The sequence below is a fragment of the Aethina tumida genome, chromosome 2, assembly GCF_024364675.1.
Source record: "Aethina tumida isolate Nest 87 chromosome 2, icAetTumi1.1, whole genome shotgun sequence".
NCBI lineage: Eukaryota > Metazoa > Arthropoda > Insecta > Coleoptera > Nitidulidae > Aethina > Aethina tumida.
In genome coordinates, this window is record NC_065436.1 from 25,936,054 (window position 1) to 26,071,260 (window position 135,207).

The following is a 135,207-nucleotide window of genomic DNA, read 5'->3' on the forward strand; positions in this document are numbered from 1 at the left end:
ACTAATTTCCGGTGCTCATATCGAGTTAAATTTGGTCAATAATAAATTTCATTACAGGAAATTTCTGTTTAATTCCCCGAACGCTTCGGACGTCCGATCGACACAATGGAAAAAAATAATTGAAATTCCCATATGAAAGCTCGCGTTGTTCTACATGGCTGACGTGAGGGTGGACAATTATCATATTTCATCGAGGCGAAAGCTCAGCGAAGTGAAGAAAATATTCATAAAGGAAATTACACATTATCGTCACAACAACCGAGGGTTAATTTCAGTTCAATTCATTGGAAAATTGTCGCCGGGACAAAAGATTTCTGATAGCGATAGAGTTAATTTGTGTGTGCCGAGTTGAACCGGATTTTGGAAATTATCGAACGTTATGTTCTCATGTTAATTTTAATTGGGTTTCACGCATACGAAATGGGAAGTTAATTGGAGCATATTGTTACGAAATTTTTTGATATTCACAACCATTATTTTAACGACGGATTGAATTCTATTTCGGATATTATATGTGTTTGAGCTCGTAAACATCGGTACTGGCGGTACAATAAATTCTGACCGCCGCTGTTTTATGATCTATTAACAGCTTTTCTTCATTCATAACTCGATCCAGTTTATGTTCACATAAAATTTAGTTAATTAACTTAGTCGTCGTTGTACGGTATTCTGTTGTGCAAGAGGAAGTTACACTTAATTATAGATATTAATAAGCTATTTCGATATACAGTTTCGTTTTGTAATCGCATTTTATTGATAATTTATTAATGGACCAGAAAATAATGAGATTTATGTATATTCTTCACGAGGCAGTGTCGTGAAGTGTGCTCACAACATTCCGATGAAGAAACAGACATTTTCGCCAATTACGGCACTTTTCTGATTAATATTGATTTTCAATATATTCGCGATACAAATATGGCAAGTTGAATTTAATAAAGCAATTAAAATGTTGAAACCTGCTACTCGTTTTGTTACATTAACGGCAATCTGTTTACATTCATATTGTCTGCGCGTTGCTTCGGTTATTTGCAGCAAGAACGTAATTATTTCGAAGGATGGCGGAAGAAATGTTACATGGAGCTAGTTCGCCAAATATGTTCATGCTCCTTATACGTTTTATCATGTTCCGATACAAATTGCGCAAATCACTCCCGACCGAACGCGATATTAACGATTTTTACCAATTATTAAACGTGTGCGTTGCTAACGATCACAGGAAGTGCATATTAGTATATCTTAATAACTGCTACATATTAGCTTTATTAAATTGAATCATCTGAAATTGTTTTACTTGAAAAATCTGTTTCAATTATGTTTCCTTATAATTATTTAGAAACGTCAAATTAGTAATGAACTAATGAATTGCGTTCGTTTTTACTAAAAATAAATTATCGATTCACAGAAGCAATTCAATTAGTATATGAGAAGTTTTTTATTAAGTATCGTGCTTTTAAAATTAAGATTAAATTAGTGATGAGTATAAATAAAATGTGTAATCTAATCACATAACATTATTTATTAATTAATTCTGATTAATTAATTAATGAGTTGAAATAAATATTTTTTGTTTTGTGACTGTAAAAGCACCATAGAATAACTTTCTCTGGGTTGTGAAACTAAAGAAGACATCAATTTCAGTATTGACTTCCACTTCATAATTAAACCTTTTTTGCGTAGAAAATTGGACAATGACAAAAATAAATAATAACCAAATATTTGGACTATATGGTTGATGTGGTAAAACTTTCCGTTTAACATTTTGAAGCTGGTCTTGCGTTGGTATGAAGAAGCAAATCGCATTTTCGATAGACTAATTTTCATTAACTTTTCATCGCATATGACAATACGATTTCTATAAAGTTAATTGCATTGCTGGAGAGAAATGTCAAACATATAATTTTATTATAATTTGATACAAATAATTTAAAATATAATACAATAATACATTCAAATAAATCATAAACCAAAACGTAAATATAGTAAAAATAAGTAGAACCTATATGAATATTTGATGCCACTTTTAATTTACTATAAATGAATCGGTTATGTGAATCACCCCGTATAATTTACTTACATATTTGTCTTTAATTTTTTAAAGTAAGAAAAAAAATATTGGAAAATAGCTTGTAGCTTAAATTTAAATTTCTTTTTCACTTTCATCAATTTTTAGTAGATACTAGTACAGTGCATTTTTATCAATTAAAATTATTTTATAAGTGTCTAAAATATCTATGCGTATTTTACAGGTACTATAAAACAAATTAACAGAATGTTATGCGTGCTAGAGGGAATCAACAAGTGTCAAACATCTAGTTTTATCTGTTTTATCATTTGACACAAAAATATTAAAATATAATATAATAATACATTCAAATAAATCATAAACCAAAATGTAAATTACTTTTTCTGCTACCTATGCAAGTACTATAAATAAAAATAGTATACATAATTGTAGTTCCGGATTTAAATAATCTTTGTTAATATTTACTCTTGTGATAACTTTTATTAGTATCTAAAACACCGCATATTTTACATAATTTATTTTTTTATTGTCCAATATCACAACCACAATAAATATCGTAGTGATTATTGGGATTAAAGACACTTAAAAGTGTTTTGAAAAGGAAATGTACCCGTCCACTCGAGGAATTTCTAAAGAAGTGTGCAAGTCATAGATCCTCAAAGCCAGAAAAAACATTTTAGACGCGTTGTGAAAGAGCTCCCATTGTGTGGGTCGCCGGGCACTCAAGGAGCACCGTGGCGGGTGCCTCCGAAAAACGACGTATGTGGTCCGCATAAATTCTAAATTTACGTTTTTATTTTCGTTTAGCGGCCCTCCATGCCCATTACAGGGAGCCACGGCAATAAACTACACGTGAAATTGTTCAATAATGATGTTTATATCCCCCACTTGCGGCGATTGAACAATATACAAACTATGCGGGATAAAACAAATATGTTGGTCGGCTTCGTTGGTCAATGTGAGCAACTTAAAATTTTATATGCTATTAAAATTAAAGAATAAATGTCAAGTAGGTAAAGAAAAAGTAATTTACGTTTTGAAAGTTTAAAAAAGTAAAAATTATGTTCTTATGGATTTATTTTTTTAATTAAGTGTTATATAGAACATCCTGTCAAAAATGACCTAATATTTAATATTTCGTCTAGTATTCCTTATTCGCTATAATATTCACATCTTTTTGGCATAGACGATGTTAGATTGGAAATTACTTCAATTTGTTAAAACAAATTTGTTTTATTTGTGATGCAATTTGTTCTATTCACAATCTCCCACAAGTTTTCTATTGGATCAGGATCAGGAGTTTGAGCTGCCCTCTTTATGACATGATTTTTTGTTGAACAAATCATTCTTTAAAAAGCTTAACAGTGTCTTTATGGTCATTGTCATGCAAAAATATAATATTTTATATAAAACTATCCATTTTGCCTTCTATTTTGTGAATCTGGCCCATACCATAAGCAGAAAAGCAACTTCACCCATAATACTGCCACCTCCATGTTTAATAGTTGTAACATATTTTGAATAAAGTCTATTGTTTTATTCGTCCAAAAATAGTACTTTTTTCAAATCTCTTGCTGTCCAGTTCCGATAGCTATGAAGGAAAAGAATTGTTGCTTCTCTCAATAGTTGAAATTTGTAAACCAGTGTTACAATATTGTAACTTAAACCAGTTACTTTAAAAACAATCTTTTGGTAATTTACCTGGTATTATAATTAATCAAATGATATAATAATTAAATTAAAATAGTTATAAGTTTATCCTTTACTTTTGTCAACATTTTACTTTAAAATTAATTTGATCATATTTGATTACAGTTTTTGATATGTAAAACAATTTTAAATTATAATAATATAATAAATATATTTAACATATTTTTAATTAAATTAAATGAAATAATAATTAAATTAAAATACTTACGAATTTAACCTTTATTTATAATCAACATTTTACTTTAGAATTATGTTTATCATATTTCATTTATGGCTTTTAACGTATAAAAACCCGTTTAAATTTAAATTATTCTAAATTTCTGAGATTTATGTTTATTCTATTTTACCGCATCTTAAATTTAACCGTTTAGATAAATAAAATAAAAAATATTAAATATATTATCGGTACACATTTTAAATGAAATTTTATTATTATTAGATAATTGAATACCATACATATTATACAATTTTAGTTACACATGAAAATGTCACAGAATTTTGAATAATAAAATAAATCATTAACTGATTCACGAAGAAGCAGAACACCAGAGTTAAAAAGATTGCGTCTTAGTAAGTCTTTCAGGAACTTGATTAAGATGTTACAGACAATTTTTATATTTCAATAGTTGAAATTTGTAAACCAGTGTTACAATATTGTAACTTATTTATAAAATATTTGTTATTTTTAATAAGTAAATGGAATTTGATACATTAACTCTTTGTTAATTCACACAAATTAATAAAATTTATTTGAATAATAAATTTACATTAATTATCACAAATTGATCAAATATATAATTATTTTAAATACCACATAGAAAATATTGCCACGTTTGCGATAATTCCTATTTTCTTATTCATAAACGACACCATTTTAATCGAAATATGCAAAATCTCAAATGCGATTAGTAAATCTGTCTCCTTATCATAATAATTACTACGTTTTCTATTAATTTGCCTACCTTAACTGAAAATACTATCTAATTATAAATACATAACTATGATTTATTGATTAATAAGTACGTAGTGCGTATTAAATTAAAAAAAAAAACGAGTTTCTAATTTTTTTCCAAACTAGTTGAATGGTTTTACAGTTATGCACGACCCTGAAAACTTTTCAGTTTGATCTATCGATAATTTCTCATAATCAATAAGCGCGGCAAGGAAAAGATAATATCACAAATACCATAAAATATTTAATAACACGGTTAATAAGTCGTGTGTAATGTGTAACCGCTTATTTCCGTGCTCCCAGAAATTTAATCGAACATTTCAAAAATGCGAGTCAAATGTTGGAAATTGTTCTGTTTAATTCGGACACGACATTGATGTAATTGAATGAGCCAGAACGAGAACCTCTATTTGTGTGTTGGCAGTTGTAATTTACACAGCAACAACGTATGTGTTAAATCATGCACACGATCATGGATCCCGATGTGTAATAAGCATATAATGAAATATTAAATTTGCATCGGTATGGGGTACAGATTCGTTTCAAGGGACACAACTATATTCCCATGGTTTGCGGCGAAACTTACCCGTGTACGTGTGAAAAACAAATCGTTACGTCTGAATTTTGTTTTTTGTTTCCGGAAACTGACACATGAACCGGCGGTATTTCTTAGCAATATATGTTTTTCTATTATCCCGCAAACGAAGTTATTACACCAATCAATTTTCATATTGCCTTACCGTCTCGAAGTTTCCATTAATAGGCAAACGATTTTTGTATAAGTAAGCCCAAGTTTATTACGCTGAACAGTTAACCACTATAACATATCGTTTCTGTGTAACGGTTCAGAGGCATTAAAGCACTAAAGTAAATAATCTGCGGGCAATCCTTATCAATGTGCCATAATATGTTAACAAATCATCGTAATATGATCAGAGCATTTTTAACAATACTGAAAATACAGTTTAATAGACTGTGTATGATACACTCAGTTATGTTAGGTATCGGAAAAAGGAGTTTACATTTTTGGTTCATGATTTATTTGAATTTAGTTTAACATTTTATATATTATTTTAAAGCTCTTTATCCTTCCTAAATAAGCTATTTATTTATTTTTTTCTACATTATATTTAAAATTTATGTTTAAAATCACTGACTACAAAAAGTGAGACTCCATACAATATTTATTAATACTTACTTATAATTATCACAACATAACAGAACAGTTTCAGTACTTACATTATTATATAGGGTTAAGTTTTTATTTAAAATTACATCAATTTATATTATTTTTAATATATTATTTAATTAAATGAATTAAGTGAAATAATAATTAATAAAGTTGTGTGTCTACATTTTAGTCAACATTTTACTCTACAATTATGTTTATCATATTTTATTTAGAGCTTTTGACATGTAAAACCGTTTTAAATTATAATAATATAATAACTGTAATATATTATTTAATTAAATCTATTAAACGAAATAATAATTAAATTAAAATAGTCTTGAGTTTATCGTTTAGTTTTAGTCAACTAATCTCAACTAAACTAAACTAAAAAATTGATTACCATAATAGAATGACACTATTTTTAAGTTACGTCAAATAAAAATGTCATAGAATTTTGAATTTCAAAATAACCTATTAATTAATTTGTAGATATTTCTTCATTATCAAATAAATAAATTATAGAATCTGTAATATTTATAAATTACAATTTTTTTAGTTTCACTTTTACTACATAAACCAGTATATTAATGTTCTTATAATTACATAGTTTTTATAATAAGTTGCATTAAAAACAATCTTCTGGTAATTTACCTTCTATTATAATTAATTAAATGATATATTAAATTAAAATAGTTATAAGTTTATCCTTTACTTTTGTCAACATTTTACTTTAAAATTAATTTGATTTTATTTGGTTTACAGTTTTTGATATATAAAACAATTTTAAATTATAATAATATAATAAATAACATATTTTTTAATTAAATTAAACGAAATAATAATTAAATTAAAATAGTTACGAATTTAACCTTTATTTTTAATCAACATTTTACTTTAGAATTATGTTTATTTAATATGGTGACATATAAAAACCGTTTTAAATTTAAATTATTCTAAATTTCTAAGATTTATGTTTGTTCTATGTCACCGTACCAGAAATTTAACGGTTTAGATAAATAAAATAAACAATATCAAATATATTATCGGTACACATTTTAAATGAAATTTTGTTATTATTAGATAATTGATATGTATGGTATATATTATACAATTTCAGTTATGACTCATGAAATTTTACAGAATTTTGAATAATAAAATAAATCATTAACTAATTTGTTATTGTAAAATTTATTTATAGAATATCTATAAATAACAGTACTTTTTTCAGTTTCAATGAAAATCGACATAATTTACTTATTTTCAGTGTCGAGCATTTAATATGATTCATTTTTGAAATAATTAATAAATGGGTTTCATTACAAGGTATAAATTAATGTGTCAATATTTACAATTTGCATAGGCAATTTCGCATTATGCGTATTAAAAATCGCCATCCTGTTTACAAACTTGTGAAAAACTGTGACTAATAAACACGACATGTATAAATTGGAGATATACATCGATCAGATAGTGTACCGTTTATAACCGGTAATTATCGAGATTTATCTATTTTTATCCCATTAACCTTTAGTTAAATTGCAGAGATATTTCCGACATTTTTCCAAAGCATTTCCAGTGATTTATTAATGGAACTGTGCATATGCAATAATTAAATCGTGGGATACAAAATCGATAATGATTGTCACCTAAGACATTTAATAGGAAAATTTATGTATATTTTTAATGTTGATTTAAAATTGTTACGTTTTATACAATAATGAATATTTCCTGTTGCCAATATCATTTCTACTTATCGATTCGTCGACTGGTAACGAGCAATGATAGGTGCTCTGTGTGTGATAATTTGATATGGTGTACCGCTACATCATCATTATCGTGGAATCTGCGGGTTAAAAGGTTTAACCTCTTAATGATATATCGTACCCGCACTTATTCTCCCCGCACACAATGACCACAAGGCTGCACATTTATCCACACGTTGAGACGATTCCCGGATCTCACCTCCGGTGATTTATCTTAAAACCATCGTAAACATATTCCTCCTATTACCGATACCACGTCCAATATGCAAATACGTCCGACGCTCTAACAACATGATATGGCAAAAACGTCTGATTTATTATTCAGGCGTTAAATTAAAATCACACTAATATGTTAATTTTGTTTGTTTAGAGTCTTGTGGCCGAGTCGAAAATGCATCGCAGTCAAAGGCAGTCCCACTGCGACCGTTGAATACGATTAGAAACGAGACGCAGCGAGGGACCTTTTGTCGAAGTGTGATATTCAATTTCGATGCCGTTGCCAACTCATTGCGTTACCTATTTTTGTTTTTTTTTTATTGTGTCAGTGGAAAACCATTTTGTCCGATGGCGTAGTTTTGATTGTTGTTAAGTTAAGGCGGGAGAACAAAAAGCTAAGTTATAGCATTCGACGTCGGTAATTATAAAAGAGTTGTACAGTTAGTTTTATGAATCGAATTACACACGTGTGTGCGAAATTTGTTTAATCAATGGTGCCGTGATATTATTTACGACGGGCCCCGGGCAAACGGTCGTTGCGGTTTTTTCGACTCGGGTCACCTCATTCTTATAGTTTTCTCCCATCAGATGAAATTTGATACGGAAGATTAATAGTTGGGATACGTGAGAGAGATACAATCTAATCAAAATTTATAAAATCCCAAGATTTATCGCCATATTATTTTGCAACTGAAATATCATACATTTAACATTACCATTATGGTATCGGTTATCTTTGTGCAGTTACAGGTGGTTATAACGTTCAATAATGAAATGAAAATATTCTTAGAAGGAATCTAAATACGTATCTAGGGTTTTCATAAAGGTTATTTGAAAAGCAGGACAAATGAGCCTCAAAATTCACACAAAATCTGGAAAAAACCTGGACTTCTCCAAAAAATACGTCAATAAATTTTTTTTTTTTTTTTAATATAACTAAATAATAAATGCATTATTAAGGTAAATAACATGATAACTATATCATAAATATAAATCTTCAGTACCTGGTAAAAAAAAACAGTCTCAGTTCTCTGATTTCCCGCCAAAAATGGTACAATTTTCCGGTGACAATATAGTCACAAAACTCAGAACAGTTCCTATTAAAATTAAATATGGCAATTTTTATTAGATTCAAGAATAAACCTATTCCGATTTTTTGTAATTTATAAATTAAAAAATAACATTACTAAATAGAAGAACACATGTATCACACATTTTTATCGCAAAAAACGATGTTTTTTTTTTTCAAAACGAAGCAATTTAGTATATCTTGTATTATTGACCCCATATTCCTCAAATTTTTATAAAAATTCTTTTATTATTATGAAAAGGCACCATGATAAGCCAAAATTAAGATCAGATGGGATAATAGAGGATGGATCATTATAACTTCAAGTGGCTCGTCAAATGGACAAATGTGTAAGTGTTATAAGCAAATTGTGAGGATGATACAATGGTTATAATGACGTAAACGAAAGACGTCCAGGCTCGGAGACACCCGGAATTAACAGCTCCTGAGCTAAGACAGAAGCTTCTTAGGACCCACGATGGAATTGTATCCCTGGAAATCGCGCTGCCAGTTTATCTCTGGAACAAGAACGGCTTAATTGGGGTCCTGCTGATTGAAGCCGCATTCTCCTTTCTGATGAGCCAAGGTTTTGCCTCCACGCAGATTCTGGAAGGATACATATCTGAAGAGAACATGGAAATCAAGTATGGCTACAACATGCTCATGAGGTGGTGAATTTTGGAGGAGGTTCATTGATGTTTTGGAGAGAAATTAATACTGGCAGAAGAACCGACCTTTGAATACAGTTCGACATCGCGACAACCTTATTTTACCCATTGTGTTACCCTATTTAACCAATATTAACCCAAATAACAGACTAACAAACGTTTTACCTTGGCCAAGAAACTTCCCAGACCTTAATCCAATAGAAAAAGTATGATTTGCAACACTTTTGAATCGCCAAAACCATTAGGTGTGGTAAATTCTGGACCAAAACCTACTCGATAGGCTGATATTGAGTACGTCAAATCGATGTATCATAAACAATCGAGGATCTCCGTTCGAATTTTAGTTATTTATTTTTTTATTAATATAGCATAATTGTTATAAATAACATAATAATAAATATTTTAATATTTGGTAGGTGTTATTATTTTAATTGTATTGAAGGAGTTGTAAAGACATTTTACAATATATTTTTTATTTAATTAGTAAAAAACACTTATTTTTATTATTTCATTATATTTTCACATTAGTTTTTTTGGTTTTATTGCAATTATTTAAAATTATTTAGGTGTTCCCTTGACACTTTGTGTGTGGCAAGTAATATTCGTTCTTCATTGTGACTGTTACATTAATAATTTTTTAATAAAGAACTGCTCAAAACATTTGGCATAGTTCATATTAATATCTTTGTTTTCCCATTCATTATTCTCGATTACTTTTATTTAGTTCATCAACTTAAAGCATTTACTTGTTTTTAAATGATAGAAAGTTTATTGACAATTAGTATCAATATAAAATTATTTTTATCTTTTAAAATTGTTCGGAAGTAACACAACTAAGGAGTGGTTAATTAAGGTTTATTGCATACAAACTAAAAATAAAAGAAAAACCAGCAAAATAATAAAAATAGTAGTAATAGTAAATCATCAAAAATGAGAAAAATCAGGATGACAAAAAATGCTTCTAACGTCAGTTGAATCATTTTAAAATCTGGTACTAGCGCCTCTAACTCTAATGACATCTCTCATTCTATGTGGGGTTCTCCTTATAAGAATTCTAATATAGTCCATATCCAAATGTTCCCATTCTTCATTTAAAACGTCTCTCAGCTGATTAAGACTGTAGGTGGTCCCAAACATTCTCGATTGGATTTATATCTGGACTATTTACTGGCCAATCTCCTAACTACAATTCCAACCTCTCACAGGTAGTCTACAGTTACTCTGGCAACGTGCGGGCGACCGATGTCTTGCATAAAAACAAAATTGTCGCCTAGAACACCTTCGCATCTGTATACTGGAATGCGTGTATCAGATTCGAAAAGTGAAAATCTAGACTTATCCGTGAAAAGGATATTAGCCAAGTCCTGAATATCCCAATTAATGAGTTCTCTTGCAAACCTTATTCGTACCACAGAGTGGACATGCCTCAGACTCAATGTTTATATACATAAATGACGATCATCTACAGGCAAAGTACACCTTGGACGTCCGGGAACTGGTGTGCTGTTCTAGTGTACTCTCCTGTTTCTCGAAATCGTTTTACAACCCGTGAAACACTGGATTGGTTGATTCTAATCAGATCTGCCACATATTGCTGCCATCTTCAATTGAAGCACCAATTTAGGCTGCTTGTTCAGGTATTAAATTGCTCATTATTTCCTTAAAATGCCGTTGTAAACTTAAATTAGCAAATAAATCAAAATTTTCATAGTATTTCTGTTTTGTATTTTTTATTTTCTTTATACACCAGCATTTAAAATGGTGGTTTATATTCATCTAAATGAAATCATGCACAAATATAAAAAAGTTTTAGTAAGAATTACGATTAAATTTTAATTTTCTTTCCTATTTTAAAAATTATGCGATACTTATTATGATGAGTATATTAAAGTAATGTTTTAAAACTATGGATCCTATTGTTTATTGGTAGAGAGTCGCAACTGATATGAATGGCGTTATTCATATATAATATGGGCAGAACATCCTACTTCTATCAAGTTTAACTTTTTATGGACTCTTTCCCTAGTAATAGTAAAAGTATTTTTTATTTGTACGCTATGTCTGTAAAAAAATGTTTTCCTAACTAATACCTTCGTCTACAATTATATCTTAAATTATGTAACGGACAAACAAAGCTAATACTGAACATTAGGTTTAGTATATTCAGTAAGGTGCAGTATCAACTTGAAAATATTGGATTAAACAAATGTTACATCATCTACACAATTTGTTATTCTTTAACTAAATGATATTAAAAACAGTGGTTATCTTGCTAATACCCCTACGTATAAACAAGACTAAACATTGTTTTTAATTATTACAAAGGAATAATTTAAAAAATTGTAATACTACATAATACGGAAGTATTTAAAAATGTAAAAAGGATTATATTATGTATTTTCAGTCAGAGTAAATTTGTTCAGTTTAAAATTTCTATTATCTGACGTATTTTTGATATGACATTGTAAACAAAATATTATATGAGATCTTGTTGGAGCATTGTCAAGCACTGTCATAATCGTATAGCATTGTCGTAAAAGAAATAATAATGGGGATTACAATAAAATGATATATATGCGTATTTTGTCATGAATGTTGTCATTTATCGTGAAAAATCTCGGAATGATGGTGTCAGAGAACGCTGTCAATAAAGACGAAGGCAAACATTGGCCTCAAATTTTGGCCATATGTATTGGTAATTATTTTACGTACACACTCTAAACTGGTAATAATTAACAAAACAATTTTCAGCCAACATGGCAGCGTTGTGTTGCGGTTTCGGTTTCGCCTGGAGTTCTCCATCGATGCCCAAATTGGTGAACGATAAGGAAAATTACGACATCACGGAGGAAGAAGCAGTCTGGTTCACGGTTATACCTCCAATATCGATGAGCCTTGCAACACTCATGACGTCACGCCTCAACGACATATTCGGAAGAAAAAAAGTAATCATCTTCTTGGGAGTCTTGCACGTAATCAACTGGACTCTCGTCATTACCGCCAGAAGTGTCAACGTATTTTACGTCGCGAGAGTGTTAAGTGGTGTGGCCGATGCTTGCGTGTTTTCATCGATTCCCATGTACATAGGAGAAGTATCCATACCAGAAGTCCGAGGCAGATGGGGTAACATGCTTGCGTTTAACATCTTCCTCGGACAATTTTTAATAAACACCATTGGTAGCTTTCTGACCGTGGTTCAAATGGGTTATGTGGCAGTATCGGTACCAATTTTATTCCTGATAATATTTCCCTTCATGCCCGAGTCACCGTATTACTATGCTATGAAAGACCGTGACGATGAAGCCAGAACTGCCTTGATATGGCTGAGAAGAAAACGGGACATCGAAGAAGATTTTCAACAACTTAAAAATGATGTTAATAGACAAATATCTGAATCTGGTACGTGGAAAGACTTATTCACAATTAAAAGTAACAGGAAAGCTCTCTATGCTGGTTTGTTTTTGAGAGCTGCTCAGCAGTTCTCAGGAATATCAGTGTTTGCTGTATATACTCATTATATGTTTACTAAAGCTGGAGGCTCAATATCACCTACCACATCTGTGATAATATTCACTGGATCACTAATGGTGTTGAATTTTGTTGCTGGACTGGTTGTTGACAAGCTTGGTCGCAGAAAGGCGTTTATGTATTCGTTGTTTTGTTGTGGGGTAATTTTAATGGGAATGTCAGTATACTTCTATTTAGATCAGTATCATCCTGAAGTAGACATGTCCTTAATTCAATCAGCACCTTTAGTAGGAATGATGCTGTTCGTTGTTGCATCTTCTTTTGGTATGGGAGTAGTGCCCACACTGATGTTAGGCGAACTATTTTCAACAAGCATTAAGGCAAAAGCCCTGTGTTTCTTAATCATAGTATTTGGAGTTCAGCTGAGTATTGTAACTAGAGTGTTTTACATTTTGGATGTTAATTTTGGACTGTATTGCCCGTTTTTAATTTTCGGGTTAAATTGTTTCATATCATCTATTTTGACATTATATATTGTTCCTGAGACAAAAGGAAAGACTTTAGAAGAAATTCAACAATCGCTCAAGCAAAAGAAGAAAGCTGTTAGTTAAATAAACTATATTCAAATTCATTTTGTTTAAATTTCTTCATTATTTGTTGTTTTATCATTTTTCTAAGTGAAAATTTAACATCTAAATTTTTGTTAAATGAACGTTATTGAAATTTTACTCAATTTGAAAAATGAATTCAGGGCTAACATATTAATTTTGTAGTTGCTCAACAGAAGAAGAAATCACATACGATATGTAAAGGTCCTATTTGCCCGCTGTGAATTTAATAAACATCAAGTAACAGAACGTAAATTATAGACCGTATTTGTATTAATTCGAAATAATTTAGCCTCCCGCAGACACATTGAGAAATATCAATAAAGCTTGGACCAACGTGTCGATATCGGGTCTCCGGGCGTCAGTTTCATTTACGCTCCGATCGCAGATGCGGTAACAAATTTTCGAAATAGAGCAAGTTAATTAGCGAATGGAATTTTAACACCGCGGTCTAATGCGGTGCTCGTGTGGTACTCGGATTGTTGCGACGTTAAAGGGGGCAATATTTAAAATAACTAGTGGAGTAAATCCAATTAAGGAAAATAATTAAGAAGCGCGTGCAAAATAAATCGGACCGTGCTGCAAGTTGCCATGAAAGAAGTCCATTATAACGTCTGTTTATCACACAACACCAAGTGCTGTTCTTAGCAATAGCTGGACTGTTAAATTGTCTTGGCTGTCATATTTTAACTTTCTTCAATCGACTGCCCACGTTATTGCGTCCATAATTTCCAAATTTGGTAAGTAAACTTTGGGATATGATGACTCCATTGAATGTTATTTCAGTTTATGAATCATAAACATGATCGTATGTACAGAAATAACTGAATCAATTGAAACAACTAATATCCTGTCTTCTAACAAAACATATTGCTCATTGAAACCAAACGATTCCACAACATCCTCCTAATGGAAGTGGACTCGAATACATTGAGATTTCCTTTAATAACTGACAATGTCCAAATACAATGTGAAAAAGGTTGCTTTCATTATGCGAGGTTAATGTTTTGGAACGTCACCGATTACCGTGGAACCGTGTAGTTGTCGGAAATGTTAGTTTAGTGTGTAGTCAACGGGCCGTGAAGAATACCCATGCTATTTACACTATTGCGCCGGTTTTGCCTTATTTAATTACCGCCCTCCACTTCGTTGGCATCGGGCCACTTAGCTCTTAGTGCATTTGATCGAATGATAAGAAACATGTGTTTAATATTTGGGAAAAGAACAAAATAAAATTAGCTAGGAGAATTTTATTCAAGTAAAATTCAATTCATCTCCAATGTCTCAATGCTCCTCTACTAAAATGAAATAAAAAACTAAATACTCATAATGATGGAAATTACTTATTTGATTGTAGATGTGAATTCAAGAAAGAACAAAATTGTATTCTCTCACCGATTGTTCTCTTCTAAAAATTTAATTAATCACAATTATCAAAATTAGCTATTTGAATATAGACGAGAATACAAGAAGGTACAAAATTGTTTGTTTCAACTTCAAAAATTGGACATAATGAAGAACATCTGAGAAACTTGTTAGGAAAGTTCAAATGTCTAAATGCTCCCCAGATTTTTCTCTTTTAAAAACTTAATCACAATTATAAAATTTCCTATTTGAATGAAAATGTAAATTCAAGAAGATAGAAAATTGTATGCTTCATCTACAAAAATTGGACAAAATGAAGAGCATCTGAGAAATTTGTTAGGATAGTTAAAATGTCTAAATGCTTCACAGACATTTCTCTCATAAAAACTTAATTAATCACAATTATAAGATTTTCTATTTGAATGTAGATGTGAATTCAAGAAATTACAAAATTACATGCTTTATTTCCAAAAATTCAACAAAATGAAGAACATCTGAGAAATTTATTAGGATAGTTAAAATGTCTAAGTGATCCACAGATTCTTCTTTTGTAAAAACTTAATTAATCACAATTATCAAAATTAGCTATTTGAACATAGAGGTGAATACAGGTAGGTACAAAAATGTTTGCTTAGACTCCAAAAATTGGAAAAAATGAAGAACATCTGAAAAATTTGTTAGGAAAGTTTATATGTCTAAATGCTCCACAGATTGTTTCTCTTTTAAAAACATAATTAATCACAATTATAAAATTATCTATTTGAATATAGATATAAATTCAAGAAAGTACAAAATTGTATGCTTCATCTCCAAAAATTCGACAAAATAAAGAAGAAATTTATTACGATAGTTAAAATGTATAAATGCTCCACAGATTCTTCTCTTATAAAAACTTAATTATTCACAATTATCAAAAATTATTATTTCAGTGTAGATGTGAATCCAAGAAAGTACAATAATGTTTGCTTCGACTCCAAAAATTGGTCAAAAAAAGTCATCTAAGAAATTTTTTAGGAAAGTTCATAGTCTAAATGCTTCACATATTTCTCTTTATAAAACTTAATTAATCACAATTATAAAATTTCCTATTTGAATGTAGATGTGAATTCAAGAAGGTACAAAATTGAATCTCCAAAAATTGAACAAAATGAGACTTGTTAGGAAGTGTCAAATATCTAAATGCTTCTCCGATTATTTTCTTCTAAAAACTTAATCACATTTATCAAAATTAGCTATTTAAAAATAGATGTGAATTCAAGAAATATAATACTTATTTTATCCATCATCAAAAATTGAATTAAACATCCCACAATTAAAATTCATTAAATTAAATTGGGATTAAACTCATCGTCAGCAATAAAATAGATTTTAATGCCCTTCATTGTTAGTTTGATGTGAAAGTTTCTAGTGTCCAATTCTTTAAATTAATCTCGTATTTACACAATGCCGCCGGTCAGTTTCAATATTATCTTCATTAACAAATACGAACTGTTCCTATAATTGCCGTTGATTGACAAATCCGTTAAATTACGATTGCTGTTCGTACTTCATGGGTATGGGAAAATCGTTAATCAGATATTATTGGAACATGTACTCATTTTTACTTTGTGAAATTAATCGGATTCGACAAGTTGGTAAGAAATTCAAGTAATTCTTTTGAATAATCGTATTACAATTTGAGCTTCAATTATCATATTGTTAATGTAAGATTTGCATCAGACTCAGACAAATTTATTGTTTAACAGCTCCATATATAATGTAGGTCATAAAGATATATAAGGCTATCTATTTAAAATTGTCGTGTCATTAATGTAATTACAATTTTTAGGAAACCATAATTAATTTATTAATCAATTAAACACGACGTCACGCTGATATCTATCTAATGGACAAAACTGCGTGGGTCGGTTACCAACGAATTTTAATCGTTACGAATTTTTATTAATACTATTTATCCTCGTGTATATGATCTATATTGAATTATGGATTTATTCTCGAAGATACATGCACAAGTATGACATTTTGTCATAAATTTTCTGCTCGAGTACTTATCTTAACTTAAATATCATGGTCGGAATAAACAACGCAGTCTTTTTTTAAATGGGTAAAATTACTTGCTTTCAATCTTGACAAATTATACGGAATATCATGCATAAATATTCAAAGAGAAAAATGTATAAATTAATACAAATTACATTATTATTGTTCGATTGTGATTGGTGAAATTGTTTATTGAAAGGATTATTAATTACGAATACATAGTAATGGGACAATTAAAATAAATTAATAAATTGTTTGTTGTACAATGGTAATTATGCTGCTTCTCTGTGGGGCAACATCAAACATCAAATACTCTCACCGGGTAGCATTTTTCCTCCATGTTCGAGAATTTAAAAGCGTCAAAAAATATATATATTTTTAAAAAGTCGGGTGTTTATTAATACTTTCAATTCTCGAGCCATTTTTTAAATAACTCACAGTTCAATACTTGATTTTTCAAATTCCAAGTGCGTGTTATTGGTACCAAGTTTAAAAATACTGTTCCTGCCATACCATAATTTATGAATCCATATAAATATTTGCCAACGTTGATTTCATTTCACCATGTAAGAAACATGAAATGAAAACATAAACATGCTTCGAAGAAATCACAAAGAAGTAAAATTATGAGTGCCGGTACGTTGCCATAAATCTTATTTACTGGACTGATTTATTTTCAGTTAAGCGCATAAAATAATGTTATGCATTTATTTACCTGGAATTCACATAATGTGCTCAGTGACATTTTGCGGTTTGATATGGAAGAAAAAACCGTGTGCATTCACTACGCGACTATGCGAAATGATGGTCGAATATAAATTGTCCATTATTTCGAAACGTATCCGTCATAAATCTCGACGACCCCACAAAATTACTAATTGCAATACTTTCCGGGCCATTTTTTATTTTAATTATATTCAAATAAATCTGCCCTATCGCGCGACCAAAACCAACGAGAACACGATTTATGGTATAACGTTCTCGTTTCGGTGTTAATTCACCGTGGCCCCACAATGCGACGTACATCATGCATTTTATGCAGATTTCATCGTCATCATCGAGTAAAAATAAGATGGCACGAATGCAGAATGCATTTGAATGGGTCGCGGCGTGTTTGTGTCGCCACAATTCACGGATTAATCCGCGTCTGTGTAACTCATCATTAACCGATTCGGTCACCCTTCGTTTTCGGTATATCACAGGCAATTTTCTGAACAGTTTATGGCCGCCATGGTACCTTCTGGACTGGCCACTAGAGACCGAAACGTGTTTTTAAACTGTGGCTTAAGGTAAAACTGAATTTTATTGGAAATTTATTGGTACATACTACGCATAGTAATAGAATAGTACCGTGGATACCAATTGAGATAAATAAAAGAGTTTATTTTCATATAGCTCGCTTTTAATGAAGGTACTTCGACATCAAGTTTAAAATACATCTAAGGAATTACCCAGAAAAATCCATTTAAATTAAAAAAATAATTTAACTTTGAGTATCCGTTAAAAGGTACAATTTAGTATATCTTGTGTTATTGACCCAATATACATCAAATTCTTATAAAAATACTTTTATTATTATGGAAAGGCACTACCTAAGTGACAAACAAACATTAAAAACCATAGGGATGATAGGGGGTGGATGGATCACAACGTGAAGGGACTTATCAGATGAACATCTAAGTAGAACCTGGAAACTAAGTACGGCTACAACATACTCGTGAGGTAGTGAATTTTGGAGGAAGTTCATTGATGTTTCGGGAAGAAATTAATACTGGCAGAAGAACCGAGCTCTTTTTAATGGAAACCACTTTGAATAAACTTCGATATTCCGACAACATAGTTTTATCCATTGTATTACCCTATTTCACAAATATGAACCCAAATTCCATTTTCCCTCTAGGCCACATATTGCCAGGATCATTCGAACAGCATTTGAGGAGAATAACATAAGCGTTTTGCCTTGACCAGAAAGCTCCCCAGGCCTTAATCCAATAGAAAAACCATGGAATGCTAAGAAAAGAAGACTTTTGAATCGCCAAAACCATTATGGAGACCACCAGCAGCTAATTTTTGGCGGTACAAGACGTGTAGAGAAATCTGGACCAAAACCTAGTCGATAGGCTGATATGCTGATTTAGTATGCTATATCGATGTAGGGCGGTCATAAACAACCGAGGAACTTCGTCCGAATATTAGTTTTTAATAAAAAAGTAAATATTACATAATTATTATAAATTAGATAATATAAAATATTTGAATATTTGGTGGATGTTATAATTTTAATTTTTGAACGGGTTACTCTTGTTTTTATTAATTCATTTCACATTAGTTTTTTTTTTTTTTGGTTTTATTGCAGTAATTTAAAAATATTTAGATGTTCCCTAGACTATATTATCATGTTTCCGATTGTGTCTCAATCGAATTCATATTCAATCTTCAAAATTCATAAAGCTACTCCTAAAGTTGGCCGCTTGGTCATCAAATATTTCAAAACAGATTCTGTCACGTCCAATTTAACAAATGTCACTACGATTTAAATAGATTCTCAATTGATTACACAAATAATTCAATATATTTAATGCTCAAATACTTATTTAAAATATTTTGATTAAAGTTTAAATATTTCGTTCAAATAATAATAAAAAGCATTTGTAATTTAATATAGTTTTGTTTCAGCACATTTCTTTTTGCTCCCTGTTTTCTGACTCTTTCTAGACATAATCTATTACATTTTTATACAATTTATACAAATAATTATTATTTGTTTTGTCGAATTTTATAAATATAAGAAACTCACTAATGATGAAAGTAATGATTCTAGATTCTTTCTTGTCAAGTTTAACATATGTTACAATGTTTCAAATAGTGTCTCTACCTGTTCCAAAGAGAAATCAGTAGTTCAATGTTTATAACACAAATACTTCTACGGCTCTAAATTGAACAATTATAATATAATAAATCTATTAAGATCAAAATTTGCTCTTATTTTTTGTAAATCTGAATAAATAACCCAATTATGTTTAAAACAATGATTCTAGATTATTTCTTGTCTAATTTATCATATTTCAGAATTTTTCAAATAATGTTTCTATCAGTGCCAAATTTAATATACCTATGTTTAATATACTTAAAAATAAAGCTACGAACTTTTGTGGTCAAAGTATTATTAAATAATTTATTTTATTATTATTTATTATTGGTTTGTTGTTAAAAAGAGTTACGCAAAGTCAATTACATTTTTATCATTGTATTGATCGTTAACAAATATTTGTGACATAGATAGATTATTGTATTATTAAGATCAAGATCTTAATTAGAATTTAATTTCTAGAAATCCTTAAAATATGAAGAGGAGACTCATGATAAAAGTAATAGTACAAAATTCATTTTTATCAAGTTACGAGGTCTCAAATAGTGTCAGTTTCAAAGATAATTCAATAATATAATATTTAAAATACGTAAAAATACTCCTAAAGTTGAGAATTGTTTTGAAGTATTTTTAAATTTTTGCTTATGATTATTATGTTGGAAAATATTTATCTAATTTAATAATTTAAAATATTTTTGTATGGTATAATTTTTCTCAGTTGTAGTTTCCTCGCTTTTTATTGTCAACAATCTTATTAGTTTATCGTAAATGTACTTGGTATTTATAATATACATTGTATATGTAATATTATATTTATTCCTGATCATTAACTTAACACGTATTTGTAACACAGTGTACGTATTATTTTACGATTAACATCAAGGTTCGCTTTTAATTAAAATTTAGCTTTTGCTGATCTCAAAAATGTAAGAATTATGCAGAACACCGCGTGAGATATTCCAAGAAACTAAACATAATTCGAAATGTTAACAACCCGGGTGTTGCAAACAACAAATGATAAATATCAATGTTTTCTATGTATTGTGGGGAGCCGTTAAAAATAATATAATTTATCTGCGAGACGGTAACAATGTACTATTTGCAATTAATTAACACGGTTTTGCGTAATTTAATTAATTATACCGAGTAATTTATATTTGTGGCGTTAGTTATTGCCCTTGTTAATGGTAATAAAACGCTATGAGTTATTTGTGTGCCGTGTGAGCGTTGATATGTTTAAAGGATTCAAATTAAGTTTTTTCGCGGTTTGCGGGGGCGATCATGACTGTTTTATTGAACGTCGCGTCGTATCCGACACCGTGTTATTGCGGTAACTACATCGGAAAAAATGCCAATTGCAGGAATCGGACTTGTTGCTACATTTGCCACCGGTCATGACTCCAACTTGCTCAATAGTGACCTTTTTTTTGTTATTTCTGTGTTGACCCATGCATTCACACGTGCTGAAAACTATTATGTTGAGTTATTGTCAGGGATATTGAAGAAAGTATGAAAAAATTGCGATTTCGTTGGCTTTTTGTTATTTATCTTTTAGAATTTTTAATCAAAATAAATACTCATGATAAAACAAATAAATAAAATTTATTTAGTAAAAATGTACACGACATGATAAAGGGTATAACCTTGTTTGTATGAGATAATTCTTTATCTCATACAAGACAAGATATCTCAAAAAATACTTTCATTATGAGTGTCAGGAAGAATATTTTCATTTTTTTAAGAGGTAGAACATTATTAATTTTTTTATAATCTTCCGTTTAAGCATACCAAAACTCTGTTGGAGGAGAAAGGTACAGAATATAATTTTTCAACAAAAATACATAACTCATAAAAATGTTTACACTACTGCAATCAATGATAAACTAGATGAACATTATACTGATTTTTTCCATTATATTTTATGGTAGAATTTGATAAAAATTCTTTATTTTTAATCAATAATACAATCAACCTCGTTATTAACAACCTTTTGTCACATAATGTACAAATTCTATCCCGGACCGATAAAAATCAGTTGGTTTTTGAGTAAAATATCTCGAAATGGCATTTTGGACTAATTTTCAATTTTTTTTTGCCACTAAAATAATGTTGTATGAATCGGAATAAATTGAAATATCGGATGAGTATGATGGGAGAGAGAGACCTTCCACCACAATTCATTAACTTTTTCTTTGTTCGTCTTGATAAGTCTGGTCTTGCATTGTCGCTGAATACTTTTCGGCTAAAGATTGGTTCGTTTGACCCAATTGTTCACAATAAAGGTCTGCATCAACAGTTTGTCCAGATTTCAGTACTTGTGACTATTCCGTGAATATTCCACCAATCTCACGGGAGCGCCTTTTGCATTTTGGATTATCATATAGAACCCATTTTTCATCTCCAATCATTAAACAATCAAAAAACGTTTCTATTTGGCGTTGCAACACGTTGCATATGACGGATCCATTGGCTTTGTTGCCTTCGAATGGATTATAGAGGACCCAAACATCTGCTCTGCATATTTTTGCTGCTGTAAATCTTCTTGAATGATCGACCAAGATTGGTTAAGGATGTTTAACAGTTCTTCGATTGTTTGACATGGATTTGCTTCCACTTCTGCCCTTAGCATGTCGTGGTCGTTGGTCTTCCTGAGTTACTACCCTTGCGAAATTTAAAAAGCATACAATGTCGGACATACTTTTCTGGTATTTGGTAGGCAATTTTACCCCAAATTGCAAAAAAAGTTTCGTATAGAATTATTTAGAAGTGATCAAGTTACAATAACCTTAACATGAGTTTATCAGATCTTCTAGCTATTTATGTAATAAGTTTGGTCAGCAGTTAACAAATTATACATTTACAATGATTGCCACAAAAAAAAAAATTGCACCACCAGGTATGGCGGTGCAACTAAAAAATCTATAATTGAATTCCACCGCGCTGAAGTAGTTCGTTTAAATTTTAGATTTATGCGTTCCGCTGTTAGTTGAGATTAATAACGGGACAATAAGTAAATCATGAGGCGTTAATGAATCCATTTCGAGAAACGCTCGCAAACGTGCTACACACGACACAAACATATTCGTGCCATCACTCACACGGGCCGCGGGCGTCCGTTCTAATGTGCCGTCTTGTCTTTTGCCTCGTGCATTTCTTTTCCCTTTTTTTCCACCATTGGTTCGGTTATTGATGCGGAATCAATATAACAAAATCGTATTTAGGTCTATTCGCGGTCTTAAGGAGGCAGCCGATCATAAATTGCTGTGTGCCATTGTGCCTTCAGTAACGGCGGCAGCCAGTAAATCAAAACCCGTGTCGAATCAAGTAAACGAGATTAAGAGCAGGTTCTTACAAGCTAAATTATTAAATTACACAGTGGATTCATAAAATTATCGCATTTTGACTTTTAAAATCGTTCATTGTTATTTATGCCTCGAGGATGGATTTACAGTGGTCAGTTTTTTTGGTCCCGTAAATTCGATTTAGCTCATAAATTATTAAATACGAGTTAATTACTCAATTCGTCTTGCTTTTTAGGGGTTATAATGGACAACTCAGCTGCTTTTAACTGTGTATTTTTGTGCATTTAGTTTATAATTGATTAAAGGAGTATTTGCAAGAGCATTTATTGAAATTTGTGATATACACAACCAAAAGTCACCTACTAATTACGAGAAACGGTGTTTCATTAGAAAAAAAGTATTTTTAAAATAAAAAGCTGTTTATCCGAACCAAAGTTACTACAAAACTATAGACAAAATCAGTAAAACAAATTTTACATAGAGCAAAAAACAAAAATGTGGAGTTCTCAGAATATAAATTTTACAGTAAATTAAGAAAAAATAAAAGGTTTTTATTAATCTAATAAGTGTTGCGATTTATAGCAGCAATGCAAGCATGAATTCGACGATGACACGCTTTTTATTAAATTATTAATGTCTTCTTGGGGGACATTTCCCCATTCTTCTTCTGCTGCCGGTATAGAGATATTTTGAGCAGCTCTAATTTTTCATTTAACGACCCCATAAGTACTCAGTGGGATTACGTTCCTGTGAATAAAAAGGCCATTCTAATTCAGTCACACCTTCCATTTCCAAAAAATGGTATGTGGACAAGCATTGCATAAATAGGAAAGAATCCTGAAAGACACCTCTCCAGAGGCTTACTATAGGTTATAGCACTAAATCCACATATCTTTTTCACCAATCATAATGCCACCCCAAAATATTACACTTCCTCCTTTATATTTGGGGACCGTACGGAAGTACAAAGGCATAAAAAATTTAGAATAAAAAGAATAAAACATCAAAAATAAATAGAAACTAAAGCAAGGAGGAAAGTTAGAACTAGTGCGACGAAATTGGAGAAGACGGGCTTAAGTTTGCTTGCAGGTCAATGGAGAAAACTTTGAAGGGCTTTAGTAAAGTAAGGTTTGTTACAAACTTTAACATTTTTTATCTCATTTTCTGTTGGACTTTTATTCGAATTTTTAAGAAATCAACTTATTATTTAGAAGTGCATACCCTGTATATTTCAAACACATTTAAACGAAATAAAATTATCTAAATATCTGGTATTAAATAAGTTACAGCTGAAATACTGGTGGACAACAATGGTGACCACCCACTGAACACTGTGTTTTGTAACAAGCTGCGCCAATAGAATTAATTACACTAAACAGACATTAAATAACATTAAGAATCATCTTGATATGCCTAATGCAATACGGTAAGCAAAATACCATACCAAACCTATTAATAAATGTGAACATGACCTTTTGGTAAATTCGCTTCTTGAGAACATATTGTGGGTGGCTATCCATGACATAAATAATTATCATTGGCTACTAAATTTCTCACACTGCACAACTATTTGACATTTATTCCGTTTTTACTATGCATTCGTCGATGTGCAGCATTTTTCGTTGCGCTCAAGGATCCAGCGGCATAACGAAATGTCAAATGGGGAGAAAATTAACGTCGCCATTAATATATCGTATTGATAAACCATCTAAGGATATACTACCGCGGATTCTTCTGTTCCAACCCACCAAGAAATAATCTAAACAATGTGATATTTATAAAACCAACTGCCGCAACATCTGCGATTAATCTTGTTCTCACCAATGCATCCATCAACGCTCAACCACCGGTACAATGTATAAACTAAGCTGCATATCAAAACCAGAATAAACATTATGCGCAATTCGTGGATTGAACATGTAAAACTCATTACCAATATTACATTACTGAATGTAAATTGCTTTAACAGCCATGTGAGATATACAAACGCAACAGTCTATCTGCATTACATTTACCTTTAATAAATTACGTTTTTTACACACCGTAATAAACTGTCAAAGCGTACATAACCTTCTCGCGTTCTCAGAACTACACTGAACCATATCAGATATTTCGTCGTGTTGTAAAAATGTTGCGCCGTGCTGTTTAGTACTTTAAGGATGGCTTTAATGTGGACTAGTTTTAAACATAATCAATTTCGAGGCGCCCAAAGTTTTATTCGCAAGACTATAATTTAAATAATTGATGAATTGATTTCAATTTTAAGTCTAGCAAAATATTATTACAATTTAAATGACTGGAGAATATTAAATAATAAATATTTTTGAAAAGGAAGATCTGGATAGCAAACTTACTAAAACTCCTCATTCATCCTCAATAATTTAATTTACTCTTAGAAACGCATTCACATCTCAAGTAATTTGTACCACTAGATTTAAATGATCTAAAGAATACTATTGAAATATGAAACTGACATTTTAACAATAAAAAAAGCTAATACAATTCATATGTCTATTTTGGCATTTTTTAATCAGCCATTTTTGTGATCGGCAAGATTTTTTAAATTATGCTTTAATGTGGGCATTTTTATATATATGCAAGCCACAATTCATCTAGAGCTGAAGCTTTCTGAATAATTTTTTTACTGGAACAATGAGTGGTGTATATTTTACTGTCGATGACGCTACAAAATTGCCATTAGGTAAGATTTTCTACTCTTACTTTCCCTTTTTTATGAAATATATTTGAGCAGAGTACATTGATGAGAGCGAACCAGCACCAGCACCTATAAATAAAAGAGATGGCATCAGTTCCAGCAATGAGAAGCTACAAGGTAGACACAATCATCTGTCAAAATCTAACCTTAAAATGCACTTGTACAATTCCAGATATAGAAGTTCAGTTGGAACTAGCCGAAAACAGATGTAATAGTCTAAAAGGTCAGTTGGACTTGATGAAAAATCTTTATGAGCCCAATACCAAAGGAACGAAAATAAGAAAGTTCTCCAACGCTCAAAAAAGTCAAGTCATTAAAGGTATTTTACTATTATTGTACCAAATTAACATTTGATTTGTAATCCTCTTGCTAGATAAGGAACTTGGATCTTCAAAAACAATTTCTAATTCACGTATGTACATATAAATAAAATGTGTAGTATCTTTAAATACTACATAATTTTGGTTAATATACAAAAATATATATTTTGTCATCGTAGATATAGCGACCATAGAAATAACCAAAGAAAATGATCCATGTTTTATTCCCGACGCCAATATTTTGGTAAATGTGGATTCAGTTCCTAAAAAGCAAAGTAGAATAGACACAGGGTTAAAAAAATTTTGCAGCCAACATGTAGGTCTAAAAAAAGATTTAAAAGTTAGGTCATCTTCGGTGCTAAACAGACGAAGATTGACAAGATCATATAGATCGAACTATTCTATGAGTAAGTACGGAATAAAAAAAGTGATATATGAGTTTATTTCTTATTATATTCAGATCGCAAATTGGTAGAACTGTACCACAATGATATGGCAACGTCAAAAGGCAGCGAATCAGATGATTCGGTAAAAGTTACAAAGAATCTCAAGCCGTTCAGACTTAACTTGTCGGATCACACTGAATCCTGGTCAAAGGGTGACTTAAACAAACCGAAACCGTCCATTTACAACAACATAAGTAATTTAAAGAGCGTCAGCAAAACACAAAATCAGATCCCATCGAAAAACGCACTTGATGCAGAATCTAGGTAATAGATAAATGCGGTTCTAAGAAAGAAATTGTATGAAACATTGTTTCAGAAGCTATCAAATGCCAACCATCGCATCAAAATTGAAACAAGTTGCTAGGTGTTATTTCAATGCCTTTAAATTTAGAGCGATTCCATTTTGTCCGGCGACTTCCACATCACCGAGCCATAATATTGGCATCAATTTGCAACAAGTGATGAGTATGATGAAAATGAGGCAACCCTTTCAAGGTCTATCTCCTACTCTGGCCCACAACATTACACTTGCTGCTGAGAAGCTGAACAGCAGCCCGACGGCCACCATGGTTACATCCATGACCTCCAGGACAACCTGGTAAGTTGTACATTTAATTAAAATTCAATTTTATTCCCATATTTCAACACTAGTACTTACCTTCGTGGAAAATCTTGTCCGGTGGGAAAAACTCGTCTCAACTACACCCAACTTCAAGAGATGGCAAAGGCGATACCAGAAGAGGATGTAATCATGGAGGGTGATGAAGATTCAAGGGAGACACCTGTCAGGACAACCATCATAACCGGACCTTCTGGAGACTTGGAAGTCAAAAATAGGAATGATCCAGTCTGGGCTATGGACCAGGAATGTGGGAAAAAATGCACATGTGTTAATAACTCAGGGCCTGATTTGCAGTATTTAGTTAATAAATATCGAGTGGGAACTGGATTTAGTTCTACGCCGTCTTGTTCACAGGTACAACTTTATATATGTTTGTTATAAGTTGAGATATTTATGTATTAATTTTAGCAAAAAAAGCCAAAGACAAATTTTATAAAGAAAAATAAATTCATCAAGACGCCCTTACCAACAAAGAAGGTTCTGATGGATTATGACAATAAAGACGACATTTCAATGAATAATGGCTCCTGTTCAGTGGATGGCAAAGAAAAAACACTAAGGGGTGTTTTGGCCAACTTGCATAGAGAGTTTGAGACCATGAACAAGTATTAAATTAATTTTAAAATTTTAGCTATAATAAACATTTAACTGTAGGCGTTATGAAGAACTGTCGAAAGATCCTGATAATGCAAATGAAGAAATGATTAAAGAAATGGAAAAGCTTGACAACGATCTTAATGCAAAAGAAGCAGAAATAACAACCGTAATGGATCTTTACAAAGAGGTTCTCGCATTGAAACAACAAATTAAATCTCTAAAGCAAAAAATGAGCGACGGTAACATTAGCCACACAGCTTCCAGACTTGCTGAATACACTAATCCTAAAGCTGCATTTCATCTTACTAAACTTCTTAAACAAATTCAATTGTACCAATCACAATACAAGAGAGACCCACGTAAATTATTTAAATAAAAAATTATACATGTGAATTGTAGAATTATAAATGATATTACCTAAATGTACAATATACAATAATTTTTTATAAATGTAGGAGTTTAATTAATATATATGTCTATGCATTTTTTGATAACCAGATTTTTTGTGGGAACCAAAGCAGTTATGCCAAAGCACTTTTAGATTTATGTCCCTTATAACTTAATCTTCGACGCGCTTATTTCCTATCATTGATAAATTAATTGGGCACGCAATAAACAACACGTTTATTATTAATAACTGCCTGTTTTAATTGCGTTTAGCATTTACGGTCATGTCCCCTGATGTACTGCTAGTATTTAACACTACTGGTTAATTAATGATCATAGACCACACACGCAATGGTCTCCTAGCAACGAGACAGCCCATTTTCTATATTCAACCGATGCGCATCCAATCAAATCTCGCACTTTCATATGAATATACACAAGCTAAATTGATGTCAATGTTTAAATTGCACGTCCACACATTCAACTTTAATAGATTTTATATAACATTCGTAGATTAGCGAATATTAAACCATTTAATCAAACTACTTGAATTTGGACGTCAATTACTTCACTTAAAATGTTTGGCTACTACCTTCTAATGTTAAGTACTGATGCTATGGAAGACAAAAAACCTATGTAAAAATGCCATTGTTATTTTATCTTTAGATTTTTTAATTAAAAGTAAGTTCTCGTGAAAAATAAATAAAAGATAGATAGAAAGATAATCGGCAATTTTTACTTTTGTTCAAATTTTAGCCTATCCTTTGCGTGCTCGATAGCATTTAGGTCAGGTAACCTCGGGGGAAGTTTCAATACTTAGCGTACGAGCACAATTCCTCCGTTATCATCCTGAAATAATGGAAACCCCTTGAAATTAATAAAATGTAAGAATTCTTTGACGATTTCGTGGAACATCTCATCTAGACCAAACGCAAATTCCACAATCATCAATGTACATCCCAATTCTACTTTTATCTGTGATAAGTACAGCCCGGTAAATATGAAACCTTAGCCTTCCCAATCATTGTTACCTATGGTCGTAGGTCAAATGGAAGCGTCACAATGAAGAAAAACCTGCATTTACCAAGCTTCTATAACGTTTTTTGGCAATTGAGAGAAAGACCCTGTAGGGTCTCAACTGTAAATATTGGTCTTCATTTGCGCTAGTTTTTCTTGGTTTACCACCCCTTGCTCTTTCTGAATTAGAGCTAGTTTGATAAAATCGAGAGTCCAACATTCCAATTTCTTTTTATCTATCTTTTTGTATGAAATCACTGCCTATATCGACAATCACGTACAATTAAGGTGGATCAATTTTGATGTTTGATATCGCCAACCTTTGAGTATGAGTTTATTTCTCATCCTTTTCGTTTTCCAATACCTTTTAGAGTTTAACTTTTACAAGAAACACAAATTTATCTTACAAACCATCAAAGAACATGAAGGAAATATGAGTAATGCGGAGTTACATCTCGAGGAACGAGTTCTTTAAATACTATGTGGGTGTGTGACAGATTCATTGTGTTTCTGGGATCACGTGCTTGTCGTGTCTTTCAGTAATTTATTACACTAATTATTATTGGAGTTGATTGATTTCGTTATTGCCCAGCTCCACGTATGATGTTTATACCACACAATTATCGCCCACCTCTGACTAACAATGTTATATTTGATGAATTATGTCAGTATTGTTAGTGTTTGTTTTTTAATAAATGTGTATAATATAAATAAACGACGATAATTATTACAAAATATTACCATTACAAAGAAACCGAAAGTTATGTACACGTGATTATAAAGGGAATTATTGTACATCATCTTGAATAATGGTACTATTTAGATAGTTTAGTTCCTAGAGTTTATAGACGCTTTTCAAAAGGTGTTATAACATATATTGATATTGTTTATGAGAGAGTAATTTAAAATCCAGACTAATTCTACATCAATCTAGATCATAAATTATACTTACTTGATCATAGATATAAGTACTTACAACAATGGCATTCTGATGACTAATGGTACATTTCTCAACAAATTGAAACGGAAACTGATAAGACCGGACGTTAGAATAACTCTTTTGTAAATATTTAAAAGACAACCAACCACATATTTATCTAACAATTTTTTGTCTATAAAGTTACATGGCTCACCATCATATGCAAATATTTATTTTTGGAATTAAGTAAAATGTCTCAAATTTATCTTTATTGTTCTAAAGCAACAATCAATGAAATTAAAGGTAATGCTGATACGATCATGTCTTATTTGTACGCTTCTCAGAATTGGCAGTTTATTAGAGGAAATGATAATTTATCCGACAATTACGCATTATCAATGTTTATTACTTTTTTATACGTTCTTGTGCACCGTCGAATGGAGCCGCGTAATTGTTCTTTTGTGAATCGAAAGCAATTTGTTATTACGAATAAAAATGTCGTGACCGGAAGTGACCCTAAGGCAACAACAATAGCGGTCGATTTTTTCGACAAGTCATCTGTGAAAAGTGCCATCATAGCACCGCCTAGCCAATCGCAATTATCCCCACCGACCATACATGTAACCGGAAATTGATCGATTTGATTTAATTTTGTGCAAAACAAATTTTATCGACTCTGAAACATCTGAATATTTTAAAATGACTGTGGGGGGTGAAAGTGATTCAGACTGGTTTGAAGGGTTGCATTTCATTGTTCGGTTGTTCGCGTGCTCCACTATCGTGGCATATCAATCTGAATTAAGGCTAAAAGCTTCCCTAATGAATTGCACAGACGTAACGAAGCGGTTATCTGACGTGGCTCGAAATGAAACATCACTACCCCCTTTTTATGATTAACAAACCAGGTGTTAAAAAATTTTTCTGTACCACTGAATTTAATAACAAAGTAAATGAAAATTTACAATAAAAGTAAAACTAAAGTTTATACATTCAATTATTATCAATATAATATAATATAAATAAATTTTTAAGCATTTTATAAAAATGAGAGAAAAATTTAACATAATTATATTTATATCAGAACATTAAACGCAAGTAAATGTAAAAAAAATAAAATAATAAATGTTTTATAACATTTATTTCAAATAATAACATGTAATAATTAATTAACATTTAAATATTTTAATTTAACATAATTTCCTATTCAATATTTAATATTATGCAACTCCTTATATCTGATGAAAACGGGGTTGCCTATATTAGTTTTAATAATTGTATTATACAGTGTGACCCAGTTTATTACATAAACTACGTGATTAAATTAATAATTTCATGAAAAGAATATTTCCACAGAATTATGAATATACACAACTGTTTTATTATATATGGTATACACATACATTAGTGTTGTTGTATACCATATATATATATATATATATATATATATATATATATATATATATATATATTTACTCTAGAATATAAAAAGAAGTTTGTTAAAATCTATAACTATTATTCAACATATAAATGGAAATAATAAAAAGAACTAATAAGTTATACAATTGTCCAGCCACTCATTTAAATTAAGACATATCTTGCCATCTTTATTCTTTTTCTCTTGGAACACGTCTGAAATCAAACATAACAAGAATATTTTTGGATGATATTATAATAAATAAAAATTTTTTATTGTATATCTATATTTACTCACCATATAGTTTGTTTAACTTTACAATGCTAATAATGTAATCGCTAAAAGTAAGTTCCCCTTTATCGTTGCCATATCTGTGCATTATGCTATTCAACAAATTCCCATTGACATGGATTCCTGCCTCAGTCAGAACGTTCCTTAATTCAAAACCGCTAAGTGTGTTTGAATTATCTAAGTCATGACGATTCCAGGCATCCTAAAATGTGTAAATACTTTTGTGGTATGTAACTTAATGTGAATATTGAAGTACGTACAACCCAAAGAGAGAGCATGTGTGCTAATTTACTGAACTCAATCATATCCATTTTGCCAGAACGATCCTCATCAAACATCGAGATTAATTGACGACATGATTCCAAACTGAAGCCGCAATGAATTCCTATAAGGCCAAAACATTAAAGTTAATTTTGACAAGTACTATTGCTATTTACCATTTGTTGTATTTAACATATACGCCAGCTCCTCCGCATTCAAAACTTTATCTTCCCCAGCTACATGCATGAAATGCTTATAAATTTCGCTTTCGGCCTCCAATTCACTTTCCTAATGAACAAAATATTATAGATGAATAAAATACATTTAGAAGAACAGACCGTATTGAATTGTTCATCGCAGACAGCCAAATGCTCTATAGAAATGTCGTTTTCTCTAAGATCATTTGGACTCTCCGTAAACACTCTCATTGCAAACGGCGACTCTTGGTTAACTAAGAATGTTGAAGGAACTATGCAGTAAGTTCCAGGCGATAATCTAAAACTTTCAGTAACCTCTTGCTGGTTAACGTATGAGGAAGTTTTTCCACAACATTCAACGCTATTAAAGAATTTAGCATTAAATGGTTTGTTCACGCTTTCCGGATTGTCAACCTAAAACGTAGAAAACATAGTAAATAAAATATTATTTAATTGTTTTAACTTACCTTGAAGACATGGAAGCCAATGTTTATGTGAGCTGTGTTATATCTTCTTGGATTTGTTTTGGTAAGTGAAACAATCATGGTACATAAATCGTCATCGTCATTTTCATCTGGATCTACCAATGTGATCAAGTATTGAGGGTTACACGCGAAAGTATCTAAAAGAAAAAATGCAAAAACTTACCCACAAATATTAAATTTACAATATTACGAACCTTTATTGTCGGGGCTACCACCGGCAGATACTCCTCTTACCCATTCCCCATTGAACATGGACGTCACCCATTTTTTCTTTGACTTTTCTGTATTATGTATTTCTTCAGTTGCATCAGGCAATAAATGACAAAATTCAATTATAGTAAATTGTTGAGCGAAATCTTTATATTCCATCCAAAATTCGCCATCACTCTCAAACAAAACCCCCAGTCTTTCCCTTTCTTTTTGAGGTAACATTGGCCATTCAACTGAACTGAATTAAAAAATATAAGCTAAGGAAAAACATAAAAGAATATATTACCCGTCACTCCATGGCCCATTCCATTCGATCTCATTTCCCCATGGATTTCGAATACGAAGCAAATTGACAATTCTCTTAGAAATAGTTGTTGCAGTAGCCACTTTAGTAATACTATAAGCATGACTTCCAACTAAATTCTGGAAAGTCAATGCTTCCCGTCCTCTAATGTCCTGTGGAAAAAATTCATGATGATATAAAAAATTTATAATATACACGTCACTTACCGTTTTCGCACATCCCATCAGACTTCCCCTTTCATATGCTTGAAGAATAGTTTTGAAAGGCATTTGATTTATATAATCAAGTTGACGAATTCCTCCAGTGAAAATCTGCATCGCCTCCGAAGTCCAGCCACCGTCCAAAACCTTATACGATCCATTGAGCCTAAAATGGAATTACATATTGATGTTAGGTACTACGTGATTTATCAAAATTACTTGGCAAAAGCTTTCTCCAAAAGTGGACTCCAAAATTCATCTGTTGTGGAGCACATAAATTTTAATTTGCCGTTTTCAACCGGAAGACGATCGTCGACGACCACATCTACCCACTTTCCAAATTGCCAAAACCTAAAATTACCATTTAGTTTCAGTTACTAAACTATGCTGCAAAATACCTAAAATGAAATATTCCTGCATAGTTTTCATCAAAATCTTGATCATCGGGTACGACCCGTTGGTACAATTCAGGGTACATTGTTAAATTAGCAACTGCTGCTAAAAACCAACAATCCCCTAAATTTCCTTGAATAATATCAAATCGTGATATTCCATCAACAACGAATTTGGGACGTTTACTTATTTCCTGAAAAAATGTGTTTTAAATATGAAAAATATAAAAAGTTATCACAATACTCACAGTAGGTCGTCTCCATTCGCATCCTTTCAAATCGTCAATAAATTCTGGATCTTCAAAAAGGACACCCCCTTTGAGACATGCATCTCTGAGTTGATAATAGTCCTGAGGTGGTCCTCTAGTAGTAAACCCCGACCTCTTATCTCCATACTACAAATAAATTAGACGAGTAAATTATTATATTTAATGTTACCTTTAAATCATTTCACCCGATACACTCTTTCGCCATTAATATATTTCAGCATGGTGGAACAATTTGAGAATGTCAGTTTCCGCTTGAAGATTCGGATTTTTAAACATTATTTATTTGATAAATATTTTTTATCTAATGTTTGATGTTAATAGTCCTGATAAATAATACATTCATACATTATCTATCATACATGATAATCTTCGAAATTAATATAACAAGATTGACATATTTCATATATTGCAATATTTGCTCAAAAAAAGTAAGTGCATTCGAGAGTATTTATCTAAATGAATCCATTTTTTAGCATGTTTTAGTAAAAAAATATATTCATGTACATGTAGTTAGAAATATTAAACTTTTATGGACAAAACTTGATTGACTATATATGCAGGTACTTTTTAATATTTTTTATGAAATTTGACACAAAATGGTAAAAATATACTTTATAAAATTTTAAAGAATTAACATGACCAAACCCTATTAAATTTTCATTAATTAATTAATTTTGATTAATCCACATGCTTATATTGTTGTTTTCAGAAATATTAATCCTGAATATATATTTATATTATGTATTCTGTATAAAAGAAAAATATAAATTACTTTTTAAATTGTTGTTAAGGATTTAATTAATAATAACATACATACTTCCTAAAGTTAAAATTAATTGATTTTAATTATTCGGTCTTTATTTGTTCCTTGTTATTCACTATTTATTAAAATTTTATCTTCGTTTTAAAAATTCTAAAAAAAACTATGTTATCATTGAGATATGTATACAGGAAAAATATAATCTACACAATCGTAAAAAACGAAATCGTGTCATATTTATACACAACATAATAAAGCTGAAATGGTTGTGGATTAATGAAAATTCATATATCTATTATTCGAAATAGTCGTAAAATTATTTATTATAAATCGAATAAATTTTGTACAAAAAATAGCAACATGTTATGCGTTCCGACAATAATTGTGGATTTTAAAAATGTATATTTGTTTTAAATATTGTCGTAATCTACTTTTGAAAAGATTTGCAACGGTTAAAGAAAACAACTTACAACAAGTCAATAAATATATTTCTTAGATAATACATACATTATTTTTCCAAAGCTTACATAGGTACATGTATAAGGCAGTAGGTATCGTATAGGGAACATAAAAAATTATATAAATTTTAAAAATTTGTTTTCGATGTAGGTGACACATTAAGTATATAGAGTTGTCTCCAGCCATTCTTGCAGAGTAAATGTCGCGTTCTCGTTGTCCCCCTTGGACTTGAACACATCTGAAAACAACATTTTTGTACAAAAATTTTAAAATAATTATAGCCAAAATTTACCGAACATTGTTTTTAATTTGATCGCACACATAATAAAATCGTCGAATTGAATTTCACCATTGTTGCTGCCATAGCGATGCATCAACGAATTAAGTACTTTGTTATTTACATGGTAGCCAGCGGAATTTAATGCCTCTCTCAACTCAAAACCGCTCAGAGATCCAGATCTATCTTCATCGTAGGAATACCAGCCGTCCTTCCACTTCTTTAACAGCACCCATAAAGTTTTGAATTCTTCATAACCCAGTTTGCCAGATCGGTCAACATCTAACATTGCCACCATACTCCTGCAAATATCCTTCGAAAATCCTTTAGCCTGTAAATCTAATAGAAATTCTCACAAATAATAAATCAATTTACATTTAAGTATGTTTTAATTACATGCAGAGCATGCATTAATAGTCCAAATGTATTATAATATAGGATTAGCATGCAGTAATAACAGATTTCAGTAGTGTTCAAGTTGTGGAAGTCATGCAGCATTTCAATTTCCAGTTTCAATCCAAACCTACCAGAAAACACAGACTGCAAAGGATTGTCTTTACTTGGTGGTGGTATGAACTCTGCCAGCGGCGTATTTTTGCACATCGCACCACACAAAAGACTTAAAACATCAGTTATAAAACCGCCGATGTTGTTCTGTCCCTGCTCGCCCTGATTTGGCTCCGTTTGACCAGGAGCGGCGTTCACAGCATTCACTGTACGCTTTCTCGGTTCTTTCGTAGCCACACTTTGCAATTCTAAACGTTGTTCAAAGTTTAATTCATTGTGTAAATTAGGCTTTTCATATTAATAAAAAAGATACAACGAACCTTTTTTTAAAGAATAGTCTAAAATTTCCTTGAGTTCACACCAATCCACTTCCAAGTCATCGCCAGCCAATTTTTGGAAGTAGGTGTAAATTTCGTCGGTTTGCTGGGTCTGATCGGGGGTGGGTTGCACAGGGGAAGCCTAAAGTTTAATTAGCATTGCTACAAGTAATATTAGCAAAACATTTCGTATTGTCGCTCAACAGATTCTGTACGCATTCACAAAAATATATAAAAAATAGAGAACATAAGTACGGAAGGAAAAAGCGCATAACTAGCAGTCAAATACTTACTGATAACACATCTTGATCATACCCTAATTCAGTGTCGTTTTCCCTATAAAAGAAAATATATTAAAATAAGCGTCTTAATTAACTACCACCGCAGGGTCAAGTTAAAAGATCGTGCTATATAAGGTTAAAATAACTGAACATTTTATTTATTCATTTTATATTTTTACTTAAATAACTAAATATTAAATTTTGTAAATAAACAAAAACAAACAAGTAAAAATATCTGAACATTGAACTCTAAATGCTTTCAACCGTATAAAAGTTCGTACAAGTAAAAACAAATGAATGTTAAACATTTTAGTGCTTGGATAGCTTATTTAGAAGAGACGACAAAGATCTTCGACTATTATATAGTATTTTAAATAGAAATTTTCAAAAACTTCAAATAGTGACATTTTAAAAATATTTCTATACATTCTACTCAAATGTGACAATAAAAATGTATGTACAAATATGTTTGTGACATAGGAAAAGATATAATAAGACTTAATTGATTCAAATATTCAAAAATTAAACAGAAGCAAATTATTTTATACCCTGGCTTATTATATCTTCGTCTTATTAGTAATTTAAATTAGTATTAGAAGACACAACATTCAATAGACTGACTTACAGTAGTGCACTTTTTATGTACAACATGCCTGTGTATAAAATAATGATTTTTATAATCTTGTAAATTGCTCCAAAAATAATACTATTCTTTACTCAGAGAGAACTAGTTAATAAGGAGGCTCAACAGATATCGCTGAAAAAAAATAATCTACACTGTGCTACTTGTATTGTTATAAAAATATTTTTAAGTCATTCTAGTTGCAATAATATAAATTCGTAGAATGTTTTTTTTAAATGTAAGCAAGAGCACCAGCCGACCTGAGTCAATTATAAAATTGTATAAGCGGAAATATTTAACAGTATTTTTAAAGATAACAAATGCTATCAATCTTTGGAACGTGGTAACTGCATACTGGTAGATTATTTTTATTTTCAATCCAAATAGATTCTAAACTATTTGAACAACCCCTTAAAGAAATTAACGATCGGATCACCCCCACCTCCTCTAGACCGCTCCCTCTGAGGCGGATGCGGTGACGGATCAGCGGGTGGATAGCCCGGATACTGAGGATAAGGATTTGATTGGTATGGGTTAGGTGGATAAGGCGTATTGTAGGGATTCGAATTGTACGGGTTGGACGGGTAATTGGGATAGGGATTGGACGGATAATTCGGATACGGATTCGGGTAAGACGGCATTGACGGGGTCGGATAGGAAGGTGTTGATGGAGCTGGATACGAAGGTGTCGATGGGGTTGGATACGAAGGTGTTGAGGGTGGTGGGTAAGAGGGAGTGGGTGGCGGCGGATACGAGGGTGGGGCATCGTCGTCATTGGTAGAACTCTCGTTGTGATTGCGCAAATAATCGGAATAAGAACCGTCATACTCCATGTTGTTTTTGTTCTCGGAGAAGACACGTAGTAGAAACTCTCCCTCCTCGTTCGGGTCGAAGGTCGATGGTACAATGCAGTACGTGCCACGGGGCAGTTTGAAGCGGCAACTGACCTCGCGAAGGTTTATAAAGGATGGCGAACGCGCCACCGATGCGTTGTACTTGAAGAAGTTTAAGTCCAAAGGTTTAGGCACTCTATCTGGATTGGGTAACTGTAATAGAAATAATTAATTATAGTTATTTAATAACAATCAGGAAAAGATAAATTATAAACTCACATGGTAAATAGCAAATCCAATAGTTAATTCTTCTGCACCAGTATTTCTAATTGAACGGCGATTTTTCTGCATAAGAGCTACAATTAGTGTACATGTATCTTCTTCGCCTTCATCCTCTTCAGTTAAAGTAATTCTGTATTGAGGATTGTGCCAGAAAGTTTCTAAGAAATTTCTGCAACCACCGGCAGAAACTCCTCTAACCCATTCACCCTCGAAGACGGACATCTCCCACTGTTTCTTATTGCCCTCGCGCAGTTCCTCTTCCGTTAGAGAATCAGGATTCAAGTTACAAATTTCCAAACGACTGAAGTACTGTTGAAAGTCTTTGAACGACATCCAGAATTCGCCATCGGAATCGAAGGTTAAACCAATCGATTCCTTTTCACTTTCTGAAATGTATCTCCACTCGGGGGAACTGCAACCAATAATTTTAGCACTGGCTTAAAACAATGGTTTTAAACTTACCCGTCACTCCAAGCACCATTCCATTCATCCTCGTTACCCCACGGGTTCCTCAAACGTAGTAAGGGGATTTTTCCTGTGACGTTTGGAGTAGAAATATCGACATACTGAACACGAGTTATGCTGTACGCGTGGCCTCGAATTAGGCCTTCAGGAGTTCTAGCTTCTAGCACATTTGGATCAGGTTCAATGGAACATCCCATGAGGGAAGATCTTTCGTGAGCCTTGAGGATAATTTTGAACAGATTTGGTGGACTGGCGTCCATTTCATACATTTCGGTCACACCGCCAGTGAAGTCTTCCATGGCTTCGCAAGTTGAACCTCCCTTGAGAGCTTCGTAGGATCCGTGCAATCTGTGAAATAACTGAAACGTAATATCTTATCTACATAATAATGTAAAAATCAAATTACTTAGCATAGGCCTTCTCCAATAGGGCGCTCCAGAATTCGTTGGCTTCAGTTGAGTGAAGGAAGACCAATTCACCCCTGTAAGTTGGAAGTCTGTCGTCGATGACTACATCGATCCACTTGCCATATTGCCAAAAACGGAAGTGGAAAACTCCAGCGTATTTATCATCGAATCCCTGGTCATCAGGGACGATTTGGAAGAAAAGACGTTTGTACAACGTCAAGTTGGCAATGGCGGCCAAAAGCCAGCAGTCTCCAAGCTCACCTTGTTGGACGTCAAATCTGGAGTAACCTTCGACGAACAATTGTGGATTGTCCACGATTTCCTAATATATAAAAATATTAATGATTTGATCACAAATTTATGTCTACTTACATGTGGTCTCTTCCATTCGAAGTATCTGTCGGGACGCTTACTGAAGTACAAAGAGGAGTCCTCACAAGGAAACTCTGGATCTTCGAACAGTTCCCCATTTTCCAGACAACGATCACGGATTTCCAAGAAGTCCTGAGCCTCACCCCTTGTGCGATAACCTGATCCTCGCTCACCGAACTAAATAAATATTGATACATTTATAAATGGAGTAAGACTTATTTAAAACTGAACTATTCTATTGAAGCAATACATTTTACATTTACCTTTAGTAAATTAATATTCCTAAAAATGTATATTTAATTGTGTTAGTTACTTTTAATAAATATAAATATTTTTCAAATTCATAGCGATCCTAAGATTATTTCACTGTATAAAATATAAATATATAAATAAATTATTCTTTTAAAGCAGGGACATTTTCACGAATATAAAAAATTCATTTCCTTCACCTTATAAATCTTGTTTTTATTAACACATCCATTAGCTTTAGACATCAACAAAGACGAAGTAGAACTGATTAATTTTGCGTGAAGCGGCGCCAGACGCTTCTTTTCCACTCTGTTAACATTTTTTTCATTTTTCCTATTTTCGTTTTCCCCTAATATAGATGATACTCTATAGGACTTGGTAAAAACACTTCTGGGAAATATGTTTTTGTCAATTACGGCGTGATAAGTTGCAGTCACTGAAAACTGCTTTTCCTGAATCATCATTTTTTCCTGAACCAACGAACTTTCCATTATCCCGAATTATTTCGACGTGTTTAAGATCCCGCACGAAATACAACTGCTGTTTCCTATTTTAAAATAAACTTACAGGAAATTCTACTGATTGTTTTTCAGCTGATAAGATGTCGTAACCAACGCAGAGAGCTTGATATTAATAAATAATTAATTATAATTGTTTATTTTTTATTTATATTTCTGGTACATGGTTCATTAAAATTTCATGGAATAGGTAAAATTAAATTAAGTTAAAATAACTTACTATTTTTTTAACAAGTAACCATTCTTACCAGCAATTAATCTAAATTTTTCGTTTAAATTATGACTAAATGTACTGATAATTCTATTTATAGATGGTACAAAATTTACCTTATAAAACTTAACACCGTGTTTAACAAAACCACTTTTAGAATTATACACGGACTCATTTGAACCCACCACTTTGTAATTAAGACCAACCACACGCTTTTTATTGACACTATCTATGAATGGAATTTCACCCTCGGATGACAAATTTTCACTTATATCACTTTTTAATCCAGAAAAACCAATACGCGGAGACAAACTTTCATGAGGCGTTATTTTTTTCCTAATGAACTGAAGATAAGATTTGTTCGGTGGAGCCTTTACTTTGCAGAAGAGCTCTTCGTGCGACTCAATTTTTTCCGGCTGCATTTTAATGCGATAGAGTTCTACATAGGACTGACACCTGATAAATTGTCCAGCTTAAACACATGCGTGCGCGTTGATATGATGGAATTAAGCATCTATCAATAATATTACATCCGGGTAGTATAGTGAAACATGAAGAAAATGCGAAACCGAGTATCACATTTACTTACTCAGTCATAAAAAACTTAGAAATTAACAAAATGATCAATAATTAATATTCATAGCAGCAGGTTACAAAAGTAATATTTTAGTGACTCAATTAACCTGACGAAACTTAAAACTGTGCAAATGTAAATTGTCTTTCACTTCTTTTCCTTTATAAACAAAATATATTTTGAAATAATAATGAAATGCATATTGTACAAATTAAATTAATTGTAATTAGTTAATTACTCACATTTGAAATGCACTGTGTACTAGAAGTTAAAATCAAGTTTCCCACTGCATTTAAATAATTCGTGAGAGCTTCTAAATTTTCCTCATCTATTGGCTTATTTTCTAAATATTCAAAATAGTCCTCATTACTAATTTCATCCAAAAATTTATATCCAAAATCTGAAATGTTTAACTGTGCCGAGTTAGGTTTAATAATGACTTTATTATCTTCGCCTGAAATATTTTCAATGTTCCCAGTGGACTGACTACTTTGTTTTAATTTTATATTTTCCTTTTCCTCGTTCAAGTGTTCCACATTTAGCAATCCTTCAAATTTTTTGGCAACTTTTTCGGTCTCCCGAAATTGTAAATTATTTACTGGATTCAAACCTTTTGTTGCAACTTGAATTTCTTCATCTTCTCTACAAATATGTTTGTCAACTGTGTCAGTTTCTACATCCTGGCTTAATTCATTTTTGGCCATTATTTCAGTTTGTTCAAACATTAATTCGTTTTTGTTTTGATCGTTTTCTTCAACTGAATTATCCTCGAATATTGTTTCGCTTTCATCCAATGCTAACTCAGTTTTTACTGAATCATTTTGGTTGGCAACAGGTAATTTATTATTTTTACTGGAAATATCTTTAGTTTGACTATTTTGCTTCAAGTTTAAATTAAGTGAATTAAATTCTTCTTTATTACTTTCACTTCCTGCATCTTCAGTGTCATTGGATTCATTGCTTTTAGACGACTGGTCAAATTTTTCAATTTCTAGCTCGTCATCAGCATCTGAAAAATCTTTTGAAGAGAATTCATTGCTTTTGAATGATCCGCCTAATTTTTCATCTCCTAATTTATCATCAGTATTGGGTAAATCTTTAGCTTGAGACGAGAGTAATTTGTCATCAGCATCTGAAAGATCTTTTGAAGAAAATTCATTGCTTTTGAATGATTCGCCTAATTTTTCATCTCCTAATTTATCATCAGCATTCGGTAAATCTTTGATTTGAGACGAATGGCCATTTTGTTCCTTACTTCCGCCATCAACATTTTGTGACTCATCACCGTCCCTTGAGGATTCCCCGTTTTCTTTCTCGGCTTGTTCTCTTTTTTTTCTCTCCAAATATTCTTCCTGGCAAGCCAAAAGGAGCTGTTCTAATCTGTCAAAAACGGCATCCTCATCTCTTAGGGACTGGCTACTTCTTCTACGATTGAAAATCGGTGGCCTAATAACCTCCCTTCTATCATCTCTGCGGAAGCAATTCAACGATTCGGCCGGGAATATATCATTTTTTTTAAAGCCCCTAGATTCGGTCGTTATTGTGTGGCGAGAACGCGCTGTCTTATCTAGAAATTTGTCCCACATTGATTTTGTGGTTTATGAACAATAAATTTAACGGACGGTAAATTTAGAATAAAGTTTTTAACTTTAATTTTTCGGCATATAAAAAAACAAACTGACTTTTGTAACGTCAAATTTGTCAATTGACAAAATGATTATAGCATTGTTGTATTTGTTAAACAAATACTTTCGTATGAAGTATTTTGTATTCATTCATGTTCGTTCCCAAGTACTTTCACATTATCAAATATACGAAAACTACAAATTTATTTCTTAAAAACTTAGAAAAAGAAGGACTTGAAACTTACTTCCTCCTTATTAAGTTCCTGTAAAATATTACTGTATCAGTTTATAATATTTTGAGAATAAACAAAAGCCACTTGAAGAAGCTTGCTTATAAACGAAAAAAATTTACGGATTTAACACCTTACTTAAATTTACTTAAGCTGAGCAAAAGCGCAACATTTAAATCATTTTTAATTGATTTTATGAATATAAATTGATTAAAATTAACTTGTTTTCGACTAGTTTAACTAGATATTTTGTATTAATATATTAATATATGTAACTATATAGTTAAATTCCGGTTGTAAACCTTTAACCACATATTGGACGTTGTTAATCACAATTTGCTTACTCTAGAACTATTAAACAAATTACCCACCACAAATGCGACATGGAACAATTATTACCTATATACAATAGCTGCACAAATCTACACGTAACATAAAATACATAAACTAGGTAACAATTCTGAACTCACCGAATCTGTCGCCGATACGTTCTAAATTTGGCAGCAAAAGAAGGGAAAGATTAATATCAATCGTTAGATTCATTCCAATAAATAATAACAAAGTGGGAAGGACATTCTAAACCCAATTTCGGAGAGAGAGAAAAGTTCAAGTTCGTAGCTCAAGGTCCAATAAATTTCAGACTCGAGAAAAAAAATTGGCGTCAGGTCTGGCATCATTTCAGTGTTTCTCGCCAGTCGATGCGTTTAAATTATCCTGGGAGTTTTCGTCTAGCGTTTTCAAATAAAATTAAATGGAATTACGACGATTTATCAAAATGTTTAGATTACCCAACACTAAATTGTGTGATGGAAACGAAATAAAAATAAAATATGCGCAACAACAAGACTCGAAAATCGATTTCGTCTCGAAAACTGGGTGTAAAATGTACGTCCAATTGAAAACTTTGATGTTATTCATATTATTATTATTATTCATGCAACTTAAATTCTTTAATTAATTCGCATCCTTGCTCCTTACATAAGCGTTCTGCTTCTCCAACTTCTGCGACTGGATGATGGGTTCCTCGACGACTTCGTCTTTGACTGTGGGATACAGCGGAGGGGTGTGCCATGTTTTTGGGTCGACCTGCCAACCGTACCCGTTGCCGTGCCATCCGTAACCGTTACATGCGCCCGGGGGTTGCTGGTAGTGTATTTGAGGGTAGGCGTTGTTGTACTGGGAGTACGGTACTACCGGAGGATGCCACATTGTAAACTAAGGAACTAGAAATAAAAAATATAAGTTGAGTTCAGTTGAATTAATAATGTAATTAAATATTATTCATAGATTATCATTATTTTCATTTTGATTTTTACTATAGTCGTATTATATTATTAGAAAAATTTATTTATCTTTTTGGGTTAGAATATTTTAATATTCTTGTATTAAACATATTATTTGAAAGCTTTTTTATACCCTCCCTAAATATGTTATTTTTTTGTTACACTGTATTTTTGGGTTAATAATGATATATGCAGGTGCTTTAATTTGTGTAAATTTATTTAAGACAAAAATTAGCTTAAAGCTACAAAAGAGGTAAGAGGTTACATCGAAATAAAAATGGTTATGAATGCACTGAAGATTAACGTCAAGGTCATCTTGAAACCTATACCAACGAATATATTAATCAATATCTCCTGTAAAATCCTCGTGCAACATATTTGGAAATCGACCAAAGAGAGGTTTCATGGAAAACTGCTTAAAAGATTTTAATGACTCTACGGTGCATGGGATTTTACTTATTAACAATCTACTGCTCAAAAATTGATTAGTTCTTTAGCCAAGGGAGAAGCTTTAAAATGTTATATGGTTTCTACCTCATCCACCATTATCCATATATTTTTCCATGTGACTATTATTTATTTTTATACAATTTTATATTTAATAATCGCTTGGTTAAACATTTTTTTAGTTCCAAGAACACGAATTCTCTTTTTGTGGTATAAATTTGTTTCTATAGAACGTCGAAAAAATTATTAATGATACTGGTAACTATTTTATTGAACCGAAGTTATTTTAAAGAAATGTATGTTATTGTTCTGATACTTGTTTGTCTGTGTTTAAATAACAGAAATATAAATAAATATTATAATTAATAAATATTACAATTATTTTATTTTGCTGACATTATGAGTAAGTCTAATGCAACAAACATCAAAAAGTTTTCGTTGTTATTTCCCCGCTACATGAATCAAGAACATTCATTCCCTGAATAAGCCACTAAATTTAGATTTTGAGTGCATATTTCGAATGTGTACCATCTGTATGCTTAAAACGTTTATCTGTTTTGCATAGACAGTTATCGTTATCTTTTTAAAAATTTACAATTACACACACATCCATATAAATAACTAATATCATACGCATCATATCCTCATTTAAAAATTCCATTTATTCGATAAAAGATCTGTATATTAATATCACGATTATATTAAATTGGACTCGTAACATTTATGAACATAACGTCCTTGCATTTGGCATTGCTTGTTTTAAGATTTAATCCAATTATTTGCTTCAAAAACAACAATAACAGGTGTGACTGTTAAATTATTATTTCGCATTGCGTCCTCGGAACTCAAAAACATTTTTTAAACCCCATCTACCTCAACCTATTTAAAAACTGCAACATCAATCAATTGTAGCACATGTAAATACCATTCGCCAACCATGGGTGAATAAATCTGTGAAATTTTCCGTTCAGGATTTTGCATTGCATGATCTAAAAATATTGGCATGAACCAAGTAAAATTGGTCGTAAACTACTCAGTAAACAAACAGTTTTAATTAAACTAGTACAAATATCCAATATATGCAATCACAATCCATGGTTTGTATCATCATTAATTTATATGAATTTCAGGTTTATCTACTCTGAGGTGTACTATAATTAATAAACAAAAATTGTCAACCTACTGATTGAGAGCACATTGACCTGAAACTATTTTATTTTTGACTATCTAATTTGGCAGAAGAGCAAAATCAAATGTTACATTATCCAATGTAACAAAACATGTTTATTTCTAAATATATATATATATAGCATATATTACACATATCGATGAAAATGCGGTGGAAAGTAAAAAGTAAATAATTGATGTCATGCAAAATATTTGTTTTAGATATGTTTTAAGCCGCAGATGCTTATTTGTATGACGCATGTGTGTAAATAAATAGAGACTTCAAGTTCAATGTTTCAACAACCATATAATTTTACCATGTTCTTTAAAAAGTTTGATACGAACACAATATTTTTTGTGAAATTATATAGATTGGTGGTAAAGTTTAATGCATGTTTCTAATTGTCATTGTCATGAGGTCTACACAGCTGAATTTACCTGCAGTACACGTTCGTAAATATTTATCATAGTAGTCAAGAGTTATTTTTAGAAATTCAAGATACTGATTTTTATGATTCAGCTTAAAAAGTACGTCATAATTATTACGTTCAAATCTTTGTAAATTGTTCTTAAGTAATTATGTGGATTTTAGAATCGGAAACATCGAACTTCGTATGCTTCTCAGCTAGTTTACAAACGTATGCTAATTAATAACTTTAAAATGCTACTAGAAAAACATGTCTGTCTTAGAAATTAAAAAAAAAATGTGATTGTGCTTATCTAATTAGTTCCAACTAAATGAAATACTACAATTTCTTAAACAAAAACACAAAAACACGACAATCTAGAAAATTCACAGAATCATTTTAAATGACTTCTATTAATCAATTAATAAATTAACTAGTAGTTAACTAACTATTTTTCTTTTTTTAAATACTCTTTTATTATTCGTTTTTCATGTTAAAATAAAACTACAAAAATAACTGAATATACATAGGTGGTCAGAGAAATAGAACAAAATTTAAAATCCAACATTTTGTAAGATATTTCATAAAAGGACTTAATTCATACTATGTCGAGTTATAAAGAATTACAATGTTTATTGACAAATATGAAACAACTCACTCAATTAAAAATTCAATAAGAAAATGTCCTAACAGAAGAACAACTCCTTTTATAGAAAGATAAATCATAAATATTCTTTCAGACATCATTTTTTATTATCTGAATAAAAAATTGGCACATACAATATCAATACGTTTAGGATGTATTTGAGTAAAGAAACTAAAAACTACAAGTTTGCACAAAAATGTGCCAAAATTTTGAAGAAAGGTACTTTAGCGTTTATTAGGGGAAATGCCCTTAATATGTGGATGTACATCTACATATTACGGGCATTTCATTATTCATTATTCATTATTACGGACATTACGGGTATATTTTTATGATATTTTGAACTTTGTATTCCGGGAAGCCTCGCCAGATGTAGGAGTACCTGAACCCTTTTAAATAACCTGAGCACTCTGACTCGCTCTCAGTCGGTCGGTCCGTCTCAATCATTGCCCAATCATCTCTCTTATTCTCTCAGTCACTCACCAGTTGTTCACACTATCATCCGTACTCCTGGATCTGAATCAGCTTCCCTTTCAAATCACAGTGATCAATAAAACCTGAACAAAACTCAAGTGCATTTGTTGTGTATTGCCCTAATTCGTACATCTATTATTTACTCCAGCAGATATTATAACTAGGTGTTGAATCCACGACAGAACCCCAAAGTACTTTGAAGGAATAAATCCACCTTAAATAAAACAAGATCAGATGGTAAAAATATATTCATCGTCCTCTCATATGCACTACAAAAGCATGAAATATAATGTAAGAAAAATGTTGGTTCCTTTCCTTGGCATGGTGTAGAACAATTAACAAAAATTATTAATAAAATGGACCGTTTCGTATAAAAAGACACCATAAGAGATGTAATTGAACCATTTGCCAAAGATAATATATCAATCACATAATGATACGAAACCAGTTGTTCAAAATTGGTTAATAGATAAAAATGTTGTAGTTCTCGAGTGGCCAGCGTAAAGTCCTGATCTAAATATAATTAAAAATTTTTGGAACAACATGTAATCTGATTAAAACACCGAATTTAAATGCATTGGGGTTATTAATTGGAGAGTAGTGAAATTTAATTTCAAACGACCATTGATGACATTTCATTGACTCTTTACCTCACCATTTACAGGTAATCATAACGAACAAAGGGTGTTCAACCAAACATTATCAATTTTGTTTAATGTTACTTATAAATTATTTAACAAATATATATTGTTCAAAAGTGTGCTCTCCACATTTGGCATTTATTTAAGATTCAATTTAAACAGAAATTATTTTCATTTAGGTACATAATGAACAAATGGATAGAGAATATAGTGTTATTATTTTAAACAAAATATAACATATTGACATATTTTTTTTAAATGGAATGTAACTTTTTTGCATAACTACTATTTAAACCATTTTTTTTTAAATTGATGAAAATGGGTTTTTTTTATTTTAAAGAATTATATCTTGATCATGCATTAAAATATGACACCTATTCATTATGGCACTGTCAGTTTTAAAATTTACATCATCTCAGTGTTACGTTTTGACGGAATTATCTTGAATTATTTATAGTCTGAAAACAAGGTAAGAACCAACTTATTTTTATTTAAGTTACGTGTAATTTAAATGGCCAGACAAATAAAAGTAAGTAAAAGGTTAACAAAATTAATGCCGGAAATAACAGATTTATTTCAATACCCGACTAATGGACTAACGACTGATTTGTATAACCAACTGATCAGTTGATTAGAATCAATTAGATACTAGGCACTGATCATACTAAATTTAAGTTATTTTTCATACAACCGATTCCAACTGTCAACAATAAATACATCAGAAGTTATAAGTAGAAAATTAAGTTAGGTTAGGTTAAAAACCTACTAAGATGTTCTCAAAGGGGGGTTCTCTATCAAATGCATGGTTAGTCGTTAGTGGTATCACTTCACCCAGATGTTCAGGTTATTTTAAAAACTAATATTCATTAGATACAAAGAATCATTTCAGTGAATCACCTATTTATAGAAGGTTAATGAGGTAGTTTCATGATGATTCGAATGTTCCAAGACATCTTACCAGAAATTGTAAACAATTCGAATTTTGAGCTATTTACGAAACCGATTTAAACCAACAAAAATTATTATTAATTATCTCTAACTGTATCCAATGTTGTCGACTGTCAACCTTCACAACAAAAAATTCTCACGACGAATTAAAATACAAACAATAGTGTGTCTTAAAGGAATGATTCTTTTAACTACTTCGTTAGTTTTTATTCGTTGACGTATCACATAACCTAATTATTTAGGTTACTTTAAATACCGACTACTAGGTTATTTATTTGTCAGTCGACTAATTCTATCGCCAATAAATATAATCAAAATTAGCATTTAATCCATACATCATGCAAGATTCGAAGAACCGTTTTAGTGAATCAGCAATTCATAGAAGATTGATTCCTAAGATATTTCAGGAACACCTGAATGTTCCATCACAGTTTGCCAGAAATTATAAACAATACGAATTTCTAGGCATTTACGGAACCTACGTATGCTGACAAAAATTTTAATTGCCTCTAACTTTAGCCAACGTTGCCTACTGTCATCATTCAACAACAAAAAATTCTCACGCCAAATTGAAATACAAATAATGGTGTGCCACAAATTAATAAATAACCAAAACGATAAACAGAATTATGTACCCTTGACGCCGTCCAATTTAATAATACAGAATAAATAGGTAACCGCGTTTTCCCCACTGTATTCACTCGCATGACCGAACCAACTTTAATAAACTAGGATGGGCAATGCGAATCAATTGGGAACTGATGCCGTTAATTAAAAATTACGAAATTACACATCACACATCCGCAGCGACAATCCACCTTCACACACCAACTGGCCAACTCACCTAACCGACTTAAATCTAAAATGAAGGAATCGGCCCTCGAAATCACAATAACACACACAACACGTCAACAACACATCGTATCCGATGAGGCAACGGCAAATGTTGAACTGGGTATACGTGTTGGGTATGTGTAAAATTAACTTCTGCGCTGCTACACTTCGAATGTAAAATTAGTCAGTCGATGGAGAAAACGCCAGCCAAGGCCTTGACGAGAACAGACCGTTCGATAAATTCCGGCAGAGAGTCTAAACGACAGTGTTGTGGCTAAAACTTCTTAGAATACAACTGTTACTTCAGGTAACTTCGCTTCTGGTTGATTTGGGAAAGTACTCTTATTGTTAATTATTATTTTAAGTGTTGCCCCGTTGGTTTATAGCCCATGACCCTCCCTAATCAATAAGGGCTATGATTGGGATGCTTTTTTAACGGTGCATATCCTAGGTTATGGTCAAAGTTTTATTGATAACCCTCAGTGTTTACATACTTTTATCTACTCCACTTGATGAAATCATCGAAAATCAACAGCTGGACACGTGTTCCTTTGTGTTAACCCCATTAAAAATCGATCTGATGCATTGGTAATCTGTGGTCTGATGAAATAAATCCACCTCTTACAATCCTGACAATACCAGTTTAGTTAACGTAACAATATAACAACAAAAACAAGCAAAACAATCCGCATGCTTTTTCCTCAAGGCTAATACTTTTTATTGAATCCGACAACAGTGCTGGGGTCAGGAACGTCTTCGTCAGTTTTCGTTGAGTTGATCAAGATCAGCTGGTCGGCATAGAACAAAGGCCTGCGTGAATCACATTGGATTCAGTGATGACGTCATTGTTCACAGGGTCGAACCGGAGACGGTCAAGGAATTGTTGGTTCGGTTTAGTTGTGTATCGATTATAGATATGATTTCCTTATTTGGTTGGATTCGGACCATATTTTTGATTTCAAAATATACTTTATTTATGTTTAACTCACCTAATACTTTAATCCATCTCCATTGATAGGCTGTAATCTGAATTGAATTAAGGAATTACTTTAATAGAAGTAAAGCAAGGTGTCTGTTTTTATCTTTAAAATTCTCAATCTGACACACAATTAGAATGATTTTATATTGTATAGAGTGACTAGTATATACTAGTTAGAACTAGTGCTAGTATTAATACATAACTACTTGAAGTGCAAAGATCAATAATTTCCTGATTACTCATTCCCAGTCTTTATCTTTAAAATCTTTTATCTTTTAGAATTTCCCAGAAAATTGTAATCCAAATTTAATTTATAAAATACTTAATTTATTATTCTTTCTGACACAATTAGAGTTATTTTAAATCATCTAGTGCGACTTTAGTATATACTAGTTCCAAACCATAAATACTGATCAATAAATATTTAAAGTGCAACGGACCAATAATTTCCTGTTTACTCATTCCCAGTCTTTATATTTAAAATTTAATTTATAAAATATTTAATTTAATATACCTTCAGACACAATAACTTTAGTTCCGAACTATAAATATTAATACATAAATACTTAAAGTGCAAAATATCAATAATTTTCTGTGTACTCATTCCCAGTCTTTATCTGTATCTTTCAGAATTTCATAGAAAATTGTAATACAACTGTACTTTTTAAAATAATTAATTTAAATTTCTTCTGACACTTACAATTTGAATGTTTTCTCATTCCCATACTTTATCTTATCTTTATCTTTCAGAATTTCCTAGAAAATTGTAATGCAAGTATATTTTTTACAATATTATATTAATATTCCTTCTGACACAGTTAGATTGATTTTAAATCTTGTAATGTAGTTTTAGTATATACTAGTTCCAAAGCATAAATATTAATCCAAAATACTTGAAGTGGAAAAGGACAATAATTTTCTGTGTACTCTTTCCCCCTTCTTTATCTTTAAAAACCTTCATCTTTCAGAATTTCATAGAAAATTGTAATACAAATGTAATTTTTAAAATATTTAATTTAAAATTTCTTCTGACACTTTCAATAAGAATAATTTTAAATCATATATTGTAACTTTAGTATATACTAGTTCCAAATCATAAATATTTATATATAAATACTTAACGTGGAAAAGATCAATTATTTTCTATTTACTGATTCTCTTTATCTTTATCATAAAAAGCCTTTATCTTTTAGAATTTCCTGGAAAATTGTAATGCAAATGTAATTTTTTAAATACTTAATTTAAAATTCCTTCCGACACTTAGTTTAATTTACACTAGTTAGAAACAATAAAATAACTACTTAATTAAATTTAATAAATATTTAATGTTTTACACATACTTACTTAAATTGGACAGAGAAAACTGTTTTTTTAGGGATGTCAAATAAAAACAAATAAATTTTCGTAACACCTATATATTTCTTGTGTTATGTTACAGAATACAGTATGATTTGTACATTTTATACCAAAAACAACGCCTTTTTGTAAAATCCACATAACATACTCTATTATCAAACATCTTTTGAGTACATTCTCGAAGTCCACATGCCTTAAAGTCTGCCACATTCCAATAAATACTAAGGATCCAGTCTTATTTTAATTAATAACTACATTACACGTCGTTTTGTTTGCATCCCTCAATTATTCAAGGAATATTTACACCAAGGCAAAGAAATGAAAGCAGGTCCGAGACAGACTTCAGCCAGCGGTTCTATGAGCCCGGAACAGATTCAACAAAGAAAAAGTGAGATTTTACTAATCATGATAGTTTAGCATCGTATGATACTTGATTAAATGGTTGTTATTGGATCTGTTTCAAGGTTCAGTGTTTTTTTGTCATTACATTTATAGTATTTACAAATCTTAAAATTACTTAAAGCATTATTTTTATTTTTTCTTAGGTAAAAACAATCTACCTCTCATCTATTTTTACTAATTCTAGTTTTGCGTGGAGACTAGCACAAATCACATACGGACAAAATTGGAATTGGCACAAATAACATATGAGAACCTAAATCTGTATGTTTTAAACAATTTTGTCAGCACAACCTAGTATTATTGTTCCAAAAATACAAACCATTGTCGTTGAGCTAATTTGTTTTATTAGGTTTACAAGGGCGAAGTGATTGGCGTTAAATACACAACCTTCTTAAAGTTTACATACTTATACAAATTACTTATCGTAAAACACCATAAAATCATAATTAAAAAGCCTATAATATGTATCATATCGTAACGCGGGTTATCAGGTTATATCATTTGTGTAGATAACTTTATTAATACCTCGTGTACACAGTACATACTGGATTAATTTTTTATTAATTTTACACATTCCCAGCAGAAATTACCTGCTTTGGTTAAACGTCTTTAATAAAAATCAAAATCAACAATTAACATAAATAAACAAGTGCTTGAAGCTCATTTACAAATAATAAATCTTATATTCTATTCATTTTAAATAACAATTTCATTGCCTGTATTATTACTTATGTGAGAGTTTTCCTTATAACTAAGGCCTAAGAAATAATTAAAACGTTCACTACGTCTATGTTTTTGGAAGACAGGTTATACACAAAAATTATAAACCCACTGTTTCCAAATTGTGTTTACGTATTAAATATTATTGTTAACCGTCAACTTTTCACAACCGTTTTTAACAAGAACATTTTTAACAAGTTATGCAACAATTAACCATGTAATAAACTTCACAACAAATTTATTTATTTGAGCATTTTTGTCTAAACTAACTATATGTCAAACAACATTTAACATGTAAAATTAAACAAACACTCACTCACAACTCAATTCGAAATGGGAATGTTTAATATAAATTAATAATTATAACATATTTTACATATTCTTAAGTTTCCTTTATTGTATTATCTTTGGTTTACGGTGATACACACAATTGAGAAACAATGGGTGGCATGTTTGGAAGAGTACGGTCTTTCATTTCCTCGTTTTCATCCATCCGAGTGGACCAACGCATAAATTTTAGAAGACAGATGTGATTTTGTTGTTTATAGGGTGGGCATACACATTAATAACAATCCCCATCTGCAAAATTTAGAAACTTACTTACTGATGTTAATCTCTACTTGTCTATAGTATTATGAATGAACTAGAAATCATAAAAATTAAATCGGTTCTTGACCTTGCTGATACGAAATGTGGTGCAGACGCAAAGTTATCGGTTCGTACGAATATCTCTGTGAATTTAAAGAATTTTTTAATACGCAAATAGTTTGTTCACGTACTGTGTTCCTTAATAACGCAATTAATTAAAGGTAAAATCATCTCGCTAAAATATTAATAACACGTAAACTCACGTGCGTGCAGCGATAACGTAACACCTCGTTTATACCATAATTAAATGTAATATATATTTCATTTAGTTGATTAGTCGCTTCTCTATTGCGTCTAGGCTAATCGCTTATCTTAATCATCAAATCATCGCTCTCAAATAAGTAGTAATGTTGTTTTGCAATGTTATGCTTACAATTAATAAGGAAACTGTAACAATAAACTTTAAATATTATCAAAAATTTATCAACAAACTACTATTCGATACTCATTTCAATTTAATAGGTATCTACACAATGCATAAACCTGTCATTAATAAGCGTCGGTGCAATTTTTTACGAAACCTCCCTAAGGAAATCCTGGTTGTTACTGTTATATGGTTCGTAACCATTAGGTATATTATGTATGTCACCTTATTAAAAAAATTACACACTATTGGCACATGTATAAAATACTTCAGGTTTCTCACACATCGACTCACACTCAACACTCAGTCAAGAATAATTTATATACATTTTTATTTTGTAAAATATAAGCACCAATACAAAAAGATAACTCGGCTTTTCACTTTGATTTTTTTTTATAAATACAACAATAGGATTTATTCAAACCAGCAAATGTATTATTCATTGCCATATTATTTTCTATCACAAATTTTACAAAAATGAATTATTGCTCAAATAATTTTAAGCTCTTAAAAGTTAAAAATTTGTCTTTTCTCTTTGGTAAGATCAGATTTTGTCTCACAATCAATTGTCTTTTTATCCGGTTAACGGCAAAGTGGTAACTCATCAGCCAGTTCAAATAAACCATGTTCATTCACAACACCCATATACAAAATAAATTTGCGTATCATTAACAACTTGTGTTCGACTGATTAAAACAATAATACACACCCACCCTGTATTAATAACCATTAACTCTCCATTTTGTTTTTGTATTGATGCCGTACACGTGTAAGATTAATATACCTATAAGATTATTCTACGTGAACACGATTGAATCCATTTTACCTGGCCAAAACTGGGGTTTTCTCTGATTCGAATCGACACAACCGAAACGCAAAAACTGAAGATTTTAAGCTTTTGTCAGTGACCAAGTAAAATCGGGAACGACCGTATTGAGTATCAGGACACAATGAAGAGTACAGGGCGCCCTGGGTATATTACAAAACAGCGAACTACCCTGTATATAGATACATACAGACAGATGCCAACCTAGCTCTAATTATGTACGTACCATGTTTTCCAAGTAAAATTAGGAAATAAGTAAATTTCATAGAAAATTCTTAGTGCGCAAATTTACATCCACCTAAATTTTGAAAAAAAACAATTACTATTCTTGTTACAAAGTTATCCAATTAACCGTGAGTTATATCAAACTTGAGAATATTAAAGGTTTTTTTTTTGTTGAAGATGGATATGAATTGTAAAACTATCGTGTAAATAGAAAGGTAAATAATTTTCTTAAATTCCTTCAAACACAACCGAATTTTCATGAGCAGTAATCGAACGCTTTGGCTAAAAAAACTTCAAAAAATTAGCCATAGCTCGTTTTGCAACAATATAATTTTATGGAACATTGTATATGAAAAATATCTAAAATATATATAAACAGTTGTTACATCTAATCTTGAATTAATTCCATTAAAAGTAAACGGTATTAGGATATGCCACCTTCAATGTGTTTTTTATAAATTTTTTGTTTTAAATATCATAAAATATTGTTAATCACAACCTAACAGTTAATTTCATTTTCGTTCAGGAATTTCGAGTTGCTTCCGGTGCTGACATAGGTATTCTGGTTTGCCGATGGGAATGGACCATTCGATAAGACACCATTACCTAATTTATAATAAGTAAAACCACCATTTATATACAAACAAACGAAATCTTACCAGTTACATTATCACCGGCATTGACGTTTGCGTACTTCTTTTGAGTTGGAGTGTTCATGGACTTCACCAGTGCCCCGGCGTCCAACGAGATTCCAGATTTCAAACTAGAATCCGCTTTAAGATTGTTGTTGTGATTTCCTAATATGTGATTGGGCAGCGAGATCGGTGACACTTTCGCATTCGAAGTATTGTCGATTGTTAACAGTTTATCCACCTACCATAATAATTAACATTAATCATCACTGATATATTATCAAAGACTATATGCAAGTTAGTATTGTTACTAGTTGTTATATGCCACACTTACGGAGGTGGCGCCTTCATCGTCTTTGGTGGTATCCATAAGCAGTGGCTGCGTAGATCTAGAATGGGGCATGATGAATGATGTCTCCCAATTATCGGAGTTGTCAGGCAGTAACTTTTCAACGGACGAGGTTGATTCGATCTGGTTACCGGGAGGAGTCATGTGATTCGGTATTAAGTAATCAGATGATGTAGGCACCACCTAGAGATGTATGAATTGTACCACCTGTGCTTGTTATTGGGAATACTAACTAAGCTTGCGACTTGTTAATGTGTTAGTTAAAATATTTGCAATACATCTACATGTTACCTGTAAACAATTCTCATCTGAGGTGGCAGGTCTCATCAAGGTGGTGTCCCTTTCGTTGGATGGTGGACGATGAAATACGGGCAAAGGCGCGTTCATGACTTGAGGATCTTGCATGCAATAACCCAGTCTTTCCAAAATCGTCGAGAACGTGGGTCTCTGCTCCGGGGCAGGATGCCAACATTGCGTCATGATTCCATAAATTGGTCCTAAAGATTAAAAGTAATTTTTCCAATATGTTATGTACAATTGCAATGGGTATGTCTGTACCTGGACAATTTGCCGGTGGATCTAATCTTCCTCCGCTCGTTACCAATTGCATGACTTCCCTGTTGGCGCAACCGGTGTAGGGCATGTATCCCATAGACATGATTTCCCAAAGTAAAACACCAAAAGACCAAACGTCAGTCTTACTGGTGAAAATTCCGTCGAGGAAAGCTTCAGGTGGCATCCACTTAATAGGTAACATCGCCTTGCCCCCTTTTCTGTAATAATCTGACCTGTAAACGTCCCTCGACATGCCAAAGTCAGCAATTTTGACCACCCTTCCGGGACCTTTCGTCGTCAGTAAGCAATTCCTCGCCGCAATGTCTCTGTGAATGAATCTGTTATCTTCCAAGTATTTGCAACCTTTAGCCACGTCCACCGCTATCAGCACCAAGTCCTTCATTGTCAATGTACTACCTCTCTCAGGTTTTGGTCTAGATTCTCTGAGAAAGTTCTTCAAATCTCCGCCAATCAGCAATTCCAAAACTATAAATCTCGGATGCTTGTCGAAACACACGCCGATGAAGTGAACTATGTTGGGATGATTGAATTTGGACATGATCAACGCTTCCATCAGGAAGTCCATTTCCGCTTGAGACGTCGACATTTCCGGCAGTGTTTTCACTGCCACCGGCATTTCTACCGTATCGCAAGGTCTTTGTCTGTAGAAACCTTGGTAAACTTCTCCGAATGCACCCTGACCCAACGCCCTAAAAATAGTGGTATTGTTTATGAAAGTGAACTTATTTTTATTTTTGTTACAGAAATGCCAACTGAAGTACTATCACCAGAGAAGATTAGAGATAATCTTCAGGTCCAACTAGATGAATTGGAAAGTCTTCAATCGATGTTCTGTAATCCTGGCGAACTAAAAGTGGATTTCCCTAGTTTCTATGAAATTAAAGAATACCTTGAGGGTAATATGTCTGCACCAGGTGGGCATTTGGACTATACAATTAATATAGACATAGACAAATTCAAGTTTGAAATATGTGTTAACCTTCCACTAGAATATCCAGACGTGACGCCAGAAATGTTCATCAGAAACTCCAAACTGAATAAGGTGCAGCATATTGCAATCAATAAGGAAATAAGTAATTTTTTAAACAGTCTAGATAGAGGCGAACCTTGTATTTTTACAGCAGTTTCATGGCTACAAGACAACTACGAAAAATACATTCAAATACAAGAAGATCCTAAACCTAGTCAAACGCAGAAAAATGAGGACCTTGTAAGATATTGGATTTATGCTCATCATATTTATAGTAAAACTAAACGGAGAGAGATCGTGGACCAAGCCCACAATTACTCCTTGAACGGGTTTTGTTTGTCAGGAAAACCTGGAATAATTTGTGTGGAAGGAACAGTGGATGACTGTGACGCCTGGTGGCAAATCATTAAATCCATGAACTGGAAAAAAATATTCCGCAAGTGCACAGAAGAAGACAAAGAGAAAGGAAACAATTTCCTCAAGTTCTCTAGTTTTACTGAAATTAGTTTTCCAACCGGAGGATCATTGCCCAACCATAGTGATATGGGAGAGTTTAATAAATATCTGGATAAACAAGGCCTTGGATATATGTTTAAAGATATTTTCGGACTTGAAGGTTAATTACAATATGATCTCAAATATATTCCTATTCACTTAATTGTTTATCAATACCCGTTACCAATTGAAAATACGTTGAAATTGTTTATATATTTTTTTACTATTGATTTTATAATAAATGTATAAAAATATCTGTTGTATTAATTACTCACTTGACTAATCGAAGTTGGTCCCTCGGAATATCTTTTAGATCTTTTAAGGTATAAACAACTCCTCCAAATTCATAATTGGGATTGTATTCAGTCATCATGCTGTCTGAAGTAACTCTCAATCGGTCTAATTGAAGATCGGCTCCGGACAGCATCTTTCTTCTCAACATGCCGGTTGCCCGGTGTTGATATCTATTGTCTGGAAATCGTTTCGGATAAACTAGAGTGAGTTATAGGAAAAGTCCAATGAATATTCTATTCTGTTATTAATATAGTAAACTTAAACAAATAAAATAAATCTTTCATAAACAAATTTATACTTATTTTAATATTAAATACTTCTGAAATCAAATTCATTGAATACTTACACAAAAAGAAGCAAACCATTCCAAAGGCCATAGCCAAACACAACACGGCGGCAATCAGGCTTATTACGAACCACGTTGGGTATGTATCCTCAATTACATTTAACGCTAAAAGAGACGTTTGTATTTTTAATACAATTAATTTCACTTAAATACTCACGGATGCAAGTCTTTTTGTCTTCATCAAGTTTCCAGTTCCTAGGACAAATGCAAGATATTTCGGATTTTCGAGCATCTAAGGCGACACATCTGTAATCGCAGTCGCAGCCATGGATTGAGGGAATGATTAAAACATAGCCTGCTCCAGAATTATACCCAGGCAAAACTTCCGTAAGGTTTGAAATGGTTTTTGACCTATCGAAGTAGGAGTATCCCCCTTCACCGTTTGTCGAGTTGGTGGAGGAAGCGTTTCCTCCTGCGTAACCTCCACCACCTCCACCATTTCTACATCCACCACCACCACCTCCAAAGCCTCCGTCTCCCCTTTCATCGGTGGAATTATAACAAGCTTTGCCTCCGATACCGCCACCTGTAGTTAAGGAGCTACCCATTACTTGTTTGTGGGAAGGATCGATTAAACCTTCAAACATTCGCCATCCACCTCCAGCACCAGATGATCTGAATAATGGAAGTTTGAATAATACAGATATTTTGGTGGGTCATAAATTTACTTACTTTATGCCGTACATTCTACCAGTTACCGGCAGTCTGGATCTATCAATACCTTGACCGTGTTGCACTTCGTTGTCTATGAATTTTCCCAAACCCAAGCCACCTCCACCTGCTGCTATAGCAAGTGGAATTTTTTCTTTCGTGCGATTTTTCTGCAATATTTCAGTATTAGAGCCGTATAATAAATTATTTTTTGTTCAATTACCATAAAAATAAATGTTCCTCCTCCACCACCTCCTCCACTATCAATAATGTTCATGTACAAAACACCTCTTATACCAGTAGCCGTGTTATTCTGGTCTGATAAACAAGTGGAATTGCCACGGTGTACCAAGCTCTAAAGACGGAATATTTAGGATCTTATAAGATAAGATAAACTAGTAAACTTACCTTAACACAAGCACTATTGCCTTCTTGTCCTACCAGTATGAATACCTCTTGATTCTTCCTCAGTTCAACGACGGTTCTAATTGTGGCGCCCCTAGATGATCCTTCGCCGGTACTTCCTTTACCACCACTTGCACCGGCCAAAATGAATCTAAGGTATTTGCCAATTAATAACAATAACTTTATAATAACTTTGATAATATGCTTACGTATAAAATCCATCGAATGGCGCCAACCATTTTTGAACACCAGTAAGGCCAGCCTCATGAACTACTTTAATTTTGACATTCGTACCATTATAAGCTTTGGCACATTGATCGGAATTGGGTCCGAATCTTCCTTTGGCATTGCAACTGGTCAATTTGTAAGCTAAAATTATTTTTGATAAAACCTAGGACATCTGCAAAATGTCATTACATACTTGTTACGTTGAGGAAATCTTTATGGGGTTCTTTATTGGCTTTTTGTAACTCTATAGGATTATAATAATTGTAACCATTCAGTTCTGAAGGAGGGATGTTGAGGCCGAAACACTCAGGACTAAGTGATATGTCGTCTATTGCAATATCACTCAAGAAACTTATACCTTTTCTCGCTATGATGCTGATGTAATATCTAGAAATTGTACGAAGGTAAAGTTGCTCGAAATTAAGTAGACAAATATTAAATACCTGTATGTTATATTGGGCACAATTACCACCTGTCTTACCCACTGATCTCCATGATCATCTCGGTAACTCCAAAGCAACTCCGTGGTATGATTCTCGTTTGGTCTTAGCTCAGTTACTTGTAATAAAATAGCACTCTTGTGTTTCCCGTGTTTGTGCAAGTAAAACCGTATCTAAAAATATCTAAATAAAAAACAATTTAATTTTTAATTCTTTACTTACAGCACAGGAATTGTAATATCTCGATGTCTTGTTGCCGTGAATTTTCGGTGGCGGATTAAAGACCACACTCTTTAAAGTGGCGGCACTTGCCAATGCCGCACCCTCGGTCAACATGTGCACATACAGATACTTGCCAGTTACGTTCTTATGCGTATGATCGAAATTCGGACCCGTGTAGTTAGTAGGTCCTGACCCATTGTGTCTGGTCCACGATAGAATTTTCTGATTGTAGTTGTGCCAACCGCACCAACCATCTTCGAAGGTGCATCTAGCTCCAAACGGCATCAAATCTAAAATGGAACAAATTTAAATGAGTTTATTATAGTAGTTAGGAGATTTTACCGCAATTTTGTTCTTCGTCGTCACCGCTTTCACAGTCTTTAGTTATGTCGCAAATACTGGTGGTGTTAATGCAATTTGGGGTCATGGATTTGCATTGGTACTGCAATGGGGAACAAGTACCGTCGTATTTTGTATAGCAATCAGACAGTCTGATGTTGTCTATAGCGACAGTGGCACCTTGTTTGTTTGGAGTGGCCGGAACTACTTCCAGAATGATGCTAAATTTTCCGGATATTTTTCCAATAGACTTCGAGTATAATTTCCACCTATAAATTTAAATAATATAGTATAGTAAACTTCTAATTTCAATTATTAAAAAATAATAAATAATAATGTAATAGAAATAATAATAATAGATTTAATGCTTACTTGCAACAAAAAATGATATAGAGAGTGGCTAGAGAAATATCACACCTCTAACTGAACACAATCAAAATATTTTATATTTTATTTAAAATAATTACACTAAATTCTTTCTCCCATTATTTATTTTGTATCCAGATTAAAATAATTTCTATTTAAATTAAATATTAAACAAAATGTGAAATGTGGCTGGTCACAGAAATGCCACACTTTTAAAAATATATTTGTTAAATAATTTATACATAACAAAATTGTTAATATATTGTTGGATATCCATTGTAGGTTAAATTTCACAACTCTTCAATGAATAACCAAAATTCATCTAATCTAAATTGATGCTTTCTGATGTTATAGATCCGGACAGTGGCCAACCGAGTATTATCTAACCAACTTTGAACAACTTTGGATGTGTGCTTCCTATCATTATCACACATAAAAATCACTGGTAAATTATCGTTGGTTCAATTACATTTCTCATGGTGTATAAAACGATCAATGTATTTTTTACCATCTGATTTAGTACTATTGAACATGAATTTATCACTTCAAGATACCCTTCGCCAAAATTTTGGAACGAAATACATTTTTATGGAAACTTTTGGTCTTGTTCGAATATTATTTTCTAATAACTGGATTATTTTCTGAAATATGTCCTCCCAAGTTGTGTTAATTAAGTCGAAATCCGATTGTTCTACTAGACACACTGATATTGTATGACCTGTTTTAATTAATTCATTTTTCATTTATCTAGAAAGGAAAGACAAGAAAGGATGCCGTTTAGTATTTTTCCAATTTGTCTGTCAATAAAAAGAGTTTTTCTTATTCTATTTCCAATTGAGGGTGTGGTTTCATATTTGTTAATAAGCATTATAAATTGTCTTTTCCTCTTCTTTGAAGAGCAATATTTTTACTTCTCTGTGACAGTGAATTTATTTAATAACAATGTAAATCCTTCTAAGAATAAATTCTAACTATTAAATTATTGTATTGTTTCACAAAATATATGTGTTTAAAGTAATATCTCCGACTTTTATAAGAAGTGTAACAAAAAAATTAAAAAACTATAGAATATTGAAATATATTTTTTTATACTGACTGGACAAAATATGAATTAAATCCTATTACGAAATATGTTGTTTGTAAAATACTTGTTTTTAAATTTTGTGTTATTTTTCTTCCCACCGCTGCAGTTATACAAAGTATTTATAAAATAGGTGTTTAAAATTTGAAAGCAGGTAGAACACAACTAATAATGAAGAAAATCTTTTTTTTAATTTTTTCCTGAGTAAAATACTATTTTTTAAACTGTTCAAAGAATATGAAAATATATTCAGTGGCTTAGAAAATGGGGCGAGAGAAAGAAAAAATTACATCAGAATCTTCGCTATTGTATCATTATGAAATAAATTGTATGTATTTTAGGAGAGTAATACCAAATTTAAAGACGACTGAACTAAAGATTATGAAAATGGGTTAAAAAACAACTTTTTAAATTTATTTTTAGGGGTTGTATTTTCTTCAGGAGAAATTAAAATAAAAATTATTTAGATTTTCTTCATTATTGAACCGACGGACAAAACACTTTATATTTAATATAATTTACAATTTTAATCAATCACTTTTTAATCAATTAATTTAAATCACTTACTTTCCATGGTTATTGCCGGATATCGTACCAACGAGCCATTGCGTGTGGTTGTTAATAGACTGAGAATGATTATTGAATTTATCTCCAACAATTCGAATTTCTCCACCTTCCATGTGTTCCTGGTAGAGCCAAAAGTCCAATTTGCAAGTCGATATGCTGGGTTGAAACGACGGACTAGTCAGATGGAACACAGTAGACGCCGGTGGGAGTCGTATTATCAAAAAGTTTCCTGAAAAAATTAAAATATTTATGCAAAGCATTTCAAAGTTTCAATTTGAAAACCCCGCGAGCGATATAGTTTCAATAGGAGGCGCTGCAGTCTCAATCGATTTGTTTTGGGCTTTGTTTTTTTGCTTAGGTTAGGTCAATACCTAGGTCCCGGTTTAGTGTATTTTGTCTTTCAATTTGTCACTATGCCTGGTTCAGTAAAAGTAAAGTAAGTAATGTCAACCAGTGTACGAGCGCTTAGGACTGTATTATTTATTGTTTTAGGCATTTATTCGAAGGAGGGGCAATTTTCGACGTAGATATGAACAAATACCCAAACTCCGAGGAGGAAGAGGGCGATATGTCGATCAAAGAAATTAACGAGGAAATGCTCAAGTTTATGAACTTTAACTCCCAAGGCCTCGATGAGGATATCTATGTTGAAGGGCAGACCTTCGAATTTGTTTCAAGAAAGATGAAGAACATCACTGATGACGGCGGCGTTAAAAAACGCGTGTTACGAGAAGGACAGGGTGAAACACCCGCCTCCATGGCTTTGGTGAAAGTCGATTATAATGCGTACATCGAATTCGAGCCCACCCCATTTGACTCGACATATGCAAGACGAAAGTCACTCAAGTTTGTGGTAAACAATGGAGAAGTTCTGTTAGGATTGGATCTGGCAGTCCAGTCAATGAAAGCTGGTGAAAAGTCTCAGTTTTTGTTTTCTCCAACATATGCATATGGTAAAATGGGCTGCCTGGGAAGGATCCCTGCCAATACTCAAGTTCTCTTTGAAATAGAATTAAAAGAAATAATAGACTCTGGAGCAGCCCTGATGTTCCAGGACTTACCTGAGGACAAGAAAAGGTCATTTGAGGAAATTTACAAATATTGCTCGGCTACATGTGCCAAGGCAAAGGATCATTTTTCTGGAAATAATATAAATAGTGCAATAAGAGAGTACAATGGGGCTCTCCACCATTTGGAGAATGCACTTTTGGATAATTATGAAGAACAGGAAAAGCAGAGTGCTATGCTTTTGAAGTTATACACAAATTTAGTGGTCTGTTACACCAAAATCAATGAGCCTAGGAAAAGCTGCATGAACTTCAACAAACTCAATGCTTTAACAAAGGAAATGAATGTAGATGTTCCAGTGAAAGCATTGTTCAACAATGCCAAGAGTTTAAAGCAGCTTGGCGAGTACAATTTGGCCAGGAAGAGATTAGAACTAGCCAGAGCAAGAGATCCAAACAATGTTGAAATATCCATAGAACTTGTTAACTTAGATAAAACAATAAGAGAAGATTTTGAAAAGGAGAAAGCACTTGCCAAAAAATTAATGAGTGGGTCCTAATTTCTTCATTTCTTCCTCAAGTCTCAGAATGTGATTTGTTTTTACAATTATTTAAGACTAAGAATTAGGATTATTTTTTATTAGAATAATCAATATTTGTATTCAAAATTTGAATGTTGTTATTAGAAAACCTTGATTGGTTTATGATAGATTGTATATGTACATGTAAATATATTTTTAAGTTTATCCTTAATTATAAATATTTGTTTAGTTTTTGTTATATATATCTCAATTTAAAATTTTGTACTTGTTTCTTTTATTGAAATTTAATAAACATTTTTTAAACCTTACATATTTGGGTGTTTTATTATATTTTTTAAAACAAAAAAAAGAATTTTTATAAATGAGTACAATTATACAAAATGCTTCTAAAATAGGTGATTAAATTTGTGAGCAGATAGATTATTCTAAACTTTTTCCTTATGAAAATAGAAAAATAGAGTCCCTCAAATTTAAATATACTATACAATTCAATTTAACTTTTTCCATAATGGTACAGCACCATAGATTTTGGAAGGTTCTTTTATCTCACCATATTTTCTACGCCACTGAGTATTTTTTAAAACTTAATCTTCGTATTCTTTGAACAATTATGAAAAAAAAAGTACTTTTTATTAATTTTGATAATCACAGCCGTTTTTAAGGTATTTCAGTTTTAATGTTTGAAGAAAGTGATTTCTATTAATTCAAAATCAAAAATGATATGATGAAATAACGCCAGATTGTATTTATGTTTGAATTTGTTATTTGACTTTTGAAATATTTCAAAAATGTCTGTAATACCCAAAATTAATCAAAAGTAACATTTTTTCTAAATTGCACGAGAATATGTAAAGTGTTCAAAATAGGACAAGATAAAGAGAAAAACCCTCTCTCTCTGGTGCATACCATTTTCACAAGGTTAGGTTAGTTTTAATCCTGTAGTATAGTTAAATTTTTTATAAAAAAAATTGCTAGAATGATTTCTTCAATTATCATGATTAAAAAATACCCTGTAGGTTTTGGTTTTGGGTCTAAAAACATGACATTTTGTATAGAGTATATTTGTTCATCCTTTACAATTGAAAAATAAGTTGTCAAAATCGGACAAAAAAATACAGATATTATGAGGGTGTTCCGCTTTTAAATGGGCCACACGGAAACGAAGGCAAAAACAGTTTCCCAAATTTTGAACATCTATTACCATAAACACCTTGTATATATTTTATCAAATTATATATATTTTAAATATTTTTTTTATAAATTCATATTTATAAGAACCTATTTATTTGCTTTCTTGAACAGTCACTTACTAGTAATAAAAAGCATTAGTTTACATTTTTGATTATCCGTTTATGTATCCTTTGATTCGTGATCCATCCCTGCCAAATGAGGTTCAAAAACAGGATGAACAATAGTCGGAGCTCCGCATAAAGTTTTCACAGTGTCGATCTGGCGTGGGTTGAATGCGTAGGACATTTTAAAACGGCCCCAAGTACATTGTGGCATATTGCGTCGAGCAACAGGAGAAAAGTCTGCAAATGCGTCCCTCGGGCATTTGGCCGGCATTGCGCGACGGTTTTATGTCTGCCTGTTTCAATCTGAACAGAAAATCTGCAATGATTTCCATTGCACGCGTCCTTCATCACTCCATCACAAAGACAAATGTCAAGAGGACATAGTTTTCAATATTTTATAATTACTTTATGTTCTATAAAGAGATCTTAAAAGTTACAGACAAATGGATATTGTTGAGGCAATTTTTAGCTTAAGGTTGAGTGAAGAAATAAACCAGATGCTTGAAGGAAAGGACGTGAAATAAAATTTGCGTTGTCTCCGATTTATTTTACATAAAACTGGGCATGTTTGTGAAGTTTCCGGAACCCAACATGCACGTGGCATAGATGGGCCATCGCAAGAACTTTTCCCGTCCCAAGTTATTTTCTCAGTTTTCCACGGAAAAGTTCGAAATGAGAGAGCAGCAAACATTTCAAAATTCATATAAGATCGATGTGTTTGATTTGATGCAATATTTGAGACCAGTTTCCCCGGTCTAGTGGCTCTTTGATGGATGTTCGGAAAATGTAATTAGATGTAATGGTGCTTTTAGTGAATTTCTTGGTGCAGTTTATATATTTTCTACCCTTTTTTAAGATAAAGTGGGAAATCTATAATAAATTGATTATTTGATGACAATTATATGCAAATTTATGGAATAATTTTATTTATTGTGTGTATGCATCCACCCACGTTCTGTTTACCAACCATTTTATGTCTCAGTTCCGTAGTCAAAATTTAAATTTCAAATGAGAAAATCTAATAAACGTTATTGCGTTTTGAATATGCAGTCGAAAATTACGCCAGTTCACGATATTCCACTAGTTTTAGACAGGCGAATGGGGCAATAATCTCTGAAGCCAAAAACTTACAACCATTGAGTGAATATGAAAATTTTAATATATAGAATGTGAAGTAAACTAATACCTTCAAAACTAAAATTACATGGTTATAAAAAAATTATGTCATAAATATTTATTTTATTTTATTTATAAGCCACATAAAAATATTTTCAATACAATGCAACACTGAAAAAAATAATTGAGATAGGAGGTACTGACTAACCCATCATTCTCACCCAATATTGCACCCTCGAATTTCCAATCCCTACAACATTTTCTTAGTGGCAAAAATTTGGATGATGTCCAAAATGCCATCTCGAGAAATTTTACATAAAAACTGATTGATTTTTATCGATCCGAGATGGAATTCGGGTTTGAATTTAATGTAAGAAAGAGACATTACTTTTCGATTCCCAAATATTTTTCAACCCATTCTTTTGGATTCTTTCTTCGATCTTAGAAGACACTTTCAAATGACAACCACTTCCCTTCTTTTATAATTTGAATTTGTACTGTAAACTACACTTCTTAGAAGAGACTATCCTCAAGATCAACACGATAGTAGTGACACTTCGGCATTTTTTATTATAGCTATTATAAGCAAATAAGAAAAATTAAGAACAATACAAATAATTGCTTAATAATAATGCGATAAATCGGAATTCAATAAAAAAATTATTAAAGGAATAAATATATATTTTTTTCATAAAATTCTAATCTGCTTAAGGAGAACCGACAATTCCGGACACTCAAGAAAATCGTGTGGTTTGTAACGTGTGGCGGCGTCACGGTTCCAGCTTAATTAATTCATTAAATCACCGCCATTCGGTGGTCCGGAGTTCAAATGAGCCGGTGCCCGGGATTGACGTCTCCCGTGCCGCAAACGCCGGAACTGTAGGCGGCAAATTTGATCCGCAAGAGTTCCGCGAACATCTGCGGCCTCTGGTAATAACTAAGTGAGAGAGTGTCACTGACAATAAGCACGTGGGCGAGTTTGATAAACTAAGAAGAATTATGGGGCTGCACGGAATAGAATTGTTGACGGACTTATATTGATTATGACGTATATCAATCACGTTTTCCGGACTTTCAGTGTTTAAACTCTAGTTGAATTAATTGTAAAAAATATTTGAAAACAATTTTTATTTTCGTCCGATTATTTCGAACGAATCCGTGAAAACACGATTTCCCAAATGAATCTTCCTTTGTGTTTATAAATAAACAAATAAAAAAAACCACTTGTTCGCTTTTGACGAGTTGTTTTTATTACAGGAAAACGATTGGGCGTTGGAAATCAACGTCACGGACAGAGAAAATGACGCAGATGGTGTCGGAAAATAAATTTATTTCAGGCGGCGGATAGCCGCAATTCCGACGTCGACTTTGCGATGAAATTGGCCGGGATCCTAAGGATTCGCGTGAAAACTTTCAAATAAACATGTTTTCTCTTTTTTTCACTACGTGTTTAATTACGCTTTATAAAATTATAGTAATTTTGTAAACGGTTTTAAAAATTGAGTAAAATAAAACAAAACAAAAATAAAAATATTTATATTAGATACATTAGTTTTTAATTATTGAATAATATTATCTTAATTACTAGATTATTATTTATTTAATAATTGATGGTATTTAAATTCATATTTTTGACTGTCCTTGTTTTAATAAAATTTTTTTGACTCATAAATCCATCCATAAAATTTATATTCTATTAACTATAAAATTATTTTCTAATAAAAACCTATTACCCTATAGGTTTTAGTTTTGGGACAAAAAACGTGACATATTTTCATGCTTCATAATTGAAAAAGAAAAATTAAATCGGACAAAAAATAAAAAAAAGGGTCCCATATTTAAATGGACCTTACTCTATATATTATTTATTTACAAAAATACACAAAAAAATAATATTTATGAAATAAATGTGGTATATAAGTAAATAAAGTAGCAAATTATATAATACTACTAAACTAAAAAATTAATAAAATTATGAATTACCCTACAAACACAATAAAGAGATTAATTTTTAGAGTTACTCTCAGAAAAAATATATTTTGTTACATTTTTTTCATATTGTAGAAAAACGTGAGTAATTTGACAGGTAGATATATAATTTAAGATTAAGTCTATTAGGAAGAAACTAAAAAATTATACTGTTTTAAAAAACTGGGATAATCTATCATGTTATGCTAGAACTAAAGGAAAATTAAACTGATTGCCATACTTCTATATTCCAATAAGAGAGATATTTCAAAAATGTTATATGTCCTTTCCGAATTTCTTAAAATATGAACAATATAGGACACCAATATTAATAGAATGTGGATCTACCTTGTAAATTTACATGTTCAGTTAGTTGTCTCGACTTCAGGTTGTTAGATTGTTAAGGAGACAATGATTTCTGCTCGTCTGAAAAGGATTAGTCAGTCTTATTCCTGTCCAAATCCACATAAGAGATAAAGGATAGTCGGAACATGTCTTTGAAGCATAGGAAATATGAAGTCGAACGTTATCCTGCTGAAACTGGGAGTTTAGAGTGCCTTAAACATAAGGTATAACTATGGACCTTAATATTTTCTGTACATATCGATGTATATTAATAATGCTCTATATAAATATAGATATAGATAGAAATATTTTGGACTGGAGCAATCAAATAGTGCATTAAATTCGAATCTGTAACTGTTTTTTTCTTTAACGGGTCAGGTTTGCGGAATCAGTCATTGTGATCGTATGTTTTTAATAAAAAAAATTAAAATTGGCAGTTATAGAGACTGACTGCCAAAAGTAAAAACTTTTGATATTAAAAATTGAAATTTCATAATTTTTGAAATAAAATTATCAACAATCTGGTTATTACAACTATTGACACTCCGAGCAACAATTATAGGCATGTTTATGTGGCTTTTTATTATTCAAATATATTACGGGCTGTACAAAATCATGACAAAATATAAATACAATTTTAATTATACAGTGCATTTGATTTTTAACATTATTTTAATTATTTGCATTGTCATCATTAATTTCAACAATACTTAGACTTTTTGTACTTTCAGTTATTTCATTTTGTTTTAAGTAGGTACAATAGGCTTATAGTAACTAAAGTAGGAAATGAAAATGTTGTGAAAGTATCACGTAAAAATGGAATCGATGTCATTTTATATTTTGTGAGTTTTTAATCATTGTACAGGGCCATTCAAATAACAATCAAACAAACACACTAAATCAACAATGCACAGTATAGACACATTGAACTTTTCACTAAATCCATTCAATTTCCCTTATAAGATATACAAGCACTATACGTCAGCGTATAGCTACAGATATACAGCTATAAGCATGTCGGTGACGCGAATACACGAGATTTCATCCATCCAAAAAAGTCTAAGGCGCCCAGGACACTGCGCATGCGTTACTACCAAAACGATTCCCTGGTTGCTAAACAAACTTTGAACAATTGATAAACGAGCATGTCGGTGACGCGAACCTATAGGATATTCCCATACCAAAAAGAGCCAAACGCGGCTAAAAAAGTTTTCACTTCAAAAATTGTAAATTCATTCACAAATTTTCAAAAGTGAATCGCAGTATTTGAACATTGTATTTCTCTGGATCACTTTCATGAATTAGAGTCCAGCAATAATCATTAAATCTTGATGAGCACATTCTCCTTGTTTATCGCTCATCACACACAGGTTTTGTAAGAAAAACATAACTTATCCGAAATTTTTTAACCAAGTTATGGTTAAAAATTATCAGATAATTTATAAAACACCCTGTATATATATATTTTAGAAGTAGGTATTGTTTTCATGAAAATCGAATTAAATTATATTATATATAATTTTATCCGTATTAAAACATAATAAATTTAGGAGAATATTTATTGTAAGTGTATACGTGATAAGTATATTTTTAGGACAGTAAGAAATGAAAAGAAGAAACACAATTGTGAATTTCAAGAAAAAACGGAAAAGAAGCAATATAACGATTTCTAGGAATTTTACATTCCATCAATAAAAGTCGGTCATAGCCATACAATTTTTCATCTGCACAACACATAATAACGACACGTGCTTACACATCAAGGGTTTCCTTAAGAAACTTTCTTATTCGCGACGTCGAAATGCATCGGTTTTTATTTCCGCGTCGCAAATACTCACCGATCAAACCATTATCTATAAAGCCCACTTTATCGCATAAATATTCCACCGTAATGCAGCGAATCAAAAGAAAAGCACATTTTCGCGCTGGGACAATAACGGAAAGTATATTTACCGTGTGTGTTGTTGGATGCATCGGCGTGAATGTTGGTGACGTTCGGCTCTAGTTTGTTTGCTGATGTGATGAAAAATCCATGGGCGATATCTTTGCGCCACGTCCACGTGCAATCGGTTTCGAAATCGCAATCGATTCCGCTCCTCTCCTGCTCCCTTTCACGATCAATTTGCTGTTGTATCTTCAGCAAGTGGATCTTGTCCATCTCCTTGTTGTACATTTGCTCTTTGTTCATGTCGTCGAAGTCCATACTCTTCGGTACAGCTGTAAAAAAAGTACCGATATACATATAATACAGTGTTGGCTAAAAAATAGCACACATTACTTAACGTTAATTGTGAAATGCATACCAATATTATATATTTTATTTAAAATAATTATACTTTATCCCATTAATTTTGTACCTAAATCTCAAATACTACTGATCACAGAAATAGTACACTTTTGAAAAATATATATTTGTTAAATAATTTATACGTAACTTTATACAAAATTGGGTACCCTAGGTTTGTTATAACCACTTGTAAACGTTTTTTTTTTTTTATTGGGTCAAAGAGACTTGTAAACGGTGAGGCAAAGTTTCAATGAATGAAAGCGTCAATGATCGTTTGAAGTGAAATTTCATAACTCTTCAATTAATAACCACAATTCATCTAAATTTGATGCACTCTGAAGTTTTAAACGAGATGACATCTCGTTCCACAAGTTTTTAATTGTACTTAGAATCGGACTTTACACTGGCCAATCGGGAATATCAACATTTTTATCTTTTAACCAACTTTGAACAACTTGCACACTTCGTATCATTATCAAGCATAAAAATCCATGTAATTGGTAAATTATCGTTGACAAATAGTTCCATTTCTAATGATGTCTCTATATACGAAACGGACCATTTTACTAATAATTTTAATTTTCTGTGATGTTCCTAAACCACGTCAAGAAAAGGAACCCCAAACCGAAACTTTTCCACTGTCTTTCAAATTTTTTGTCTGCGATCCAAACTTGTATTAGAAGAACGATGAACGTATTTTTTATCTTCTGATCTTGTTCTACTGAACATGGATCACTTCAAAGTACTCTTCGCCAAAATTCTGGAGGATAATTAATAAATTTTTGTGCAAATTTTTAGTCTTGTTCGAATATTCTCCTTTGATACAAAGGGTGTCTTACTGAAATACATCCTTACAAAGTTTTATTCATTTAGTCGACTCCTGATTGTTCTACTGGACACACTGATATTGTATGACCCAATTAAATCATTTTTATTTACCTAGTGAACAAGAAAGGGTGTCGTTTACTGATTTTTCCAATTCGTTTGTCATTAAATAGTGTTGTTTTTTTTAAAGTACATTTACTTATTATTTTCAATTGAGAGAGCTATTTTATAATTGTTAATAAGCATTGTAAACAATTTTTGGGATGCCTCATATGTTTTTAACGATATCACCAATATTTAGACCTTGATGTTTCATGTTAATTATTATTTTTCTCTTCTCTGAAGAGCAATGTTTCTTTCTTCTCACTGAAAGTGCATTTATTTAACAAAAAAATACAAATCCTACTATATTTGAATGTGCTATTTCTTTGACTTTATTTATAAGCTGTGTAACAAAAAAGCAATGAACTGGACAAAATAATAATAGCGTCCGTAATATTAAAAAAATACTGGTGGTGTTTGTTTTGGATTTTTGATGTGGCGGAATGGATTGATTGTGTGTATTTTTAGAGAGGATGCTAAAATAAACTTCCCGAGTGATTATGAGGCTGGTGGTGTTATTTTTAGATGAAAAATAGCAAATGAATTGGTTAACAATTATCATTTGTTGCTAATTACGTTTAATCATTATTATTTCGTGTCTCAATCAATAAATATAATTATTACATATTTCATTTATATTATAATTTCATTCCTAATTTAGTCGAATGCATTTGTTACTTTATCTTCTTAGTTTCTTCAAAAAATAGTTCAAAACTTTTTATTTAGGAATAAATTTTGTATGTGGTTTGATTAATAATTATATAATTAATAAAATTTTTAGAACTGACACACCACAAAAATATTCTAATGAACAATACTTAATGTGTATTTAAACCTGTTTGATATTGTTAAAACAGAGTATAAAATTTGATAATTTTATAATAAAAAAAGATATAATGGCTTACTAAAAAACGCATCCACCATTTTTTTTAAAAATTGGTGGTACCTGTTTTCAAAAATGGTGAATGCGAAAATTAAATATATATAATTTATTTTTAAAATTATTAATATTTTATTACCACAAATTTTTATTTGATCAATTTTATTTATTTAAATTAAGCCTGTTAATAAAATTATTATTTTTATAATGTGAATTTAATATCAATAGCTTAATTTTTTTTAAAAATGAGTAGGTGTTCCAATTAATTCGTCAATGTTTACTTTATTTCAGTTTTTGTATCAACTGTATTTGGTAACAATGAAAAGATTTTTAAAATAACGATTTTTTCGGCATATGTTTATGTATTTTGAACTTTCACATTTACAATTCAACTTCCCCCCTTTGTTATAACAAATTTTGTTTTAAAACTTGACATATTATGACCTCGCAGAATTATCAAACCATGATGTGACCTTTATACCCGCAAACTGATTCAATCACATTAGCACGCATCAATTAATCTCGCCCTCGCCTACAAACCACTCGAACCGAAAGTAAAAACCACCCACGGCATCGAATCGAAACTGGGAGCGTGAACGACCAAATACCAGGTCGTTGCATACGCCAGGACACGTTGAACCTCCAACCCGCGGTCCCCTTCGAAATCTGGCAGACGTACAATACACCGACCTTGAATGGGAACCAGGGGATGCAATAGTCGCTGACCTACCTGTGTAGTTTGGCTCCATCCTAGGATTGGCGTCCGATGCCATCATCTCCTCGCGCCTCTTTTCCTCGTTCAGCTTCTTCCTGATGCTGGCGAAGCTGCGTTCCGGCGTTTTTCTCCTCGTTCTAGCGTGCCCGCCACCGTACCAGTCACTTTCGATTAGGTCATTTATATTGCTAAATAATGGACGAATTTGTTTATCATGGTCGACGTACTGCGGTACGCCCGCACTCAGGTCCGCTCTCGAGTATGTCGCGTCCGGATCTGTTTTCCTCGCCTCCTTGGCTTCATTCTCGATCAGCAGCAGCAGCCCAAGTGTGAAGGGTAGAAAACCGTTTGCAATCACCATGACTGAGTGTGAGTTTGTGAAGCACTATTACGTATGGGGGCTCGACAAGACGTTCATTTTCGTTTGTTGACGGTCGCACTCATTTTGCGGGGTGACGGTGACGAAAACAATCAGCCAACGTTTCGACGTCAACGTATTCGGAAAATCGCCGCCAAAAACATAAAGACTTCTATTTCTGTGTTGGCTATTGAACTCGGACGAGTGAAAGGGGACGACCGTACGCCGATTGGAGGGGTGACAGGTCCGTCGAAAGGGATTCGGGACACGCAGGATGTCGGCACTGAGGCTGGCTCCGCTAGGTGTTACGCCATACGAACGGATGACATTTTCTCCGTTTTGCAAAACGAACACCGTACACTGTGCACTCGTTTGAGATCAAAAAAAAAAAACTATGTGAGCGCGTCGCGTCGCGGCCCTCGCGTGTTGCAGACGTCGTGTACCGTCGTCTTTTGATTTTAAAATTGCAATGGGCCCGTTGACAAAAATATCTCGCGTCAGGTTCAACCCAGACGACAGTGCGCGTAGCCGAAATGTATTTGAGAGAAAGACGCCGGTCCCGGTGCGAGATAGAGCGGGACGACAGATCGTATCGATTTTTGTGTAGTTTGGGTTACATCTCCGGTCCCGATGTTTGGGATGTTAGAGGCCGACACGGCACACGACATCTACCGGGATGCTGTGCACTGTGCCCTTTTGAATTTCGACGGTGGGCGGTGGATGATTAAAAAAAAAGGTTACCGTTCCCTTCGCCTTTCTGTCCCGGGTTTTATCCGATTTATTCTTTTTGTTTGTTTTTTTTTTTATCTGGACCGATATGATACGTTTTCTTTTGTTCATGGTAAATTTAATTAAAACCTGACCAGGGACACGATTCTTCTTATTACAAGTGCCTACATGTTTCCACTTATTCCAACATCTACGTTAAGGCTTACTTATAAAGCTACCACTAATAAGTAAGCTTATTATTATCCTAGTATGAGGAAAATTATCATTATGAATAATAAATATAATCATAAATTATGATAAAATAATTTATGAACAACAATTTAACAGCATATGACTTCCCAAATGTCTATAATTTTATTTATCATAAAAAACTAACTTTTATTACTGGGCCAAAATACTGACAGTAAAAACATTGGACATCCAATTGATACATACTAAAATATCATTTCTAAAAAGCTGTACAAAATTATACAAAAAATACGATATGGACGATTGTATATAAAATTAAGGGTCAAAATGTAATAGCCAAAAAAGTGATTCTTGGAATTCTTTTTTAAATGAAACTGCATCAAATGTTTTAAAATCTGGATTTGTGTATAAATAATAAATATACAGTAAAATTAAGCGAGATAACTCGCCAAATCACTAAAAGAAAATGATCCTCAAAAAATACATGTATATATTAAACTAATATTTATTGTCTATACCTTTACACACGACTGTGAAAAAAATTGAAATTTAACAAAATTTCAGAGTTCTGAAAAATTTTGCTCGAAAATTTAATGATATTTGGCTTGCCAAAATTACATTTTTTAAATAATCGAAGAAATGTAGGGTCGTTGTACAGAAAAACATATCCAAAATAATATACAATATTTGAAAAATGTAGTTTCGATAAAAGCGCGTTTAAAGAGATAAAATGATTGAATTAATTGATTCCAGATCCATATAATTGACCATCCACTTCTTCAAAAAGCGCCTATTGGGCTGTTGAAGCTCTTCTTCGATATGATTAACCTAGAATAAGTATAAGTTTTACACATTACTAAATTACTAATTCCATAAAAAAACTAAAAGAAACTGAATAAATCAATATCCATGAAACGAATCAATCACAGTATTTTCTTCATTACAGCCAGAACAATCATTAGTAAATGTAACTTTCTTACTGTTGAATGACTACTTCTTGGTAGACTGTAACTCAAAAACTATTTCAGAGATTCAATTGAATTTTAGTGTGTAAATGTAGTAAAACAATTAATACAGTAAAAAATAGTTTATAAATACAAATACTAGACATACACTATTAAAAGATATAAGCCAAAAGATAGTTTTGGAGTAGACTAAATATTATCGTACTATTATAACTAAAAATTTAATAATTGCTGCTCTAAAGTTAGTACATACATAGATGAAACAGTTAAAAGGTTCTACCTCTTAAATTAAACAAATTTAATAATTACAAAGAAAGAATAATAAACTACAAAAAACATCTTCAATTCCCAAATATTCTTCAAATTTATTATCAGAAATACACCTTTATTTAGCCTCCCACATGTCTGGTCCCAAAACAGCTTTCAGTTCAGTGAAACACCCCAGAAAATGGTTTGATTCATTAGATGTATTACTTCTTTTCAAAGAAAAAACATTATTTACTTTGGAGAAGAACTCTGTTAAGGTTTACTTTTTCAGCTTTGACTATTAAATTATATATTTACATGGATATATACTTTGCAAGGCCATTAATATAGAACTTAAACAATGACAGTCCCAAGATTGAACCATGTGATTTTCTAAAATTCATCTAATTCTCATTCAAGAAAGATGCTTCCATTAAAGTACGTACTGATAATTTTAATTTGATATGAATAAAAAATTGAAATTTTTGGAGAGATGTTAATATACTACTTAATAAACAATAATCTCATTGAAAATATTAATAATATATTATTTCATTACGATTTTTAATTGTATTTATGTAGTCTAAACAGAATGAAATATGGAACGTACACTATTATAATAAGCATATAATATTACATAGAAATCCATGTCTACAAAATTCAACAATAAATTGGTTTATCCATTGTTCAAACATCTAAACTGTCACATTAAAAAATTACCGCTTACAATTGAGATGGCAGTAAATTACATGCTTCCTACACTTTTCAAACTGGTGAAGTGCTGAATGGCGTCTTCCTTCGTTGTGCAACAGACAGCCATTCATGTTATTAATAGTAATGAATAAATCAGTAGTAATACAGTGCACATTACCAGTGCAATTGTAAAGAATGGGCGGTTTTGTGATAAAACAATGCTACATACAGATTATTTCTCCGACACGTCCGCGTTTAATTAAATTTTATCAGGACTTACTCATGATCCACATTTAATCATATTTTTACAGTTGTGTTATTGGAATTATTAAGATTATCGCATGCATTAAATAGTAATAGTTTGGAACCGGGTGAAGAAATTGTCATAGCTGGGCAAGAATATAATTTTATTGGTATTTTTGTAATCCGACCAAGCGATGCTGTATATCAAAACCTATAAGTTTAATTGACGTATATCATGTTCATAAATCAGTTTTATGTGTTTAGAGATGTAGTCGTTCAATAACACAATGATGTTAACTACCCGAATAAATTTATCTTTAACTGTATTTAATGGCAGTTTCGAAAGTAGTTTGCAGAAAATATTTTCCTGCTGGATTCCACTAAAAGCCTTTAAAATACACTATTATATTTAAACTATTATTTTCTGTTATTGCTCTTGCACTTTAATGATTTCTTTTCACGGGTTTATTAATGTTAGCTAAGATGAAAATAATTATTATTTAAATATATTCGTATTGTTTAAAATTAATTAATACAAATATTATAAATATATATAATTTTATTAACAACTATTTCTAAAATGAGATTACATAGGCAAGCACTGAAACATAAATCTGTAACCTGTATTGTATTGTATATAAATATATTATTTAACATTCACTGCCTATTACCTTCATGAAACCATAAAATAGCTTAACCTTATCATACTTATATTTATTATTGTATTAAATGTGCAATTAAGGATAGCACGTTAAAAATACTTTTTAAACATTTGTATTTCAAAGGTTGGACACCATGAATTGGTTTGTTTTGATTTGTCAAAATTGTCAAAATGTTAACCTTTGGTAGATGTTGCAAATTTTAATTTTTGGAGAAAACCGGTATTAAAAATAACAATATTAAAATGTGCGAGCCAAAAAATTACATACCTTTGTCGACTTACGGAACTTTAATTGGAGCTATAGATCAAGGAACTTCAAGTACTCGTTTCCTGGTTAGATTATTTTCAAAATAAAAATGCTAATTAACATATAAATGAATGATTGCGTAAATATCTTCTAGGTATTTTCATCTAAAACTGCAGAAGTCCTAACTTATCATCAAATTCCCGTATCTCATATTATACCACAAGAAGGATGGTTCGAACAAGACCCAATGTTACTACTACAAACAGTGATTGACACCATAGATGTTACTTGTGATAATCTAGACAAATTAAATATTAACTTTGAAAATATTGCTGCAATTGGAATAACAAATCAAAGAGAGACAACAGTGTTATGGGATAAATTCACTGGCAAACCACTTTACAATGCTTTAGGTACAAATAAAACTACAAATTACATAAATAAAAATTTTATTTCAATATTTTAGTGTGGATGGATATGAGAACATCTAGTACTGTGGATAAAATTCTTCAAAATGGAAAGCACAAACAGAATTTCCTACAAAACAAATGTGGACTTCCAGTCAGTACTTATTTCAGTGCTTTAAAAATTAGATGGCTGATGGATAATGTTCCTGAAGTTCAAGAAGCCATAGATGAAGGTAGATGTTTATTTGGAACAATTGATACTTGGCTAATATGGGTATAGCAGTTATTAATAAATAATACTTCCACATTTTGTTAAATGCATTCTTTTAGAACTTAACTGGAGGTGTTCGTGGTGGAGTGCACTTGACTGATGTAACAAATGCTTCCAGAACAATGCTGATGAACATAGAAACTTTGAAATGGGATCCACAACTGTGCAAAGTCTTTGGAATACCCATGAAAATACTGCCAGAAATTAGAAGTTCCTCAGAAATATATGGACACATTTGGTTTGTTAGCAAACTTGTTGGTGTGCCCATATCTGGAGTAAATAATGTGCATAGTTTATTTGATTGATTGTACTATAAATGTAGTAGGTTTTAGGTGATCAACAGGCAGCACTGGTGGGGCAAATGTGTTTGAAACCTGGCCAAGCAAAGAGTACTTATGGAACTGGCTGTTTTATACTATACAACACAGGACCAAATGTAAGACATTCTAGTAATTAAATTTCTGATCCTGATTTCCAATTTTGTTTGATGTAGATGGTGAGATCTACCCATGGCTTATTGACAACTGTGGCATATCAGCTGGGTAAAAACAAGAGACCTGTTTATGCTTTAGAAGGTTCAGTTGCAATTGCAGGTACGTGAATGAGATATGTAACTATTTTTGTTAAGTATAATAAGGTGTGTCAAGCTTTAACTTTGTGGTCATAGGAATATCAATGAAATGGCTAAGGGACAATTTGCAAATATTAGATAATGTAGGTGATTCAGCAGACCTAGCACAATCAGTGGGAAGTGTTGGAGAAGTTACATTTGTGCCTGCTTTTTCTGGGTTATATGCTCCCTATTGGAGAAAGGATGCTAGAAGGTATTTTTATATTTCAACTTATCAATTTATTAAATGTCATTCTATTTTTAGTGTGATATGTGGACTGACTGAAGAAACTCAACCAGGCCACTTGGTTAAAGCAGCTTTGGAAGGCATTTGTTTTCAAGTCAGGGATGTTCTAGAAGCTATGACTTTAGATTGTGGCTATCCTCTTCATACAATGCTTGTAGACGGCGGGATGACCGTCAACGATTATTTAATGCAAATGCAGGCGGATTATTGTGGAATACCAGTTGGTAAACATAATTTGTTAATTTCAAATTATTGAAGATAAACTTTGATTACATTTCAGTGAGACCAACAATGTTGGAGACCACTTGTCTGGGTGCTGCCATTGCGGCCGGAATGGCGGCCGGTATCCAAGTATGGACTTTGGATAAGATTCAGCCAGTCCCCAGTGACACATTCACTCCTTCAATTAGTGAAAATGGTAAGTTTTAACTATGTATGTCTGTCCCTTCTGAACCTTCTTCCAATATTTCAGCCAGAGACGTTAAATACTCCAGATGGAAGAAGGCAATAAAAAGGAGTTTGGGTTGGGCCGTCGAAGAAGCCGATCCAGAACGTAAAAGTAAGTTATTTTTTTAAAGTTAGAGGTTGTCATATCCTCGGATTGTCTGTAAGTTTCTTGTTAAGAATAGTTTAAGGACATATTTTCTTCCGTAGACACATGGTTTGTGTAAATATTAATGTTTTCTCACAATTAGGCCAACGACGTGATTCAATTTTGCGTAAATAAACATTCGTTGGCATAATTGACTGACTTTTATTTTGTTGCTTGTATTTTTTTTATTTTTGTTGGCAGATTTGCCAAGATTAAGTGATTCGGGGGAGCCGTCTTCAGGTAGCTAATTACTTAGCGATCGTTTTACTCTGTTTAGTGCCTGCTTAGGCGAATTTAGTCAGTATGTTGTCATGTTCTGTGTTCTCACATCAAAATAGTTGTTCTGGAATAGTAACAGTGCTATTTATTCTGATGATTTACTGAACAACTTTAATATCATTTTGCCTCTTTAATTTTTCGCCTGTTGCTTGCTCATTTGTTTTGTCGACATGCTTGTCCACTTAATCAACGCATGTTTTTTATGACCATTTGATGTGTTTCTTACATATATTTCTTTATTTAGGTGACCAAATATTGAAGTCGGTGCCCGCCGGATTGTTTTTGTTCGGGACGGCTGTGATGCTGATAGTTGCAGACCTGCTTGCCAAGAGGAAATAAGTGCCATTTGTGTATTTTCATGAAGTAGTATTTATCGTGAACAGCTGCAAATATGTATCGAATTGTGTTTATTTAATGCCAAAGAAATGATTCATTTGTATAATTTGTCAATCCTGCTTAAGACTGACCATAAGGCATTTAATTATTTATTACTAGCCACGGTTATTGTGTCATATTATTTAATGTGATTTGTAAAATAGATTTTTTATCTTTATTGGGTGAATTGTATTCTGTTGTTGGAAACAGATCAGAAATATTTTTGTTCCTAATTTGGTATTTGGTATTTTCAGGACTGTGATGTTTTATTAAATTTGTGGTACTTTTGTTTTAGTTATTATATACACCAGAGGTTTTATAACGTGTTTTATTCATATGTTTATATGACATGTCCCAAATTTTATAAAAGTGCTCACAGTAAATTGTTTCAAAACTTGAATTTATTCAGTTTGAGAAGATAGACAACCCACATTGCAGAATGCGAAATCCTTTATTTTCTAGTTAAATGTACCAAAATTTAAAATACCTAATAAAAATTACAAACCTAAAGAGACCAGTGTTATTATTAATCTAGACAATCAGCCAGAAGTTAAAAAAAATAAAATTCAAACAGCATGTTGCTGATGCGCACATGCGCAATGTGGATTGATTAGCACCTGTCAATTTTTATTTTGATCTTAACAGAAGCTGGCGTTTCTGACATGACCGAACATTTCTTTCGTGTTTATTTCATATTTTTTGAATTAGTTGTGTGATATTAAGCGGTTTTTTCGCCGATAATTGATACTCTTTTGTGGCTGTGCGTAATTGAATAACGTAAAAGCAAAGACAACGCCAACTTATATGAAATTCGGGCAGGTAAGTTTGCGTTTTTTTATAATGTTGTCTGTTTATTCGAATTTTTTTACGATTTTATACGGAGTTGAGCCCGTTCCAGCAGAACACGGTTTTTGTTGGGTGTTTTTTATGTAATGTGTAAAAAAGAAATTAAGGTAAAGTTTTTTTAAACGTAAATTTGGTTGGTTTTCTGTGAGATTAGGGTGTTAAGGGCAAGAAGTGGAATGTTGAATCATTGGATTCCCCAAGAATGCTTTATTGATTTCTTTACAAAAATCAATGCAAAACTTCCGAGCCACCCTGTTTTTATATTAACATTTCCAATTTCTAATGGTTTTAGAATGGCCTGAATTATAAAATGATCAAGACAATATTGGTTAATTTAACCGAATGTCGCATTAAACTTGTTATTTAGAGAATTATATGTAAAATTTTTAGAAACAAAAATTATATTTTCATTTATTAAATTTTCCAGTTTTGCCTGATAAACAAACTAATCATATTTTGTATTTTTTAAGAAAATAAATTGATACGTCAGTATTTATTCGTTGTTAATTTAACCGAATGTTACTTAAAATTTGTTTAAAATGTTTATTACTATTTATTGATTATTTACATTACTTTGTAAAAAATTATTATAAACAAATAATACATTTTAATGTATTAAATTTCCCAGTTTTGCTTGATAATCAGACACAGATTATACTTCGTATTTTTTAAAGAAATAAGTTGATGTGTCAGTATTCAATAATAAAGTAACCATTTAAGCAAAGATTAAGACTATTTTTTGCGCTTAATCGTTTCAGTTTCCATGAAGTCTCAAACATCTGGTGTTTTACATCGTAATGACCTTAATGATCTTAGATAACTGTTAGAGTGTGCAACAATTTTTATATAAATGATTTGTAGCATTATACATGTTGCATGTTGTTACGGCTGACCTAAAAGAAAACGGGTTTTTAATTGATTTTTTTACATAATTTTACATTACTTTAATTAGTTATGTATTTAGATATAATAATTTAATTTAGGACTAGGTATGATTCTTATTTTTATAATTAATTGTTTTGTAAAGTACACACCTAAAACCTACCGCAAGACATATATATGCTAAGAAAGAACTTCAACAAAATCTAGAAGGTACACAATTGCGAGAAATGCAGTGGAGGTCCGTCTTATTGGAAAATCAGTTGGTGTTCATTGTATATTAATAACCAGAATTAATTTAAATCTGATGCTTTTTGAGGTTTTATCCGGACTTTATGCTGTCCAATCGAGAATTTCAACATTTTTACCGTTTAACCATCTTTGAACAATTTTGAAGCATGCTTCGTATGACTGTCATGCATTACAAATCCATATAATTGGCAAATTGTTCCTTTGCATGTTTCATGATGTCTCTATGTACGAAATGGTCCATATTACTAATAATTTCTTGTAATGGTCTTATTCCATGCCAAGGAAAAGAACCCCAAACCAAAACTCTTCATCCACTATGTTTTAATGTTTTAATAGTGTCTTGGATATTTTATTAGGAGGACGATGAATGTATGTTACCATCCGACCATGTTCTGTTGAACATGAATTCATCACTTCAAAGAACCCTTCGCCAAAATTCTGGATGACAATACATTTTTCTGCAATTTTTTAATCTTGTATGAATATTCTTTTTTAATACCAATGATTTCTTTACTGAAATATATATATGTTAAGACATTTTCTTATTGTATTTTCAATTGAGTGTGTTGTTTTGTATTTGTTAATAAGCATTATAAACCATTTTTCAGCAACATCATAAGTTTTAGCGATATTTAGATCTTGATGTTTCTTATAAATTATCATTTTGCACTTCTCCGGAGAGCAATGTTTCTTCCTTCTCATTGAAATTAAATTTAATTATAAAATAATTAAATTCTTTTGAAAAAAATTGGAAATGTTTTTGGATTTTGTATAAAAATTCTTTCATAGTTTGCAATAGCTCTCCACCGTAAGTTTTAGATAGGCCACCTGGTATGTAAATATTTTGTTTTGGATTTTTCTTTAAAAACAAAATTGTTCTCGAATTAGCACTTGGAACATGTGTCAAGATTTATGTTGCGCCTCCGAAACACCATTAAATTTTATTATGAACACAAGCACTAAATTAGTCTCGGATTTCTTTCTGCTTGGTTGAATTAGTGTCGGACGAATGTCGACGATATTGACAACGGAACCCACGCCGCATATTTTTAACATTTTCGCAGCCCAATCACGGGTCCGTTGGAACAACAATGGTCTCGTGATTTTCTGGCAATTCTCCCCGGTTCTAATTGCCGCATTCGATACGAAATTCCCACATTAACATTATTGTGCCATGTCGAGACGATGCCCGTACACACAGCGTTTCGTCAGACTGAAATGGGATTTGAAATCTGTTATTAACGATCGGTCCATTGTTCTCGGTGCATTTAGGCACCACCTGTTGGGACGAAAAGTTTCGCGTTTATTTCCTTGCGGTCCGTTGCGCGTGTCGCAATCGATGGAGGAATTTTATCGTTTTCCTTACATGGCGAACGGAAGCGCGTAGGAAGTTACCCGCATTATGGATTTGTATTCTCGGATGTCGTTAATTAGACGTTCTAAGCGTTTGTCTAATGGGACAACTTAAATGCGCCACGGAAACGCGTTCTTTTTTTAGCTGGTGCGCATCTGTTGGAGGAAAATCGGTATTGAAAAAATGTTAAATTCCCCGTTTGTAAATCGCATAATTTTGCGCTTATTAATAGAACATGTATTCCGTATGGCATGCCAAACGTTAACGTTGGGATGAAGGTGAATTTATTTTAATATCAATCATACGGGGGCTTATTTTAGAACTGTGGCGCCGGGCTATCCATTTTTGTTTGCAAATATTTCATTACCTATACCCGGAAACGATGTTTTGTTACCTGAACCCAGAGACCGATAACAGGGATGTTAAGTATCGCCGACTATTCGATGAATGCAGCGATATGGACGTCAGAGGTTCGGTTATTAAACAATCCGATTGTTGCAATCGGTGTTTACAAACACCGCTGCGTCAACGAACCTAAAAGGAGACGCTTTCCCATGAACTTACCTTGCACTAAAATGTGCCCGGATCATCTCGCTTTAGACTCTTAGACTAATCCTTGGGTTGATGGATTTATTATAGGGCAATTCGTTTTTGAAGTTTACTAACGATGATTGATTTGCGGAGTGTGATCGTCGGGTTATTTTTGTGCAGAGATAATTGGGATCCACTTCCGACGAATTGTGATTAATAATCAGCATTCAAGGCTGCATATTCCGTGTGCATCTTATTATAGAATTGCATTATGGTTTATTTATTGCGGTGCACAGTTTTCAATTAGAGTTTGTTTACAAATAGAAAATGTACATTACAAATTGCCATAAATCTATCGACACTAATCATTAGCATTTAAATACTGCAATTTGTGGATAAAGTGTGTCTAATCGTTCGAGAAACGCAACAGCAATTTTTCTAAAATTAACGATTTGCACATTGCAAAAACGTTTTAAAATATTATATATTAACACTTATTGATTGATCCATATAATAAACAAACTTTAGAAATAAACTTGAATTAGGTCACTTTTATAAATACGTTCTTATCGGACTTGGTCTTGGTTGAAAAGTGCATGACAAGATGCATGTTTCAGTTTTACGATTGACATTTGCATTCGGAAACGCACATGTGTGTAATTACACGCGACATGACTCGGATATTGTTTACGAAAATACCGGGTCATGGATATTTATGTTTATTGTTTACGTTGGTCGGGCTAGTAATTTTTGGAAAAGCATTTTTAAGATGCTTGTAATTTTAAAAACCAATTCTTATCAGCTGCATTGAATGGAGGAAATAAATATTCTTAATAATAATATGCCATAAAAATTTCTAATAATATATAGAAATATAGAAACTTTCTTTAGATTAAGTAACACAAATAATGCTAAAAATATTTAAAATACTGTGAGTACTTCCTGTAGTTTATAATAAATTAACAAAAAACAATTTATTAATCTGTTAATATGCCATAAAAATTTCTAATAATATATAGAAATATAGAAACTTTCTTTAGATTAAGTAACACAAATAATGCTAAAAATATTTAAAATACTGTGAGTACTTCCTGTAGTTTATAATAAATTAACAAAAAACAATTTATTAATCTGTCTATAACGGGATCATTTTGATTATTGATAAAATAACCCAAGAAATAAAATTCTTGAAATATTCTAGTTGGATTTCGAACTTCTAAAAGGTATAATAATAGTTATTACGATTGATAAATTTTTAAAATTTGTAATGTAATTACATTCGTTATAATTATAGAAATCATTGACAACTTATATGAAAAAATATTTTCTATATACAGTGTGGTTCATTAGACAGCAGGATACCTCCATAAAATCTGTATTTTTTGTCCGATTTACTTATAGACAATATTTCACATTCTTTGGCCCAAAAGTAAAATCTACGGGATAATTTTTTAGACATAATGAGGAAATCACTAGATTAAGCTATCTCTAAAATTCATAATTCTATAGAAAAATTAAAAATCCTTTATTTTTTTGGATTTATTTTTTTTAAAAAGTAGTCTATCTATTGCACAAATTATAATAATAATAACAACATACTAATACTCTTAATACCCAAATTTTATTTAATTCTACAAATCCACCCTGCTTATCTTTCTCACATGATTCGTTAATTCTACCCCGAACTTACGAAAATTTGAGAGTTGAATTTTAGTATATAACTATTTCAGGAATTGCTTAATCCAGTTATGTAGTTAGATTTTCTATCAAAAATTTGCTAGTAACATTTAGTCAATTTTCATGCTTTGCGATTGAAAAAAAAGTTTATCAGAAACGGACAAAAAATATAAATTTTGTGAAACTGTCCCGATTTTAAATAGGCCACATAGTTAATAAACATTATATTTTTACTCTGTCAATGATTTGTATAATTATAAAAAATGCTATTACATTACAAATTTTAAATATTTATCAATAATTTAAATTCGAGATTCAATTCGAATATTTGAAAAATATTATTTCTTTGATTGTTTTGTCAATAATTTATTTAATTGATCCCCTTATACATCCATTAATAAATTGTTACTTTGTTGATTTATTACAAGCTGCAGGAAGTACTCGCAGTATTTCACATTTTTAGTATTATTAATACGAATATTATTTATGACAATTATATTGCACAGTTTAAACATCGAGTTGACCTTTAAATTAATTAAACTTTTTTGATTTACAAAGGAATTAATAATTGTGACATATTATATAATATATACTTAAAATATAAATACATAAGATAAATATGATTTTTAATTTTACCACAGAGTAATGAATATGCATAATTGTTTTTATTTCAGAAGGTGCTTAATCCAGTAGTGTAGGGAGATTATCCATAAAAAATTTCAATTTTTATTCTTTACTGTTGAAAAAGACAGATTATCATTAATATTGTTCAACTATTTAGTGAAAAATTTTTGTTGTTTAGTTTCTCATTTTTCTTAATAATGTGCCTAGAGTAAATGTTATGCTCGGTCGAAATGAAAATCCCAATATATCAATTTTTAATCGATAAATTTATTCAATTATAAATATTTCAAGCACCGGTTGATTAAGACCAGATATATGACGAAAATGTGATTGAAAGTAAAACAAACGAATATTTAACTTTAATTTATATTTTTATTTGTGTTTAATATAATTTAAAATTAATTAAACATTGTCATATATAAACATATCGACATTATTACTATTGTTGTATTAGAAAATATATTTATTGTATTTTGAAATATAAACGAATTTAAATTGTGTCGTCATTCATTTTAATTTAGTAAAGTGTTTCTACTTGAGTTTTCTTTCGATCAGATTTTCTCATATAAGAAAGAAACAAGTCTGTTAAACTTCTCTTTCAATCTTGTGTTGGTGGAACCTTTCACCTTATTTATCGCTTTGACAACCCAGATTTCCTGAGAAGAAAACCAAATGACTAAAGAGAAAATTAATCTTATTTGTCTTGATTGAACCTAGAAATCGAAATTGAATATTTTGATGCGCATATTTCTGACAATTAATGTGTATTAATTGAAACATTTCAACTTGTGCATACTAATTACGTTGAATCTCTGAAGGCACCTAAAATGTTCCAAGCATTTGTTAATGACTCCCTGGAATGCATCTGTGACTAATTATACACAATTTAATAATTTGAAGCACATTCTGAAATATCCATTTCAATTAAACTGTTTGATAATATGACAACATAAAATAAAATTACAATTAATTTAGCAGGAAACTCAATTATAAAAAATTTAATATAGTATAGAAAAATTCAAAATAAACATTATTGTTTTTTTACTGTATTCTATATAGAGACTCAAGAATAAGAACAAGAAAGCTAATTGAGCAAATCTGAATATCAATTGGGACAAGCAATGACCAAATAACACAAACGTATTCTATAACAAGGGATATAATAATAATAAAAATAATAATAATATTTCATAAAATCCATTTTAGCAGTGGTATTTTTTGTATATTTTAATCTTTAATCAAATAAGAAGCACTTACAAGCCATTTTTTTTTATTTAATCTAAAAACTATACAAGTCTTCAGCGATTATGTCAAAAGATAAAAAATTACGTAACCTCTGACTATTGATGGCTATTAGATCGAAACAAGTATGATTTCAGATAAAATAATTAAAAATTGATTGACTCCCAAATAATATTATTTTTTATTAAATCAAAATAAGTATGCAAAATCTAATTCCTCAGAAATTAAAAATGCAATAATATTTATAGAGTTCCATTTAAAAAACAAAGATAACGGGACTTCCAGTTCAACAGGAAGTCATAATGCATTGAAAATATTTCAGAAAATAGTTTTAGTTTTCTAATGAATGACTTAGTGGAATCACACTGTACTGTACTTAGAGGGTTAGAGCTACACTATACAATTCTTAAATTTATCGAGTTTACGAGGTACTTTACTCTAGGATGGTGTGTCAACATATTTCCCAATTTCAACGGGCTTATCTGGAAGGGTTGGGCTCAAAACGAACGTTCGAAGTGACAATGACGTGCCCCCGCATAGGATATCCACATGCCACCAATTGTTCACCAGTTTATTTTTAATGCGGCCGTCCCGATGAAACGCTAAATTAGTTTTCACGGACGCAAAGTTGAATAATTGGTCCCGGTAATCGACCAATTTAGCCGGTGCCTATCGGCAATTGAAGGGGCCATCGGAGCCACTTCCAGTTGATGGAAACGAGGTTATTGTCGATATTGTCACTTTGTAAATACATACTATAATATCGGCTTGTATTGTTAGAACGTAGTGTATCATATTTTACAAACTGCGTCTATACATGTGTATCTCAAATGACTGTGACACACAATCTCGACGATTCGTTGCATCATGTTCGTGCATTTCGACGTTAATTTTATGTTTCCTTATTTACCGCAGAAAAAAAAACCCGTTAATTATCTCGTATCAGTTAGACTCAATTGGAAAAATGAGTTTGGCAGGTCTTTATTTCTTTTTAAACGCCAACAACGAAATTAAATGCACATCTGTCGTCTCAATTTTGTCATTAACGCTGACGCGATCACGTTTATTTTGTCACATGAATCTATTTCTGTGGTCGTGTCAGATTAAACGGAACAATGGCAATATAAACAGTTTTACTGTTGCAATTAATATATCTGTTAATCTACCATAAATTAATACGCATTTCGAAACACAATAGGAAGGAGCCAGTTGCGGAACGGACCGAAATCGTTTTTCTGACGACCAAATGAAAAACCGACTTTCACACTTGCAACATTAACCTAGTGATTACGTTAATTGTTCGCACTTGACCATATATTTCAATTAGATTTCTTTCTAGAAAATTACATTAATTACAATTTTATTTGTGACTTATAATATGTAGTTAATTAAACATTATCGTTACTAGTAAATAATTAATTGGGATAGTTTACAAACTTCATTAATATATAGATATTTTTCTAAGAATATTGTTAGCAAATTTAGTTAGGCTAATGTGAGGCAGAAGAACAGGGGAATCCCAGGAAAAATCTTCTCATATTCAGTAGTATTTATCAGAATGTGGTATTTGCCAGCTTCAAGGTAATAACCAATACACCCATTTATTGGTGATGGTTTATTTTACAATTATGTTATATATTTATTTGTATTTAGTATAACTTATGGATAAATTCCCGATATTCTCCAATTTTTTATCTATTCACATCTATCAGGCATTTCTTCACTATACTGCTCCTAATACTAGATATTGGCGAAATTATTACAATTTATGTTTTTGGTTTAGAATTATTCGAGCAAATTTTTATATTTTATTTTAACATTTTTATATTATTTGAAATCTTTTTTATGCTCTTTCTAACTATGATATTTATTTTTTACGTTATATTTGTAACTGATTTTTTTTGTTAAAATTGATATTCATTCACATTTGTTTTCAAGAGTTCAAAAATGTACGATATAATCTGCATTTGAAAATTGCTGTAAACATGAATATTTATTGTTACCTTATTTTACTGTTAATGTCTTCCAAAAAAAGAATATTTTTTTAATAATAAGTTAGGCTGAAGATAACAGGGGAATCCCAGGAAGACTCCTCATCTTGAGTAGTATTTACCAGAACCTCGTATTTGTCAGCTTCAGGGTTTATTACTATTACAATTATATTATATATTTATTTATATTTAGTACAATTTATGGATAAATTATGGATATTCACCAATTTTCTATCTACCCATACATTAGATATATCAATACTGCTCCTAATATTAGATATGGGGAAAATTATTAATTATTTTATGATTTATTGGAGTCAATTTTTATATTACATTTTATCATTTTTATGTTAAACTACATATATTATTTTAAAGCTTTTTATGCTCTTTCTAACTATGATATATTTTTCTTTTACAATGTATTTATGATTGTTTTTAAGTGATGTTAATTCATGCACATTAGTTTTATGAATTCAAAAATGTACGATCTAATTTGAATACAAAAATAACCAGATAAAAAATGAATATTTAAAATAATATAATATCTTATTTTACTATTAAAGTTTTATCAAAAATAAATGTTTTTTGTAATTTAAGTTGGTCTAATATGAACCAGAAAAAACTGGGTAATCCCAGGAATGTTAAATAGTATTTACCAGAATCTGGTTTCTGCTTCAGAATAATATCCAATACATCCATATTTATATTTTGAATAATTTGAAATTATTGAAACATTATCAGCCATTACTAAAGAATATACTGAAGATTTGATTTCAGTACATATTTGGTCGAAATCATTTGAATAATATGACAATATTAAATTATAATATTATAGTGTCGTAATATTATGTGACTCGAACTCATCTATCCTTGTTTGATTTTAATTGCAGTTTCTAAGGCCGCAACAATCACCGTGCAAATTTAAATGTTTATTTTCTTTTCGGGGAGTGTCCCGGTTTCATTCGGAACGCCCGCTAAGTAAACTGGGGCGTACTGTAAACGTGACATCGAAATGGATCGATCTCGTTTCATTATAAAACGTTTTTGATCGGTCTGCATCCACTTCCTGTGTTTTTATCAATGCACTCACGAATTCCCAACATACACACACACACACACACATATTAAAACACGGTCTGCTGTCGTCAGGTGTTTATTGTCTTGGTCGCTTTTGGTCACGTTCCGGGCGTGTTATATTCCGGTCGTGTCAGACAATTTTGTATGCACAATCGAACCTACTCTGACGGTTTTGCTAACTATACAGGACGTCCTGTGATACATACTGGGATACATTCGTTTTCGCGACTCCCCAATGTTGTCGAGTCAAGGAATTTCAATCGTTTTGACAATGTTTATGCGAAATCGTTTTTGTTTACCAACCATGTCGAATTTTGTCTGCTCCGAATGGAACAACCTCTAAAATTAGAACCGGTGGCGGCTGATACCGAGTTCAAGGTGGCACTAGTCGTTTCCTTTGCGTTTCGCAATCGTAAATAAATAAAATGCGACATTGTTTACTGGCTGGGTCAGTATCGTGGAAATTCAATTCAATGAACTATTTTATGAAATTGTTTTGTAACGGATCCAAATGCGTGCATACCTTAATGTTTTTCCGAAAGTGTATGAGTAGTAAATCTGCTATTTATCTGCTGTTAGGAGGCTAAATAAGATCATTTATCCTGGAGCGCATTTGTTAACTGTACTCCCATGAACATTCCCTGAGGTGTTATAAATAGTTGACGGGTTTCATGCACGCATACCTTCTTTTAAATGTTAGAAGTGTGTGTCACAAAACGTTTGCAAGAACACAACTTGTGCCAAGAGCAGTTTTAAATAGAAATAAATAATAAATAAATAAATAAAAAAATATTTACTATAATATAAATTACGATACGTAGTATAAATTTAGATATTAACTGTAATCTTTAAGTTGACCTTTAATTATAACATGGAAATTAGGTAATCGGCATTTTACTGATATTTTTTTATTTATTTACTTAATTAAATCATTTCCGTTTTTATTGTATATTTTAAGCTTCTTTTTCGACAATCTCAAATATAAATTTAAACTTTTAATTATTCAAAAAAATTAATTATATTTTAATTATGATGCATTTGGCTTAGATAGTCTACAGTTTATCTGTTTTCCACACATACATACGGAGAACACAATAAACTGTTTTCTTCACCATTAAAGATGAATACTTACTTTTTTGATTGATGTTTTAATCATTTTTGTATTAAAATGTAAATATTATTTGAAAGCTTTTTACAGACTTTCTATCTATGCTATTTATTTTTTCTTACGTGACAATAATTTATTTTTGTAATTGTCCAATATTTTATATAATAAACGATTTAATTGTGAAGAGAAAGCCAAGACTGAGATTCTTCAGTTTCAAGGGTTTTGTTTTCGAAGCATTATTTTGGTTGTAGAATGTTTACAAAAATTATTGATTATAATGGTATATAAATGTTGTTATTTTAATGTTAAACGTTATAAATTTAAATCAATTTTTGTGGTACCTCATATATACATAAATAATTTATATTTTATGCTTAATTTCTTTCTAAAGATTTCTAAATCTTAACTATATGAATTATATTTTTTCAAAAACTTTTAAACAGTAGGAATGTTTTATTTGTTAACTTTTGTTTTTATACTGTGTAATTTATATATTTACCTTTTATAAAATTTGCTTTCAAATGGGTTACACTGTATATAGAAAATAGAGAATATATTTTTTATATAAACTGTCAATGATTTCTATAATTATAAAAATTGTTCTTACATTACAAATTTTAAATATTTATCAATCACAGTAACCATAATTATAGCATTTTAATTACGAAATTTAATTAGAATATTTCAGGAATACTATTTCTTGGTCTGTTTTATCAATAATTTATTTAAATGATCCCGTTATACATCCATTAATAAATTGTTTTTTTTTTGTTGATTTATTATAAGTTACAGGAAGTATTCACAGTATTTAAAATATTTTTAGCATTATTTCAATTATTTATGATAATTAAATTGCACAGTTTAATCAACGAGTTGTCCTTTAATTAATTTACCAGTTAATTAATAACAGTGTCAGATATTGACAAATAAACAAATTATTATTATAAGTTTCGTAAATACAACGTAATTTCTGATAAAATATATAAACTTAAAAATTTAAATGTTTATAAATTTGTCGTACATCCTTGTGATAATTTTTAATTTATAGTTATCTCCATTTCAAATAATTAAATTCAATTAGCACTTAACAAATTGCGTTTTTTCCTAATGTCAATTGTGATATTTGGAGTTAACATATTCCTGCTATTGTTTTGTGATGGTTATAATAATATGTGGGGAAAACTGAAAATAGCAATTTTCCCTAACGTTCACGTTTTGCTATACCGTCTTTGGTATCGTTAAAAGGCACGACCCTGCATTTGACACCTGCTCATTCGGAACCAACGGCCGATTAAAAACACTTCCTTTCCATACCTTTACGTGACTCTCATGAATACGTTCCAGTAATGGGTTCTCGCAAATAATCTTCGTAAACCGTCTGTTCGAACAGAAATTGTTTGTTGATTTTCGGTCGTAACGTTGCCTAACGATTCGTTCATTTTTGTTACAGATTCGACGGTCGTTTTCCATGAATGGATAGAACAAGGTGAGTTTTGACGTTGCCTCGCCGCGAATTTGTTATAACCGCAGTGCTGCTATTAATTCGTGACTGATTTTGATCTGCGACTGGAAACTCGGACTTTTTTATTAGCCGCCAAATTGCCTAGTCATTAATCGCCTCGGTACAAATGAACTTTTTTTAATGATACAATGGAACGTCCGTCTTCGTCCACCATCTGTTGCGTAGCGATTCGATGTAAATAATAAATAATTGTTTGTGCTATCAGGAATAAACTGATAAAAATATGGTAAAGTAAATCATTATTATTATTTTTTAATTTGTTTTTCTTAAATTATTTAAGTATTAACATAGATATTTATAACAATTTAAAGATTTTGTTTTTTAATAAACATTCAAGTGTTTCTCAACTTCAATAATGATTTACTTTACCATATTTTTATCAGTGCATTAACATAAATATACAAGATGTCTCAGAATATGTGGACAGTATTCAGATAGAACACATGAAAATAATAATTTTTTATTCCTACGGCACTGTTTACGGAGAATGGACGCTGTTTTATAGAATTGATTCAGGAAAATCAACTTGTTATAAATATCTAAATCAATAATACAATTTTCGTCAGTATTTATTTTATTTAAGAAAACTTTGGATAATTTTTATTTTATTTTTTATCAGAATAAATAATTCATTTATTTTCAAACAATTTTAAAATAACTTAATAATAAAGTATATTATTATTACCAGAACTAAATTGTTAGAAATATCTAAATTAGTAATACAACTTTCTTCAATATTGTTTAATTAAAAAAACTAATCTTTACTATATCCTACAATATTTTCTATTGAGACATTATAAATAAAAAATATTTATCATTTATCCACTCAACTTTAACTCATTTTATGAATTGAGGTATGCATTTATCCAGTCATTTAATTATTATTATATGAAACCAAAAAGCTGTTCCCAAATTTATAGATTTTAAAGAGAAATAAAGTAACAATAAACAAAAATAAAGTAATAAGCATCTCCCCAAAACCAAATTGTTAAAATAACTAAATTAATGTTACAATTTTTCTCAATACTTCGACTTAAAAATGTGATTTTTAAGAAATTCTTATACTTTACAATTTTTTATTAGTCCTTTATAAATAAAAAGTATATTATTTATTTACTTACTTTTAAAAAATCCATTTATCCATCCATCTAATTAAACTATTCAACAAATACGACGAAAAAAAATGCGACTGATGTGAGAAAGGTCTAAGGGGGTATTTAAATATAATCGTAATGAATTTAAGTTCAAAACCTTTTCACCACGTATAGAATAAATATATCAGTTATTTTAATTTCTTTCTAAATTTTTAAAATCAACAAATAAAATTAAAGAATAACGGGTTTTATTTACTATAATTGACTTAAAATATATTTGCACCAAATCTAATGTACACTACTTTTTTGAAAATGCTTGTACTCCACATTGCTTCTCTCATAAGAAACTTACAGTAATCCTCCATCATTGCTGAATTCAATCTGCCATCAAAATTCTCATCCTTCAGTATTTTTCGAATTTGTGATGGAACAAATGTTCCTTCTTTAACATTAGTATCGCTTAGTTTAGGAAAAAATTGTCTAAGGAATTTATCTAATGTTTGAATAAAATTTTTCATCAATCCAAACTTGATATCTAATGGACGTAACGAAATATTTTTGGGATCAACGAGAAATATATTCTTCACGTTAGCTTGTCCCATGAAGGTACTTTGAGCTTGAGAATTTAATAATAAATAAAAATTAAGTAATAACTACCTACAAAAAACTAATACGTATTCTTATCATTTATTTCAGTAAATAAAAATTAAATTATATTTTCTACTTCCTTTTATATCATATTGGAAATTGATTAATCCATTCCTCCAGCCTCCATCTGAACTAATTCAATCAGTGTTTGGAATCCAACTCCCATCCTAATTAATTGGACTGAAATGGTCGGAGTGACGCAAATACAAACACGCACAATTGAGGGATTCGTCGAAAATAACGCGTCGGTTATCTGAATATAGTTTTCCCCATTTCTGCTGTTGATACTTATTCGAATTGTAATAGACGATATTATAGTTAAATAATAGTCTATATAATAATAGTTTCAGGCGCTGAAGAACCGAAATAGTTCCATAATTTTGATTTTATTCGTTGAAAAGGTTTGTCAGAATAAACAACAATATAATACTCTAATAATTTTATAAATATGTCAGTTAATAATATAAGTTTTCATAATATTTATTTAATTAATATTATTATTAAAAAAATGATTTTATAATTTACAATGTTTTTATTTGCTTATTATTTTGAAAATTGTATGAATACGATGAGTTATATAATTATATATATATATATATATATATATATATATATATATATATATATATATATATATATATATATATAATAAAAATTAAGTAATGTGTATCTCATCAAATGTATTAAATAAAATCCATTATTGCATTATAAATAACAGTAATTAATTTTAAATCATATTGAGAATTGATTGATCTATTTCTCCAGTCCCCGTCATACCTAATTGAATCAGTATCTGGAATTCGACTCCGATTTAATTAACTGCGCCGAAATGGTCGGTGTGACGCAAATGCACATACGCACAATTGAGGGATGCGTCAAAAATAACGCATCGTTTGTCTAAAAATAGTTCTCTCCCTTTTCTGGTATCGACACGTATTCGAATTGTAATCGAATTTATTTATTTATGAATTTGTTAAATAAACAACACATTTGCGCCGTGTTCACGGAATAGTGGAAAATCGAAAGTTATTTCCATAAATTCGTTCAGTCGGTTCAAAAGACTTGCCAAACAAACAACAGCACAATACTTCATTGTTTGTTTTATTGGTTGTTACATTATCGTTGCACGTAACCGATAGATGGTGGCTTTATTATTTTGAAACCGGGCAACGGGATAAATCATAATCGCCTCGTTTTCACAAAACAGACTACAACGGACCGAAAACGTGCAGTTAACCGAACAATAACGTCGGTCAGTTTTGCGGTTAACCTCTGAAATGTAGAGGCGAACGACAAAACTACGCGACCGAAATTACTTTGTGTTGTAACAAATCGCAACAATACGACAACAATAGTACACGTGGGAGTAAAGGTGCGATTCGACTCCAAAAATACCGGAATAAAAGAGGCAATCGGCTATTCCTGGTCGGTCTAGACGGTTCCTCAAGGAATGCACCGTGTACGTCGGTCGCAAGTGCAAGATTTATGCAGGAAATCGTCGTCGGTGGGAAATAAAACGAACAATGCGTACGTTGGGCGCCTCACTTCACCTCCAGACTGGTTTATTGCATTCGCAATTAAAACTGGATCGTTTTTGCGGCAATGAAAAATTATTCTGTCTCGGATTAATTTGTCAATATTAAATTGAGCGTTTATAAAAAATTGACTATAGACTAAACAAAATGAAGTGTTGGTGGTATTTCAAGTATTTCAAGTATATATAAATGTTGAATAATTAATTTTTAAATTAAAAGTACGAACTGGATCAAATTTGTTATAAATGTAACATAAAACAAATTTAATAAGAGTACAGTTATGGATTTAAATTGTTTTTTTTTTAAATTATCTATGGATGAACAGAACAAAGTGTTAATTGGCATTTTAAGCAACAAAGAAATGTTGAATATGAAAATTAAAAATACAGGCTGAATCAAATTTGTTATAAGTACAAATAATATTTATTTTAATAAAATTACTGTTAAAGATTTAAGTTTTTTTTTTTGAAACTTAACAGAATAAAGCATCAAAAAATGTTGAATAATTTATTGTTAAATTAAAAAAAATTAATAAAATTATTGTTTAGATACAAAAAATAAAATTACTATTAAGGATTTAATTTGATTTTTTTATAAAATTACCTATGAATGGAACAAAATAGTAATTGGTATTTTAAGCATCAAAGATGTGTAGAATAATTAATTCCTAATTTAATAAAACCACTTTTAAGGATTTAAGTTGATATTTTTTTATAAAATTAACTGTGGTTGATAAAGATCAGTGTTAATTGGTGTTATAAAAAAGGTTGAATGTTAATTTCTAAATTAAAAATACTGGCTGGGCAAATTTGATATAAATAAAAAAATAACAAATTTAATAAAATTAATGTTAAGGGCTTAAGTTCATTTTTTTAATAAAATTAATTACGAATTAAACTGAAATGTTAATTGGCATCAAATTAATTTTTAAATTAATTAAAAATACTGACTTAAATTGTAAATACAAAAAACAAATTTAATAAAATTATTTAGGATTCAAATTGATTTAAAACATCAAAGAAGTGTTGTACAATTATTTTTTTATTAAAAATAACAAGTTCAAACTTGGCTTAAATACAAAAAATAAAAATATAATAAAATATGTTAAGAATTTTAAATTTTTTATGAAACTAACTATTGGTTGGACTTTTAAACATCATATAAAAGTGACACAATAATTTTTTTAAATTGTGGTGTCAGGACCAAATTTGTTACAAATTTAAAAAATAATAAATTTTATAAAATCACTGTTAAAGATTTTAAGCTGACATTTAAAAAAAATAAATAAAACAAAATGTTAGTTAATACTTTAATCATCAAAGAATTGTTTTGCACAATTATTTTTCAAATTAAAAATTATTATTATTTACAATTATTTTTCAAATACAAATACTAAATTTGTTGTGCAAATAAAAAATATCACTGTTAAGCATTTTAAATCAAAATTTTTGATGAAAATAATTATGGATAGAGGAGAAGGAAGGGATAGTTGGCAGTTTATACATTAAATGGATATTGCACAATATTTTTTTAATTAAAAATACCGTGTCAAATTTATAATCTATAAAAAATTACAAATAAAATAAATGACTATAGTAGAATTTTTTGTTAAATCTATTGATAAAACACTGTTCTTAAATATTATTGCACAATATTTTAAATTGAAAGTACTGGCACGGACAAATTTATATTAAAATTATTGTTAGGAATTTTAATTCGATTTTTTTTATAAAACTAACCATGGGTAAAATGGAAGAAAGTGTTAGTTAGTAATTTCACTATCAAAATCGACGAAAAATTGTTCGTACTTAATTCGTCAGGTTTAGTTGGAAGATAAATTTACCACGAATTTTTCTGATGTGTGTCACTTTGCACGCTTTTTGTGTGAAACCTGGGAAAAACAATAATTTTTATTGTAAACCACAAACACATTAATTTGTTTCCCAACAACAAAAGCAAACCAATTCAGTAGATGTTATCGCCCGACAAGAAAACGATGTTTTCGATTCGAGAACCGTTGCAACGCTACGTCGGCTTTGCTTTAATTGAAGTTTTCAAAAGCAAATTAATTAGACCGTTCAAAATTTAATGCGAAATCGACCCTGATTACGCTGCAACAAAGCGTTGTAATACAAGTAGTGATGTGCGCAATTGGATGGTGCAAGAATCTCTTCCTCTGTTTGTTATTAAAATAATTTTTGTTTATATTTAGCTTGGGATACGGTCCTGATGACATACCGTTGAATTTTAATAATGCAGAACAATTTCAAGGTTCATTTTATAAATAGAAGCTACATTAATAACTTAAAATAATTAATAGAATAAGTAAGCAGTTAAATATTTGTGTGACGATAGAATAACTGTAAATAAAACATTCTTAATTAATAATAAAAATATTATTCTTTCTTATCAATAATTTGACATTGTTGAGATTTGTGGTTGTCTAGACAAAGTTGTGTAAATTAGGCTAATTTAATCAGGGTTGTCTTGAATTGCTTACTGTTGTTTTATCAAGGATATTCCTTAATAAAAATCAATAGCAACCAACACTTTGTTTTCTTTTATCCATTCTTATTAAATTCCACTTAAAAATCTTAAAACTAATTTTAATATTGTATATTTGGTTCTTTTTTATTCATAATAAATTTGGCTGTTATTATTTTTAATTAAAAAAAGTAACAACATATGTTATCTTTGATGTTTAAAATACCTCTCTCGTATTTTATGTGATTGTTGTGTGTGTGTTGTAACAATGATTTTATTATATTTGTTATTTTTTATATTTATAAGAAAATGTTCCTCAGTATTTCTTAATAAAAAATGTGCAATATTTCATTGGTGTTTAAAATACCAACTACCAGTTTCTTCTGTTCTATCATAATTATTTAAAAAAAAAATCTATTTAAAATTCTAAGTGATTATATTCCTCATTTTTGGTATTCATAATAAATTAACCCCGCCGGTAATTTTAATTTAAAAAAAATAATTGTGCAACATTTCTTTGAAGTCTGAAATATTTAAAATACTTTCATACATTCAAAATAATTTTTTGATCAGTGTCCAAATTCTGGATAATTCAATTATTACAGTTGGGAAGGTAATTTCTATTTATTTATTTATCATATTATTTTATGTTTAGTTTTTTCTACAGGGCCAGTCAAAAGTAAATCAGCAAGTCTGAAATATTTATAATACTATCATAGATTCAAAATAAATTTTTGATCTGTGTCCAAATATTGAATAATTCAATTATTACAGTTGCGAAAATAATTCCTATTTATTTATTTTTACTCAAATTTGTGATATTCTTTTATGTTTAATTTTTTATATCCACACTACCAGTCAAAAGTAAAGCAACAAACATGTTTTTAATAATACATATGCAAATAGGATGCTATCAAGGAACCATATTATTGTCAGATAGTATAATTTATAATTTGATTGATTTCACGCTGGAATTTTATAATTTTTTTATAAATTTTTTTATTTACTGAAATTATAAGTAAAACAGCACCGTTATAAATCATTTAATTTTAGTTTATCTTTAGAAGCTTATGCATACGGTTGTCAGTTACAGGAAAAGCTTTTGAGAATGATCTTAAAAATCTTATTATTTCCAAGTACAAATCAGGACTTACGTCAAGAAGAATTGGAGCTTCTAACAACAGAGAAACTGTAGCAACACTTCCTAAACATGGTTGTCCGAGAAAAACCAACCATACTGACTATCGAAGAATTGCAAGACCATCCAAAAGTGACCCGAATAAAACTGACGAAGATCTTAAGACTAAATATTCACATTTGGTGGTGACTGTCAGTACCATAGTCCAGTTTTTACGAGAGCACTTACACTGGTCTGAAAAAAAAAATGGAAAACCGTATTGTTTTCTGATGAAAGTATATTTAATTTATTTTCTTCCGATGGAATTCAATGGCTCTTTTTCTGGGTTTTGAATGGGACCATTAGTAAAAATAAATGGAATAATGGATAGGTTTCAATATTTACACAAACTTACCAATTGTATGCTGTCGTAAGCTGAGGAAAATATGCCCTTGTCGTGGATAATGATTCGAAGCATACAGCCAAAGTTGTAATAGACTTTTTTTGCTTACAATACAGTAAATCTTAAGTGACTAACCCAGAGTACCGTTCTAAACCCCATATAAAATCTATGGAACAACAATAATGGATATGCTACTAATGCTAATAAAAAATGTTAAAAATCTAGGTATTTTATTTTGTTGCTTTTCTTTTGACTCCTTTTTTATTGTGTAATTACTGTAGTCCTCATACTTTTTATTTTAAATCAATTATAAAAAGTAAATATAAATATTGTTTCTTAGAATTTTTTTCTAAAAAATAAATTTGTTGCTTTGCTTACGACTCATATTTTACGTATTTACCAATTATTAATTTTGAGTAAAACATTAATCAACTTGTTCCATTTAAACCTACTTACTAATGTTACCGTTATTTAATAAATTACTCAGCGTTTACTCAATATATTGTTTGTCATTTCGGTTTGCTCAGCGTTTCACAGGCTCATAAAAGCAGTTTATCTACACGGTTTTCTGTAATCGGTAAAGCTCTATCCGTTCCGGACTTAATTGCGAAAAAGCCGACCGTAAATGGTTTAATTGTCCACTTCGTTTACGACCAATGAATTTTTTTACGTAACAATATGTTCGACGGCGTCGCATTATCCAAAATGCTGACCTCACCCAATAGAGTTCGGTCGCGCGTCGAATATACGATCAAACACACACGGCGGGAGAAGTAGGGTAGGAAATTCGTGTGCGGCGGACGTCGCGGCGCATCGGACGACTCGACGGCGGGCCGTCGATTGGTCGGTGTGCGATTATTGTTATCGTCACGTTGCGAACGCGATTGTTTATTTATCGCGATCAGTATACAGCGAGGCGTTCAGTGAATCGTTCGCGCGACCGCCCATTGTTGTTGAAACGCTCTGCGGATAGTTTTTTCTCTTCGTACGGGTGAAAGCATGCGTGGTTTGTAAAAGTGGAGGTTTTTTGTTTGGGCTTTTCTACATGGTTGTGCAGACGTTGAGGAAAATGGTGTGGGTCATTGTAAGTTTTTAATTTATTATTTAACTTAATGACAATTTTATTATTTTGTATAAAAATTTAATATAATTTTTGTATACTTTTATGTAAAAATCTAATAGTTTTTAATTTATTTTATTATTTTGAATAAAAAATTCAAACTACAAATTTGTAAAATTTTTTTTAAACATTGATTGTGTTTCCGTAATATCTACATAAACCGACTTTTGATAGTTTTGCAAAAGATGTGATAAATATTTTAATTATTTTTTTACTTTTCTCAAAAAATATACCTTCTTAAAATTTTGAGATAATATATGCAATATTTTTATTTAAAATGGAAACCATGTTCTAATGCATTGAAAAAAAAACAAAAATAAGATTTCTGACACATTTAATTATCTTTTTATTTACAATATAACGATATTTTGTCAATTTCGAGATATTTTATACACCGTCTATAAAACTAAAAGAGTGTTACAATTTTATTTAATTAAATTTTTGATAAACAGTTAAAAAATTATATACGAATTTTTTTTATAAAACATACCTTAATATTTTTTTAAAACTTCGAGATAATATGTTCAACATATTATCAGTTGAATTTGCCTTTAAAGCATTGAAAAAAAATAAAATATGTGATTTCTTGTAAATTTCTAAATATTTATATTATCGTCTATTAAACTAAGGGACTATTTTTATTTATTTATTTATTTATTTTTGATAAGCGGTTAAAAAATTATATAAGCATTTTTTTTATAACTTAAGATATTTACCTCAAAGATACATCTTTTTAAAATCTTGAGATAATATGTGTAACATTTTTATTTAAAATGGAAAACAATTGAATTTGCCTTTAAAGTATTGAAAAATAAAATAAAATTCAAAAATATGTGATTTCTGACACATTAAATTATCTTTTTAATTACAATATAACAATATATTTTTTTTTCAATTTCTATTTATTTATTTTTTTTATAAGCGGTTAATAAGTTATAAGTAATTTTTTTATATAACATAAACTACTTAAAAATATATCTGTTTAAAATTTCGGGATATGTTTAACATGTTCCTTTATAATGAAAATCATAATTGATTTCTCGAATTTTTTTGGAAATTTAATGTATCACAAATTATATATTTTTGAAAAACTTGCTATTCTCCCGAAAGGCAAATATATTTATGGTTTATATATCTCGAAATTTTAGGAGTTATATTTTTTTAATTTAGCAACAAATATTTAATTACTTTTCAACATAGAATTATTAAAAAATTTGTAATATGAAATAGATAAAAATATATACACATATTTGTATATTAAAAAAATCAACCTTTAATACACTTTTATAAAGAATTATTTCATTATTTTTCAGTTTTGAATTAATAACGAATATCAAATATATTAATTCACAAATGTGTTTGTATTGTTCTAATCAAGAATGGTATAATTCTTTTTTCAACGTGTTTTCTGAAATCCATATTCATTAGCCCATAGATTATTTTTGATAATATTCATAATAAACAAAATTTAACGTACAGTTTTCGACATATTTATTAATATTTGAAAATTTAAAACGATAAATCGAAATTTTTACGAAAAGTATTTTCATTTTTACTAACATGTTAAAATCAGAAATAAAACTATTGATTTGTTACAATCAAAAATGTTTTGTTTTCATAATTCTATTTTCAGCGTGTTTCCATATTCATTAGTTTATAAATAATTTTAATAACATTAATTTACATATGTTTTAATGAACAATATGCAACTTAAAAACTATCATTTTGCATTATCCAATTATGTCGTTAAAATTTAACATATTTTTTGTTATTTTTAATTTTCCTGTTTTCATGTCAATTAATGTAAAAAATTTATTATTTATTCTAGTGAATGTTTAAAATTGTGAAAATTTGTTAATTTATTTTTACATTTATTGCTCTATTATCTATTTTTCAGTAAATCAAGTTTCACTTAATTTTTCCTGTTGACTCTTTTGAACTATTTATTAAATTAGTTTTTTTATATCTAAAGGTATTAATTAAATATTACTATCATAGTAAATTGAATTAATTACTTTCACAACGATTTATTCCTTATATGCGGATTACTATTAGATTCTAATTATCAGCCCTGTCCGTTGAATAACATTGTATGCATTTATTTATTATTCATATAAAGTAAATGATACATTAATAATCGTCGGTAATTGCAGTTAATTGCATAGCAAATGTTATAATTACACGTCTCCACGGCAATTTGTAAAATATTTATACTAATTAACAACTGTTTGAAAGGAAAATACAACTATTCGTTTGTTTTCCAGAAGAAGAAAAATACGCCATGTACAAATCACCAAATAAATACGATAATATTTCCTATGATAATGTCCATTGGAATTAAATGAATTTCAATTACACCGATAATGAATTATCAATTTACAATGCCGGTACTTAAATCTATATACAGATATAACACCGAGTTAATGACTGCTAAGACTTTTAATTTGGAATAATGTGCTGCTTTCTAACGATGTAGGTTTATTAAATGTAACAGTTATTAATAAGCCATATGTTAGAACTACTTACGTGCTGTCGTATTCGTTTAATGAAAATTGTGTTTGATTATATTATTTTACGTCAGTTACAGAAACTACATCACGGTCATGAGATGAAAATGTTGCGGTATTCTGAGATACCGAGGGACATTTCCGGCGACAGTTTGGCAACCTTAAAAATTTCAGAGGTATACTCCTTTATGATTTGAGATGTGATTGTTTTATTATATATTAAAATGATTTTAGAATCCAGAGGATGGCACCTACCAGACCTCAGACAGCAATGAATCCATCACACCGTCGACCAATGGCTGCAACTCAGCACATCACCAAGATCCGCGAGTGCGGAAGATATCATCACCCACGATCTCCAGCAGAGGTCCAGGACCTCCTTTCTATTATAACTACGGGTAAAACTTACTAATTAAGTCGATTGCCAACATTATTAATTGAAAACTTATATTTTGTTTTAAATTACTTAGCTTCTTTACTTAAATAACAATAAACGGAAATAGATTTGGTAGATTAAGAATATCTAATTAAGTTTAATAATAATTTTTGAAAAATCATTTTCATTAGATGACCACCGTGGTTTTATTTTGTCAACTTAATTATTTTGACCCAATTTCCGATGACATCGGCATATAAATGAGGTTCAATGCTATTAATTTTGGCGATAATGACCACCTTTAACCATTATTTGTGCATTATTAGGATGTTTATGTCGACCCTCTTTACTACTTGCAATTAGTTCACGAAAACAAGCTTTTACAAAACTCGAATTTCGGTCATAAATTTTAATTATTTCGACGTGTAGTTGAAGTGCATATTGTTTTGGCAATGACTGGTGATCACACCTGTCAACAAAGTCTTTAAAATTGATTGTTAGTCAACTGGACATATCAACTCATTTAGATGACCGTATATCTATAAAGTTTGTAGTATAAACATCTTTAAGCGACATACTCACGTCTTTCGTTACTATCTGTTAAAAAAATGATGTAAATATTATCCCGATGTAATTAAAAGCGTCACCTACTAATGACCCTCCGTCAACCAACTAACACTCTTTAATTCTTTAATCGTCTCGCTCGATACTTCCAAGATCGCACACTTTGGCTTAGTTTTCTTTCCACCGATGTTCTCACACCGGATCTTTTCGCCGCATTGCATGCGCACCCGCCGGTTTAAGGGTCTTCTTTCATTTTCCTTTTTCAGGACGTCTAACGCGTCCGCCGGGATCCCTGCACACATCAAAACTCAAAGCTTACCGAATCACGCGTCCCACCACCACCACGCAATCAACAAGAGCTACAGCTGTGCCGTTTTTGATGTGCTCAGAGTACCGCCAGAGGATTTCGCCAGCCAGCTGACCCTGCTCGATCTGCCCGTCTTCCTTGCCATCCAACCAGATGAGCTGACGAGCTGCGCCTGGTACAAGAAAAACAAGTTGACGGTGGCTCCCAATGTTGTCGCCTTCACCAGGAGGTTCAATCACGTAAGTTGATGCCTATATTTTGTTTTAATTGAGTATGACTGTTTGAGTTTCAGGTGAGTTTTTGGACAGTTCAAGAAGTGCTCTCAGGAAGTTCGCCTAAGCAACGAGCTGAAATTTTGACTCATTTCATTAGAATAGCTAAGAAATTGTATGACCTTAACAATCTCCACTCATTATTCGCAATAATTTCTGCCTTACAAAGTGCCTCGGTATACAGGTAATAATGAGTTCGATTTAACACAATAAATTTGCAAGTTTATTGTTGTTTTGTTGCAGGTTATCAAAAACATGGACCTGTTTGTCGAAGAAAGATAAGCAAACGTTCGATAAATTGGCAGAAGTATTTTCTGACGCAAACAACTGGGAAAATCTCAGAAGTCACATAGAAAGTTTAAAAGTACCTTGCATTCCCTATCTAGGGTTGTATTTGACTGATTTAGTTTATATTGACATGGCACACCCCCATTCGGGCGGTATGGAATCTCAACAACGTACCTTAAAAATGAACAATATTCTCAGGATCATATCCAATTACCAACAATCAGATTACAATCATCTATCTCGCATCCCTCACATCCAAGACTATCTGAACTCTATTAGATATATAGAAGAACTACAGAAGTTCGTGGAAGACGACCAATACAAATTGTCATTGAAACTGGAGCCGCCTTCACCTCCGGCAAGCTCATCAAATTGCAGCTCAAAGGAGTCTGTGACGGCAGACGCAGTGACCATAGCTTCTTTGAATCTGTCGCCGGCGAAGCACTGCGGCTCACTTAGGTTGCATCCCAGCACCTCAGGTAGCAAGTTTATCCCAGGGCATAGGAAATGTCGCAGTTTGGGAACAAAGTGAGTGTCGTCAGTGCATACATTAACACTGTAGCGGTTTATAAAAGATAATGTATAACGTTATATAAGATGATCAATTATAATTTTGTCTTTTATTCACCGCCGTTTTGTTTTGTGACTCATGTTTAACATATCACTAACTTAGACACTAATATTATTTATTGAGCTCATCATTATGATGAAATGTGTGCGAGTGGTACAGAATTTATTCATTTTTCCTAGATTTCGTAGTACAAGTCTTCCACGTAATTTCCACAAGTCAGGGTACCCCTCATTGGTGATACCCTGGGGGTAAGTGCTTGAATATGCATCTGGAATTTGGCTTTCAAGGAACATGCTATGATAGTTAAATTGTGAATATTATCAATTGTTGTATCATGTTATCACTATTCATAAACTCATTTCACTAGGTATTAATGTTGCATTATCAACAATTGATATAATTCACAAAGAAACGGCATGAAAAGGAGCATTTTGTGTACAAACCAACAATACTAATATGCTAGTAGAAATTAACAAGCACTGTGAAAAGTCGTAGATAATTTGTGAAAAGTAGATAAAAACGTGGCTTGGACTTGAAAAAATTCATTTCTTTATTTGTATCAAGTTTTTTATTATGCATAATAAAATTTGTTAATTCTGTGACAAGGACATTAAGAGAAGCAATAACACTAAAACTTGGTATAAATTACTGAAATTGTTATTTTAGTGCATTGTCTCATAATAAAATGGTACTAGAACCGGCTTTGTATTACATATAAATAAACTTTACAATCATCTTCAGTCAGTCCATTTTTTTGAAAATAAAGTGCAATCCAATTACATATTTTTATCATCCCGTGGTTAGTTATTGTTTCAATTTAGTTCCTCCAAGTATGCACCTGTTCATAACCAACTCACATTCCTAATTATTACCTATTTACCAACAGCACCATGGTTATTACCTCAAGCATTTTAAGGTTTATTAGCCTTAGTTTTTAATCCTGTATTCAATCGTGTTGTAAAGTTTATTTAGCGTCTCTAAACTCAAATATACCACTAATATTTCCATTTTTAGTATATTTAGTAAATCTCACCAAGTGGGCAGTTTCGACCCAAAAGACCTCCCGAAAGCGTTGCACCTACTGGACGACTCCGAACTGGAAGACCAATCCAGATCTCATTTAAATCACAGCGACTTACCATCACCCACCTCAGACTTGCCGCTACAAGCATCACAGAACACCGCAGACAACTGCACGCTCTTGACAAGGTAAATGACGGTACACCTGAACATATACAAAATGTAAAACTAAACGAGCATTGTTCTAGATTGGCCGAAGATTCAATTAGCTCCGAGGACCAGATGTGCACCATGCAAGGATGCGTGAGACGCAAGACAGTTTTAAAAGAGGGCCGGAAGCCGACAGTGGCTTCTTGGCAACGGTACTGGTTGCAGATTTGGGCCACGTCGTTGGTTTACTTCTCGCCGAAGTCGTTCAAGGGACATCGCCGGTCGGATTTCAAGCGCGAACCGTGCAAATTGGTCCCTATTGTCGGTTGTCAGGTTGTGATGGGCGAAAATGCTCTGCATCCGGACTCGTTCCAGATCGTGGATCATCTTCGAGGTGGGTTTTGAGTTGAGTTAATGGATTTGCCGGATTTAAAGGTTTTTCGTTTTAGGGAACGTGTACAAGTTTCGGGCTGGCACAAAATCATTGGCCGAAAGATGGTGCCGGTACCTTCAACAGGCCGCAAACGGCGAACAAGCTCCACTACCAAGCAATCTCATGTCATTTGAATAAAATTTGTATTTATGATTTATGTTTTTATTTATGTATATTGTTTTTGTATATTTGCATTTATAATTATAAGCCTTTTTATTGTTTCACATTGTTTTGTTTACTACCCATGTCCTAATTACATGACTTTCCTAAAATAAAGTAGTAGAAAAAATATCGTTTTAGTGTATTGTATATGATCGACAACCATCGATTTTTAAAAATTAGATCACAGTGGATTATTGCTTAGACTTAACTCTTTCAGTAATAGATGGCATGAACAAATGTTTATAAATGATTTAAAAATATACGTATAGATGTCACACCTGAGTTTTTAAATAAAACGCATTTGAAATTGCAAAATTATATATATATTTTTTTAATTATGAACTTTATAAACATATTACAAAATATAGCTGAAAGCTTTCAAGACAGGTTTTTAAATATTTATAAATCTTAAATGCGAATAGTACTCATCATTTTGGCAACTAATAATTCTAGAAACAAAATTCTAAATATATACAGTTTTGGGAAATTTAGTTTAATTTACACCTAAAATATACTACAATAAGAGATCACAGCAATAGGCAAGTATTTTCCATATAAAACAAAACAAAATGTGGAAGATTACAGTTTTTTATTGAGAGCCTCAAACATATACTTAACATTTTTAACATAATAAAAAGTTACTTAAGTTACAAAGTAACATGTCTTTGGCATACAAAAAAAGCATTTCCTAACTGAATTATATACATATCAAAATAAACATTGTTAACAAATATTTAACAACTGGCTAAGATCAATTTTCAATGGTACGAAGTCCAGATAATTGCATTGACAAACGGCCTTTTTCAATTTGAATAAACTAAAGACTGTGTCCACGTCTTAACCATTCTCCTTCTCACAAAAGCTGGCCCAAAACAAACAATTTCCGACGCCACTGTAGCAAATTAGAAATACTGCCGATAAAAACACTAAACTACATATTGTGCAGGGTTTCCTTTCCAGAAAGAATCCAATTAAATAGAGAACCATAAACATAACATGAGTTTGCACCAGGGCGGGGTTTGAAGGCTTTGGCATTAACAAAACTGGAATAAGCCACTGGAGGCAGTACATAGTTTGAGTCTTTTATCACGTTACTTCACATTTTAGAATATGTACAGGAAATTTTCTTTTTCATCTTCATATTATGCACAGCTGTAAAATGTCATCATCTTTATTGTGTTTTAAGTTGGTAACTTGTACAAAAATTAACCGTTGCCAACACACGTTGGAATTTGATTTTAATATATCGATTCGAATTTATATTTTTTTGGTGTTTTAAAATTGTTAAGCACATTTTTGCTTTTATCATACGTAACTATCAGAACACATTATCAAAATTAGCCGTCAAATAAATAAACACTAATTTACATTTAAATTTCCCGGTTCATAACAGGATATACAATCGAGGTACCGCGCAGAACGTTCGGTCGCTCTTTCACTTCCGACATTTTGAGAAGTAAACGTGTTTGTGTTCGCACGTGCTTTTTAAGCAAAAAATATGGATAAACCAGTCGTTTTGGCCCGTGTAATGAAAGTATTGGGACGTACCGGATCCCAGGGACAGTGTACCCAAGTAAAGGTAGAATTCATCGGCGAACAGAACCGTCAGATCATCCGTAACGTAAAAGGACCAGTCAGAGAAGGTGATATCCTCACACTCCTGGAATCTGAACGTGAAGCCAGAAGATTAAGATAGATGTACTTTAGGTATGTAAAAATATAATTAAAAATATTGTTAATTTATGTGGGAAACTTTGTGCATCGCCTAACCTATAAATTTTTGTTTCAGGATTTTTACGTTATAAAACAAAAAATGGATGATGTGGTTTATTTATTCGGACGTTTGACGATGTAAAGACCTTTGCTATGAAATAAACCGTTACATTCACTTGTGTGTTTCTTTTTAAAATCCAAAATAATAAGGAAAGTGAATCAAGTTGGATGAATAAAACATTCAAGTAAACTTTATACAATGACTTTATTATGCTTCATGTAATTTACAACTGAAATTTAAGACTGTGGCTTAAAATAGTTAACAACACAATCTTCTGCTTTAGATCTGTTAGCCATTTTAGTAACTTTGGCTTGATATCTGTTTCCTTTTCGTGCACCTTTGCCTCCAAGAATGTCAGATAATCTAATTAAAGAAATTGTTGTAAAAAAGACTTAAATCAATTCAATTGTACTTACTTGTCACCAAGAGCTTGAACATCTTCCTCAATACCATATAAGAGAATGTTCCCATCTTTTTTGTCATCACCAACTGACAAGAATAAGAAAATATCTGTCCTGTCCAGCTCCCTGATAAAATGATTCATAAAATCAGGCTCTGCACCAGATCTGTGGTATATAAAATATTCTGGTATTGGAAGTGTTTCATTCAGTTGGTTAGCCATAAAAGTAGCCATATCTTTCAATACACTTTGCAAATTTTTGGATTGTGTTTTAACATTTTTCTGCAGCTTATCAATCAAACCAACATGTTCATTTGGTCCACCCCTAAAAGCAACTTTTAGATTCATATGTGTCAAATCTATAAATTAATTTTACTTCAACAGTGCAGTTATTTGTTGTTCCCTATCCAATGAAGCTGCAAGCCTGTTTAAAACTCTGTTTCCAACTAGAAAATATAATATGATCCTTCCTTTTTTCTTTTCTGTATGCAACAGCTTAATTACTTGAAGCTGGCTTAAGTTAGTAACATGTGTCCCACAGCACATATTAGTGTCAACTCCATCAATATTTATTACTCTTATGTCACCTTTATGATCTGTTGGTAATCCTCTAACACTTCTAGCCTAAAAATAAATTCATATATTATTAGTTTCAATTTATTATAATGGCAAACCTCTTTAAGTTCTTCTTCAGAAATATTTTCACCATAAACTTGAACTGTTACTTTCAAACCATCTCTAATAAGTTTGTTTAAGTACTTTTCGGCGTCTTTTATTTCTTCTGGAGGAATAGAAGTGGATTCTACAATATTTTTTAAAACAATATATATATATATATATATATATATATATATATATATATATATATATATATATATATATATATATATATATATATATATCTTATCAGATAATAATAAAATAAGCATTAAAGTAAGTCCTTACCCAATTCAACATATGACACATCTTCACCAAGCCACCATGATATAGTGGGATGTTTATATTTTTTTTCCAAAACTGCTGAAATAAGATGTTGACCAGAGTGTTGCTGCATATGGTCAAACCTCCTTTCCCAATCGATTGTTTGCTTAACTGTATCACCAACATTTAATGGGCTCTCTGTAAGATGTATAGCAATGTCCTCCCTTCGAATTACTTGCTTTACTGGTATCTCATTCAGGAAACCATGATCAGAAGGCTAATTTAAATTTTAGTTTAAACAGTATTACATCACTTAATCACATTTATTACCTGTCCGCCTCCCTCAGGAAAAATTATGGTATCTTCAAGAATAACTTCATATCCCGGTTTGTTTACTTTTTTTCCTCCTTCGTTTAGACATATTTCGGTCTCTTTGCACGAAACGACTTTGGACACAAACTAAAGCATGACAGTGAGTAATTGTAACATTTAAGTGCTTTGATAATTACCTCTTTTAAAAAAGAGTCTTCCTGACACTTAAACACCATTTTAATACTTATTTTAAAATATCCAATTTCAAATTGGCTTTGACTTGTGAAAGCAGGTTAAGTAAAAGTCTATATACACAAGTAAAGAAACCTAGCAATTTTATTTAGTTTCTGAGGACTCCCGGTAGGTTGCAAACCAGTGACGTCATCAGATATTATTTTTTAAATAATGTTAAAATATATATAACAAAATATGATCGTAATAAAATATGAATTTATAACGACTTAACAAAAATAAATATTAATTAATAAATGTAAGGAATATTTATTTTTTTGGAATTATACCGTTGTTGTTGGAAACCGATTGGTGCGTTGGCCGCTGTCAATCGACGTCATTTTAGGGGGGGGGTGCCATGTGTACGCCAGCTTCCACGTATCACCAGTTGGAATAGAAAGCAAAGCTTGAGTTGCTGGCGGACTACAGTTATTTGGCACCGAGCCGGGGGGAATTAGTGACTTAAGTTCAGTAAAAATTCAAAGTAAACATGAAGAAATTCTTTCTTTTGGCCCTATTGGTCTTACCAGCTGTGATATTTACCTTCGAAAATGGTGAGTTCTTAGTTTTTACGTTATGAAACTGTTTTGCTGAACATTAAAAACATCTATGGACACGGACGTGGCAATTGTATTTTCTTCAACTGTATTTCTGTTCATATTTGGATAGTGTTGTTTCCCTTAAAGAAGAATCTAACGATTCAATAGCAATTTTGCCGAAAAAAATACGGTTTTAGTACTGTAGCATATGTTCACAATGACTTTCATATTGTAGGCAATAAGATGTTATCATATGCTGAGGAAGATCCCTTAGAAGATGAAGCAGATGTTGAAGGAGAAGCTGAAGTTGAAGAAGTTGCTGGAGCTGAAGATGAGGACGAAGATGATAGTAAAACAAACGCTTCACCAGATGCAGACACGACGTTATTATTTGTCAAGCCAATTCATATTGGAGCTTCTCAATTAGGTAAATACATTACTAAATATACCACATAAATGTGAAATTTATCACCTCAATATGTTATACAATAAATATATAAATAGGGAAAGTCCCAACATGCAAGTGAATAAATTAATTTTTTTATTTCAGAAATTCCTGCTGGCTCTCCAGTTGAGTTTCTGGTAGGTTTCCGCAACAAAGGCAAGAACCCCTTTGTGGTAGACTCCTTGGAAGCCTCATTCAGGTACCCCATGGATTTCAACTTCTACATTCAGAACTTCTCTGCAATTGGCTATAACAAAATTGTATCTCCTGAACAAGAAGCTACTCTGCACTACAGTTTCATCCCATCTGAGTCCTTTGCTGGAAGGCCTTTTGGTTTGAACATCAACTTGGCATACCACGATTCTACTGGCAACTCCTTCCAAGAGGCTGTGTTTAATGAGACTGTCCAAATCATTGAGCTGGAAGAAGGTATCTAAAATCGTAATCTAACAATTAACTAGTTACTAATTTGATTATTATTTAGGTCTTGATGGAGAAACTTTCTTCCTGTACGTATTCCTCGCCGCATTGGTTGTTCTGTTCTTGGTGATTGGGCAACAAACTCTGCTGTCTGTCGGTAAGAAGCGTACCAGCCCTCGCAAACAGGCACCAATTGAGACCGGAACTAACAACCCCAACAACGTCGATTATGATTGGCTTCCAAAACAAACATTGGCCAGTTTGAACAAGGAGAAACTCCAAAAATCGCCAAAGTCTCCAAAACAAAGTCCTAGACAACGTAAAGTGAAACGTTCTACGGGTTCAGAATAAACAGGTACAAATGACTGATATTATATATAAAGTTCACAACTTCATAAAACATTTTCCATTTCATTTTGTACATTGTACAGTAATAGGACTATTGTGAAATAAATCCTTATTTATAAACGTGTTGCGATAAGTTGTTTATTTATTAATTTTGTATCTTGTGTTGTGAGATATATATATATTTTTTTTGTTATGGAATTTCGCTAATTTGAATGAATAAGATGTAAATATTGAGTTCACCATAGTGGTGATTACGAATAAACATAACATTCTTTTTTATATATATTTTTTATTGGCCATTTTCCTACTTTTCCTTTTCCTATACATATGTAACGAATTTAAGATATATTTATTACCTATTTGTTAATCTGTGGATTAACTTTGCTTATTATTTGATAAATATTTACTTAAATAAGTATTATATAATTATAATTTGATGTCTCCCTTTTAGAGACTAGTTAGATAAGGATTAAATATAGTTTTGGAAACTATTTAATAATTATAATTTGATATTTTCCTTTTAAACGATAATTAAATGCGAATTAGTCTTATTTATATCTAATATACTTAAACTGGTGTTCCAGGCACAGTTTACCTGGTAAACCAAATTAGTATTCAGAAATAATGACAAAGGTTTTCGAATATTAAATGATTTATTAATTCAACATTAAACAACAACAAACAATTAAACATTCAGAGCACCCTCATCACAAGGTGTAACAATAAATTCCTTGGTTTTAGTTAAAAAACTTTTGCTTCTAGAACTGCATTCACCACCATCTCCAAGTAATGGAGTTTTTTCATTTGTTTGAGAACTAATATTAAATTTATCCGAATCAGCATTATTTTGATTGAAAATCTGAGACAACCTCCTATACTTCGGCGTGTTTTTAAACCTAACTGGGCCGGTCCGATTTTCCCAAAAGTCTTTCGATTGTCTCTTAGTAATCGGCATGCAGGGTGACCAAGTATATTCTGGTCTTTTTATATTGATTTTAAAGTTTTCGTGTGCCAAATCTGTGGAGTGGCAAAGACAATCGTTCTCATTTAAATTCGCCTTGTATAACGTGTCGTATAAATGCTGAGAGTCTTGGCAATCTATCTTGTTAAAGTCTCTTGCTATTTTTATATCATGATTCCAAAATCTTCTGCGATGATGATCTCTTGAAGCTATAGGCGCTACTTCTTTTATCTGAAAACACGCAATTATCTTATATATAAAATTGGATATATTTGGTTATACTTACTTTAAATACTAAGATTCCTGCTAAATAAATGCAAACGATATTTACGATTGTAAAACATACACTAACACCAGCTAGTGCTAACAATTCCAAGGCCTTATTATCCGAATATTGGCTTATGAATGATAACGAGGAGTATCTGGTACTTTCGTCACCTTTTATATAATAAACAGAAGCCATTGACCATAAGAGCCCCTTAAATGCATCAGACTGACAGAACAGGAAAATCAGTTAAATTTCAACTTACTGCGTTTACAGCAGGAGGCATCAAAGATGTGGAAATTGCTACGCCTACAAGAGAGGCAATATTATCACTCAAGATGCCAAGTGCTACAGCTGCTCCAGAAATTAGAGCAATCAAACATCCAACCCATAAAGATCGTAATTCGCCCCTGCAACCATTAAATCACATAAAAGTTTTTCTTAATAGCCCGTCCAATTACCTAGATATCATTTCATAGGTAGGCCACCCCTGAGTTCCGTATTTGTCTGTTATAATGCATATAACTGATCCGTAACAGAAACCGACGATCATCGCTATTCCAAGGCCGAGTAATTCGTTTTGGACTCCAATTTTTTGCAGTCCTCTATCTTGTATCACCGACCCAAAAGTGGTGGCCATCACAGGCCCCTAAAAAATTCAAGTGTTTTTGAAGGCATTATCAAAGAATGTTGTGTTACCATCATTGGACAGATTAAAACACTGGACATGAGATAAACATTGCTGTTCTCGGTTAGTCCAATAGCACACATCGTCCTATAAAACAAAACATTTAACGGTCATCAAGAAGAGTAAAAGAAACGAATGATTTACGTGGAAATCAAAATAAGACAAATGAAATCGAAAGTTAAAGCGGCATGATGCTTGACGTTTTCCACAACATGGGCCACTGCTAATCTGGACCTGACGGATGAAACGAATCGGTTCCAAGCTGTGGTGTGTTCCTTGTATGACCTACAACACACGAACCAAACTAAACGTGAAATACTCATTGTGATTTGATTACTCAGAACAACTTTCTTCATTCTCCGGATCCGTGTTGTTGGGACTGGAGTGAAAATGAACGGTACACGGAATGACGCTGACGACGGAATTAAATTTTTTTCCAATTCCGTGTTCCTGGAGTTCCTTCAGGATTTTGTCGCAGTCCTCATTCGACTCCACGGAAAACGTGACCTGGATGAAGGTGTTGTTTCCTCTGCACCATGTGGCATTGTTAATTGCTTGCTGGCTTATCACATTTTCGAGGATCTAAAATTTAAGATGTGTGTATACGATCGTTATGATTGAATGTGTAATTTACTTTTTCCATTGATTTGTGTTGTTTTTTCTTGTTTGAAGGACTTGCAGCTTGACGTACGGGTGAAACATAATGGAGGAAATTCGAAGAGCTGTTACGATCGTAATGCACAGTTTCGGGACAACCTATAGTTACTTTTCGTTTCTTTTTTCTTAACAAAGTTAATTCGTGATCGCTTGATGGGATGCAAATTACGAACAACACACCAGACATGGTGGTGTTTATATGTTTACTAAGAAGACTGTGACAAAAACTCTGTATTTCATAAATTTGATTTATACAGGAAGGGTATTAAATAATGTAACAATGTACGTAAAACGATTATAGTTTAATTTCCCATTCATAAATATTATCTACATTATCATTGTTTAAACAACACATTTAAAAATAAAAAATGAATTTCTTTTTTGATTGTCTATCACGATAAGCTATCTGCAAGGGAAGGACTGTGTAAGGGGAAAATGGGTTTATTTGTGTTTTAAACAATATAACGGTAAATTTAGACAGTGAGAGAAATATGAAAATTATAAATTTGTTTGTAACATTCTTATTTATTCTGGCTTCAAGAGGTATGTTTATAATATTTAACCTTCGAACTTTTAGTAAATTAAAATATTAGTTATAAGTAGTACATTAAAACCATTTAAATTTAATTTAATTTATTGATTTCAACAGGGTCAACAAAAGTGATAAGAGATGTTCTATAAATACAAACTAATATGTTTACAATGGAAAATAAATTTAGAGATAATATTATAATTTACACAAAACCAATTCATTTAGGTACATCATACGCAGATATACATTAACATTAACTTTTGTTCTTAGATACCTTGTCTCAAGATTGTGAACCGAAGGAGTGCTTCAAATATCTTGACGAAATTATCTCAAAAAATCCACCACCTCCATCCTCTTTTAAAATACCGGACCCCAAACACACAAAATTTAACCAGTTCAATGATTTAATAAGCAGATTTCACAATTTAGTTAACTTAATAAACGAAGTTAAAAAAATTCAAGTAATGTTAAATCCAGAGGAGGAGAAGGCCCACGCAATTAAAAAATTGCAAGAAGTTGTAGGTGAAATAGACGAAATTGAGTACAATAATTCAAAGCAAATATGTACGAGTGCTGAAAACAAAATGAAACTATTAGAGTAAGGATTTATTAATTCGAGTAAATAATTAATTATAATTAATTGTTTTTAGAGATTCGGTCCAGGAATTAAAAGAATTAGAAAAAGAACTTGGTAATTAATTTATATATTGATTATATTTTTATATTTTCAATTTCATTTGCAGATTCGTCAAAAAGTGATTTTAACGAAAGTAAATTAAAAAAAGTTTATAAGGACAGTCAGACAAACCACGAACTCGTTAGACATTTAATATCTACAATATTGAATACATCTTGTGAGAATCTAGCAATAAGTTTGGATTCTTTGTTGAAAGTCATAGAATTTAACAAAAATGTTCTAATGAAACTGTTTGAAGGTAATACTTAAATAACTAAATAATATTTGATTTATTAATTGAAGACATTTGTAGAATTATGTAAAAAAATGAACATGCTCTTTGATATAGATGAAATAAAAAAACTTTCCAAAGAGTATTTCTCAGAAATTCCTCCCCCTTTCTATTCATTCGAAGATAAATTAGCACCAACGGTCGAAGAATATGTTAATAAAATTAAGCTTTTGGATACTACGCTACTCGATCAAATTCAAAAGGAGGTAAAGTTTGATTTTATTAACAATACTTTTTTTTAGTTTTATGTTTTAGATTGATGAGAAGACACTAAAATTAGACGAAATGGAGAAGTTCTTAAAGGAGATTACTGATCAAATTCCGGGTGTGAGAAGAACTATCGAGACACACGTAAAAAATTTGGAAAATCTTCAATATTCGTTTCAGACTATGCTTGATGAATACCAAATCTTAGTCAAACGTAGTGAGTCCTTACCGAAAACTGAAGCCGAATGTCCTAGAGCAACTCTCGAAGAATAGTATTGTTTATATTCTTTTTAACCAAGATTATGAAAACCTAAGGTGATAAATAAATCTGTATAAAACAAACCAAATTATTGAACGAAGTTTTTATTTTATAATTTTATTAGTACTAAATAATGAAACTGACCTGCAAATTGCGAGTTTCAAAATTATACTGATGATATGAACTAAATTGTAAATACATTCAATGATTGTGAACTGTGGAGCTTTATACAACTGTGCCGTGTGCAAAACTGTAACAATAAATTAAATATTTCTCTATATTTCTAGTTTAAACACAAAATTTGTATTTTTCTATTTGAAGAACATTAATTAATTAATTAATTATTGCATTTTACTTTACATTTTACTACAATAAATTATTCGAAATTAGTACCTTGATGTATCAGTAACAAGTTGCACACGGCTGATTCAAACACTATAAAACCGTAAAGCTTATTCATAATTATTCAGTTTGTGAAAAGTATCAAGATCATGAATCCAACTGGTAAGTAAACTATTTATATACTACAATATATTTATTTTTTATATATATATATATTATATATATATATATATATATATATATATATATATATATATATATTAAACGTTTTGCTATTACTAAGGGAAAAATTATGGTTCCATTGTCATCGATTTTTTACGATTCATAAAATCCTACAGTTGATTAATTTCAGAAAAACTTGTAACCAAGTCCTGCTGCAACAAATGCAAGTGCAGCTGCTGTAAGGGAGATGCGGGTTGCGATGGAAAATGTAATTGTACTGATTGTTGTTGCAAAGATGGTGAGTGAATTATATTCAATTTTTCGAAATTGCACACCTTTATATTGAATGACGTGTAATTTCAGAAAAATCAACCAAATCTTGCTGCACCAAATGCAAGTGCAGTTGCTGCAAAGGAGATTTAGGTTGTGATGGAAAATGTAGTTGCACCGACTGCTGTTGTAAAGATGGTGAGTTAATATCCGATTATACACATGCAAATTGAATATCGTTGATAAATTATTTGCCTACTTTCAGAAAAATCTGCAAACAAGTGCTGCTGCAGTAAATGTGAGTGCAGCTGCTGTAAAGGAGATGCGGGTTGTGATGGAAAATGTAATTGTGCCGACTGTTGTTGTAAAGATGGTGAGTGAATTATTCTCGCCTGTTTGTTATTATAAATTAAATAAAATTAATTTTGTAATTTGTTTAATTTCAGAGAAATCATCAACTAAAACTTGCTCTAGCAAATGTAAGTGCAACTGTTGCAAAGCTGATTCAGGTTGTGAAGGAAAATGCAATTGTGTGAACTGTTGCTGTAAAGGTGGTGAGTTAATTATACTTGTCTTTTTGTTATTATAAATCTGTACATAATTTGTTTAATTCCAGAGGAGGCATCAACCAAATCTTGCTCTAGTGAATGTAAGTGCAGATGCGGTAAGGGCGATTCAGGTTGTAGTGGCAACTGCACTTGTGACGATTGTTGTTGCAAAGGAGGTGAGTAATTGTATTTTATTATTTTTAGTAGGTACGTAAGTCATCTCATATTAGACAAATGACACCAAAAAATGTCAGACGATTCCGACAGTAAGTACGTGTCGAAAAATTCCAAATAGTTATAAAAATACGATACATTAAACATTAATCAGCAGATAAATCCGCCGTGAAAGAATGCTGCAACAAGTGCAAGTGCCCGTGCTGCAAAGGAGGTCCTTGTTGCCAAGGAAAATGCGATTGTACTGATTGCTGTTGCAGGAAAGGTACTAAATTCACGACACGCGTAACAATCACGTGTAATTAATTTAATTAATTATTTAGAAAAGGCCCAGGAAAAAGCGTGTTGCAAAGGATGCACCTGCAAATGCTGTCAGGAGGGAGGATGTGGTGGAGAATGTGATTGCACCGATTGTACTTGCAACAAAGGTAATTACTGCATTACATACGCAGTATGAGTAGTATATGATGATTATTTTTTTTAGCTGGAGAAAAACCGTGCTGCAAAAAGTGCAAGTGTAACTGTTGTAGAGGAAGTGACCGTTGCTGTCGTGGAAAATGTGATTGCGAGACTTGCTGCTGCAAAAAACGTAATATTAAAACTGCTGCGTTGAATATTTTATTATTTACTTATCATTTTAGCATCTGAAAAGAAGGAAGAACAAGAACAACAAGAAGAGCAAGTAGAATAACAGGAAGAACAATAGTAGATTTATCTATGGGTTAAGGATGTTTTATTATGTATTTTATATCTATATACATGTATAACTTATAACGTATCTTAAAAGTTTCCTAGAATAAAAAAGTGTCAGTACTGGGTTATTGTTTGATATAATTAATCCCCGTTTCATTAATACCATTAGTACCTTTGGACGAGTTGTTTATTTATGTTTTATAAAAATACATATAATAACATAAATACATAATTTTGTACAGGCAAAAAAACCAAACATATTGTTAATATTTAATTTGTAAACTGGGTGTTTTTAACCTAATAAATTATCCATCCTATCGAATGTCTCGTCAAATAATATATTTTTTAAATATTTACACAAATTGCAAATAATTCAGTTAAGTCGAACTTTTTAAGAAATCTTTATTGAATTATTATTTCCTTTAATATTTCAGTTTTGGTACAGCCAAAGAGCTGAGCTGAGCTGAGAATTATTTTGTGACTTACCACTACTTTATTGTAAGCGACATGGCTAGATGCTTATATTAAAAAATATGTCTCCAAGATAAATAAATAATCAAAGGTCTTTCATACCTTTTACCTTTAGAATAACTTATACTATACATTTTGAGAGAGTATGGTCGATGACCTCTACTATTTATCCTCCACCCTGGTATATTTATTTGATAACCTATGATAAGTTGAACTTTTTATGGCAAATAATAATTCCATTTATCGAAGTTGGATTGTACTATTTTGTAAGTATATAGTGTAATGGATTGAGAATGGATAATTATTATTGTAATTATTAGCACATAATTGAGGGAAATTAATTCTGAATAAAACAAAATATTTTTTCAGGTTTGTTTATTAAATTTTAATAATACTTCTTAATAATAATTGTAATATATTTAATTATTTTTAAGGAAAAAAATAAACCACCATTTTTAAATAATAAATTAATTTATAATTAACAAACATATTTTATAAGAACCATATAGCTAATTCATCATATTCATTCTTAACAGCATTTTTCTTGGACAGTTTTGTTTTGACAGCATTCTTGTGTGTTGCAGCATTTTCTACATGTGGGATCAACTTCTAGAAAAGAAAAATAATTACAGTCAAGATTATAAGTAAAATGTGAAAAAATTATACCTTTGTAGCAACATTCATTTTCCTGGCAGCATTTCTCACTTCTGACGCAACAATCGGTTCTCATACAACATTTATTTTGTTCTTTTGTACAACAGTCATTTTTACTGCAACAGTCCTTTTGTAATGAGCAACAGTTCTTTTCCTTGCAGCATCTTCCACAGTTAGTTTTCGGGCAATTAGTTTCGCACTTTTCACGACATTTTCTAGAATTATCTACAAAAACATAATTATGAGTGACTAACATATTATTGTTAATAAATAAATAAAAAATACCTTTCTTGCAACAATTTTCTCCAACCGAATCATTCTTGCAGAATACCTCTTGGGTAGGATTGTAGGTTTTTTCAACTAAGATCAGTAATTAATTAAAGTTAATAAAATATTAAGAAAACAGAAAGAATATAAATTAAAATAAGAAAAAAATATAATTTCTTACCTGAAGTCATTTTTTGGGTTGATGTGTATACAAAACAACACGATACTTGGCACTGCCCATACCCTTTTTTTTTTTTTTTTTTTTTTTTGTTTTTGGACTAGAGAGTGGAAAATCTTAATAGACGCACTCCTGAACGGAATTCGGAGGCTAGTGTCCGATTCTCACGGACTAAAAACCACTCTCCATAGGGGACCAGCTCTAAAAGCTATAACCCAGAAGGGCAGATGGGAACTTAATCATTCAGACAGCCAAGAGGGAGGGCCTCTTGTATCTGTCTGGATAGTTCCGGGGGCGATAGACTGCCCATACCCCAGCAACGCTGTTGTTTTATAGTTCTCAACGTTGACCGTGTGCAAAACAACATTCCCGAAACAACACGGTAATGTTGTTTATTATCTAAAAATAGACGACTTACAAAACATTTCGCCCGTTTCTCGAACAACGGTGTTGTTCGGATTTGCACACGGCACCAAATTGTAGTGAGTAACGTTGTTTGAGTTGACCCGGGAAAGTTGTTTGTTTCCTAAAAATAGCCGACTTTTAAATTATCGCGCCCGCTCATTGACTTACAACGTTGTTCCATTTGCACACGGCACCGATTTGCGGCAGTGTGGCCATTCAGCAAACCGACTTTCTGAGCATTGGTTATTTTCATTAGACACGTTCGACACCTATGGACTCGGCACGGTTCGGTTTCTGAATCGGAACGCAACTGCCGTGGACCCACATATCAGTCGCGAAGTAAACAAGTGTTCTTATAGCTTACATAAACTTGGGAATAAGAAACTCGGTGCGAATTCAGAACATTGTTGTTGATAAATAATTTGAAATTAATATATGTATAAATATATAAAACGCGAAATTCACAGTCGTTGATATTTTTATAATTTTATAATGTAACATTTCTATTAGTCAGTCCTATTTTCAAACTCCGAATGAATTATTTGAATTGTTCTTAATAAAAATTTTGTTTTAAGAAACATATCCATAAAACGTTTGTTAATTTACATATATTACTAATAATATTAAATAATAGTAAAATAAAACACAATAGTACCTCTAGATGTCTGAATACTAGGATTAAAACTAACACTACGTATATGTAATATTCAAAATATTCTTACTGCAAATACATCAATTAATATAAACACTGTAAAAATGATATCAAAGAATTTGACAAATATGACCGGTAGGATGGACCAAAATAATCGACTATTCTTGTTTAACTTCCGACACTGAAAATTTGGTTCTTACGCACCTTTAAAAATGCTCTTCTCAAAGATGAGTTCTTTATTTTATATAGAAATATATATAGACAATGCGTGATCGTCCAGAAAATTCCTATTTACATTTCTTGTAGGAAATTGAATGCTTTACAAAGAGGGTATCTTATATTTTTTTGTAACTATTACCCTTTAAAAGTTATTGGATGTAAAAATTTGAGGGAAATAACATCAACGAATTAATATATTTTAAAATATAATTTTCTATAATGTAAATAAATTGAATAATAATTCATACCTTGACGTATCTTCAATTATATTGGTCGACGGTGGACGAAGAAATTTTTGATTTTGGTTGGAATAAGACGCGTCACCAGTCCCGTGTCGGATTTTCGACATTTTTCCAATTTGCATTTGTCCCCGCAAAATTAAAGAAAAATAAATACATAATCACTTTGGAGAAAGATGAAAGTAACGATCGGCGGATGCGCCGTCAAGTAAGCTGTGCAAATTGGCACGTGTGTTCAATTGTTTTAGAGAGGAGAAGGGGAAAATTGGATTTTTGTTGTTTGAGAATGATTTCAATAAGATTTGAATTGACGATTTATTTATTTCGTTTTTAAATTTCTTTAACATTCAAGTACATATTAGTATCGTTTTTATTAATATTAAATTTTAACATAAAATAGTTAATTATACCAATTAATGTACTTAAGTGTAATTTCGAATTTTAAAATTTCAACCATGGATTTTATGAATTATACAAAAGTTTTAAATTGTTGCTTAATGAATATATTGTTAAATTTAAGTTTATATGTTAAATTATAAATTTTACTAATATAATTCAAATAAAATATAAACAAATAAAACATTATATTATTAATATAATTAATTAATATTTTACAAAAGAATACTACTTAACTATTCATTTAAAATATTATCCAAATGTATTCAATAAAATTCTGATTACTATTTTTAATTAAATATTCTACAATTTAACTAGGAATTTGTATAGCAGACAATAGGGAGAGTCGAAAATAAAATTTCATTTTATACTAAAATATTCAAAGAAAAATTTTGAATTAATTTGACCTAATGAAAACACACTTTTATATTTTAAATTGTAATTTTTACTAATATAGTTCAAAATAATACGAAATAAATTAAATAGGTCACAGGTGTACGTATATTTTTCAGGAATTACAACAAGTGTTTTTTTGTGCATTTCTGTTGGTCGTAGGCGCAGAAAACAATATTTGCTGTTTAAACGCTTTTAGATTTAGATAAGAATCAGACGCAAGTTTTCAATATTTTTCACAAATTGTTCATCGAGGTAACTTTGTAAATGTGTGTCGTGATGTTCCATGTTTCTTAAAACTGATTTTTGTGATTTTAACGAAGGATATTATTATATTTTGGTATGTTAGAATAGAAATTATTTACATTTTGGGACACATCGTTCTATTTATATCTTTTAATCATTTAAATACATCTAAATACGATTACAATGAATAAAATAAAAATTAAAATTTGTAATTATATATTTTATATTTATTTAAAACAATTTTTACTATATAGTGTACTTATAGTGATTAAGTTATAAATATATATTTTCGAGTAACTTCAATTTGTTATTACCTATTCCTTAGCGAATGCACTGTAATTAGAAAAATGTTTCAAACCCACCAAAGGTACAAAAAAATTTAAAAAATTTGTTATCAATTAAGTAATTAAAACATATACATATATATAATATATTTTTTAATAATGAAACAATATAGTTTAAATTTTAGTATAATACGAAATAAAGTAATTTATAAATTCAAATATTTTTTTATGAAAAATCATTGTTTCAACTTTTAAAACAAACATCCTTCTTTCTTCAATCACATATAAAAATTTATTGAAATCTTTAATTTTGGAAAGAATAAGACAAACCTTTGTTTTTATTCGATATTTAGACAATTTTCTTGAAATACTAAAGAGTATTTATTTTTTAATTTGAAATAAAAAGGACAACTTAATTTTATAGGTGGTTGTCAATTTGTTACGGCCCAACAGAAATTATTTAATTTAGTAATAAAATATTTAAGCAAAATTGTTTTTTATTTAATTAATATATAATATTGTAAAATACCATAATTATATTCACGCTTGTTTCTGCATTTCGTGCGTCATCAGATAGGACATAATTCAAAATTGTATCACTGCAGCAGAAGTACAATTTTGAAAATCCTATGACAAGCCTTACAATTTAAAATACAATTTTGGGTTAGTAATTTGTAGGTGAGCTTGTCGCTGCATTTACGGCGAAAATACTAATCCTCGCTGAGTAAATGCAGCCTTACACTAAGTTGCAATTTACTAAAATCTAAATACTCTATTATCTGTAAATAAATTAAAATTATTAATTATTATGAATTCCTGCAAAAAAAATACTGACCAACAACAAGGGGGAACTAAATTTTCTTTTATTTATTTAAGCTGAAAGAGAGAGCCTTATTAGTATTAATTAAAAAGCATATAAACGAATACAATACTCCTGAAAATAATAACAAACAAACGTTTAACACAACTGTATCATTAATTTATTTGAGCTGAAAAGAATATCTGATTAGATTAGATAAAAAAAATAAAAATAAACCATTCCTGAAAATCATAAACATTTTTCAAAAACTTATTTATATATAAATCAAAAGATCATGATGCAAAACGATTTGGAATTAAAATCAACATGTTCAAAAACTTACTTTGTGCTGCCACTTGCCAGGTTAACTAGTCTCGCTCTGGACCAACCTGAAATTAATCAAAAAATTTCAATTAATATAGCTTCATGGATAATTAAAATTATGAATTATTACCTTTAATTCCCTTTACTTGTTGCCTTATGGTCTTTCCAATAGTTGGTGGGGTCATCATGGTCTAGGTGTGAGCAGGTTTTGACGATCAACGAAGAAAAGAAAAAAAAATTTTCTTTCAATCTTTTAATCAGAGAAAGAACTATTTAAACACCCAAATATGATAATGCAAATATGATACCATCCATTTATTATTATAAACGATTCATGCAAAGTTTTATCCATGCATTTATTTTTAATTGATTGATACTCCACTTAATCCAAGTAGAGTTGATTTATTCTGAAATTCTGTCATTTAATGCAGGCATTTATTCTTATAAACTATTCATGCAAAGTTTTATGCATGCATTTATTCTCAACTGATTCACTCCACTTAATCCAAGTAAAGTTGAATTATTGTCATGATCTTATCATTTAAAGCATGCATTTATTCTTATGAACTAATCCATGCAAAGTTTTATGCATGCATTTGTTCTCAACTGATGTATATTCACTCCACTTAATCCAAGTAAAGTTGAATTATTGTCAAGATTTTATCATTTAAAAGCATGCATTTATTCTTATGAACTAATCTATGCTAAGTTTAATGCATGCATTTGTTCTCAACTGATGTATATTCACTTCACTTAATCCAAGTGGAGTTGAATTATTGTCATGATCTTATCATTTAAAGCATGCATTTATTCTTATGAACTAATCCATGCAAAGTTTTATGCATGCATTTATTCTCAACTGATGTATATTCACTCCACTTAATCCAAGTAAAGTTGAATTATTGTCATGATCTTAACATTTAAAGCGTCCATTTATTCTTATGAACTAATACATGCAAAGTTCTTTGCATGCATTTATTCTAAACCGATGTATATTCACTTCACTTAATCCAAGTAAAGTTGAATTATTGTCATGATCTTATCATTGAAAGCATGCATTTATTCTTATGAACTAATCCATGCAAAGTTTTATGCATGCATTTATTATCAATTCATATTCACTCTACTTAATCCAAGTAAAGTTGAATTATTGTCATGACCTTATCATTTAAAGCATGCATTTATTCTTATGAACTAATCCATGCAAAGTTTAATGCATGCATTTATTCTCAACTGATGTATATTCACTCCACTTAATCCAAGTAAAGTTGAATTATTGTCATGATCTTATCATTTAAAGCATGCATTTATTCCTATGAACTAATCCATGCAAAGTTTTATGCATGCATTTGTTCTCAACTGATGTATATTAACTCCACTTAATACAAGTAAAGTTGATTTATTGTCAAGATTTTATCATTTAAAGCATGCTTTCATACCTATGAACATGCATTTACTCTCAACTCATATTCACTCTACTTAATCCAAGTAAAGTTGAATTATTGTCATGATTTTGACATTTAAATCATGCATTGATTCTTATAAACTATCATGCAAAGCTTTATCCATGCATATATTTCTATTCGATTGATACTCCACTTAATCCAAGTAGAGTTGCATCTGAAATATTGTCATTTAAATCATGAATTGATTCTTATAAACTATTCATGCAAAATTTTTTCCATGCACTTACTTCTAATTGATAGAAACTCCACTTAATCCAAGTAGAGTTGATTTATTCTGAAATATTGTCATTTAAATCATGCATTAATTCTTATAAACTATTCATGCCAAGTTTTATCCATGCATTTATTTCTATTCAATTGATACTCCACTTAATCCAAGTAGAGTTGAATCTGAAATATTGTCGTTTAAATCATGCATTGATTCTTATAAACTATTCATGCAAAGTTTTATCCATGCATTTATTTCTATTCGACTGATACTCCACTTATTCCAAGTAGAGTTGATTTTTTCTGAAATATTGTCATTTTAATCATGCATTAATTCTTATAAACTATTCATGCAAAGTTTTATCCATGCATTTATTTCTATTCGACTAATACTCCACTTAATCCAAGTGGAGTTGAATCTGAAATATTGTCATTTAAATCATGCATTTATTCTTATAAACTATCATGCAAAATTTTATCCATTTATACTCTACTTAATCCAAGTAGAGTTTATTTATGCTGAAATTTTTTCATTTATCACATGCATTTATTCTTATAAACTATCCATGCAATGAAATTTTGTCATTTAATGCATGCACTTATTCTTATAAACTATCATGCAAAATTTTATCAAATTATACTCCACTTAATCCAAGTGGAGTTGATTTATTCTGAAACATTGTCATTTAAATCATGCATTGATTCTTATAAACTATTCATGCAAAGTTTTATCCATGCATTTATTTCTATTCGATTGATACTCCACTTAATCCAAGTAGAGTTGAATCTGAAATATTGTCATTTAAATCATGCATTGATTCTTATAAATTATTCATGCAAAATTTTATCCATGCACTTATCTCTAATTGATAGAAACTCCACTTAATCCAAGTAGAGTTGATTTTTTCTGAAATATTGTCATTTAAATCATGCATTGATTCTTATAAACTATTCATGCAAAGTTTTATCCATGCACTTATTTCTAATTGATAGAAACTCCACTTAATCCAAGTAGAGTTGATTTATTCTGAAACATTGTCATTTAAATCATGCATTGATTCTTATAAACTATTCATGCCAAGTTTTATCCATGCATTTATTTCTATTCAATTGATACTCCACTTAATCCAAGTAGAGTTGAATCTGAAATATTGTCGTTTAAATCATGCATTGATTCTTATAAACTATTCATGCAAAATTTTATCCATGCACTTATTTCTAATTGATAGAAACTCCACTTAATCCAAGTAGAGTTGAATCTGAAATATTGTCATTTAAATCATGCATTGATTCTTATAAACTATTCATGCAAAATTTTATCCATGCATTTATTTCTATTCAATTAATACTCCACTTAATCCAAGTAGAGTTGAATCTGAAATATTGTCGTTTAAATCATGCATTGATTCTTATAAACTATTCATGCAAAGTTTTATCCATGCATTTATTTCTATTCAATTGTTACTCCACTTAATCCAAGTAGAGTTGAATCTGAAATATTGTCGTTTAAATCATGCATTGATTCTTATAAACTATTCATGCAAAATTTTATCCGTGCACTTATTTCTAATTGATAGAAACTCCACTTAATCCAAGTAGAGTTGATTTTTTCTGAAATATTGTCATTTAAATCATGAATTGATTCTTATAAACTATTCATGCAAAATTTTTTCCATGCACTTACTTCTAATTGATAGAAACTCCACTTAATCCAAGTAGAGTTGATTTATTCTGAAATATTGTCATTTAAATCATGCATTAATTCTTATAAACTATTCATGCAAAGTTTTATCCATGCATTTATTTCTATTCAATTGATACTCCACTTAATCCAAGTAGAGTTGAATCTGAAATATTGTCGTTTAAATCATGCATTGATTCTTATAAACTATTCATGCAAAGTTTTATCCATGCATTTATTTCTATTCGACTGATACTCCACTTATTCCAAGTAGAGTTGATTTTTTCTGAAATATTGTCATTTTAATCATGCATTAATTCTTATAAACTATTCATGCAAAGTTTTATCCATGCATTTATTTCTATTCGACTAATACTCCACTTAATCCAAGTGGAGTTGAATCTGAAATATTGTCATTTAAATCATGCATTTATTCTTATAAACTATCATGCAAAATTTTATCCATTTATACTCTACTTAATCCAAGTAGAGTTTATTTATGCTGAAATTTTTTCATTTATCACATGCATTTATTCTTATAAACTATCCATGCAATGAAATTTTGTCATTTAATGCATGCACTTATTCTTATAAACTATCATGCAAAATTTTATCAAATTATACTCCACTTAATCCAAGTAGAGTTGATTTATTCTGAAACATTGTCATTTAAATCATGCATTGATTCTTATAAACTATTCATGTAAAGTTTTATCCATGCATTTATTTCTATTCGATTGATACTCCACTTAATCCAAGTAGAGTTGAATCTGAAATATTGTCATTTAAATCATGCATTGATTCTTATAAATTATTCATGCAAAATTTTATCCATGCACTTATCTCTAATTGATAGAAACTCCACTTAATCCAAGTAGAGTTGATTTTTTCTGAAATATTGTCATTTAAATCATGCATTGATTCTTATAAACTATTCATGCAAAGTTTTATCCATGCACTTATTTCTAATTGATAGAAACTCCACTTAATCCAAGTAGAGTTGATTTATTCTGAAACATTGTCATTTAAATCATGCATTGATTCTTATAAACTATTCATGCCAAGTTTTATCCATGCATTTATTTCTATTCAATTGATACTCCACTTAATCCAAGTAGAGTTGAATCTGAAATATTGTCGTTTAAATCATGCATTGATTCTTATAAACTATTCATGCAAAATTTTATCCATGCACTTATTTCTAATTGATAGAAACTCCACTTAATCCAAGTAGAGTTGAATCTGAAATATTGTCGTTTAAATCATGCATTGATTCTTATAAACTATTCATGCAAAGTTTTATCCATGCATTTATTTCTATTCAATTGTTACTCCACTTAATCCAAGTAGAGTTGAATCTGAAATATTGTCGTTTAAATCATGCATTGATTCTTATAAACTATTCATGCAAAATTTTATCCATGCACTTATTTCTAATTGATAGAAACTCCACTTAATCCAAGTAGAGTTGATTTTTTCTGAAATATTGTCATTTAAATCATGCATTGATTCTTATAAACTATTCATGCAAAATTTTATCCATGCACTTATTTCTAATTGATAGAAACTCCTCTTAATCCAAGTAGAGTTGATTTATTCTGAAACATTGTCATTTAAATCATGCATTGATTCTTATAAACTATTCATGCAAAGTTTTATCCATGCATTTATTTCTATTCGACTGATACTCCACTTAATCCAAGTAGAGTTGATTTATTCTGAAATATTGTCATTTAAATCATGCATTAATTCTTATAAACTATTCATGCAAAGTTTTATCCATGCATTTATTTCTATTCAATTGATACTCCACTTAATCCAAGTAGAGTTGAATCTGAAATATTGTCATTTAAATCATGCATTGATTCTTATAAACTATTCATGCAAAATTTTATCCATGCACTTATATCTAATTGATAGAAACTCCTCTTAATCCAAGTAGAGTTGATTTATTCTGAAACATTGTCATTTAAATCATGCATTGATTCTTATAAACTATTCATGCAAAGTTTTATCCATGCATTTATTTCTATTCGACTGATACTCCACTTAATCCAAGTAGAGTTGATTTATTCTGAAATATTGTCATTTAAATCATGCATTAATTCTTATAAACTATTCATGCAAAGTTTTATCCATGCATTTATTTCTATTCGATTGATACTCCACTTAATCCAAGTAGAGTTGAATCTGAAATATTGTCATTTAAATCATGCATTGATTCTTATAAATTATTCATGCAAAATTTTATCCATGCACTTATCTCTAATTGATAGAAACTCCACTTAATCCAAGTAGAGTTGATTTTTTCTGAAATATTGTCATTTAAATCATGCATTGATTCTTATAAACTATTCATGCAAAGTTTTATCCATGCACTTATTTCTAATTGATAGAAACTCCACTTAATCCAAGTAGAGTTGATTTATTCTGAAACATTGTCATTTAAATCATGCATTGATTCTTATAAACTATTCATGCCAAGTTTTATCCATGCATTTATTTCTATTCAATTGTTACTCCACTTAATCCAAGTAGAGTTGAATCTGAAATATTGTCGTTTAAATCATGCATTGATTCTTATAAACTATTCATGCAAAGTTTTATCCATGCACTTATTTCTAATTGATAGAAACTCCACTTAATCCAAGTAGAGTTGATTTATTCTGAAACATTGTCATTTAAATCATGCATTGATTCTTATAAACTATTCATGCCAAGTTTTATCCATGCATTTATTTCTATTCAATTGATACTCCACTTAATCCAAGTAGAGTTGAATCTGAAATATTGTCGTTTAAATCATGCATTGATTCTTATAAACTATTCATGCAAAATTTTATCCATGCACTTATTTCTAATTGATAGAAACTCCACTTAATCCAAGTAGAGTTGAATCTGAAATATTGTCATTTAAATCATGCATTGATTCTTATAAACTATTCATGCAAAATTTTATCCATGCATTTATTTCTATTCAATTAATACTCCACTTAATCCAAGTAGAGTTGAATCTGAAATATTGTCGTTTAAATCATGCATTGATTCTTATAAACTATTCATGCAAAGTTTTATCCATGCATTTATTTCTATTCAATTGTTACTCCACTTAATCCAAGTAGAGTTGAATCTGAAATATTGTCGTTTAAATCATGCATTGATTCTTATAAACTATTCATGCAAAATTTTATCCATGCACTTATTTCTAATTGATAGAAACTCCACTTAATCCAAGTAGAGTTGATTTTTTCTGAAATATTGTCATTTAAATCATGCATTGATTCTTATAAACTATTCATGCAAAATTTTATCCATGCACTTATTTCTAATTGATAGAAACTCCTCTTAATCCAAGTAGAGTTGATTTATTCTGAAACATTGTCATTTAAATCATGCATTGATTCTTATAAACTATTCATGCAAAGTTTTATCCATGCATTTATTTCTATTCGACTGATACTCCACTTAATCCAAGTAGAGTTGATTTATTCTGAAATATTGTCATTTAAATCATGCATTAATTCTTATAAACTATTCATGCAAAGTTTTATCCATGCATTTATTTCTATTCAATTGATACTCCACTTAATCCAAGTAGAGTTGAATCTGAAATATTGTCATTTAAATCATGCATTGATTCTTATAAACTATTCATGCAAAATTTTATCCATGCACTTATATCTAATTGATAGAAACTCCTCTTAATCCAAGTAGAGTTGATTTATTCTGAAACATTGTCATTTAAATCATGCATTGATTCTTATAAACTATTCATGCAAAGTTTTATCCATGCATTTATTTCTATTCGACTGATACTCCACTTAATCCAAGTAGAGTTGATTTATTCTGAAATATTGTCATTTAAATCATGCATTAATTCTTATAAACTATTCATGCAAAGTTTTATCCATGCATTTATTTCTATTCAATTGATACTCCACTTAATCCAAGTAGAGTTGAATCTGAAATATTGTCATTTAAATCATGCATTGATTCTTATAAACTATTCATGCAAAATTTTATCCGTGCACTTATTTCTAATTGATAGAAACTCCTCTTAATCCAAGTAGAGTTGATTTATTCTGAAACATTGTCATTTAAATCATGCATTGATTCTTATAAACTATTCATGCAAAGTTTTATCCATGCATTTATTTCTATTCGACTAATACTCCACTTAATCCAAGTAGAGTTGAATCTGAAATATTGTCATTTAAATCATGCATGTATTCTTATAAACTATCATGCAAAATTTTATCCATTTATACTCT

General features: G+C 30.9%; 18 protein-coding genes across 32 annotated transcripts; 10 read left to right on the forward strand and 8 right to left on the reverse strand.

The window, feature by feature from the left end:
* The first annotated feature begins 12,190 nt into the window (after positions 1-12,190).
* LOC109608983 (facilitated trehalose transporter Tret1-like) lies at positions 12,191-13,674 on the forward strand. Its single transcript, XM_020025550.2, has 2 exons — positions 12,191-12,270; positions 12,327-13,674. Exons 1-2 carry the CDS (start codon positions 12,198-12,200, stop codon positions 13,652-13,654), a joined length of 1,401 nt encoding a protein of 466 aa, XP_019881109.2. The 5' UTR covers positions 12,191-12,197; the 3' UTR covers positions 13,655-13,674.
* Positions 13,675-25,740: 12,066 nt separating this feature from the next.
* On the forward strand, positions 25,741-28,411 carry LOC109609007 (uncharacterized). Of its 3 annotated transcripts, none has more exons than XM_020025620.2 (10): positions 25,741-25,928; positions 25,980-26,060; positions 26,116-26,262; positions 26,317-26,355; positions 26,443-26,670; positions 26,724-26,973; positions 27,026-27,307; positions 27,361-27,685; positions 27,740-27,936; positions 27,986-28,411. In XM_020025620.2, the coding sequence occupies exons 1-10, from the start codon at positions 25,880-25,882 to the stop codon at positions 28,302-28,304; spliced, it is 1,917 nt and encodes a 638-aa protein (XP_019881179.2). In that variant the 5' UTR covers positions 25,741-25,879; the 3' UTR covers positions 28,305-28,411. The 3 variants fall into 3 exon arrangements, with proteins under 3 accessions (XP_019881179.2, XP_019881180.2, XP_049818664.1); XM_020025621.2 differs by having other exon boundaries at positions 27,029-27,307; XM_049962707.1 differs by having other exon boundaries at positions 26,449-26,670.
* Positions 28,412-31,756: 3,345 nt separating this feature from the next.
* On the reverse strand, positions 31,757-33,340 carry LOC109604041 (calpain-A-like). The gene is made up of 7 exons (XM_049963086.1): positions 33,094-33,340; positions 32,882-33,036; positions 32,556-32,828; positions 32,394-32,505; positions 32,217-32,341; positions 31,963-32,158; positions 31,757-31,880 (listed from the first exon to the last, which is right to left on the reverse strand). Exons 1-7 carry the CDS (start codon positions 33,329-33,331, stop codon positions 31,798-31,800), a joined length of 1,182 nt encoding a protein of 393 aa, XP_049819043.1. The 5' UTR covers positions 33,332-33,340; the 3' UTR covers positions 31,757-31,797.
* Positions 33,341-33,391: 51 nt separating this feature from the next.
* Positions 33,392-34,495, reverse strand: LOC109608984 (calpain-1 catalytic subunit-like). The gene is made up of 6 exons (XM_049963303.1): positions 34,460-34,495; positions 34,254-34,400; positions 34,012-34,199; positions 33,833-33,964; positions 33,620-33,779; positions 33,392-33,565 (listed from the first exon to the last, which is right to left on the reverse strand). The coding sequence occupies exons 1-6, from the start codon at positions 34,493-34,495 to the stop codon at positions 33,392-33,394; spliced, it is 837 nt and encodes a 278-aa protein (XP_049819260.1).
* A 1,010-nt stretch (positions 34,496-35,505) lies between these two features.
* On the reverse strand, positions 35,506-50,273 carry LOC109604057 (calpain-A-like). Of its 3 annotated transcripts, XM_049962456.1 has the most exons (13): positions 50,121-50,273; positions 44,242-44,486; positions 43,734-43,754; positions 39,857-40,033; positions 39,484-39,806; positions 39,075-39,425; positions 38,610-39,024; positions 38,326-38,543; positions 36,888-36,930; positions 36,598-36,736; positions 36,298-36,525; positions 35,786-36,109; positions 35,506-35,731 (listed from the first exon to the last, which is right to left on the reverse strand). In XM_049962456.1, exons 2-13 carry the CDS (start codon positions 44,470-44,472, stop codon positions 35,652-35,654), a joined length of 2,550 nt encoding a protein of 849 aa, XP_049818413.1. In that variant the 5' UTR covers positions 44,473-44,486; positions 50,121-50,273; the 3' UTR covers positions 35,506-35,651. The 3 variants fall into 3 exon arrangements, with proteins under 3 accessions (XP_049818413.1, XP_049818414.1, XP_049818412.1); XM_049962457.1 differs by lacking the exon at positions 43,734-43,754; XM_049962455.1 differs by lacking the exons at positions 43,734-43,754; positions 44,242-44,486; positions 50,121-50,273 and adding an exon at positions 41,651-43,172.
* Positions 48,609-58,906, forward strand: LOC109604056 (RWD domain-containing protein 2A). 2 transcript variants are annotated; one of them, XM_020020586.2, is made up of 2 exons: positions 48,609-48,797; positions 57,931-58,906. In XM_020020586.2, the coding sequence occupies exon 2, from the start codon at positions 57,933-57,935 to the stop codon at positions 58,776-58,778; it is 846 nt and encodes a 281-aa protein (XP_019876145.1). In that variant the 5' UTR covers positions 48,609-48,797; positions 57,931-57,932; the 3' UTR covers positions 58,779-58,906. The 2 variants fall into 2 exon arrangements, with proteins under 2 accessions (XP_019876145.1, XP_019876144.1); XM_020020585.2 differs by lacking the exon at positions 48,609-48,797 and adding an exon at positions 50,277-50,417.
* On the reverse strand, positions 52,489-75,457 carry LOC109607999 (tyrosine-protein kinase receptor). Its single transcript, XM_049962467.1, has 19 exons — positions 74,689-75,457; positions 71,818-72,081; positions 63,592-63,820; positions 61,581-61,846; positions 61,239-61,528; positions 61,020-61,189; positions 60,770-60,963; positions 60,558-60,717; positions 60,352-60,499; positions 60,167-60,298; positions 59,965-60,113; positions 59,450-59,907; positions 59,293-59,397; positions 58,928-59,123; positions 57,170-57,876; positions 56,903-57,108; positions 56,597-56,794; positions 56,290-56,503; positions 52,489-56,236 (listed from the first exon to the last, which is right to left on the reverse strand). The coding sequence occupies exons 1-19, from the start codon at positions 75,032-75,034 to the stop codon at positions 56,130-56,132; spliced, it is 4,539 nt and encodes a 1,512-aa protein (XP_049818424.1). The 5' UTR covers positions 75,035-75,457; the 3' UTR covers positions 52,489-56,129.
* LOC109604055 (inactive peptidyl-prolyl cis-trans isomerase FKBP6) lies at positions 63,930-65,448 on the forward strand. Its single transcript, XM_020020584.2, has 2 exons — positions 63,930-64,027; positions 64,084-65,448. The coding sequence occupies exons 1-2, from the start codon at positions 64,005-64,007 to the stop codon at positions 65,156-65,158; spliced, it is 1,098 nt and encodes a 365-aa protein (XP_019876143.2). The 5' UTR covers positions 63,930-64,004; the 3' UTR covers positions 65,159-65,448.
* Positions 75,458-78,921: 3,464 nt separating the features above from the next.
* LOC109604045 (glycerol kinase) lies at positions 78,922-81,963 on the forward strand. 2 transcript variants are annotated; one of them, XM_020020577.2, is made up of 12 exons: positions 78,922-79,090; positions 79,159-79,417; positions 79,471-79,685; positions 79,742-79,957; positions 80,008-80,118; positions 80,176-80,275; positions 80,350-80,506; positions 80,558-80,763; positions 80,820-80,957; positions 81,012-81,098; positions 81,333-81,371; positions 81,655-81,963. In XM_020020577.2, exons 1-12 carry the CDS (start codon positions 79,001-79,003, stop codon positions 81,747-81,749), a joined length of 1,713 nt encoding a protein of 570 aa, XP_019876136.1. In that variant the 5' UTR covers positions 78,922-79,000; the 3' UTR covers positions 81,750-81,963. The 2 variants fall into 2 exon arrangements, with proteins under 2 accessions (XP_019876136.1, XP_019876137.1); XM_020020578.2 differs by lacking the exon at positions 81,333-81,371 and having other exon boundaries at positions 78,923-79,090.
* A 468-nt stretch (positions 81,964-82,431) lies between these two features.
* LOC109604043 (ras-specific guanine nucleotide-releasing factor RalGPS1) lies at positions 82,432-109,998 on the forward strand. Of its 6 annotated transcripts, none has more exons than XM_020020573.2 (11): positions 82,433-82,604; positions 94,817-94,852; positions 105,871-105,972; positions 106,031-106,194; positions 107,003-107,282; positions 107,336-107,499; positions 107,559-108,131; positions 108,354-108,422; positions 109,189-109,383; positions 109,443-109,738; positions 109,794-109,998. In XM_020020573.2, the coding sequence occupies exons 3-11, from the start codon at positions 105,898-105,900 to the stop codon at positions 109,913-109,915; spliced, it is 1,938 nt and encodes a 645-aa protein (XP_019876132.2). In that variant the 5' UTR covers positions 82,433-82,604; positions 94,817-94,852; positions 105,871-105,897; the 3' UTR covers positions 109,916-109,998. The 6 variants fall into 6 exon arrangements, with proteins under 6 accessions (XP_049818415.1, XP_019876132.2, XP_019876134.2 ...); XM_020020575.2 differs by having other exon boundaries at positions 105,877-105,972; XM_049962458.1 differs by lacking the exon at positions 94,817-94,852 and having other exon boundaries at positions 82,432-82,604.
* Positions 109,999-110,518: 520 nt separating this feature from the next.
* On the reverse strand, positions 110,519-111,117 carry LOC109604048 (bladder cancer-associated protein). The gene has a single exon (XM_020020582.2). It carries the CDS (start codon positions 111,008-111,010, stop codon positions 110,777-110,779), a length of 234 nt encoding a protein of 77 aa, XP_019876141.1. The 5' UTR covers positions 111,011-111,117; the 3' UTR covers positions 110,519-110,776.
* A 237-nt stretch (positions 111,118-111,354) lies between these two features.
* LOC109604046 (40S ribosomal protein S28) lies at positions 111,355-111,827 on the forward strand. The gene is made up of 2 exons (XM_020020579.2): positions 111,355-111,646; positions 111,729-111,827. The coding sequence occupies exon 1, from the start codon at positions 111,438-111,440 to the stop codon at positions 111,633-111,635; it is 198 nt and encodes a 65-aa protein (XP_019876138.1). The 5' UTR covers positions 111,355-111,437; the 3' UTR covers positions 111,636-111,646; positions 111,729-111,827.
* Positions 111,828-111,898: 71 nt separating this feature from the next.
* Positions 111,899-113,713, reverse strand: LOC109604047 (alanyl-tRNA editing protein Aarsd1). The gene is made up of 7 exons (XM_020020581.2): positions 113,544-113,713; positions 113,365-113,493; positions 113,059-113,311; positions 112,788-112,915; positions 112,490-112,737; positions 112,130-112,438; positions 111,899-112,076 (listed from the first exon to the last, which is right to left on the reverse strand). Exons 1-7 carry the CDS (start codon positions 113,580-113,582, stop codon positions 111,950-111,952), a joined length of 1,233 nt encoding a protein of 410 aa, XP_019876140.2. The 5' UTR covers positions 113,583-113,713; the 3' UTR covers positions 111,899-111,949.
* Positions 113,714-113,939: 226 nt separating this feature from the next.
* LOC109604060 (translocon-associated protein subunit alpha) lies at positions 113,940-115,608 on the forward strand. The gene is made up of 4 exons (XM_020020592.2): positions 113,940-114,131; positions 114,352-114,543; positions 114,667-114,990; positions 115,046-115,608. Exons 1-4 carry the CDS (start codon positions 114,068-114,070, stop codon positions 115,330-115,332), a joined length of 867 nt encoding a protein of 288 aa, XP_019876151.2. The 5' UTR covers positions 113,940-114,067; the 3' UTR covers positions 115,333-115,608.
* A 355-nt stretch (positions 115,609-115,963) lies between these two features.
* Positions 115,964-118,108, reverse strand: LOC109604058 (uncharacterized). Its single transcript, XM_020020590.2, has 8 exons — positions 117,878-118,108; positions 117,581-117,825; positions 117,388-117,528; positions 117,255-117,330; positions 117,017-117,204; positions 116,821-116,965; positions 116,577-116,768; positions 115,964-116,521 (listed from the first exon to the last, which is right to left on the reverse strand). The coding sequence occupies exons 1-8, from the start codon at positions 118,085-118,087 to the stop codon at positions 116,015-116,017; spliced, it is 1,704 nt and encodes a 567-aa protein (XP_019876149.1). The 5' UTR covers positions 118,088-118,108; the 3' UTR covers positions 115,964-116,014.
* Positions 118,109-118,335: 227 nt separating this feature from the next.
* Positions 118,336-119,956, forward strand: LOC109604059 (uncharacterized). Its single transcript, XM_020020591.2, has 6 exons — positions 118,336-118,443; positions 118,703-119,030; positions 119,083-119,123; positions 119,176-119,367; positions 119,422-119,606; positions 119,656-119,956. Exons 1-6 carry the CDS (start codon positions 118,392-118,394, stop codon positions 119,878-119,880), a joined length of 1,023 nt encoding a protein of 340 aa, XP_019876150.2. The 5' UTR covers positions 118,336-118,391; the 3' UTR covers positions 119,881-119,956.
* A 347-nt stretch (positions 119,957-120,303) lies between these two features.
* Positions 120,304-122,183, forward strand: LOC109607426 (keratin-associated protein 5-4-like). Of its 4 annotated transcripts, none has more exons than XM_049962463.1 (10): positions 120,304-120,370; positions 120,561-120,668; positions 120,734-120,838; positions 120,906-121,013; positions 121,087-121,191; positions 121,257-121,364; positions 121,517-121,627; positions 121,686-121,790; positions 121,847-121,951; positions 122,004-122,183. In XM_049962463.1, exons 1-10 carry the CDS (start codon positions 120,358-120,360, stop codon positions 122,051-122,053), a joined length of 918 nt encoding a protein of 305 aa, XP_049818420.1. In that variant the 5' UTR covers positions 120,304-120,357; the 3' UTR covers positions 122,054-122,183. The 4 variants fall into 4 exon arrangements, with proteins under 4 accessions (XP_049818420.1, XP_049818421.1, XP_049818418.1 ...); XM_049962464.1 differs by having other exon boundaries at positions 121,520-121,627; XM_049962461.1 differs by having other exon boundaries at positions 120,307-120,370; positions 121,087-121,194.
* Positions 122,184-122,961: 778 nt separating this feature from the next.
* Positions 122,962-124,250, reverse strand: LOC109607427 (keratin-associated protein 5-5). Its single transcript, XM_049962466.1, has 5 exons — positions 123,927-124,250; positions 123,629-123,679; positions 123,466-123,540; positions 123,193-123,405; positions 122,962-123,135 (listed from the first exon to the last, which is right to left on the reverse strand). Exons 2-5 carry the CDS (start codon positions 123,636-123,638, stop codon positions 123,056-123,058), a joined length of 378 nt encoding a protein of 125 aa, XP_049818423.1. The 5' UTR covers positions 123,639-123,679; positions 123,927-124,250; the 3' UTR covers positions 122,962-123,055.
* Positions 124,251-135,207: the final 10,957 nt, after the last annotated feature.

Excerpts from the sequence above, each read along its gene's own strand:
- LOC109604056 (XM_020020586.2), top strand. The coding sequence starts at position 57,933 with ATGCCAACTGAAGTACTATCACCAGAGAAGATTAGAGATAATCTTCAG.
- LOC109604060 (XM_020020592.2), top strand. The coding sequence starts at position 114,068 with ATGAAGAAATTCTTTCTTTTGGCCCTATTGGTCTTACCAGCTGTGATA. Across the intron at positions 114,132-114,351 it reads GATATTTACCTTCGAAAATG|GCAATAAGATGTTATCATAT; the intron begins GTGAGTTCTTAG and ends TTCATATTGTAG. Across the intron at positions 114,991-115,045 it reads AATCATTGAGCTGGAAGAAG|GTCTTGATGGAGAAACTTTC; the intron begins GTATCTAAAATC and ends ATTATTATTTAG.
- LOC109607999 (XM_049962467.1), bottom strand. The coding sequence starts at position 75,034 with ATGGTGATTGCAAACGGTTTTCTACCCTTCACACTTGGGCTGCTGCTG. Across the intron at positions 59,908-59,964 it reads GGTAGAATGTACGGCATAAA|ATCATCTGGTGCTGGAGGTG; the intron begins GTAAGTAAATTT and ends TCCATTATTCAG. Across the intron at positions 59,398-59,449 it reads AGACAAAAAGACTTGCATCC|CGTTAAATGTAATTGAGGAT; the intron begins GTGAGTATTTAA and ends CGTCTCTTTTAG.
- LOC109609007 (XM_020025620.2), top strand. The coding sequence starts at position 25,880 with ATGAGTGGTGTATATTTTACTGTCGATGACGCTACAAAATTGCCATTA. Across the intron at positions 26,263-26,316 it reads AAAAAGTCAAGTCATTAAAG|ATAAGGAACTTGGATCTTCA; the intron begins GTATTTTACTAT and ends TCCTCTTGCTAG. Across the intron at positions 27,686-27,739 it reads CTACGCCGTCTTGTTCACAG|CAAAAAAAGCCAAAGACAAA; the intron begins GTACAACTTTAT and ends TATTAATTTTAG.
- LOC109604041 (XM_049963086.1), bottom strand. The coding sequence starts at position 33,331 with ATGTTACCTCAAAAAGAAAGGGAAAGACTGGGGGTTTTGTTTGAGAGT. Across the intron at positions 32,506-32,555 it reads GCGATGAACAATTCAATACG|GAAAGTGAATTGGAGGCCGA; the intron begins GTCTGTTCTTCT and ends TTTGTTCATTAG. Across the intron at positions 31,881-31,962 it reads AAAGTTAAACAAACTATATG|ACGTGTTCCAAGAGAAAAAG; the intron begins GTGAGTAAATAT and ends GTTTGATTTCAG.
- LOC109604057 (XM_049962455.1), bottom strand. The coding sequence starts at position 42,994 with ATGTGGGACAAATTTCTAGATAAGACAGCGCGTTCTCGCCACACAATA. Across the intron at positions 40,034-41,650 it reads GTACACAGTGCATTTCAAAT|TTCGGTGAGCGAGGATCAGG; the intron begins GTGAGTAATTAA and ends ATATTTATTTAG. Across the intron at positions 36,526-36,597 it reads AGACTATTCTTTAAAAAAAG|AATTGCAAAGTGTGGCTACG; the intron begins GTTCGTTGTATC and ends AACAACGTTTAG.
- LOC109604046 (XM_020020579.2), top strand. The coding sequence starts at position 111,438 with ATGGATAAACCAGTCGTTTTGGCCCGTGTAATGAAAGTATTGGGACGT.
- LOC109604047 (XM_020020581.2), bottom strand. The coding sequence starts at position 113,582 with ATGGTGTTTAAGTGTCAGGAAGACTCTTTTTTAAAAGAG. Across the intron at positions 113,312-113,364 it reads TTCCTGAGGGAGGCGGACAG|CCTTCTGATCATGGTTTCCT; the intron begins GTAATAAATGTG and ends AATTTAAATTAG. Across the intron at positions 112,077-112,129 it reads GTTCAAGCTCTTGGTGACAA|ATTATCTGACATTCTTGGAG; the intron begins GTAAGTACAATT and ends TTCTTTAATTAG.
- LOC109604048 (XM_020020582.2), bottom strand. The coding sequence starts at position 111,010 with ATGTACTGCCTCCAGTGGCTTATTCCAGTTTTGTTAATGCCAAAGCCT.
- LOC109604043 (XM_020020572.2), top strand. The coding sequence starts at position 103,215 with ATGGTTGTGCAGACGTTGAGGAAAATGGTGTGGGTCATT. Across the intron at positions 107,283-107,335 it reads TCACCAGGAGGTTCAATCAC|GTGAGTTTTTGGACAGTTCA; the intron begins GTAAGTTGATGC and ends TTTGAGTTTCAG. Across the intron at positions 108,423-109,188 it reads TCATTGGTGATACCCTGGGG|TATATTTAGTAAATCTCACC; the intron begins GTAAGTGCTTGA and ends TTCCATTTTTAG.
- LOC109604045 (XM_020020577.2), top strand. The coding sequence starts at position 79,001 with ATGTGCGAGCCAAAAAATTACATACCTTTGTCGACTTACGGAACTTTA. Across the intron at positions 80,507-80,557 it reads TGGAGAAAGGATGCTAGAAG|TGTGATATGTGGACTGACTG; the intron begins GTATTTTTATAT and ends TTCTATTTTTAG. Across the intron at positions 81,099-81,332 it reads AGCCGATCCAGAACGTAAAA|ATTTGCCAAGATTAAGTGAT; the intron begins GTAAGTTATTTT and ends TTTTGTTGGCAG.
- LOC109608984 (XM_049963303.1), bottom strand. The coding sequence starts at position 34,495 with ATGCTGAAATATATTAATGGCGAAAGAGTGTATCGG. Across the intron at positions 34,401-34,459 it reads ATGGCGAAAGAGTGTATCGG|TATGGAGATAAGAGGTCGGG; the intron begins GTGAAATGATTT and ends ATTTATTTGTAG. Across the intron at positions 34,200-34,253 it reads GCGAATGGAGACGACCTACT|GAAATAAGTAAACGTCCCAA; the intron begins GTGAGTATTGTG and ends ACATTTTTTCAG.
- LOC109608983 (XM_020025550.2), top strand. The coding sequence starts at position 12,198 with ATGATGGTGTCAGAGAACGCTGTCAATAAAGACGAAGGCAAACATTGG. Across the intron at positions 12,271-12,326 it reads AATTTTGGCCATATGTATTG|CCAACATGGCAGCGTTGTGT; the intron begins GTAATTATTTTA and ends AACAATTTTCAG.
- LOC109607427 (XM_049962466.1), bottom strand. Across the intron at positions 123,406-123,465 it reads AGAAAATTGTTGCAAGAAAG|ATAATTCTAGAAAATGTCGT; the intron begins GTATTTTTTATT and ends ATGTTTTTGTAG. Across the intron at positions 123,136-123,192 it reads AAATGAATGTTGCTACAAAG|AAGTTGATCCCACATGTAGA; the intron begins GTATAATTTTTT and ends TTTCTTTTCTAG.
- LOC109604058 (XM_020020590.2), bottom strand. The coding sequence starts at position 118,087 with ATGTCTGGTGTGTTGTTCGTAATTTGCATCCCATCAAGCGATCACGAA. Across the intron at positions 117,529-117,580 it reads AATGAAGAAAGTTGTTCTGA|GTCATACAAGGAACACACCA; the intron begins GTAATCAAATCA and ends CGTGTGTTGTAG. Across the intron at positions 116,769-116,820 it reads TGCCTCCTGCTGTAAACGCA|GGGCTCTTATGGTCAATGGC; the intron begins GTAAGTTGAAAT and ends GATGCATTTAAG.
- LOC109607426 (XM_049962461.1), top strand. Across the intron at positions 121,014-121,086 it reads CGACTGTTGTTGTAAAGATG|AGAAATCATCAACTAAAACT; the intron begins GTGAGTGAATTA and ends GTTTAATTTCAG. Across the intron at positions 121,791-121,846 it reads CGATTGTACTTGCAACAAAG|CTGGAGAAAAACCGTGCTGC; the intron begins GTAATTACTGCA and ends TATTTTTTTTAG.
- LOC109604059 (XM_020020591.2), top strand. The coding sequence starts at position 118,392 with ATGAAAATTATAAATTTGTTTGTAACATTCTTATTTATTCTGGCTTCA. Across the intron at positions 119,124-119,175 it reads AGAATTAGAAAAAGAACTTG|ATTCGTCAAAAAGTGATTTT; the intron begins GTAATTAATTTA and ends TTTCATTTGCAG. Across the intron at positions 119,607-119,655 it reads TCGATCAAATTCAAAAGGAG|ATTGATGAGAAGACACTAAA; the intron begins GTAAAGTTTGAT and ends TTTATGTTTTAG.
- LOC109604055 (XM_020020584.2), top strand. The coding sequence starts at position 64,005 with ATGCCTGGTTCAGTAAAAGTAAA. Across the intron at positions 64,028-64,083 it reads CCTGGTTCAGTAAAAGTAAA|GCATTTATTCGAAGGAGGGG; the intron begins GTAAGTAATGTC and ends TTATTGTTTTAG.